General features: G+C 41.7%; 2 protein-coding genes, 3 long non-coding RNA genes and 3 pseudogenes across 7 annotated transcripts; 7 read left to right on the top strand and 1 right to left on the bottom strand.

Annotated features, from left to right (window-relative positions):
• The first annotated feature begins 3,174 nt into the window (after positions 1 to 3,174).
• Positions 3,175 to 13,492, top strand: LOC102907122 (uncharacterized protein C2orf78 homolog). The gene is made up of 4 exons (XM_076577163.1): positions 3,175 to 3,339; positions 5,080 to 5,841; positions 7,132 to 9,911; positions 11,298 to 13,492. The coding sequence occupies exons 1-3, from the start codon at positions 3,333 to 3,335 to the stop codon at positions 9,009 to 9,011; spliced, it is 2,649 nt and encodes an 882-aa protein (XP_076433278.1). The 5' UTR covers positions 3,175 to 3,332; the 3' UTR covers positions 9,012 to 9,911; positions 11,298 to 13,492.
• Positions 13,493 to 17,522: 4,030 nt separating this feature from the next.
• On the bottom strand, positions 17,523 to 35,207 carry LOC143274349 (uncharacterized). The gene is made up of 4 exons (XR_013052961.1): positions 34,135 to 35,207; positions 31,339 to 31,503; positions 28,974 to 29,182; positions 17,523 to 17,955 (listed from the first exon to the last, which is right to left on the bottom strand). It is a non-coding gene; the product is annotated as an uncharacterized LOC143274349 (long non-coding RNA).
• On the top strand, positions 35,103 to 40,030 carry LOC143274346 (ribonuclease P protein subunit p29-like). The gene is made up of 3 exons (XM_076577157.1): positions 35,103 to 35,357; positions 37,410 to 37,462; positions 39,063 to 40,030. Exons 1-3 carry the CDS (start codon positions 35,351 to 35,353, stop codon positions 39,303 to 39,305), a joined length of 303 nt encoding a protein of 100 aa, XP_076433272.1. The 5' UTR covers positions 35,103 to 35,350; the 3' UTR covers positions 39,306 to 40,030.
• An 18,530-nt stretch (positions 40,031 to 58,560) lies between these two features.
• Positions 58,561 to 82,764, top strand: LOC121826182 (uncharacterized). 2 transcript variants are annotated; one of them, XR_013052954.1, is made up of 3 exons: positions 58,561 to 62,530; positions 76,118 to 77,873; positions 80,585 to 82,764. It is a non-coding gene; the product is annotated as an uncharacterized LOC121826182 (long non-coding RNA). The 2 variants fall into 2 exon arrangements; XR_013052953.1 differs by having other exon boundaries at positions 65,245 to 77,873.
• Positions 82,765 to 87,608: 4,844 nt separating this feature from the next.
• On the top strand, positions 87,609 to 100,931 carry LOC102907431 (uncharacterized). Its single transcript, XR_013052941.1, has 3 exons — positions 87,609 to 87,797; positions 91,149 to 94,573; positions 94,790 to 100,931. It is a non-coding gene; the product is annotated as an uncharacterized LOC102907431 (long non-coding RNA).
• Positions 100,932 to 109,694: 8,763 nt separating this feature from the next.
• Positions 109,695 to 115,108, top strand: LOC143266855 (uncharacterized protein C2orf78 homolog; annotated as a pseudogene).
• An 11,110-nt stretch (positions 115,109 to 126,218) lies between these two features.
• On the top strand, positions 126,219 to 131,794 carry LOC143269527 (uncharacterized protein C2orf78 homolog; annotated as a pseudogene).
• LOC143274336 (uncharacterized protein C2orf78 homolog pseudogene) lies at positions 131,778 to 135,028 on the top strand (annotated as a pseudogene). Its single transcript, XR_013052939.1, has one exon. The product of XR_013052939.1 is annotated as an uncharacterized protein C2orf78 homolog pseudogene (transcript).
• Positions 135,029 to 138,324: the final 3,296 nt, after the last annotated feature.

Genomic DNA, 138,324 nt, shown 5'->3' with positions numbered 1-138,324 from the left:
TTCTCTGTAGCAGTATACTCAACTGTCTTGACATTTTATTATGTGAGAGAGACAGCCAACAACCTAATAGGGAAATTTCTGAGAATTGTCCCCCAAAGTGATGGAAGAGTCTGGCTTGTTCTATGAAAGCCAGCCTGCTATCAGGAGGGGGTTCCAGCTTGCAGCAAGTCTGACTGCTTCATAGCCTGCTACTCAATCAGTTTGGTGCTATTCTACTTTGGGCTCATAACTTCAATAGGAATAAAATAATTTTTCCTATTCTGGGAAGTCCTAAGGACCTTCTTGGCCAACATCTCCTGAGGCTTGAGCCCTTAGCATTTAGCAGGCATATGTCTTCAGGGAGTGCCATTTTCCCCCATGCAGGATACCATTTTCAAGTTATTTAACTTACATTCATTTTCCTAGGGATGCTGTCCCACAGTTTTATTTTTCCATATTGATTTGTTACCTCTTGAAAGCATTTTCTTTTCTAAAGAGCAACAGAAAGATAGTAGGAACTGATTAGTGGGGACATGGAAAAGGATTAGGAGGAATAGAAGGTTCAGAAACTAAAACCGCTATAGATTTTTAGAATTAGTAAGTTAATTATTACACTGAATGAAAAATATCATCCAAATGTTTAAAAATAAAAAGCACAGAAATGAAAATTAAACACAGAACTCAGTTCTATCTATCTATCTATCTATCTATCTATCTATCTATCTATCATCTATCTATATACATTATCTATGTATCTCTCATTTTTTGATCAACTCTCAGACTTCTCAATAACACAGGCCCAGATTCACTTCAGTCTATGCTGTTATAAGAACACACATTTTTCAGAATGTTCTATAACCAGGAGCCTGGATGAACCTTCCAAATTACAGTCATTACAACTTGGAATGTGTCACATTATCTGAGAAGTGAACAGTCATGAAGGAAACTGCAAGGTTGAAAGACAAAGGCAGCATACTGGCCTATAAAAAAAGGACAGTCTTTTTGCAGAGCTTTGCCAAGCACTATAAAACATGAAACAATCTGCATGGAGGAACAGTTCTACTGAGCTGGGCGTGTAGCTGCAAGCTACAGCACTAGCTCAGTGTAAAAGAGGTCCCAAGGGATAGTGCTGACAGCTCATGTGAATGCAGGAGGAGGACTAAACAGGCTCCAGGGTCATTTTCAATGAGGACTGACTGACAGACACTGTCATAGTAGTGCTTGTTGAGGCAGTTAGAATAAGAAAGGTATATAAATGCACACTACACCCTGCCATAAGACAGTCTATGAACCCACCAGTGAGTGACCGAAGAGAATAACAAACTCAACCAAACTGAGGAAAGAAAAAAGGTTTACCCATATTTAAACAAAATATATTCCTGTCTGTGTTATAGATTGAGATGGGAAATGGGTTGTTTTATTTTTCAAATATGAAGAAATATTGTAGGACAGATGAGCCAGTCAAAGAAACACATTCAAGCCCTGAAACCAGAGTGAAAACTGTAAAAAAAAGGGCCTGTGAAAGAAACACACTTTTGCCCTGAAACCAGAGTCGAAGACACACATTCTGCCCCTGACCCACTCAGCACAAAAACCAACCAATCCCTGAGCAGGAAAACCTACAGAACATAATCAAACCAATCTATGGGTTTGTCCAAACTCAGGGATTGGAATCTGAGCAATTCTTATCCTGGAAAGCTTCATCCTGGAAAAACTCCCTGACTAAGAAGCCCTACATAAGCCCTGTACCTGTTCAATTGGTAGGTGCCTTATTTCTTCTTGCAGAGGAAGTCTCCCTCCTGGACCCTTCCCCTAAAATAAATCTCTTGAATGAGGGTTGTGTGAGACCATTTTTTGTCAGAAGGGAGCAGAGCAGAGAGAGAACATTAGCCACACAGGAGCAGAGCAGAACAGAAATGTAACATTTCCCTGGGGGATAACCTCCCCTAACAAAGCAGAGTTGTTACATTGCTGAAAGCTTTCCCTGGAGCAGAGATTTAAGCTGCTGTGCTTAAGTTCACTTTGTGCTTTTCCTTGGTTCTCAACAGCCAGGATCCCTTTCCATCAAGATGCAACACTCACAAAAACACTTACATTGATTTTTTCATGTAATCCACCGCCACATACCAACAAATGCCTTCCTGCTCAAGGTGCTCCAGTCTCTATTTAGCCCTTTCTCAGAGAAAAAACCATGGTAGAGAATGCTAGAAGCGCAGGATTCTGCAGAGACTGTTGCCAGGAGGAAGAAGGTTCAGTAACTGTCACACTCATTATATTTGTGGATGAAGAGAGAAGGTGGCCAGACTCAATGACTAACAACCTCAATACTGTAAGAAGGGAGGCAAGATACAAAGAATGCCCATGTGTCTGACACCAGAGTGAGACATAAGATGAGCACCCAAACAACAGGGGTTACCCCTCAGGTGCTTGCTGCAACCAGCAGCATCCAATTACAAGCATCTTCATGATGACCAGAAGAACACTGCTTCTGGAAGTCCACCATGAAGCTTCCCTCCCATTTTAAAGATACAGGTTCACCCTAGTCCAAGAATCAAACCCTACCAAAAAGGGATGAAAAGCAGAGAAGAGAGATATGAATCATGTCTGGAGCAACAAAGACTAAGAAAGGCATCTAGGAGAAGAAACCCAAAGAGAAGATTCTTGGAGTTCATCATCTAAAATGCTCTCAATACACTCAACTCTGTCCTTTAGCACAGTCACAATGGAGCCCATTGATCTCTTCCTTGGGTCATGGACTGATGATGATGGCTCATAAACCAGATCAACGGATACAGTTTCTCATCCGAGTTCCCTCCTCCCATGCCGAACTCTCCTTCCTGCCCAAGGGAACTGACTGTATGTACAGTGAATGCTGAAAGCACACTCACTCCTGGAAGGTAACACCTAATAGGAACAACAGACACAGCTTCATCAATGAACGTTATAAGAAGCTCTGCCAATATCCTGGACTAAACCTCCTGAAAGGGAAACTTCCAGGCCAGGATTGCCTCCTCTCACTAGCACACCTCAGCCTGCATGGCTACTGTTAGTCTCCTGGCATCCTCTCCAACCAATCCCACCTGTTAGCTCAGAATCCGACTTTCTCATTGGCTGCTGCCCCGTTTATGACATCATTCACCCTTCAACCCAACCTACCAGCCCTGGTAGGTTCTTGGGGTTGCCATGGTGATGCCTGTAAACAAATTTGGATCATCACAGGTCACCTGTGACCAGTGACCAGTAAGTGCTGTCTGATACCGGACACACTTGCCACTCAGGTCAGTTGATCAGACAAGGACAAACAATTCTCTTGCTCCATTGTACTGTGGATTGCTGATACTCTCCCTCCGACCATGGCAGGTAAGGAAAGAAATTTTAAAACATTAATGAAATTAGGGATCACTTACCCTTATTTTTTACTATACTTTAAATTTTTGTGTAAAGGGTATAATGTTGATGCTGATAGAGATATCTCGAATTGAATGTCATATTTAGATTTGGTTCTTACTGAGGCTGGAAAATATGGACCTAAAAGAAGACAAACTGCAGAAATAACCCTGGATATACACAAAGGTAGTTTGCAACTAATGTTACAGATAACCACAGAGTAAATAAAAAGGCACAAGAAATTTTCATATCCCAACCCATTATTAGGCAGCCACACTGTTGAGATTAGTCTAGGTAAAGGTTTCCTGTCACATATAGAAAACAATGTCCAGCTCTAGTCCCTGGATCTTACCCTCTATCCAGCCCATCTTCTACAGCATTCTCCTCATCTTTTGGTAGGTTTGGATGTTATCAACATGGGCTGACTACTCCACAGTCAGCTGTTCTCTGGACAAGAACTCACACACCAGTGTGTGCACGGATTCTCACAAGGATTCCCAACTAGGAGAGTTACTAGAAATTAACAATTACTGTGGAAGTGTTCATTGAAGAATCCATGTAACCAACTTTTAATTAAGAAACAATCTTATTCAGAGATGAACCCCATGCTACATTAGAAATCCCAAACTGTCACTTGAAACATAGGCAGTCAACATGAAATATTATCAGCAGGTTGTATTCATGTAGTCATATTGGATGTGTGCTGAATTTATATTAAAAAATAACAAGTAGTGACTTACATAAAAATTAGTGGGGAACAGAAGGAGCTAGAAGACAAGGGATTCTTAGCTAAATACAGTTCTTATCTATGAAAGTCCTGGTCCATCATTTCATTAAGAAAGCTCAGACAGTTGATTGGCTTGATCAGTTTGGGAGGCATCTAGGCAGTGGGACCAAGTCCTGTGCTCATTCCATGAGTTGGCTGTTTGAAACCAGGAACTTTTGCAGGGACACTTGGCTTAGTCTGGGAGGAAGGGACTGGACCTCCCTGGACTGAGTCTACCAAGTTGATCACAGTCCTTGGGGGAGGACTTGTCTTGGAGGAGGTGGGAATGGAGGGTGTGCTGGGGGTAAGGGGAGGGTGTGGGAGGGGGGAGAATAGGGGAACCCATGGCTGATATGTAGAACTGAAGGGTATTGTAAAATTAAAAATATATATCACCAAAAAAAAAGAAAGCTCAGAGTAGAACCAAGCCTGGTGGACATGGAAGGAACCTACCATGCCAGCACTCTGATGCAGAGACAGGCCAGTCTGTGTGATTTCAAGGCCAGACTGATCTAGGTAGAGACTCTTTCTCTGTCTACATTGAGGAAGGTCTACACAGAACAGAACAAAGGCACAGGCATGAGAAGCTGTCTAAGGTTCTCCTACTTTAAACACTTCTGTTCTGGGACACAGGTGTGAGGCAGTGCCACAGCAGGAATCAGAACAAGACAAAGCAGGGCAAAGAAGGCTGTTGTCTAGGTTAGAGCAAGAGTCAACGTGGATCAACTAGGAAGTCCATGCCAGCACAGGAAGAACAGGCAGCTCACTAACTGAGTGCCATCCTATCCTTTAGCAAGAATCATTCTGAACCATTTGTGTGGGATATGTGAGGGAAAATGGGTCTCAGACTCTCCCAGACTGTACAAATGGGAGATAACAAAGATCTTCAAGGGAAGACACACAGATTCCATCTCACCCTCTTCCAATTTTCCTCTTGCTTCCTACAGAAAATTTCCAAAGTGCACCTTTCTTTGGAAAAGAATGTGTTCTGCAGCCCTCTGTGCCTGGGCTGAGGAATGCCATGCCCTTAGCAGGAAGTGTGTGCAACTTCTCCAGGGTCTCTATTCCAGCTGTGAGTGCAGCATGGCTCCTGCCATCAGACTCCAGCACTTGTTGCCAGCAGCTCGTGGACAGTGCCTACCCCTACCTACCAGTTGGCACAACCATGGTGACTGCATTGACTGACCAGGGCCAGATCACTGCCTCACCACTCTCCTATCCAGGTGTTCTGCAGTGTGGTCCCATGGGAAACACTGACCAGAGGGGAGCTGCACTCCAGGACTTCACTGTAACTGTCATTGATCAGAATACCACATTCTCCTCCTTCTCTAGGACAGCCCAGGGTGATAATATTTTAGATCCCAATGCCTTAGTCCTCTCCTATCCAATACTTTCTGCCAGCTTTTTTCAGGCCTCACCACCACAGGTACCAAATCAGGGATACAGCCTAGCACCTTCCTACCTGGAGGAAAGCCAGGTCTATTACAATGAATTCAACAGCCTGGGCCCACTGATGCCTGGAGAACTTGGGCAGTGCCTGCAGGCCTGTGGCTCTGTGTCCTCCTCTGGGGGTCAGGCCTCTGCCTTGCAACCAGAGATGGTGATGATGCCAAAGGAGATTCAGTCAACAAATGTCCAAACACCCTTCTCCACATCTGCCATCTACTATGCCACACCTGCTCAAGACAAGCCAGACACCATTCTTCAAGGTGAGTAGAGCCAGGAGGGAGGACTGAGATCTGCACTCAAAGCAGACACAGCTCAAACTTTCAGAAGTGGATGTCCTCAGGGAGGAAAAATGGGAGTCCTGAGAGCTCAGCCTTGTTCTGGCTCACCATCCCCATCTTCAGTCTCTATAATGACTGACAATGCAGGGCAATGAGTGGCATCCATCCTCCATTAAGACATGTCCATGGACATCACCACAGACACACACGTCCCTGACCTAGCTAATCAGTCCCATGCACCATTCACAGCAATCGCCTCCTTCCTAATCTATTCCTCGGAGCTGTAGAGGACACCAAGACCATTCTGTTTATTTTCTCTCACTTGAATTCTGATTCTAGAGCATTGCAATTCCAAATCTGTCCTAGAAGAAGTATTACTTGGTGATTCCAAGTGCTGGCACTGCTGTTTTTTTCAACCATAAGTGCATTGAGAGTCCAGTATACCTGGTATACCAGAGTACAACTGCTAAATTGGGCAAAGCTTCTCTCTCATTCTCTCTCTTCTCTCTCCTCTCTCTCTCTTTCTCTTTCTCTTTCTCTCTCTCTCTCTCTCTCTCTCTCTCTCTCTCTCTCTCTCTCTCCCCTCATCATTCCCCCTCTCTCTCCAATTTTCTTTTGCTATGGTTATTCAGAGGAGATCCAAGGCTATACATGATAACTAGGATATGTTCTAAACTACAAAGATAACCCAAGCTAAAGATTTCACCTTCTTAAACCAATATTCAAATCATTAATAATAAGACTGTGAAATGTGGAGCTGGAAGAAATCCAGAGTTGTTGAAAAGATTGCCTTGCAGGAGTGAGAAACTGGGTTTGGATACCTGACCAATTTAGAAACTCAGGCAACAGGGGGAATTTGAGTAATGCCAAGAGTTGCAAGACATGAGCAAGTTCTTGAAAATTATGGACCAGACAACCTGCCTGATATCAAACTTCCACAGAAATGAGGGTCACTCTTTCAAACACAAAAGGAAAGGAAAGGGACAACCACAACCCCAGGCAATTCTGTCACCTCCCCATGATCACTATGCATACACACGACACACAAACACCGAGGAAAACACAAACATCTGAGAAATCATGATATCACATGTTTACCAGAAATAAGAGAGTGGTCACAAGTCTCTCAACAGAGGTGCCGCCTGTGCTATTCAAGCAGAGCTCATAGGAATGACTTCCACACTGCTGTAGGGGTCTGAGTACTGAGGAGCACTGAAGAGTGGGGAGCACCTCACTTACCAGGCACTGACTTCTTCCTTGACTCTTTTTCAGTGGCGAAAAAGGAGACAACCCTGGGATTGACAGCTGCATGCCAGACACTCTGTCTGCTGCAGAGTCCAGACCTCTGGAATGCCAGCATGCAGGATGTTCAGAAGTCACTACCTGTCCATGGGGACTGGTCATTAACTGCCCCCATAGACAGTCCTTCAGAATTCCTGCCCTTGACTCCTGCCCCAATCTTGGTACAAACAGAGAATAACAACTTGGATTTGATGACAGATGATCTATTAACACCTCTGGATGCCTATGAGGGCATAAAAGAAAACCAAGACCCATCACTTCTCCCTTTAGCACATGCCAACATGCAGCAGGCCCTGAACTACACTGATTCAGGGATCCTAAAACAGAAGCTTTCTCCTGACAATGCCACCTTGGGAAGCAGTAGCCTTGGTCAGGATGAGCCTGGGGTGCTGCAGAGTGCGATGGGCTCCAGCATGGACTTTGCAGACATGACTACACTGGTGGCAGATATTCACCTTCCCAGACTCTTCAACTCAATCACTGATATGAACCCATTGCAAGATCCCACAGCAACCCTATACAAAGACATCAGTAGAGATCAGGTCCAGGAAAGCTCCAGCAACATCAGTGTACCCGTGGACCAAGTGAGAAAGGATGGCCAGAAAGCCTCTGATGTGCTAGATGGGTCTCCTCAGGCCAGAATCCAGCTCCAGGACCTGGAGGAAGAAGAGGCTATGGGCAGTGCTGGGTCCAGTGAAGGGGCTATTGACAACATGCCTAAGAACTTGGAGGACAAAGCCCAGAAAGCCACACCCAGCATGCCCAGCAGAGCAAGGGCTCAGGGGCAAGACAAGACCAAGAGATCCAGAGAAAACAAGTGCAAGAAAACAGAGGAGCTCAAGCAGTCAAGGAACAGAGTCAAGGCAGACGAAAACACCACCATGCCAAAGAACCAGAGGAAGAGGAATCCACCTGAGCTCAGCCACAACAGCTTTAAAAAGCCTCGAACTCACCTCGGCATGCACATGCTAGAATCCGTGCAAGTCTTTCACCCACTGGGGAAGAAGAGTGAGAAGAAAACTGGCATCTCTTCCTCCCGGGCTCGGCTAAACTTCAGCAGCAACAAAGATCCCAGGACAGGCCCAGCCACCACATCACTTCTGGATGTGCCATGTAATGGCCGAGGCCCTGGTAAAACCCCAAGCAATGCTCAGAAAACAGAGAGAAATGCTTACAGGGAGTGTCATCCATCTCCATCCCAGTATAAGCTGCCCCCACCTGGCAAGGTCAAATTAGTACCTCTAGCTTTTCCAGCCCTGGACATGCCACAAACAAGACCTATTTCTAAAAAGCCTCTCCCCCTGGCTTCACACAGGGCCCCTGCACTGTACCCTGTGAGACCTCATTCTGACTCAGCTCAGTCTACCACACTCAAGCCATCTAAACCAGCTCCTGCCAGCACTTCTTTGATGGCCTCTGACAAGCCAGTTCTGCCTATTCCTACCAGTGCCATACGAGATAACATAACCAACCCCATCCAGTCTTGCACTGGGCCTCAGCCAGCTGTCTGTAGGCCAGTATCCTACAGGGCATCATCTGACCCTTCACTACAGAGGGAGCTTGCCTCTGCTGACAAGAACAAGGCCCCATCACCTCCCAAACCTCAAATCCAATATCTACTGCAAGACTTCAGCCACCAACCAATTCCATGGAGGAAAGTCGACATTCCAGGGCCAGTCATCTCACAGCCCATCACACAAGAGCAGAGACCAGAGAGGGAGGCCATGAAGAGGCGGGCTCAACAGGAGAGAGAAAATGCTGCCAAGTACACCTCTCTGGGAAAACCGCAGCTTTTCCTTCAGAGGGAGAAGGATATGGAAATTTCCAGATATTTTGGCTATGTCATGTAAGGGCTGGCCTAGCATTTGGAACCCAGTATTCTTCAAGATAGAGAAGGTGAGATATGGAGACACATATACATGTATACATTGGATATAAAGCCTTGGACATAAGTGTAGATATGTAGGTATGCATTGAGTTAAGGTTAATAATATGTACATCCCAGGATTTACACATAATTGGTCAAACATAGTTTCATTACTTGTAAATATCTGAAGACACTAAAGGTGACTGGAGAAAGTACAGTCTGTTATATTTTATCCATGAGTAAGTATATATAGAGGGTTTTGATGGTTTCTTCGTACCTTAGCTGTTATTCATTTATGTTGTCGAAGTAGTAATATATGTTATATAAATACATCATATGATATAAATCCATGTTAGTATTATGTAAGGTAAAAGTAATTAGCCAAAAAACTATAGTGGTAATACAATAATACTCCTTGACTTTTACTTTTAGGTAAAATAAAAGTCTTTGATCTTGGTGTGTTTCCTATACTGTATTCTGTGATAGTAAACACACTCCTGTTCTTACTACACTTCCTCCCATTTTGAAACACTCACCCCAGCCCTTTAATATTTACTAGTCTGGGACAGAGCTCCTCCTGAAATTTCATGAAATGAAATACAAGAGTATATGTGCACACTATCAAGCATCCACCATAAAGAGAAAATAGACAAGGTTGACCAATTTCCTGACTTGGGCATCATTTGATTACTCTTTGTCTCCAGTTGTATCCATCTTTGAAATCACCCATTAATGCTTAATTTTGTGTTTGTGTGTTTGTATGTCCTCTACCTGAATTCCTGTGGAACACATGTGTGGAGTGCCCACAGAGGCCAGAAGAGGCCATCAGACCTCTGAGGTCTGGAATTAAGAGAGATTGAAAGCGTCCAGGAGGTGTTCTGAAGTAAGCCTGCGGATACTGTAAGAAAAGCAAGTGTTCTTATATACTGAGCCATCTCATGAGCCTGTGTTGAATCCACATACTGCAAACAAAATAACTTCATTTTCTCTATGGCTGAAAAGACTTCACGTTCAACGAACATCCCACTTTCTTCACCCATGGCCATGCTGTTGGACACCATGCTTGGTTCCCTATATTCTTGAAACGGTGCTACAGTCAGCCCTGAAGGGCAAGTACCTCTCTAATATATTGAGTTCTTTCTTTGGAAAGGCATATATGAACCATGCGGTGGGCCAAGTTTTGGCTTTTGGAGGATCCTCCACATTGACATCCAATCAGGCTGGAAATCTTTCCATCCTCTCCAGCATTCCATAGCATTCCTTTTTCGAACTCTCTCAGAGGTGACTGTCATTTCTTTTCTAGTTGGCCTTGGATGGAATCTAGGATTTCTCTATGCATTTCCTTGATTCCTCCTCAATCTGAACCATTGTATGTCCTGACTCTTTGAAGAAATCAGGGAGGACTGTCTTTCTCTTTGCACTGTACTACCCAGGTTGCCTTCTTTCTGATGATATATGTATTTTATCTAATTCTAAATAATCTTATAATAATCTTCTGACTGGGGTAGCAACAGCAAAGATGTCCTCCTCTTATCTAGGACTATCTCTCAAATAACTGTTTCTTTTTTTCTGGGATCAAATGTTTTACTTCCCTGCAAGACCATCTGTCAACTACAGGCAGGATTTCTTGAGTGGCCCATGTGTTGCTCCATTCTGGCCTGTCTGTGAACATTCAACACTTTGGCACACTCTGTGCTCTAATATTATCAGGGATATGCACACTATTGCCTCTGAGGCATTTGGCACTTCTTTGAGAGGGTGACACACAGGAAATATAACCAATTGATTTGTTACTTTGCTTTTAGTTTCTTGAGACAGGTTCTCTCTCCATAACCCTGCATGTTCAGGAACTAACTATGTTGATCAGGCTAGCCTTGAATTCACAAACATCAGCCTGCCTCTACCTCTAACACTATCTCTGCCTCTGCCTATGGCTCTGCCTCTGCAATTACCCTGGCCCTGACCCTGGCCCTGGCCCTAACTCAAGAGTGTTGAGACGAAAAGAACAATCCCACAAACAATTAGAATCAAGTTTCTTTCTATCTATGTGCATATCCAGGTTTTCCCAGCATGACTGGATGAAGAGGCCATGTGGAAGCCAAGGTGCATTTTTCTTATCTACTAAAAATCTGAATATCTGAATATCTGTAGCCATGGCAGAGATCCTAAGAATGTCATCCAACTGTTGTAGAGGCCTAAGTGCAGAGGTGCACTGAAAGGTGCACATCCCACTTACCAGGTACTGACTTCTTCCTTGACTCTTTTTCAGTGGTGCAAACGGAGACTTCCCTGGGAATCACTCCTCAAGCCAGAGACTCTGTCAGCTGCAGAATGGAACTCTGCTACTCCTACACCCTGGATTACCAGATGAGGACACCACCTGTTAATGGGCACAAGTCATGAACTACCCTCAACCGCAACCTTCAGAATTCCTGGCATTGCCACAAGCTCCATGCCTGGAAAAAAACAGAGAATGACAACCTGCATGAGATGGCAGCAAATCTGTCAGTGCTTCTGGATGCCTATGAGTGCACGAAAAACACCAAGACCCATCTCTACTCTCTTTTAACACACCCTGACATGCAGCATCCCTTGCACTTCACTGATGCTGGGAGCCTAGGGAGAAGCTTGCTTCTGACAATGCCACATTGGGAAGCAGCAGTCTTGGTCAGGATGAGCCTGGGACATGCACAGTATGTTGGTCTCCAGCATGGAATTTGCAGACATGACTACACTGGTGGCAGAATTTCACCTCCCCAAATGTTCAACCCACTCTCTGAACTGAACCAATTCCAGTTTCTCACAGCCAACCAATGCAGAGACTCCATCGTCATCAGGAGCGATTCACACCCTTAAACCAGGTGAAGAGGAAGGAAGAGAAAAGCCCTCATCTGATTGATGGAGATTCTCTAGCCAGAATCTAGTATCAGGACCTGGTGGAGGGACAGAGCCTGGGAACAGTGCTGTGGCTAGAGAAGGTGAAATTGACATCATCACCCAGTATATAGAAGGCAAAGCTCAGGAAGCCACACTCTGCAGGCCCAGCAGACCTAGGAATCATAGAAGACAACACCAAGAGTACTAGAGAAATCAACTCCAAGAAAGCTGAGGGAGCTGATGCTATGAAGTCACAGAGTAAAGACAGAAGACAAGCTCACTGTCCTCATCAACAAGAAGATCAGTTCACCTGAGCTCAACCCTGATGGCTTTGAAAAGCCTCAAAACCACCTCAGCGAGCACATGCTGGAGTCTGTGAAGGTCTGTCACTCACTGTGGAAGAAGGGTGAGAGGAAAACTGGCATCTCCTGAACCTTGAACTCTTTGTGCCACTCTGTGCTCTAATAGTGACAGAGTTGGTCACACTTTAGCCTCTGGAACAATTGCCATTGTCTTTATCCAGGATTACATATAGCAAGCAGAATTCATTTATTTATTAACTCACTTTTAGTTTCTTGAATTGGGACCCACTCCATACCCAGCATCTCCTAGAACTGACTACATGGAACAGGCAATCACTGAACTCAAAAAGATCTGCCTGCTTCCCCCTCTGCAACAACCTCCATCTCAGCCTCTGCCTCCCCTACAGCCTCCACATCTGCACACTCCTAGGCCACTATCTCAAGTGTGCTGGGACAAAAGGAATTCTCCAACCAGAAACTTGGAATCAACTTTTTTTTTTTCTGTACCCGTGGATAACCACGTTTCAGTGCATGACTTGATGAAGAGTCCATGTGTACTCCAGGGTACATTTTTGGTACATGCCTAAACTCCAAAGAGACTAAGCCACATGTTTTTACAAATGCAACTTAACTCAGATTCATTTTTCCCCTGACAATCTGTCTTGTTTCAGTTGTAGGCTCTACTTGTTACAATGCCCTTGAAGCACTGACCTCTTATGAGGTGTGCTCATGCTATCTTGTGTATTTTCTCCTTTTGTATTAAAGTTATGATTGCTTTTCTACTTCTAAGGAGTTGGGAATCTCAGAAATTTTATTCACCCTCTCCATAGAGACTCATGGTGCAACTTTCTTCACAATATCTAACTCCCAACTACGGTTTATGTCCAACATTGTTCGTTCTAACAAGGGCTAAGTCCAGTCTAACTCACCTAGAAAATATTAACAAGCCTAGTAGGAAAACATCCTTCTACCTGAATGCAATGATCCTCACAGGGACAAATTTGAGTACAGCAGAATGATGGAAAGCAATGGCTTAGGGAGGCCTCTGGTTTTATCACTCTCTGTGTGTGGCTTAGTGACAGATTTGACCACTGCCATCAGACTCCTGTGTTCATCTTATCCCCTAGGAGCAGTGGAAATACATTTGGATGGATATCTTGTAATCTTGGTATTATTATTTTAAACTTTATGTATTCAAACTAAGGGTCTTGTAAAATAATCCTTATTAAAGAAACTCAGGAAGCACTTTTGATATTAAAGCAATTCACACAATGCTGTACCTGTATTGAATCCTCAATATCATTATTTCTCATTGTACTATTCACTGAACATGATTTTTAAAACTATATGTTGTACACTGAGCCCAGTAACTTTGTGACCAAGGCCTACCCATTCCTTAACTCTCACCAAAATCTTAGGCATTGTTCATATGCTCAACAGCATTGCCTTCAGTGTCAGGAATGGAACATGTAGGTGTGTGTAATCTCCCACCCATATAGCGAGACAGCATCGAGACATATTTGTCTGGGACTGGATATATATGGTATAAAATGATTATCCCAAGTTATAAGAACTCTCCTGCAATCACCTTGACTACACTTGTCACTTTAGCTGAAATGGTTCTGTTGTGTGTAGACATCACATATTCCTTATCCATTGCTCTGTTATTGGACAGCAAGATCAGGTAATATAGATATTCCTGAAAAAAAAGCTGCTATCTATACTCAAGTGCAAAGCAATAACTTGTTCAATTCCTTGGAATAGTAGAGATGGAAATTGAGATAGACCATGGGTTTGTGTTTAAAGTGACTCCATACTGAAATAGAGAGAGGGTAGAATACTTCACATTATATCCACCAACTTATTGGTGTTTCCTGTGGAAGCAATACTTGGAAGCCCCCTACTTTCAGTTAACTCTCCATTTCTATTCTCTAGCATCAAGAAAGACCATTTTCCAATGGGCCTGGTGTTCACATTCAAGTAATGTCTGGAATGACAAGTCAAGTTTTCATGAACCTCCATGGCTCCTTCTACTATGTACAGTTAAGCTTCACAGCCACAGACCTGTCTATCACTGAATTAATCTGTTCAATTACTTTCAAAGTTCTCCATTCATCTGATCATCCATAACAATGGGATGTTCACTTGATTTTGGAATAGAAAGCCATGCTACACTCTTCTACCCGACTGCTCTATCTCTCAATTCCACTGGGATCCTACTGGCAGGACAATCCCTGAGCTTTGGATGGACTGCTTTGTTCATGATACATTTCTGAGTACCAGCCAGCCATCTCACCACAACAGCAGCCACTGAGTCTCAGCAGCCTAAACAATGACAGCTCTCTCCAACAGCAACAGAAACAATGCCATAGGAAGACCTACAAAGAGTCAGACTGTAACAGTTACAGCTGCACCTGAAACTACATTAATCTACTGGAAACCACAAAGCTTTAGAAGGGAAACATAGAGACCCAATCATTCCAGTCAACAAAACAATAGCAGTTGTCTTCCCTCTAGACCTGGAACTCCTCCATCACTGGAGATTTTGTGTTGGGTTGCAGTACAAAATACGAATTCCCTTCTGTGCAGGTGTACACATATTAAATTTGGGAGTTGTTTAAATTATAGCTATCAACTCTGCTTTCTCTGTACCAGTGTATACATCTCTCTTGTGTAGATGTAACCAACCGTCTTATTAAATAAGAAACACAGAACCAATGCAAAGAAGAAAGCCAAGAGATCAGAGCTAAGAGCCTTACCTGCCTGCTGCAGCTAGCCTCTCCAGCCAAGAGACCTCTCTGAAAGAGAGCTACATCCTGTCTGTTTGTCTTGATATAGACTTTCTTTTCTGCCTTCTCTTCGGTTGTAAACCCAACCACATGACTGCCTCTTCACTGCCTGTTTGTACAGTTCTCCAGGTCTTCTATGGTTGGTATTGAGATTAAAGACTTTTGTCTCCAATGATGGCTGTAACCTTGAACACACAGAGATCTACCTAGCTCTGCCTACCAAGTGCTGGGATTAAAGGTGTGCACCACAAACGCCCAGCTCTGCTATGGCTTGCTATTAGCTCTGACCCCCAGGCAACTTTCTTTATTAACATACAAATAAATTCACATTTCAGTACAAATAAAATACCACCATATTTCCCCTTTTCTATATTAATAAAAAGAAAAAGGAAAAAGGTTATAACTAACAAAAGAAAAACTATATACAAAAGTACAATAACTATATACAACATATATAAGTAATAAATACCTAAACAATGTCTAGTCCATTTGTATTTGACAAATTCAGAGAAAATAATTCCATTATCCTATTTTGGTAAGTCCAAAGTGTACCTAATTCACTTTCTATCCTTTCTATTTCAACTATAACTAACTAATCTTCAACTCCCTCAGAGATCCAAGAAGGAAAATGATATTACCTAACAAAAATAAAAACAGGAAGTACATGCAAGCAACTTCAAAAAAAATGTGAGTTGACATAAACAGCCAGCTGTCTGGACAATCACCTGATGTTTCTCCACGGTGTTGGGGCATCATCTTCAGCCTATAGGCTTAGCATATCTGACAGACTTATTTGTGAAGCAGGATGTACACAAGGTCAACAGTTCAACCTCAAAATGGGTGAGAGCAGTCCATATACCAGAAACGCCTGAATTCCACTAGTGTCATGTCATGACTCAGGATTTTAAGTTCTGGATATTGTTGATGGTTTTTGAATTCAGCTGTCCATTCTTCTTGGCTGTGTATATATATGGCTACATCTCAGCATCCTTTTCTTCTCCACATCCCTCTATTAAATGCCAGTCTACTATTGAGAGGCGTGAGCTTAGTTACTCTTCAACAATAGCTGTTTCAGCTGCTGTTCCATTGCACATCAGAAGCCACTGGCCCACTCCCTGTTCAGCTGCCTTCAAAGAAAAGGGCACTGTACCTTTTCCGGATTGTGAAGGCCAGTTCAGGGATGGTGCCATACTGTCCTGGCCTCAGAAGATGCCTTTTGATAAAGCCATAACTACACTTGTTTTGGCAAGAATCAGTAGTCCTTTGTTTCATGCCCTGTTTGTTCATTTTGTCCTGTTGATTCGAGGATACTTTGTTGTCCAGTGGCTAACTTTTGCCACAATGAAAGATAACTCCATATGCTGTTTCTTCAATGCTGGTATTTTCTCTGAAGTAGATTGGTGTTGCCAGGAGCTGACATGTCTCATAGTCATAACAAAAAAGAAAAATTTTCTAAGTTATTAAAACATTTAAATGCCATATTCTGTAGATCTGAGGGGTTTGAAGATGACCTGTCTATCTTAAATATATCTGCTCAATTTTTAAAACATACCTAATGTGACTACAAGTTCTATTATAATGTCTAACTACTAACTTTCATTTCTTGATATCCTAATAGTTGGTAATAATAACATTCAAGGATCAGAAAATTGCATTACATTGTTAAATGAACAGTATAAGTACAATTAAAAATATACATATAGCATTTTCTAACAAAATCAATTTCAATGTATATAATTTGTATATAAAATAAAACTTTCCAACCCAATGTAAAGTATTTAAACTAGTAATTGTCTTTTTCTTTTCTTTGTTTTTTAAACAAGAACCTTAAATCTAATCTCCTTTGCTTAGTCTTTTTCCTAACCCTTGACAACAACTTGTAATCAACCCCCTTAAACAATTAAAATTATCCCAGACCCAAAACCCATTAAAAAGACCAAAAAACCACCCACCCCACACCATTTCTTTGGGAATGTGGGCGTCATATTCTTAAAAATGACCCATGCTGGGTATGGGCGAAGGTATCTTTATCCTGAAAAGAAAAATTTTAGGTTAATTGTCAAATTCTAGGAAAGGTAACTACATCCGTCATTATCCAGTCTGTGTATAATGCCAAAGTTCAGGGTTATCTCAAGTCCTTATTCAAGTAGTCTTTGAGACTGGATCATCTCAGGTAGCCATCTCAAAATTGCTCTGAGCACTTTGTAGTCCAAAGCTGATCTGTAGACGATGTTTGTCAGCTTAGTGATATTATTATTGTCCACATGGAATTGTTGTTGTTGTGGGGCCCCATCTTCTTCCTGGAGACTTCAGTTGATGTTAGGCCTGGCCATAATTTCCTGCAGAAAACTGATAAGAGACTTGAACACAAAGACATATATATGCAGCTAATTGAAGCCTTTTTTTTAAAGAATTAGTGCTCTATATAACCTTTCATATCTTAACAGAGTTTAAAATGTATATATATATATATATATATTTATATTATATATATATTATATATATATATTAATCTTGTAAATTTTGATATAAAATTTATACTTTAATAAAAGTTTAAAGAATCAAAATAGAATCAAAGAGTTGAGATTAGTAATAGAATAGTCCCTTAATTAATTTGGCTTTTCTCCTGTCCCATAGCAGAAGATGGCGCTTTTCTTCTGGCATGATACAGGCAGTTTGCATTTTCCTTTTAACAACATGCTTGAGTTTAAAGAAGGAGAGAGCCATTCTCCAACTCCAAAGTCAGCTTTAAATTGTAATTGAACTGGGACTACTAGAAGACCAATAGTGTTAAATCTTTAGAGAAAAGCAGAAACAAACATTTAGGAAGACATGAAAATTTTTTTACATAATATACCCATACGCCATTTCACTCTGTTTCTTGGGATAGATGATTTGTCCCTTTTCTTCAGTTGTCTCATTTGTCCTGTGTCCTTCAGATTCCTTAACCTTCATTCTCCTAAAAGACAAAAACAAAAACCTTTCCCCAAGACTAATTTTGGTGATGTTCCTTTTTGGCAAGTTATTATCTGATTAAATGAAAAGGCATGTGTTACTGGTATAAGTTAGTTTAAATTGGATGTTCATGCTGGTTGATGAACTATCACCTCCTCTAATTAAGAGGTCTCTCCTTTTCAAATCGAACCTTTATCAATTTTGATGCTAATCTTCTCCTGTAAAAACAAAAGATAAACCTTGTCTCCAACGTAACACATATCCTGGTTTCCATTCTGAGGTTAGCACATCCTTAAAGTATATAGGCTGATTTAATTCTGTAGTTTTTTTTCTATTATCCAATGTCGCTCTGCAGCTGTTGTTCCTTTCCCATTGGCATTGAGAAAATTCAAAGTTAATAGAGCATTATGCAGTCTATTTCTGGGGGTTTTTGTTAACCCTTTCTGTTTATTTAGCATATCCTTTAGAGTTCTGTTGGATCTTTCTATAACTGCTTGACCTGTAGGATGATGTGGTATGCCTGTAATATGCTTTATATTGTAATAAGCAAAAAACTGTTTCATTTTAACAGAGACATATGCTGGATCATTGTCAGTTTTGATTTGTGCAGGTATACCCATGATGGCCATTACTTCTAGCAAATTAGTGATTACAGAATCAGCTTTTTCAGAACTCAAAGCAGTTGCCCATTGAAATCCTGAATAAGTATCGATGGTATGGTGAACATATTTCAATTTTCCAAATTCTACAAAGTGAAACACGTCCATCTGCCAGATTTCAATCCTCTGACTACCCTTTGGGTTACATCCTGCTGGTAATGGAGTTTGATTGTAGAAGGAACAAGTAGGACATTTCTTTACTATTTCTTTGGCTTGTTGCCAGGTTATGGAAAAATCCTTTTTTAAACCTTTACTATTGACATGATGTTTTTTATGAAATTCTGAGGCTTCCAGCACATACCCTATCAATAATTGATCTATCTCATCATTGCCTTGTGCTAGAGGGCCTGGCAGACCAGTATGGGATCAAATGTGAGTTATATATAAAGGATGACTCCTTTTCCTGATTGTATCTTGTAATTGAATAAATAGTGAAGTTAATTCTGAAGCATCAGGGATAAATTCTGCAGTCTCAATATGTAATACCACTCTTTCAGCATACTGAGAGTCAGTTACTATGCTGAGAGGTTCTGAAAAATCCATTAATACCAACAGAATAGCATACAATTCTGATTTTTGAACTGAATTATTATAAGTACTTTGAACCACTTTACTTAAATTTTCCGATTTGTAACCTGTCTTTCCTTCTTTGTTGGCATCTGTATAAAATGTACAAAAAATATGGGTTTTTGCCGTACAATTCGAGGCAAGATCCAATCAGATCTCTTCATAAGATCAATTCTATCACTTTTGGGATATTTGCTGTTAATTTCTCCCCCCAAAAAAAATACTGCAAGCTCTTTGCCAAGGTTCACTTTCTGTCCATAATTTTTCAATGTCCTCTTTAGTTAAAGGTATGACAATTGCTGCTGGGTCTATTCCTGCTAATTGACGAAGTCTCAATTTTCCTTTCCAAATCAAGTCAGAGATTTTTTTCCAAATAAGTTATTAATTTTTTATTTGGTTGATTTGGTAAAAATATGCATACCAATATAATATCTTCCTTCTGCATTAATATTCCAGTAGGAGAATGCCTAGAAGGTAAAATAACCAAAATGCAATCCAGCTTTGGATCAATACGATCCATGTGCTCTTTATGTACTTTCTTTTCTACCAAGGCCAATTCTTTCTCAGCTTCAGGTGATAATTCTCTTGGACTATTTAAGTCCTTGTCACTTTCTAAGGTTTTGAACAAGTTATTCAGTTCATCATTTTTTACCCTAACAATGGTTCGTAGATGAGAAATGTCTCCAAGTAATCTTTTGGGAGACAGCATGTTGGTCTCTGACTTCTGCCTCCCTCTGGGCACTGGTCTGTGACCAAGAGCCGTCCCCAGGAGCTCGGGCGCAGATAGCAAAAGAGCAGATTTATTGAGGCAGCAGTGGTTGGGGGGAGTGGAGACTCTAGGGCAGGGCATAAGCCTCCTGAACTCTGTAACCTACAAATCCCACCCTACCCCACAAATCCACCCATCCTCCGAGACTACCGCTGCTCCCTGAGACACAGACTCCAAGAGCCCCAAGTGGACCAAGACCCATTCGAATAAGAGCTCCGATTGGACCAAGAGCTCAAATTGGACCAAGAGTGCCAACTGGACCAAGAGTGGCTCCCTGAGACACAGACACCTTTACACTGATTGGAGAAAGAGATGGGTAGATGCTGGTGCAAGAATACATTCAACAACATAAAGAGCAGTATGGCACCACCAGAAACTAGTAGTTCTAAATCAGCAATACCTGAACATCCCAACATTGAAGAAGCCGAAGAAAATGGCCTGAATGATAGAGGCCTTTAAAGAGGAAATGAAAAATTCCCTAAAAGAAATCAAAGAAAAAACAAAAAATTGAAGAAATCAATATCCCTTTTAAAAAAAAGCCAAGAAAAACAAGAAAAAGGAATCAAATATGTGAAGAAAACAGTTCAAGACTTAAAAACTGAAATAGAGGCAATAAAGTAGACACAAACCAAAGGAAAACTGGAAAAGAAAAATCTGAGTAAACAAACAGGAACTACAAATGCAAGCATAACCAACAGAACACAAGAGATGGAAGAGAAAATCTCTGGCATTGAAGATACATAGAGGAAGTAGATTCGTCAGTCAAAGAAAACATTAAAGCCAACAAAGTCATAACAGAAAATAATCAGGAAATCTGGGACACCATGAAAAACCAATCTAAGAATAACAGCACCCCATGGAAATTTCTCTCAAATTGACCACATACTCAGTCATGAAGCAAATCTGAATATATACAAAAAATTGGTATAACTTCCTGTATCTTATCAGATCACCATGCCTTAAAATTAGATTTCAACAACAACACAAATTGCAGAAAGCCTACAAACTCATGGAAACTGAGTAATGCTCAACTTAATCACCACTGGGTCAAGGAGGAAATAAAGAAAAAAAATTAAAGACTTCCTAGATTTCAATGAAAAAGAGTTACAACATACCAAAGCTTATAAGACACTGTGAAAGCAGTACTAAGAGGAAAATTCATAGCACTAAATGCCTACATAAAGAAGTTGGAGAAATCTCACGCTAGTGACTTAACAGCATACCTGAAAGCTCTATAACAAAAGAAGCAAACTCACCCAGGAGGAATAGATAGCAGGAAATAATCAAATTTGGGGCTGAAGTCAATAAAATAGAAACAAAGAGAACAATACAAAGAATCAATGAAACAAAGAGTTGGTTCTTTGAGAAAATCAAAAAGATAGACAAACAGTTATCCAAACTAACCAAAAATCAGAGAGAGAATATTCAAAATTAACAAAATCATGAATGAAAAGAACAGACAATGAGGAAATCCAGAGAATCACCAGGTCATACTGCAAAAACCTGTACTCCACAAAATTGAAAAATCTAAAAGAAATGGACAATTCCATATATTCAAATTAAGTCAAGACTAGATAAATAATTTAAATAGACCTATAACCCATAAGGAAAAGAAGCAGCTATTAAAAGTCTCCCAACCCCCCAAAAAAAGGCCAAGGGCCAGATGGTTTCAGCAAAGAATTCTACCAGACTTTCAAAGAAGAGCTAATTCCAATTTTCTTCAAATTGTTCCACACAAGAGAAACAGAAGGAACATTCCCAAACTCTTTTAATGAGGCTACAGTCACCGTGATAACACAAACCACACAAAGATTCAACAAAGAAAGAGAATTATACACCAATCTCCCTCATGAATGTTGATGCAAAAATACTCAATAAAATACAGACACACTGAATCCAAGAACACATAAAAAAAATCATCCATCATGATCAAGTAGTCTTCATCCCAGAGATGCAGGGATGGTTCAACATACAAAAATCTGTAAATGTAACCCATCATATATACAAACTGAAGGGGGAAATACACATGATCATCTCATTAGATGTTGAAAAAGCCTTAGACACAACCCAATATCCCTTCATAATAAAGGTATCAGAGAGATCAGGAATACGAGGAATACATAATAAAGGCAATTTACAGCAAGCCAACAGCCAACATCAAATTAAATGGAGAGAAACACAAAGCAATTCCACTAAAATCAGATTAAGCCAAGGCTGTCTCCTCTCCCCATATCTGTTCAAGATAGTACTCGAAGTTGTAGCCAGAGCAATAAGACAGCAAAAGGAGATCAAGGAAATACAGATTGGAAAGGAAGAAGTCAAAGGTTTGCTATTTGCAGATAAAATAACAGTAAATATAAGGTAGCCAGAAGGCGGAGCTTGTTCAGAACTAAAGAACTGTGCTTTTCTGAGACCCTGGCAATATCTCTTTCAACTCTGCTTGAAAGTGACCCCAAAAATTCTACCAGGAAACTCCTACAACTGATAAGCATCTTCAGCAATGTGGCAGAATACAAAATTAACTCAAAAAAATCAGTAGCCCTCCTACATACAAATGATAAATGGGCTGAGAAAGAGATCAGAGATACATCACCCTTTACATTAGCCACAAATGATTAAAATTCCTTGGGGTAACACTAACTAAACAAGTGAAGGACCTGTATGATAAGAACTTTAAGTCTCTGAAGAAAGAAATTGACAAAGATATCAGAAAATGGAAAGATCTCCCATGCTCATGGATAGGTAGGATTAACATAGTAAAAATGGCAATCTTAGCCGGGCGGTGGTGGCGCACGCCTTTAATCCCAGCACTCGGGAGGCAGAGGCAGGCGGATCTCTGTGAGTTCGAGGCCAGCCTGGTCTCCAAAGCGCATCCCAGGAAAGGCGCAAAGCTACACAGAGAAACCCTGTCTTGAAAAACCAAAAAAAAATGGCAATCTTACCAAAAGCAATCTACATATTCAATGCAATCCCCATCAAAATCCCAACACAATTCTTCACAGACCTGGAAAGAACAATACTCAACTTCATATGGAAAAACAAAAAACCCAGGATAGCTAAAAGAATCCTGTACAATAAGGCAACTTCTGGAGGTATCACCATCCCTGACTTCAAGCTCTACTATAGAGAGCTACAGTAATAAAAACATGTTAGGATTGGCATAAAAAACTGACATGTGGACCAATGGAGTCGAATTGAAGACCCTGACATTAAGCCACACACCTATAAGCACCTGATTTTTGACAAAGGAGCCAAAACTGTACAATGAGAAAAAGAAAGCTTCTTCAAAAAAATGGTGCTGGCATAATTGGGTGTCAACATGTAGAAGATTGCAAATATATCCCTATCTGTCACCATGCACAAAACTCAAGTCTAAGTGGATCAAAGAACTCAACATAAATCCAGCTACACTGAACCTGATAGAAGAGAAAGTAGAAAGTAACCTTGAATGCATTGACACAGGAGACCAGTTCCTAAATAGAATACCAGTAGCACAGACACAGAGAGCAACCATTAATAAATGGGACCTCCTAAAACTGAGAAGCTTCTGCAAGGCAAAAGACACAGTAAATAAGACAAAACAACAGCCTACAGAATGGGAAGAGATTTTCACCAACCCCACAGCTGATAGAGTGCTGGTCTTCAAAATATATAAAGAATTCAAGAAACTAATCATCAAAATACTGAACAATCCAATTAAAAAACAGGCTACAGAGCTAAAAAGAGAAATCTCAGAAGAATCTCAAATGGCTGAACATTTAAGGAATTGCTCAACATCATTAGTCATCAGGGAAATGCAAATAAAAATGACTCTGAGATACCATCTTATGCCTGTCAGAATGGTTAAGATCAAAAACAGTGAAGAAAGCTTATGTTGGAGAAGATGTGGTGCAAGGGAAACACTCCTCCACTGTTGGTGGGAGTGCAAACTTATACAGCAACTTTTGAAACCAGCATGGTGGTCTCTTAGAAAATTGACAATCAATCTTCCTCAAGATCCAGCTATAGCACTCTTGGGAATATACCCAAGGAAAGCTCAATCATACCACAAAGATATATGCTCAACTATGTTCATAGCAGCATTATTCACAATAACCAGAACCTGGAAAAAACCTAGATGCCCCGCAAAATGGATAAAGAAAATGTGGTACATATACACAATGGAGTACTACTCAGCAGAGAAAAACAATGACATCATGAAATTTGCAGACAAATGGATGGAACTAGAAAATATCATCCTGAGTGAAGCAACCCAGACTCAGAAGGACAAACATGGTATGTACTCACTCATAAGTGGGTACTAGATGTAAAGCAAAGAATGACCAGGCAACAACCCACAGCTCCAGAGAAGCTAGGTAACAAGGAGGACCCTAAGAGAAATGCATTGATCACCCTGGGAAGGGTAAATAGATGAGATCTCCATGAGTAAACAGGGAATGACGGGGGCAGTGGAGGGTAGTGGATGGAGAATAAGAACATAAGGGAATGGGGTGGTTGATCTGGAACAGGGATGGAGTGGGAGAGCAATGAAAGAGATACCATAATAGAGAGACATCATATGGATAGAGAGAAACCAGGTACAAGGGACGTTTCCAGGAATCCACAAAGATGACCCCAGCTTAGACTGCTAGCAATAGTGGAGAGGGTGCGTGAACTAGCCTACCCCAGTAATCAGATTGGTGAATACCTTAACTCTCATTATAAAGCCTTCATCCAGTAACTGATGGAAGCAGATGCAAAGATCCACAGCAAAGCACCATGCTGAATTCTAGGATTCCAGTGGAAGAGAGATAAGAGGGAGTTTATGAGCAAGTTTATGAAGATCATGCTGGGGAAACCTACAGAGACAACCAAACCAAACTAGTGGGAACTCATGAATGTGGACCAATAGCTGTGAAGCCTCTGTGGGACTGGACTAGGCCTGTGCATAAGCCAGACAGTTGTGTAGCTCGATCTACTTAAGGGGCCCCCTGGCAGTAGGATCAGGATCCATCCCTGGTGCATGAGCTGGCTTTTTGGAGCCCACTACCTATGGTATAGCCTTGATACAGGGGGAGCCACTACCTGGTACAGTCTTGATGCGGGGGTGGGGTGGGGGGTGGACCTGCCACTTCTAAATGTACCAGGCTCTGCTGACTCCCCATAGGAGGCCATACCTTGTTGGAGGAGGGAATGGGAAGTGGGTTGAGGACCAGAAGGCTGGAGGGGTGGGAGGAGAGATATTGGCATATAAAATGAATAAAAATTCGTATATTAAAAATTCCTTAATAAAAAATAGATTTTGAAAATTCATATTAAAACAAAGAGCTAGTTGGACGACCCTAAGCTAAAGGCCAAGCTTTCATAATTAATAAGAAATCTCCCTGTCATTGTTTAGGGGCTAGCTATCCAAAGATAGTCCCACAGGGAAGCTTGCTACAGGAGGCTGTGCCAGGGAAGCTGCACCTGCCACATAGCATCAAGAGGGAAAAGTTGATTATAGCCTGCCAGCAGGAGATCCTTCAGGTTCACTGGCAGGCAGCCAAGACCATTGTCAACCAAGTGGTGCCCTTAGCACATATCCAATACTGCTGGACTCCATCTACACCAAGCCTCTGGAAAGCCAAGGTGATGAAAACAAATTGGTGAGAGAGCACTTCAATGTTGCTACTTTACTTCCTGGTGGAAAATAAGCATATCACATGAAGATGTGCATGCAGATGCTGCAGCCATTCCAAACGTGGAGTGAGAGACCAGAAGCTGGACCCTGCATGCCACAAGGTCCTGTGTGTTAATAGTACACCATTATTCTTCAAGCAATGGTTGGTATCAGTGACAACTTTTTGCTATAGTCAAAATGACAGCCATAGGAAGGCGACAGGACACAAACAAGAGCCACAAGAGTTGGTAAGCTAATGAGTCCCAAAAGAGGAAAAAAGAAAAAGCACTTGCCAACCAGGAGGAAGGAGCCTAAAGACTACACATAGCCAGAGCCCTGCCAGCCCTGGAACACAGAGTCCAAAGCAGAGGACACTGAAGCTCAGGGTTCTAAAGGCTCTCATTCCAGGTCACATGGTCCCGCTGCTTTAGGTTTATGGCAGGTGTGCTGAGTGGCAGAGACAGAAAAAACTGCTCATCTCATAAGCCACAAAGCAAGGAAAGTCAGGAAGGGCCAGGGTCTTACACTCCTCCTTATAACCTAACTTCTCCCACATCCCCACATCCTAATGGTTCCATTGCTTCCCCTTAGACCCCTCCCCACAAGGACCAAGCCTTTAAGACATGGGCCTTAGAGGGACATTCAAGATCCAGACCATTGCACCTGAGTAATAGGCCTTCCCCATCTACTTCCTGACCAGTGGTCAAAACATCCCACATCTGCCTTCAGGCCATAAGTGTTCATCATGAAGGTGACAGTTATGGAACCCTCTCTCAGACCACACACGTGCACACACACACACACACACACACACACACACACACACACACACACACACACGGTTGGTCAGCACTCTGACTAAACCCCTGATGCTGCCTTTGCTGTTGAACTATTTCTGCTATTTCTGACTTGCTAGACTTGACACCTCAAGTGTCACCTTTCAACTTAAAGTTTCCTCTCAATGATGACAAAATACATGGATTGGGAAAGAAAGGTTACACTGGGTGGAAAGAGGGGGTGACTCCCATCTGGATCAGAAGGGGCAGAGTCTCCTGCAAGCTCTGCACTGTCATTTTCTTGTCACTGGAACCCAGAGAGCATAAATGGTCAGACATGTGACATTGGGGAGCAGCTTTTAAACGTTTATCTTCAGACTCAGCTACCAGGGATGATTTCCCACTTCATTATCTGTTAACTAATGGGTAAAAGAAAATCTCCTGGGTACCCTTTGAGTGTATGTCTGTCCTAGATCTCATACTGTGATCCATCACACAGCTTTATCCCTTCTAATTAATGTCTAGTCCAGAACTCATGTACTGAAAATTAACATCATTGATTACCATCCAGGAATATGGTCAACAGACATAATTTTTTTTCAATGTTACTGATCAATTGCCTAATTTATGTGCAGATCTCATATCCCTTGGCGAAGGCTTTCTGCTGGAGATTCAGCATTAACTGGGATCACTTTGGAAGAACAGTGAGAAATGCCTGTGTGCTCTGTGGTTCCAGAAGAGAGGGCATCTCCAGAGAAAGGGGGAACATTTAACAAGTACAGTGCTTGGGGCAGACAGAACTCAGCTTAGAACACACAGAACTTAGCATGCCTGCTTCATCCAGGCAAAGCAAAGAGGTCAGTTCAGGGAAGTGACAAACAGAGGTAAGCTTCTCACACTGTGTCCCCTCAAGTACTGTCTTCCTGCAACCCTTTATGGGGATCCTTGGTGGGTGGAGTCAAGGGTATAATGAAAGGAAACAAGCTACTTGTCCCTAGTTACATCCACCATAAATAAGTAAGATCCCAGAGGCTCTGTCCTAGTCAGATGGAATCTATTGTTGTTAGGAAGGAAAGTGGAACCAGTGTATGTAGTCTGATGCTCAACCCAGCCCACCTCCAATTTTGACCTCTACCTGCTCCCTTGCTCCCCTCCACATCATGACTCTTTCAGAGACACAGGCTACAGATGTACCTTGGGAGATTTTAAGCAGGGTTTACTTAGTACCCTGTCCAGGGGCATTTGCATTCCAGAATATGACCCTGAAGAAAGCTGGTATATACTGCTTTTTATAGTTTAAGCTATATGTTGCACATTAAAGAACAAAAAAGACATTAGAAGCTCAAGATATTTCTGCCTTTCACAAAGCATGGGCCTTTTAAACTGTTGCAAACAGCTGTGCTGGAGGTCTCTCTTCTTCACAGAACTAGGCTAACCTCGCTCCAAGTCTGCTGTAGCTCGAAGGGGAGGTAGGTCTCTTCCTTCCAGCTAGGGGTTAGGACACAAGCAACACAGCCAAACTTCAGTTTTTGCTTGCACTCCTTTCTCTCTCTCACTTCCCAGTACTAGGAACCACCATGCAGGCATGCACAGGGGAAAATGAGGCCTGGAGCCAGCATCTACTTATCTGAGACTGAACATGTCAGAAAGGAGAGTACAAGATGAACTGAGTGCATGTCCTTGCAGCCTATAGTGAGAGTCCTTGAAACTCCTCCAGTGTCTCAGGAAAAACTCCCAAATCCAAAGAGCCTCAAATTCATATGAGCCCCTCATATAAGCCAAACCAAGTTGTACTCGATGGAATAGGCTCACAGCAACTTAATCTGAAAACCTTGTATGGTGGTTCACACCTTTAATCCCAACACTCAGGAGGTAGAGACAGGTGGATCTCTTGAGTTCAAGACCAGTCTGGTCTACACATAGTGAGTTCCAGGATAGCCAGGGCTACATAGTGAGACACTGCCTTGGAAAAGAAAATCAAGGAAACTCTATTGTACACACCATGGAGTCAAGATAGCCTAAAAAGTGACTTTCACAGGTTGAGAGACTAGGAAATTGCATTTGAAAAACTGATGTTGGGCTATACATGGTATGTGTCATAGCTCTACTGTTGATATTAAATTTAAACCTAATTTTAAAATATGGTGCCATCTGTTGAACTAGGGGAATGCATGTGATCAGGCCTGTGATTTCTATTGCCAATGTGTCAATTTGTTTAATGCAGGAAATGATTTGCCCAGCAGAAATTCCCAATGCTGAGATGGGGTAGAGCTCAACAAGTAGATCTGTTGCCTAGAAAGTGGGAAACCTGGGTTCCATCCACAACATTTTGGAGCATCACAAAACAAAGTGAGGGAAATAAAGTCTAATGGCAGTCTCTTTATTCTCCTGTGGCCTCTGATGATATTATTAAACTAGAAGAACAGAGCCAGCAAAATGAGGCAATGGGTAAGGGAGCTGGTTGCCAAGCCTGACAACCTAAGTTCAGTATCCTAAACTTACATGCTAGAAGGAAAGTAACAACTATTATAAGTTGTCTTCTGAGCTACACATACATGGCATGGTGAACACACAAACACACATACACCCAAACACAATAAATAACCAACCAACCTGAAGAATGCTGGTGCCATTGGGTCCATGTTCTCCTATATCAACACCTGTAGTTCTGCTTGCCAGTCCTCTGTACTGACACCAGAGTTTGGACCAAGTGCAAAACAGGGTCAGGAAGTTCATAATCTGCGACTTGCATTTTTGAGGGCATGGATAAAGCTGGTATCTAATGTCAAGCAGTGCTGTCCTGCAGAGTAGTCCAAGCCAGCCTATGAAGCAAGCACAGGAGAACCCACAATTCAAGAAATGCAATGACCCAGAACCCAAAGTGTCCTGAAAAACCTTCAGATTTCAGATTAATTTACAGCTTTAAGATTCAGATTAGCATTCTTCAATCAGCAAATCCATGTCAACATTGCCACAGTCCAGAAAACTCCAAAGTATGAGACACTGCTGGTCCCAAACATGGTGGATAAGATGAGAAATACTCACCTTCTGCTGTTCTCATAGTATTTCACACAGGGCTTTCTAGTGTGAAATCCCAAAAAGGGCTGTTTCTCTCACATCCATATAACCATTCAAAAGAACCAGAACTGGACCTGGTAGTGATTTCCTATAGTCCTGTCACTGGGCAGCCGGAGGCACAAGTATGCATGTGTGTATACATGTTTCATACAACAAATGAAATAAAAGAGTAATGAAAAAGTTTCCAGCTGTCATGATTAACAAGGGCCTCTGGTTCTAATTGCATGCTTGGAGGTAATTTCTTTCTAATCACTAATTTTTTAAGTGGTGACTGGAAACTCCAGTAGAAATGTTTCTCCTTAATCCAAAAGTGAAGGGGGCTACAGAAAGTAATTCCCACTGTCACCAGAAGTCATTAGATAAATGGATCTCATTCACTAATGGAACACATGGTTTGAATCTTCAGTGTCTCCCAGAGGCTCATGTTTTGACCACTTGTTCCCCAGCTGGTGACACTATCTGGGAAGGTGATGGAACCTTCAGGAAGCCCTGCTTCCTGGCAGAAGTAGATAATTAGGAGTGGCCTTTAAGGTTACAGCCAAGACATAGTTCTGGTCATTCTGATGTCCTGGTCAGCCATGACATGAGTAACACTGCCACACATTTCTGCTGCCATGGACTGAGCCACTGCACCATGCCCACCCTGCTGCGATAGACTGCAGATCATTGACCCTGCGCCAAAGTTAACCTTTCCACCCTTGTTTCTGTATGCATAGTGTCAATTGCAGCAAGAAGTAAACTATGGTGCTGGCACGATGGTTCTGTGGGTGTGCCGTCTAGTTTTGTGTCAACTTGACACAAGTTAAAGTCACCTGAGAGCAGACGAAATGGAGGTTTCGACTGAGAAAATGCCTCCAGAAGTCAGGCTGTAGGCAAACCTGCAAAGAATTTTCTTAATTAGGGATTGTTGTGGGAGGGCCCAGCCCATTGTGGCTGGTGCCGCCTGGGCTGGTAGTCCCAGGTTCTGTAAGAAAATAGGTTGAAAAAGCAATGAGGGGTAAGTCAGTAAGCATCACTCCTCCATGACCTGTGCATCAGCTCCTGCCTCCAGATTTCTTCCCAGTTTGGGTTCCTGCCTTGACTTCCCTCAGTGGATTGTAACTGGGGATATATAAGAGAAATAGACCCTTTCCTCCCCAAGTTGCTTTTGGTCATAGTGTTTCATCACAGCAGTTGAAACCCTAACAAAGACAGTGGGTAAATGTGCTGGCTGCCAAGCCTGATGACAGGACTTCAATTTCAGGGACACACAGAGAGCAGGGTGAGAACTGATTCCTTCAGCTCTGCTTAGACCATCACACATGCTGTGGCACACACATGCCAACACACGCAGACACACATAATAACTGTAATAGAAAAAGGGAGGCTGGAGAGATGGCACAGTGGTTAAGAGCACTGGCTGTTCTTCCAGAGGTTCAATTTCCTATACCCATATGGCCACTCATGATTGTCTATAACTCCAGTTCCAGGTATCCGACACACTCATATAGATATGCAAGTAGGGAAAACCAATGCACAGAGATGAAAAAAACAATAATAAAATAAGAAAGAGGAAAAGAAAGTAATCCAATTTATGGCCTGATTTTTAAATATTCATGTGTTTAATAACTGAAGTTATTCTTGAGTTTCTGTATGAAAATGTGCTTCTTCTGTCTTTGATATGACAGCCTGAAGGTCTTAAGACAGCAATCCAACATAATCTGCACAAATGTAGCAAGATGTTAGCTATAGAAGCATACTGGCACTGACTAGAGTAGGTGTGTGTGTGAGTGTGGTACACACGTGCCACAGCATGTGTGGGGAGGTCAGAGGTCAACTCTCTGGAGTCAGTCCATGTCTGTCCTGGTGCAATTTGGTGATGGAATTCAGGTGGTCAGATTTAGATGGCAAATACCTTTACCTGCTGGCCATCTCACCAATCCTACTTCAAGTTTTCCATAGTAAGTTGTTGGAGGTGGGTGGAGTCACCATCATTTCATTGAACCTCAAATTTTCACAGAATTTTCATAGATTCGCTCATGGGAAAATGCATGAATATCCATGATTCCAAGTTTACCATTCATTGCTACAAAGAGAAAAAAATTGAGATGTCACTTTCATAAAATGAATTTTTAAATAAGCAAAGGTGTTTCTTCATCCATTTATAAAACCTTTCAATGTATTTGTATAATTGTTCTGTACAGATTTGGTTTTATTTACTAATATTTCTATAACCATCCTAAAAATTGTGATTATCTAACCTGTAACCTGACCTATTATATACCTAAATATAAGAACATCTACCCTGAAAACATTCTTTAAAAATACAGATTCTAGGGGCCCGGGAGATGCCACAGGGGTTAAGAACAATTGCTGCTTTTCCAGAGGTCCCAGAACCCACATTGGGTGGCTCCAAACCACGTGTAACTCGAGATCCAGTGGAGTTTTCTTCTGGCCTCTGTGGCTACTAGCACATGTGTAGTGCACATGTACCCACACACATATATACACACACACACAAACACATAAACACTTTTAAAATCTTTTTTCAAAACATAGATGCTGGGTATTCATTTGCTAGGTAACTCTAAGAGATGCCTAGGAATCAGAAATTTGAAACCTTTAATTTGTTTGCTTTCTCAAACAGGGTCTCACTGTATCCTAAGAGGACCTTAAACTCTCTATCCTCCTGGCCCAGCTTTCTGAGGGCTGGAGTTATAGGCTGCACTCTATCACCCATGTGATAAATTTAATTTATCAAATAAATCAGCACATACTTCATTTGCTCAGTCCATAGCTGTCAAATATAATTCTGAGTACTTTGCTGTCATAAATAATAATCACAAAACTCTACTAGGTATCTCTCTTCGTACACTATTTTCTGAAGAGGATAAATTGGGGACACTCCCTTCTTAAAATGCAAATATTTTAGTAAGCAGGCAACTGTGGTCACTGTTGCTCTGGGAAACCCACAACCCTCCTGTAATCTGAGAATCACAGGGAACACTGGCAGATATTCAAAGCTATGCTTGCTATATAGAAACGATTCATTAAGAGATTCCTAATAACTGGGCTAGAAAGAGGGCTCAGCAGCTAAGAGCACCTACTATTCTTGCTGAGGATCAGGGTTCAATACACATTGAACACATGAGGGCTTACAACCATCTCTGTAAATCCAGTTCCAGAGAATCTGGCACCCTCTTCTGGCCTCTGCAGGCACTGGCCACACACAATGCACATACCACATACGTACGTACATGCAGTCAAAACACTGTAACATAGAGTCGGGCATGGTAGCACATGCCTTTAATGTCAGTACTAAGGAGGTTGGCAGGATGATCTCTGTGTGTTTGAGACCAGCCTCGTCTACAGGGGAGTTCCAGGACAGCTAGGGCTGTTGCACAGAGAAACCCTGTCTTGAAAAAAAACATAAAGAAAAACCACTCATAAAATAAAAATAATTCTTTTCAAAAAGAGAGACTCCTTTGCCTCTGTCACTATAACCACAGAATCCATGCTACTTTTGTGTCTACAACCCACAAAATGACTCCTATATTTTCAGTTGTCTAGCCACACCCCCACCACCTGCTACTCTGGTAATTAAACTCAGGGCCTCAATGTACAAAGCAAGTGTTCTACCACTGAGCTACACCCCTAGTTCACTATTGTCTTATGCTTATCTAAGTTCATAATTGTGAAGGAGGAATAGCTCAGTGATACAAAGCATAAGTTAGGTCCTGGGTTGATCCTAACCATCAAAAATAAATAAATAAATTCATTAATTAAATAACTTTTTAAAGAAAAGAAAACCAAAAGCTCATAGATAATAATCTAATGTATGTCATAGCTACTATAGTAGCAGCATATACTTGAAAAAAATCACTAAAATTTTAAATGTCTCACCAAAAAACAATTATATGAGGTTATTTAGACTGATTTAGCCATTTCACAATATATAAATTTCAAAGTGTTATTTTAACTGCATAAATATATACAATTTTGTCCAGTAATCTTTTACCATGTTTTAATCCCAGCACTCTTAAGACACAGGCAGGTGGATCTCTGTGAGTTTGTGGCAAATTTGATCTACATAGCCAGTTCCAGAACAGCCAAGACTACAAAGGGAGGCCTATCTCAAAAAAGAAATCAAGTGTTCCTTACTGAGTTCACATTTATGAGTCCCCAAGGGCACTTTCTCACACAGTCTTTTTTTTTTTTTTTTTTTTTTTTTTTTTTTTTTTTTTTTTTGGTTTTTTGAGACAGTGTTTCCCTGTGTAGCTTTGCGCCTTTCCTGGAACTCACTTGGTAGGCCAGGCTGGCCTCGAACTCACAGAGATCCGCCTGGCTCTGCCTCCCGAGTGCTGGGATTAAAGGCATGCGCCACCACCACCCGGCATCACACAGTCTTGTACATGCAACACTAGTGTCAGGCCTTTGCAAATGCAACACATATGGTGTCCATCCTGTTCTCAGGCTGGCCTCAAAGTCTAAAGCATATGTGTGTTACCATGGCCTGTACCGCTACAGATCAAAATGGCACACAATTATCACCCAAAAACATATAAAGCCTATGTTTCTTAAACAAGAATTCAGTGCTCTTTGTCCAAGTTTCTCTAAGAATTCTTTTCCCTCTGTAAAAGGAGGTCGCACAGTACTCTCAATATTAAAAATCACTGACTAAAGAGACCACAGGAACCATAATTCTGCTTTCTCTCACCCAACATCCAAGTTAGATCCAGCACTCATCAGAAATTGAGGGCGGTGTCTGGACAGAACCTAGGCAGGCCGAGAAGGCTGAGCTGGGCCTTTGTGTCCCAGATCTGCTGCCACGAGAATCACTTTTTGTCTTTTATCATATTGACAGAAACTAATGCTCCAAGTCTCAAGAATGCTTTCTGGGTTGGATGCAGTAAGAGAGGCCTGTAAATTCCAATGTTGCAGAGGCTAAGGCAAGAATACTGATTATACTTAGGAGCTCAGCCTCGGCTACATAGAAAGTGTCTGGGCTACACAGGGAGACTTTGTCTTCAGAAGGAAAAATAAGTAAATTTTAAAAAGCAAGCATTCTGAGACTAAAGCCAGCTAAAGCTACTCTATTTTACTCATAGGAAAGAGAACCTTAAACGAGGTCATAAAATTACATAGTAGCTTAAATAGAAGAAAATCCCCGGCCACCATTACAAAAGATAACTAGTAATCCTGTGAGTGAATTCTAGGCCAGCCAGGGACACATGAGTCCCCTGGGAGTCGGAAAAAAAAAATCCAGACGATGATGGCTCATGCCTTTAATCCCAGCACACAGGGGACAGAGGCAGGCAAGTTTCTGAGTTTGAGGCCACCTGGTCTACAAGAGGGAGTTCCAGGATAACCAGGGCTCTTACAAAGAGAAACTAAAACTCAAAAAAAAATAAAATAAAAAATCCTAAGACCTCAATACAGCCATTACGTCCACTACTTCGGGACCATTTCTGCCCTCCATAGTCCCAATCTCCCTCGCATCCTCTCCATGACAGCTTGCCTCTCTATACTTTATTAATCCTGACCCGCAACCGGACTGTTCCCGCCAGGAGAGCCAGAAACTGAAGAGGCCACAAATAACAGACTCCACCGGCCACAGAACCGGCGCTTAGCGAGCCCCTCCCTCGGCAGCAGAGCTAAACCCAAGGCGCATGCACCATGAGAGCCCGTCGCGCTTCAATGGAGTCACACAAGGCGCAGTATCCGAAATCTGGTTGCATCCATTGATGCCGTCTGGAACAAGAGTGTTTGTGTACTGTGCGCACGTTGTTTCTTGGGCACAGCGGATTTTTCCAGCGGAAAGGTAAACATGAAAGAGTCCTGGTGGCTGAAAGCTGCTGAACTAAGTGAAGAAAGGGAAAGAGTGAGTGAGACCCGACGGAGATGTCACCAAAGCGCTCCAGAATCATCTGACAATGAAGGGTAAGCTGGATGAGAGACACGAAATTGGGCCAGGATGAGAGTACAGAGAGTCTGGAACAGGAAGCTGAGTCAGGGATACCTGTCGCAACAGAGTCCCAAGACAGTTTCCAGGGAAACCGTGTACTATTGACTCATAGTACACAAAAGAAATCGAGGCGCAGTGTGAACGGCCATATACACAGTCTCTAAGCTAGGAATAGATGTCAGGTGTTCTCCCCAGGGGAGCTAGGGCTGCTCAGGGGAACTGGAAGAGGTGGATCCAAGGCCTTGGCCAGACCTACTCACTACCTGCCTAGATAACTGCTGCCAGGACCTGCTCCCCTCTACCACCTGGCTTTTCACCCTTTGTCAAGTAAAAACCTTAGGCACAGTATCGCAAACCTAAGGCATTGGTATTTGAGCAGAAAAGAGATGTTCCAGGAAGGGAAGCAAGCACTGGAGCAGTATAAGAGGGGAGAGAGGATACTGTAAAGATTTAGCCTCTGATCTGTTGATTTACACTCCTGCCATGTCCTTTCATCAGAGATCAAGTGCCTTGGCATATCTCAACTTCAGTATTATTTTGTACATAACTAGGAATAATTATGTTTAAAATTCTTAGAAAGATTAATGAGATTGAAATAAATGTGTACACATACCTATGAGTGTATATATGTGTTGTTTGAAATCAACTACTTGACAAGCAGTGAGTGTACCAGAGCTATTACAAGTCTACTTCTGCAGGAAGATTTCCAACTCTGATTCTAGGCATCTGGGGTAGGTTAAAAAAAAAGTTATTCCTAGGGTCCCAGGCCCTGCACATTAATCTCAATAAACAAACTGGAGTCTCAATCTGCAGTTGAAGAAAGATCTAGATTCTGTATGTAAAACTGGTAACTTCCTTGGTTTGTTTGCTTGATCAAACATGTACTCACGGAAGTTCAAGAGAACAGAGGTAGATTTTTGTTTCTTTGTTTGTAATTATTGTTGCTGTTGGGATAAGGTCCGCTATATAGTTCTGACTGAGCTGGAAACAGACTGTAAACAAGGCTGGCCTCTCCCTCTGAAGTGATGGGATCAACTGTGTGCGCTACCACACAGTTGTAGTGTGAGCTAGGTTTTCTGGTCGTTTGCCCTTTCTTACCACATTTACAACTGTACTCTGTCCCTCAGTGCCACCATGATGGTTTCCTCCAAACAAATAAGAAACAGAAGCATGGAGGTTTAGAGAGATTTTGGCATTATGGTGGTCATATTTAGAATTTGCAGAAAGGACTGTTGTATTTTGTTTGTCGTATACATTCCAATTTTATTGATTCTAAACAGCGAAAAATCTGTTTTAAACTTCTTGTAATCAGCAAAATACAGTGTGTAAACCAACCACCCACTAACTATTACCATCACCTTAATTTTAGTGTCTTCATTCCTTAGTGAGCAACTGCCCAAGTATAATTATAACTTGTATTTTAAATCAGAACTACTGTAAATGTGATCCAATGAGGAGTTTTTTTGAACCTTCAGAGTCTGGAGTAGGAACTAAAACCCCATGTTTTAATAAGATCCCCCAAGGTTCTTAAACACATTAAGCTCTGAGAGGTGCTCTTTTAAACCTCATCCTAAGTATTTCTAAGACAAATCTGGCCAAAGGAAAGAATTAAGAAGTATCTAAGATAGTTGTGGTACTCGTCTGTAATCCCAGCAACTAGCAATTAGAAGCCTGAGACAGGAGTATTGAAGGTTTAAGGCCATTGTGAGCTACATAGCAAATTCTAAGTCAGCCTAGAATGCAAAGTAGACTGTGTCTTTAAATAAATATGTAAATAAGCAGCATTCAGTGGGACCATGGACATGGATCCATGGTGAAGCACTTTCCAGGCATGCATTAAACCCCACTGAGTTTAATCCCCCAGTACTGCAGACTAAAGTAAAAGGATAATCCAAGAAAGCTTTGTCTTTTCATACTAACCAAGTATTCCATCTCTAAATAAGTGTAGGTCATACTTAGAAGAGCCTTGGATATTACACTCATTCCTAACAGGAAGTAGTCTTCTGTTTTTGTCTTTCATCCCCCAGCTGTGATTTACCATGCCTTTTCTCATAAAGAAGCCGAGGAGCACGATGTACAGGTACAATCTTTCAAAGGTGGGCTGGGAGCGGTAGACTTGAGAGCAAGGATGGTTCAATGGCTTCTAAGACTGGTCTAGCTGTCCTTTCCCATGGATTACTCTTCACCTTTACAGTCAGCATATTAGGCCCCATGGAGGTCTTTTGTGCTGATATCTTCTTGTGCCAGGCTCCTTTTAGGGTACCAGAGTCAGCTCTGAGGGACTTGGACTCCTAGATTTCATGTCATTTCCCTCTCCATGGGAAATGACAGCCTGTGCCTACCTGGATCCTGACTTGCTCTTGTTTCTGTGTTCAGTGCTCATACCATTTCATAAGTGAATGTTATAAATTCTGTCTGTCTGTCTGTCAGCATGCTTTGTCAGTTGGGTAGAAGCATCACCTGTGGCTCATAGAGTACATGTCCCACCAGGCTGTGTGGCACATGCCTTTAATCCCAGTTCTTGGGAGGCAGAGGCAGGCAGTTCTCTGAGTTCAAAGACAGCTAGGGATACACAGAGTAACCCTGTCTCAAAAAAGCAAAGAGAGAGAATATCCTTGAAATAAAGATGTTAAAAGGCCTTGATTTTATTTCCCCATGAAAGAGAGACCACATATGTGTATAAAAGAGCTAAATTTTTCTGGTATTGATGATAAATTGTTTAGCCATCCCGACTTTGAACTACCTCAAAGATTGTGTGTTCTTTCTTTTTTAACCCCCTGCTTTAGCAGAGAGAGGGTTTCGGCCACTGTTGATATGTTAACCTAAATAAAGCTGGCAGTTAGCCTCAGACTTGTTTTTACTGTCTGGTTAGTTCAAAAAGAGCCCAGCAAATGGTCCAGCCAAGAGGTACATCCTCAGGAAAGAGCAGTGCCCGGGTTGCAGCAGATGAAAGCCGAGTGTGGTGCCTGCTGCCCAGTGAAGAATAGACTGTTGCTGCCCCAACTTGAGGGGTGCTGAAACTAGAGTGTCTCAGGACTGGGTGCAACAGTGAAGTGGTTTTACCCTCCCTTGCCAGGGGTATTACAGTCCTGTGGATGAGAGTGAGTAGACCACGAGATGCCCTTCATGCTTTCTGCCTCAAGGAGGACTGGATCAGACCTCTCCAACAGCAGCCACAGGGAGGCCACAAGGCTGAAAAGCAAGGAAAGGGGACTGTGGTGCTCAGTATCAGATTTCCTCCTCCTTGACCTGCCTGGAACCCCCAGGCAATTTCCCCTAGTTCTGGAATGACTCATTTCCCTAACAACCCCAGCTCCCTTCCACTTCAAGCTAGTCTTGTGGTCATGACTTATTAAATAACCTGTATCATGCATTTCTCAAGATTCCTTCCCCACAAGGATTAGAGAAGCCTTGCATTACAAAGGATTTTGAATGCTCAATAGAGTAACCTCAGAGAAACAGGACTGGAAGTCATTGTTTGACCTGGCTGCAGTGTAGGACAGTATCACAGTTAGCATGTGAGTGTTACTTTTACATCTTGGCAGTTGTGTGTAGCAAACATTTGGAAGACAAGAGATTTGTAGCCTAGATCATCAAAGCTGGTGGCTCTCAAGAATGGGGTCTGAGGGCCCTGGAGTCTGAGAGCAGAACAGTAAACCACACCACATGTCTCTGAGCAGGAGCTGGGGAGCCAGCGGCCTGGGGCCTTTGTGAGGGCCTTCCTGAAGCAAAGCATACCTCACTGGAGCCAGCAAGACAGTGAGAGCCATCTGCAACGCAAGGCTGTGGTTTTGGAATACTTCACTTGTCAGAAGCCAAAGCAGCAGCAGAAGAAATCCAAAGGCCTCACTGCCAAACAGAGGAGAGACATGAGGCTCCTTAACATTAACCCAGAGCAACAGAGATACCCCAATCTTTCCTAAAGGCCTTGTCACTCATCATTGCCTCGTCTTTCTGGTCAGGGTGTAGACTGGTGATTCCAGGGGCTCACTAGGCAGCTCTGCCCCCTTAGTCTCAGGGGCTTCCCTCCTAGGTGGCCTCCCCCTACCAATTTTTTTATGTCTTGGCTTGGCCTCTAAAAGTCAGGCATTGGTGAGCCTGAGAACTTTCATCATTTAGTGTCTATCCTAGGCTCACTAATAAGTGTGTCTGTTACCCATAGGCACAGACTGTCTTGGCTTTCTAGAAAAGAGGAACTGATATTCCTTAATATGGACTTTTCCTATAGCTTTTAATATCACTAGACAGAATCACCCACTCAAAGGTTACTGCCAAGGAGAGGTACTGCCTACACATGTCTGCAGTTTCTGAAAGGAACATATCACTTTCTTGTGGGCGGATGTCTCCTTAAGACAGTTCTGAGTTTGTGTGTACAGCCACTATTTATAGGCTTTGTATAACACGCTATAAACACATAGCCTTCCATGTCCCAGAGGCATGAGAGTGTCACTTTACCCTGGGACTGTCTCCCTGGGGTTCTTGCAAGAAGTTCTTGTTTCAGGTTTGAGCCTGGTGTTCTTGACTCTCTGACCCTGGCTTTGTGTGAAAGGGCACCAAGACAAATGGTAACAACCTCAGAGAAAAACTTTGGTCCTCTCCCTTCACTTTCCCTACAATCCCACTACTTTACACAAGGAACTGCTTTGGAAATCTGCACCTTAACCTCCTCTGTCAGTGGGTTAAACAAGGTTGATGTTAATTGTTTTTGTGTCTTGTTGGGTGAATTCCTGCAGAGCTGCAGCTGTTTTGTTTCCTGAGTGTTAGCACCTAGCTTTGATCTGCTTTTTGTGATTGCTACATCTTGTCTCCATCACCTCCTGTTTGAAGTCTTATCTGAGTGTTTGCTAGGAGTTCAAAACCTATGAAAACTTGGTTTAGGGACAATCCAGAAAACTGTGCTATTCCTTTACTGAGAATTTGCAGTTGGCATAGTCCCTTTGGAGAGGTTTAGATAAGACGTTTTGGTATATGGAATTGACTTCCTAAAGGTATTAATTGTATAACAATAAAAAGGCCCTTTGCTTATCTACAATGTTTCAGTCCGGAGAGATGGACCCCCTCTGAAGGTGGAAAAGTCTAAAAATCTTACTTACAAGGCTCTGTGCCCTCTTTCCATGGACCCCTGTGAACACACACCAAATATACAACGTTTTGGTGTAACATTGTCATGGTGTTTCAAGAAGGACAGAGGATTCTGACACTTTTAAGAATTGGAAGAAGTTCACCCTCTGGGTAAGATGACTCCAGGATTGGCAGGGTCATGGGGAATTTAAACTCCCTATCTCAGGATCACAAAATGTACAATTGCTAAAATGCTTGTTAAATAGAAAAGCACTAACTGTCCATTTTTTAATGATAGAAATAAAATGGCTCCTGAGACAAAGAAAAAATCAAGGAAAAAGGCCCATCCCAATGGAGAAAAGGGAAGGAAAGGAAATCTCTGGATAGTAAAGGGAGAAATGCTTAATGCAAAAAAAGAAAATTTCCTGGTAAAAAGGGGGAAATTATCAAATCAAGGACTAAAAAATAAAAATCACTGTGAACAAAAAATAAAGGAAAGAAAAAAGCCCCTTCCCATTAAAAATAGGAAGAAAAAGTCTCCTTTTGATATAAGAAATTGAGGATAGTTGTAACTTAGAGCTCTCCATGCCTGTCAGCTCTTTCAGAGACCTGTGGGTCAGCACTAAGAGGAGGCATCTGAACCACGAAGAATGGGTGGCTGGGCCTCACTGCTGCAGCCTGAGCAAGCACAACAGACCCAGAGCTGAGAGTTTTCTTGTCTGTTTGCTTAACTTTGGTTTAAATAATTCTTGTTTTTGTTTTTCATTACAGCAGGATTAACTCAATATTAAAGATCCCCTACTAGGAAATACTTTTTATCTTTTCTTATGGTTGGAATAAATCATTATCAATGGCCCCTTCATGAGAGAAAGAAAAAATTTTAAACAAGCCCAACTTCTAGTAAAAAACAAGTATGGTGAGGGCATAAAGTACTAAGTCAAAGCTGTTTGAATTTCCAGAGCCTTTAGTCATTCATCCTGTAAAGGCTGTTCTCTTCTCTTGATTGTCTAATCATAATGCTTAATTTTTATAGTAAATGAACTGGAAGAACAACATTCATGACTTTATAGTATTGGATTTGCTCTTCTCTGTTGGCCATTTACTGAAGATTTGGCTCCACTCTTTTAAGTTGCTTTCTAGAAATTCTTGGTTAAATTACATAAAAATGTAACACCTGAAACAGATTGGGTAGTTAGCTTATTAGAATATATGGTTACTAAGGTAAAAGCTCATAAAAATGATCTCTTACTGATAAGGAGCTTACAAAAATTGTTTTTCACTAAGTAAAATATAGGTAAATTGTTTGACCCACACTGTTAATACTTGGCAAGTTACATTAACATGTTACTTAAGATCTGTAAGAAAGTATCCTCCTGTTAAAATTTTATAAAAATATTCCATAGTATTGCTTAAAGTTACCTCTTAAAATCCTATAGATATTGTTTTCAATGCTTTTAGAGATGGTTTATGTAAAAAGGACTATGCAAATAAATGCTGGTGGTAAAGTTGCTCAACTGTTATTACTTCCATATTTTAAATGCAAAGCAACTCCAATTGTAAGACAGGAGATTTAAAAAATACTGGGAAAAAAAAGCTGGGTGGTGGTCCACATCGTTAATCCCAGCACTCGGGGTGCAAAGCCATGCAGATCTCTGTGAGTCTGAGGCCAGCCAGCTCTACAGAGCGACATCCAGGATAGGCACCAAAGCTACACAGAGAAACCTTGTTTCAAAATAAATACATAAATAAATACTGAAAAAATATTTTGACAAGCTGCTGTTATAAATGACAAGAGGCCAAAGCTAAAATTACAAGTAAATGGTATTCAGATTTCAGGCCTACCAGACACTAAAGCTGATATATCTGTAATTTTTCAAAAATCTTAAAATCCCACTTGGCCTTTACAAGAAGTCTCCACTCAATTTGTAGCCAATGGAACCTTATCTCAGGTTAAAACAGAATGTAGAGTGGATTAAATGTAAATGGCCTAGAGTACAAATAGGTATGTTAAAGCCTTGTGTAGTTGATATAGCTGTGAATATTTGGGAGAGAAATTTGTAACAAACAATGGGGAACTCAAGTTAATGTTCTTACAATTTCAGAAGGAGCCCATAAAATAATGTTAAAACTGGGGTAAGTTCCTAGAAAAGGTATTGGAAAAAATTGTTGGGAAAATAAGAGGATATACAACAGGATATCCTCTTTTTTTTGTCCAAGAGCAGGATAAAATAGGAATTGCCTATCCAAATTTGGAGTAGGGGCCACTGCTGGTAATCTTACTGATCTGCCTTTAAAAGGGCTAACTAATAAGCCTACATGGGTGGAGCAGTTGCCCTTACCTAAAGAAAAATTACAGGCACTTGAGCAACTAGTTAAAGAACAGTTAGATGGTAAACACATAGAGGAAACTACTACTCCTTAATTCTCCTGTGTTTGTAATAAAAAAGGAATCTGGTAAATAGAGATTATTAATTGACTTAAAAGTGATTAATAAGATGATTCCACATACGAGATCTTTATAGTCTGGAATTCCTTTATCTTCTTTATTATCTAAGGATTGGCTTATTATAGTTATTGATTCACAAGATTGCTTCTTTATTATTCCTTTACAAGAACAGGATAGAGAAAAAATTGCTTTTCCAATTCCTACTAATAATAATGCTCAACCAGTAAAATGATGTCATTGGAATGTCCTTCTCCAAGGAATGTTAAATAACCCAACTTTATGTCAATATTGGTTACATCAATCACTAGAAATTGTTTGTAAACAATTTCTTCAATTTATTATCATAATATGGATGGTATTTTATTGGCTGCTTCTGATACAGATACATTAGAAAAAAATGTTTAATATGATACAGAAAATTTTACCCTGTTGAGGGCTACAAATTTCTCCTGGAAAAAAAATACAAAGAGGAGATTCTTTCAGTTATTTAGGATTTAAATTAAGTAAAGGGAGAAATCAGCTGCAAAAGGTGCAGATTTGCGGAGATCAAATGCACACTCTTAATGATTTTTAAAAAATATGGGGTGATATTAATTGGTGGCCTGTTGTATGATATTTTGTTTGTGTTCTGACAAATAAAGCTTTCCTGGAGATCAGAGGGTGGAGCTAGCCACTAATTAACCATAGAGGCCAGGCAGTGGTGGCACACATCTTTAATTCTAGCATGTGGGATGAAGAAGCAGGAAGACCATTATAAAAGAGCAATAGAGCTAGGTAGTGGTGGCTCACACCTTCAATCCCAGCACATGGGAGGCTCAAACCTTTAATCCCAGCAGTAAGAAGGATCATGCCTTTGATCCCAGCACACGGGAGGTGGGGACAGGAATATAAGGTGGTGGGTGGAGACAGGATCTACCTACCCATTCAGTCTAAGGATTCATAGAGTCAGGATATCCCCCATTCAGTCTGAGATTTTGTAGAGGCTTTAAGACGTCTTTCTAGCGGTTGCCTGCTCTCCTGATCTTTCAGCTTTCACCCTTGATATCTGATCCAGGTTTTTATTATTAAGGTTAATTTGGATCACACTTCAGTTGCATCCTACCATTAGATTGTGTACTCAAGAATTAAATAATTTGCTTCAGATTTTGCAAGGTGACTCAGATTTAAACAGTCCAAAGCAATTAACAGCTGAGGCTTAAAGTGAATTAGCCTAAGTAGAACAAAAATTACAAAATGCCTATGTAGATCGATTAGATCTCATAACAAAATGTATTTTAGCAATCATTCCCCTACTGGACTCATTATGGAGAGGGAGGATAACATTTTGGAATGGATTTTCCTAGCTCACAAACAGAGGAAAATGTTAACGACCTATAGGGGAAAAGTTTCTGATTTAGTCACAAAGGGAAGAATAAGAATTTGTCAATTGTTAGGAATGGATCCAGCTGAGATTGTAGTACCCTATACTAATGCTGAAATTGTGCAATTATGGGTGATTAATGATGATTGGCAAAGAGCTTGTAGTAATTTCCTAGGAGAACTTAACAACAAATATCTAAAAAGTAAGTGACTTCAATTTATAAAGAGAACTGAATGGATTATTCCCTATGTAGTAAAAAGAGCATCTATTTCTGGGGCTCTTACATTTTATACAGCTGTGAATAAATTAAGAATGGCTAGTTATAAAGCAGGAAGTATCAGTAAAGTTATTGAAAGTCTATGATTCAATTCAAAAATCAGAGTTATATATGAAAGACCCTAGCCCTTCAGGCTTATACCCCCAAGCCTCAGGAAAAGAGAAACTTCAAGCACCAGGAAATGAGAAACTAAAAATCTAGTTCCAAGGGCAACCTGACTTAGCCATTGTTCAATCTCCCCTGCAACCATATAACAATGTAAAAAAGATTTCTGTTAAGAGATGTGCTCAACTGTGACTGGGATAGTTGCAGGTGTTCCAGGAAGGACCACCATGACCTGTGTGTAAACTTCACTCCCGCCCTGATACCCCCCTTGAGGTTTCAGGGAAAATGTACCTGTTGACGTAACTGTACCCCTTCTGTGATCACTCTGTACCCAGACCATGATCTTGTGAAATGAAATTGTATGGTAATTGTAATCATACGGGTTTTGTAGGGTTTTCCTTTATAAGCCCTTATGGGGCTGCAGTAAGATGCAACTCTTGCTCTTGGGAGCAAAGGAGCCCTTCTATACATAAGCTTAATAAATCCTCCTGCTGTTGCATCAACTGGACTGGATTCTGGGTTCTTGGGGCGCCCACTTGAGACCCTAAACTTTGGGGTCCAACAATATGCCATTCTGATGGTTTTATTAGACCTTAATGAATCTCTTAATATAATTAGTGATTCCTAATATGTGGAAATGGTGGTATTGCATATAGAAACTGCTAAACTTATTCCTAATAATTCAGAATTAACTTTATTATTTGTACTACCACAATAGGCAATCCAAGAGAGGACTTGTCCACTTTATATTACCCACATTTGATCTCATACTGGGTTGCCTGGACAGTTAGCTAAAGGAAATGAAGAAATTGATCAATTACTGATAGGAAATGTATTGTGAGCCTCAGAATTTCACAAGAAACATCATGTTAAGAGTCGGAGCTTAAAGAAATGTAGATGAATTTCTAAATGGTCTTATTACATAAAAACACGGAGCCAGATACAGGGGTGAAAGCCTGGTAGAGATCAGGGAAATAGGGAAAGCCACAGCTGAACCTTACTCACCAACTCTGCAGCTTCCAAGTGTGAGTTACTCCTGTCTACCCACATCTATATGGCTTGCTGTTCTGCCATCGGATTTGCTCTCTCCATTCACTTACATCATTTTCTCATCCTACCTAGTTCTGTCACTTCCTCTCTGTCTGTACAGACCTCCAGAGTTAAGTAGTTTTGGAGTTTATGGCATGTGCCACTACACCTGGATCTGTTTCCAGTATGGCCTTGAACACACAAAGATCCTGCCTGCCAAGTGATAGGATTAAAGGCATGTGCTACCATTGCCTGACTTCTTTGTTTATTTTAAATGGCTTGCTGTTTCATCTGATCTCCAGGCAAGCTTTACTTATTAAAACACAAATAAAATATCACCACAAAGAAAAAATTTTTATTACTTGACAACAACCTAAGGAAATTAGAAAAAAAAACTGTCCTGCTTGTTCTTTGTATAAGCAAGTTCCTTTACATGCAGGAACTAATCTTAAAGGTACACAAAGTAATGAAATTTGGCAAATGGATGTATTCCATTTAGCAGAATTTGGAAAATTAAAACACATTCATCATATCCTTGATACATACTCTGGATTTTAATTGGCACTTGCATTAAGTTCTGAAAAGGCTGATTCTATAATTACACTTTTATTAGAAACAAAAGCTGTAATGGGCATACCAATACAAAATAAAAATGATAACACCTCACATATATCTCCTACAAAATCACACTTTTTGTTTTTTACAGGTTACAACATAAAACACATTACAGAGATACTATATAATCCTACTGGACAAGCAATTGTTGAAAGACCTAATAACACTCTAAAGGAGATGCTTGTCAAACAGAAGGATGATATGAGGACCCCCGGGATGGACTGCACAATGCCTGACTTACCTTAAATTTTTTAATTGCTAATGAAACAGTAACAACAGCTACTGACAGGCATTGGACCATACAAAAAAACTTGTCTGTACTGAAAGGTTGCCTTTACATCAGTATGGAAAATGGGAAAGGTGTTAGGATGGGGTTGAAGTTATGCTTATGTTTCTGGAGGAGATTAGAAGTTGTGGATACCATCAAAATTAATAAAGCTTAGACATGAGCAAGAGAAGTCTCCTGGATGCTTCCTGTTACTGAGATGCTTCTGGGAAGGAAAAAACACAGAATGCCTTTGGAGCAGACAGTTAATCCTTCTACTTGGGGACAGCTTAAGAATTTATATGACAAAGGGGAGGTGGTAATTCCTATGACTCAGTTACCTCTGAATTCTAAAAATCTGTTACTTGTCATGTCTCCTATGGTAACTTTACAGGTAAAAGGGACTGATCATAGTTACTGGGACTTAACTCCTAATCCTCCAATTAACTTAGAAGTAAGGTGGGAAAATATGGATATTCCTGTGGTGGTTAATCTTCTTGGCTATCTGGTCCTTATGATAACTGAGGCCTTGCTCAGCCAATGGAGGAGGGTAAATAGATTAAAAATTATACTGTGAGAGCATAAGGAATTCCTCTTCATATGGGAAATGGAATTCAGTATCTAAATATAACCTCTCAAGTAGGACTATCCACAATTCTACCTAAGGTTATCATAGTAAGTTTTATATACTTCATGCATCTGGTTTTAAAGGACAGGAGATTAATGCTACTAGATCTATAAATCTGCCATTCTGTGAGATGGGGGTTACCAACAAGGAATCTGACTGGGTACATTGACAACAGTGCAAGATTGAGAAACCTCAAGTGCTAATTAATATCTCCTGTAGAGACATCATTGATTGGAGCCTTTATGGCTCCCCTCAAGGAAAATATTCTCACTTAGAATTAAAATTGAAGTGGTATAGTTTGAGTGGAACTGTAGAAATTAGTTCTTATGTTAATGAACCTATCCAGTGGCATGGAGTTGGAATGTCAAGTTGTCCCCTGCACTTTGGCTAACTTGTGAAAGTTAGCAAGTGTGTCCCACCCTCTTTTTTTATGAATTTTTTATCAATAAAATTTTTCTTTCATTTTACATACCATCCTGTTTCCCCTTCCTCCCCTTCCCCAGTTCTTCCTACCTCCGCCCCCCATTCCCACCCTGTCTCCTCATAGAGGGTAAGGCCTCCCTTGGGTATTCAACACAGGCTGGCATACCAAGTTGGGGCTGGACCTAGCCCCTCCCCACTGCATAAAGGCTGAGTAAGATATCTCACCACAGGGAATGGACTCTAAAAGCCAGTTCATGTACCCAGGATAAGTCCTGGTCCCATTGCCAGGGTACACACAAAGACACCAAGCCACACAACTTTCACCCCCATTCAGAGGGCTTATTGTGGTCCCGTGCAGGCTCCATGGTTGTCATTCCAGAGTCCATAAGTTCTCACTAGCTTGGGTAGGCTATCTCTGAGATTTTTCCCATCCTAATCCTGACCCCCCTTGCTCCTATAATCCTTCCTCCCTCTAGTCAACTGAAATCCATGATCTTGTCCAATTGCTTGGCTATCGGTCTCTGCATCTGTTTCCATCAGTCACTGGATGTAGGTTCAGATGTAGGTTCAATGATGACAGTTAGGGTAGACACCAATCTCAGTGCAGGGGAAAGCTAGTTCAAGCACCCTCTCCACCAATGCTGGGCACAATCTTGTGAGTTTCTGGGGTTTTCCATAGCTGCAGATTTCTCCCCATCCCCTTCATGGAACTTTCTGTCAAGATATCTCTTTCATTGCTCTCCCTCCCCATCTCTCCCCAATATCAAGTGCTCATGTTCCCACCTTCCATCCCTTCCTTCTAATTCCCACTCTCAGTTTACCCAGGAGATCTTAAACCTTTCCCATTCCTGGGGCAATACACATGTGTTCCTCTTGATGTTCTCCTCTTTACATAGCTTCTCTAGGGTTGTGGATTGTAGCCAGGTTATCCTTTGCTTTGCATCTGAAATTCACTTATGAGTGAATTGGTCTTTCTGGTGTGGGTTACCTCACTCAGGATTATTTTTTCTTGTCCCATCCATTTGCCTACAAATTTCATGATGACATTGTTCTTTTTGCCACTGTGTAATACTCCATTGTATAAATGTACCATGTTTTCTTTATCCGTTTTTCAGTTGAAAGGCATCTAGTTTGTTTTCGGGTTCTAGATATTATAAATAATGCTGCTATGACCATAGTGGAACAAATGTCCTTGTGGTATGGTTGAACATCTTTTGGGTATATGCCCTGAAGTGGTATTACTGGATCTTGAAGTAGGTTGATTCCCAATTTCCTGAGATACTGCCATACTGATTTCCAGAGCGGCTGTACAAGATTGCATTCCCACCAGCATTGGAGGAGTGTTCCCCTTTCTCCACATCCTCTCCAACACAAGCTGTCATCATTGTTTTTTTTTTATCTTAACCATTGTGACAGGTATAAGATGGTATCTCAGAGTTGTTTTAGTTTGCATTTCCCTGATGGCGAAGGATGTTGAACATTTCCTTAAATGTCTTTCGGCCATTTGAGATTCTTCTCTTGAGAATTCCCTGTTAGCTCTGTAGCCCATTTTTTTTTATTGGATTGATATTTTGCTATCTAGTTTCTTGAATTCTTTATATGTTTTGGAAATCAGCCCTCTGTCAGATGTGGGGTTGTTAAAGATCTTTTCCTATTTTGTATGCTGCCTTTTATCTTGACAGTGTCCTTTACATTAAAGAAGCTTCTCAGTTTGAGGAGGTTCCATTTATTTATATTTGTGCTCAGTGTCTATGCTACTGGTGTTATATTAAGGAAGTGGTCCCTGTGCCAATGCATTCAAGAGCATTTCCTACTTTCTCTTCTATCAGGTTCAGTGTAATTGAATTTATTAATTCACTTGGATTTGAGTTTTGTGCATGGTAATAGTTATGGATCTATTTGTATTCTTCTATATGTAGATATCCAGTTAGGCCAGAAGCATTTGTTGAAGACGCTTTTTTTTTGGCACTGTATAAATTTGGCTTCTTTGACAAAATTGAGGTATTCACAGGTGTGTGGATTGATGTCATTGTCTTCAATTTGATTCCATTGATCGTGTCTGTTTTTAGGCCAATAACAAGCTGTTTTTATTATTATAACTATATAGTAGAGCTTGAATTCAGGGATGGTGATGCCTCTAGGAGTTCCTTTATTGTATAGGATTGTTTTGGCTATCCTGGATTTTTTGCTTTTCCATGTGATGTTGAGTATTGTTGTTTCAAGGTCTGTGAAGAATTGCATTGCGATTTTGATGGGGATTGCATTGAATCTATAGATTGCTTTTGGTAAATTGCCATTTTTGCTATGTTGGTCCTACATATACCATAACATGGGGAATCTTTACATTTTCTGATACCTTCTTCAGTTTCTTTCTTCAAAGACTTAAAGTTCTTGTCATACAGGTCTTTCATTTGTTTGCTTAGAGTTACCCAAAGATATTTTATGTTATTTGTGGCTATTGTAAAGGGTGATGTTTCCCTGATTCCTTTCTCAGCCCATTTATCATTTTTATATAGGAGGGCTACTGATTTTTTGGAGTTAATCTTATATCCTGCCACGTTACTGGTACTGAATCTGTTTATCAGCTGTGGAATTTTTGGGGTCACATGTATACTATTATATCACCTGCAAATAGTGCAAGTTTGACTTCTTTTCCACTTTGAAGCCCCTTGATCTCCTTTTGTTGTCTGTCTTATTGTTCTAGCTAGAACTTCAAGTGCTATATTGAATAGATATGGGAAGAGTGGACATTCGTGTCTTAGTCCTGATTTTAGTGGAATTGCTTTGAATTTCTCACCATTTAGTTTGATGTTGGCTATTGACTTGCTGTATATTGCCTTTATTATGTTTAGGTATGTTCCTTGTATCCCTGATCTCTTCAAGACCTTTATTATGAAGAGGTGGTGGATTTTGTCAAAGGATTTTTTTAGCATCTAATGAGATGATCATGTGTTTTGTTTTCCTTTCAGTTTGTTTATATGGTGGAGTACATTGAAAGATTTTCATATGTTGAACCATCACTGCATCTTGAACATAAAGCCTACTTGATCATGATGGATGATTTTTTTATATGTTCTTGGATTTGGTTTGTTAATATTTTATTGGGAATTTTTGTGTCAATGTTCATGAGGGAGATTGGTCTGTAATTCTCTTTCCTAGTTGTGTGGTTTGGGTATGAGAGTAACTGTAGCCTCGTAAAAAGTGTTTAGAAATATTCATTCTGTTTCTATCATTTGGAACAGTTTTAGGTGTATTGATATCAGTTCTTTTTGAATCCTGGCAGAGTTCTGTGCTAAAACCATCTGGCCTTGGGCTTTTGTTTGTTTGTTTTTTTGGGAGACTTTAGATGACTGCTTCTATTTCCTTAGGGGTTATAGGTCTATTTAAATTGTTTATCTGATCTCGTTTTAATTTTGATATATGGTACCTGTCGAAAAACTTGTCCATTTCTTTTACATTTTCCAATTTTGTGGAGTACAGGTTTTCAAAGTATAATCTAATGATTCTCTCCATTTTTTCAGCATCTCTTATTATGTCCCCCTTTTACTTCTACTTTTGTTAATTTGGATATTCTCTCTCTGCTTTTGGGTTAGTTTAGATAAGGATTTGTTTACCTTGTTGATTTTCTCAGAGAACTAACTTTTTGTTTCATTCATTCTTATATTTTGGTTGTGAGCCTAGTATGTCTTTAAACATACTCTTTCAAATTTTATATATTCTTAGAGCAAGGACAACAATCTGGATACCAGTGAAGTTGTCAATGCCATGTCAAGGTACACACATTTGATGAACCTGGTACAGAAGCTAGTTGAAAGAATATTAAGAAGAATACATCAAATGGTTGGATTGATTATTGCAGTTATCATGGGAATTATTGCATTGACTGCTACTGGTGCAACAGCCAGAGTGGTGCTTCATAAAAGAAATTCCAACTACTGAGTTTGTTAGAAAATGGCATAAGTATTCTACAGAAGTTTGGACTGAACAAAATAAAATAGATAATGAGATAGTTAATGAATTAGCTGATTTGAGACAAGCTGGTATATTGTTGAGAGATCAGTTAGAACTATCAAAGGAGCAAATAAATTTAAAATGTGATTGGAATGTTATGTATTACTCCTTTAAAGTTTAATGAAAGCAAGTATGGTTGGGAAAAGATAAAAATGCATTTGATGGGTCACCCTAACTCTTCTCAAATGATTTATGATTTACAGCAAGAAATTAAGAATTGTTAAATGTTACCTGATATGACAAGAATGGATGTTATGGAAAGCCTTGCAGATACTATAGCCTCATTCAACCCTGCACATCACTTTAATAGATTTCTTGTTTGAGCAAGGGTTGTTCTTTTGCTAGCAACAGTAACCTTATTGACTTTAAGGTGTGTTTTGATTTACTTACATAGACTGTAAAACAGAAAGATAGAGAAAAGGCTGTATTTGCTGTGAAGCTACATAACCTCCAAAATAATTAATTGTTGCATGTAAAAAGGGGGATATGTTGGGAGAAATTCTGCAGAACTGCAGCTGGTTTGATTCCTGAGTGTTAGCATCTAGCTTTGATCTGCCTTTTGTGATTGCTACCTTCTGTCTCCATTATCTCCTGTTTGAAGTCTTATCTGAGAGTTTGCTAGGAGTTCAAAGCCTATGAAAACTTGGTTCAGGGACAACCCAGAAAACTGTAATATTCCTTTACTGAGAATTTGCATTTGGCATAGTTCCACTGAGGGGCTTAGATAAGAGGTATATGGAATTGACTTGCTAAAGTTGTGAATTACATAACAATAAAAGGGTCCTTTGCTTATCTACAGTGTTTCAGTTCAGAGAGATGGACTCCTTCTGAATGTGATAAAGTCTAAAATTATTCTTAGAGTGCTCTGTGCCTTCTTTCTTTGAGCCCCAATGAACACACATCCAATATACCACAGTTTCTCTTAGGAAAAGGAGATTGAGTGAACAGCACCTGAATTGTTACTGCTGATGTTATTATCTCCACCTTCAGATCCTATTCCTGGTCTGAGCCAGGGGCTCCACCATCACATCTACAACTGGCCAGCATGAAGAAATCAAAGCAAAGGGCCCCCTCTTCCCTTCTCAAAAGCAGAAATTTAGCCTTGAGAAGGTTCTGCCAGGGAAGAAACTGAGGTTCAAGGAGGGGAATGCACTCGGCCTTGGCCACATTGTCATTGGGGATCCTAGGGCTTACAGGCAGTCTCAAGTGCTCCCTCATGCTCATTCTCAGCCCTGAGCCCAGCTGTCTTCCTGAACACTGGAAATCCCAAGCTCATGTTTTTGACTTTGTACCTGTTCCTGACTTTATGACAGATACAGTCTCTTCCTCCCTCTGCATGAACTCTGGAAGCAGTGCATCGGCGACCTGTGCAACAGGCTCAAGCCAGACATGTGAGTTTATTTCTGAAGCCTGCCATGGGATTAGACCCCAAGTCTTCAGAGCACTAGAGATGCAGCCTGAGAAACCATCTGGCTGTGGGTGTTTGTGATCCTGCTTGCTTTGTTACCAACGCGTCTTTGTGGGCTCTCTTTACCACCTAGGCAGCCGCAGATGATTCAGGCCAAGCACATAAAGGCAAAACTTCATGGTGCTATTATCTCAGGTAATTTCTATGAGAGCATATGTTCATCTGGGCAATGTTATTCAGTGGCAGTATTCTGCCTGTCATCTGTCACTTGGTATCCCTGAGTTATCTCTAAGTTACAAACAGTGGAGATCTAAGATGGTTGTGACCTGACCCATCCTGAGACTTTGTTAAACACACTAAGTGCTCTCTGCATGTCATCGGCTCACACTGTTGGAACCTAGCTGGGACTCTTGGGGGCAGATTCTCTCTCATCATGGTTTCCCATGTGCCATCATCAGTGCAGACCTTTCCTGTGATTGCCAGACTCATTCACCTCATTGCACCCAACAGCCACCTGGACATCCAGGAGGTACCTCAAACTACCTATCTAACACAGAACCCTTGGTCTCCATTTAGGTCAGCTCTCTGTGACTTGAATTCCCCATCTGCAAAAATGACACATCACTGTATACAATTTGTTCAGCCTAGAAACCTAGAAACACACACATCACCTCTTTCCTAATCGTCCACCTCAAGTCATTTAATACCATGTTTTTTAATCTAACTTACCTCCAGCTCCCTCAAGATGGTATGGAAGATTTTCCTCCCCCTTCCACATACAGTTTTTTGCCAAATACACATTAGATGAAATTCCCAAAATGAAGGTTGTTATCAGACATCACACTACCATCTGTCATTTGCCTCTTCTTTAGCAGCTTCCCATCCAGTCAGAGTAAAAGTTTTCAGTGTTCGTGGCTGGCCTCTGTGTGACTAGCCCATCAGGTGCCTTTGCTTAGGTTCTTTTCTTAATCAGGGTACTCTGCAAGTTTGTGTATTGATTCCTGTTCTGCCTACTGTGACCAGTGCCACACAAGCTAACATAACCAACCCCATCCAGTCTTGCAATGGGCCTCAGCCAGCTGTCTGTAGGCCAGTATCCTACAGGTCATCATCTCACCCTTCACTACAGAGGGAGCTTGCCTCTGCTGACAAGAACAAGGCCCCATCACCTCCCAAACCTCAAATCCAACATCTACTGCAAGACTTCAGCCACCAACCAATTCCATGGAGGAAAGTTGACATTCCAGGGCCAGTCATCTCACAGCCCATCACAGAAGAGCAGAGGCCAGAGGGAGGCCATGAAGAGGCGGGCTCAACAGGAGAGAGAGAATACCGCCAAGCACACCTCTCTGGGAAAACTGCACCTCTTCCTTCAGAGGGAGAAGGATATGGAAATTTCTAGATTTTTTTTAGCTATGTCATGTAAGGTCTGGCCTAGACTTTGGAACTCATTACTGTTCAACATAGAGAAAGGGAGATATAGAGACACATACACATGTACACATTGGATTTAAAGATCTAGGTGTATGTGTAGATACGTAGGTACATATGGAGTTAAGGAGATTAATTGGTAGATGCAAGGATTTATATATATAAATGTCAGACAGAGTTTCTATACTTGTAAAAGACACTAAAATTGACTGAAGAAACAAAAGTCAGTTATATCAACCATGAGTAAGAATATATAGGAGGCTTTGATGGTTTCTTTATACCTATGCTACTGTTCATGTTGCCCAACTAAAATATGTGTAATATAAATAAAATATACTATAAATCACTGGTATTGTTTATTTAAGGTAAAAATAATTATTCCCTTTGACTTTTATTTTCAAATAAAATAAAAGTCTTTGAACTTGGTATGTTTCCTGTAGGAGTTACTGTGAACTGTTACAGTAAACACATCCCTGCTCTTATCACACTTTCTCCCATTTTAAACCACTCACCCCAGTCCTTTAATCATTAATGGTCTGGGATAGAGCTCCTTCTGAAATTTCATGAAATGAAATACAGGATTCCATGAACCACTATCAAGCACGCACTTTAAAGAGAAAATATACAAGGTTGACCATCTTCCTGAGAAGAGTTTCATTTCATAACTATGGTTATCTCTAGTTGTTTCCATCTTTGAATTCAACCATTTAATACTTTAATTTATTTTGCATGTGTGTGTGTGTGTGTGTGTGTCATCCACCTGAATTCATGTGGAACACGTGTGGAGTGCCCACAGAGGCCGGAAAAGGGCATCATCTCTAAGGTCTAGAATTAAGAGAGTTAGAAAACCACCAGGAGGTGCTCTGAAGCAGGCCTGGGGATTCTGCAATCACTCCAGTGTTCTTATCCACTTAGTCATCTCATGGAGCCTGAGTTGAATCTACATACTGCAAACAAAATAACTTCATTTTCCCTATGGCTGAAAACACTTTACTTTCTTCAGACATCCCCTTTTCTTCACCCATGGCTATGCTGTTGGACACGATGCTTGTTCTCCAAACAGTGCTACAGTCAACATTGATGGGAAAGTACATTTCTAATAGATTGAGTTCTTTGGAAAGGCATATGTGTACCATGTGCTGGGCCACGTTTTGGCTTTTGGAGGATCCTCCACACTGACATCCAACAAGGGAGGAAAACTTCGCATCCCTGCCAGCACTGTTTAACATTCCCTTCTGAGAAATCTCTCAGTATATCTGTCATTTCTTTTCTAGTTGGCCTTGGATGGCATCTAGGAGGTCCACTGTGCATGTCCTTGATTCTTCCTCAAATTCTTCCTTAAATTTCAGAAGGAGCTCTATCCCAGATAAGGACATCAACTATTCTTGGAGACAAGTCATTGAATGCCCCAATCCACAACCTTCAAAAATCCTGGCATTGCCATAAGCTCTATGCCTGGAACAAACAGAGAAGGACAACCTTCATGAGATGGCAGCAAATCTGTCAATGCCTCTGGATACCTCTGAGTGCACGAAAGAAAACCAAAACCCATCTCCTCCCTTTGGCACATCCCAACATGAAACATCCCTTGTACTTCACTAACCCAGGGAGCTTAGGGCAGGAGCTTGCTTCTGACAACGCCACCAGGGAAAGCAGCAGTCTTGGTCAGGATGAGCCTGGGACATGCACAGTGTTTTGGCCTCCAGCGTGGACTTTGCAGACATGACTACACTAGTGGCAGAAGTTCACCTCACCAACTGCTCAACTCCCTCTCTGAACTAAACCAATTCCAGGTACCCACAGTCACTCTATACAAAGACTCCATGGTCATCATCAGTGATCAGACCCAGTAAAGTCAAGGTGTGTTCAGCACATCCTTAAACCAGTTGAGGAAGATGGAAGAAAAAAGCTCTAATCTTCTTCACATAGCTTCTCTGTTCAGAATCCTTTATCAGGACATGATAGAGGGAGAGAGGCTGGGGTCAGTGCTGTGGCCAGAGAAGGGGATATGGATAACATGGCCCAGCAAATGGAGGGCTAAGCTCAGAAAGTCACACTCTGCAGGTCCAGCAGACCTAGGAATCAAAGAATACAAGACCAAGAGAACTAGAGAAATAACTCCAAGAAAGCTGAAGGAGCTGAAGCCATCAAGTCACTGTCCTTAACACCACAAGGAAGCATGAATTACTGGAGCTCAGCCATGATAGATTTAACAAGCTTCAAACCCACCTAAGGGAGCACATGCTGGAGTCTGTGAAGGTCTGTCACTCACTGTGGAAGAAGGGTGAGAAGAAACCTGGCATCTTCTGAACCTTCAACTCTTTGTGCCACTCTGTGCTCTAACAGTATCAGAGTTTGTTTCACTTTGGGCTCTGGGACATTGGGCAGTAATTATCTTTGTCCAGGGTTAATTGTAGTAAACAGAATTCATTGATTTAGTAACTCATATTTACTTTCTTGAGAAAAGGACCCTCTCCATGGCCCAGCCTATCCTGGACCTGGCTAAATCAAACAATCAAACAATGAACTCAGAAAGAGCTGCCTGCCTTCCCCTCTGCCTCTGTCTCCATGTCAACTGCACCCTCTCCTTCTGCCTGCACCTCTGCCTCTTCCTCAGCCCATGCCTAAAGAGTGCTGAAACTAAAGGAATGCAGCAAGAAGCCATGTGGAATCCAGGTTATTTTTGTACAGGTGGATAACCACGTTTTAGTGCATGACTTGATGAAGAGTCCATGTGTACTCCATGGTGAATTTATGGTACATACCTAAAGCCAAAAAGACTAAACCACGTGTATTTCCAAATGGAACTTAACTCAGATTCATTTTTTTTCTGGCAATCTACCTTGTTTCAGTTGTAAACTATACCTGTGAATCACTAACCTCCTATGAGATGTGCTAATACTATTTTGGATATTTAGTGATTTTATGTTAAAGTTATGATTGCTTTTCTACTTCTATGAATTCGGGCATCTGATTTTTATAGAGGAATTGTATTCAGCCTGTAAATAGAGTTTCATGGTATAACTTTCTTCACAATATCTACCCCGCAACTAATGTGTAGGCCCAAAGGTGTACATTCTAAAAAGGGCTATGTCCAGACTCACCCATCTAGAAAATGTTAACATACCTAGCATGGAATGATCCTACTACCTGTATGCAATGATCCTCACAGGGACAAATTTGGGTACAACAGAATGATGGAAAGCAATGGCTTAGGGAGGAATCTGGTTTTATCACTCTCTGTGTGTGGTTTTAATTACAGATTTGCACACTGCCATGAGATTACTGTGCTTCACTTTACACCTTAGGAGCAGTAGAAACACATTTGGATGAATATCTTTTGACCTTGACATTATTATTTTAAGCTTTATGTATTCAATCTAAGGGTCTTGTAAAATAATCCTTATTAAAGAAACTCAGGAAGCATTTTTGGCACTAAAGCAATTCACACAATGTTGTACTTGTACTGAATCTTCAATGTCATTATTTCTCATTGTAGTATTCATTGAACCTGTTCTTTTAAACTATATATTGTATACTGAGCCCAGTAACTTTATGACCAAGGCTCACCCATTCCTTAACTCTCATCAAAATTCTTAGGCATGGTTCATATGCTCAACAGCATTACCTTCAATGTCAGGAATGGAACCAGGTAGGTATGTGTAATCGAGCATACATATAGTGAGATAGCATCAGGAGATATTTGTCTTGGACTGGATACATATGGTATAATATGATTATCAGAGTTAAAAGAACTATCCTGTAATAACATTGACTACACTCATCACTTTAGCTGAAATGGTTCTGTTGTGTGTAGACATGACATATTCCTTAACCATTGCTCAGTTATTGGACAGGTAGATCAGATAACATAAATATTCCTGAAAAATACTGCAATCTATACTGATGCAAAATGCAGTAGCATGTTCATTTCCTTGGAATAGTATAGATGGGATATGTGACAAACCGTGGGTTGGTGTTTAAAGTGACTCCATAATGAAATAGAGAGAGAGTAGAATACTTCACACTATACCCACCAACTTATTGGTGTTTCCTGTGGAAGCAATACTTGGAAGCCCCCTACTTTCAGTTAACTCTCCATTTCTATTCTCTAGAATCAAGAAAGACCATTTTCCAATGGACCTGGTGTTCAAATTCAAGTAATGTCTGGAATGACAAGTCAAGTTTTCATGAACCTCCATGGCTCCTTCTACTATGTACAGTTAAGCTTCACAGCCACAGAACTGGCTATCACTGTGTCCATCTCTTCAATTACTTTCTAAGGTCTCCATCCATCTAATGTAATCACTTCTAAGACATCACAATGGGATGTTGACTTGATTTTGGAATAGAAAGCCATGCTACACTATTCTACCCTAGTGCTCTAGCTCTCAATTCCATTGGGCTCCTACTTGCAGGACAATCCCTGAGCTTTGGATGGACTGCTTTGTGCATGATCCATTTCTGAGTACCAGCTGGCCATCTCACCACAACAGCAGCCACTGAGTCTCAGCAGCCTAAACAATGACAGCTCTCTCCAACAGCAACAGAAACAATGCCAAAGGAAGGCCAGCAAAGAGTCAGACTGTAACAGTTACAGCTGCACCTGAAACTACATTAATCTCCTGCAAAACCACAAATGTTTAGAAGGGAAATGTAAACACCCAATCATTCTAGTAAAAAAAAAACAATAGAAATAGTCTTTCCTCTGGGACCTAGAACTCCTCAGTCTGAAGAAATTTTGTGGTGAATTGCAGTACATGATAAGATTTCCCTTCTGTGCATGTGTACAGATATCATTGGAGAGTTGTTGTGAATGTACCTAAAATCTGTGCCTTCTCTGTAGCAGTATACTCAACTGTCTTGACATTTTATTATATGAGAGAGACAGCCAACAACCTAATAGGGAAATTTCTGAGAATTCTCCCCCAAAGTGATGGAAGAGCCTGGCTTGTTCTATGAAAGCCAGACTGCTATCAGGAGAGGGTTCCAGCTTGCGGCAAGTCTGACTCCTTCATAGCCTGCTACTCAGTAAGGTTGGTGCTATTCTACTTTGGGCTCATGACTTTAATAGGAATAAAATAATTTTTCCTATTCTGGGAAGTCCTAAGGACCTTCTTGGCCAACATCTCCTGAGGCTTGAGCCCTCTCTTGGCCCTTAGCATTTAGCAGGCATATGTCTTCAGGGAGTGCCATTTTTCCCCCATGCAGGATACCATTTTCAAGTTATTTAACTTACATTTATTTTCCTAGAGATGCTGTCCCAAAGTTTTATTTTTCCATATTGATTTGTTACCTCTTGAAAGCATTTTCTTTTCTAAAGAGCAACAGAAAGATAGTAGGAACTGATTAGTGGGGACATGGAAAAGAATTAGGAGGAATAGAAGGTTCAAAAACTAAAACCACTATAGATTTTTAGAATTAGTAAGTTAATTATTACACTGAATGAAAAATAATATGCAAATGTTTAAAAATAAAAAGTACAGAAATGAAAATTAAACAGAGAAGTCAGTTCTATCTATCTATCTATCTATCTATCTATCTATCTATCTATCTATCTATCTATCTATGTACTTTATCTATGTATCTCTCATTTTTAATCAACTCTCAGACTTCTCAATAACACAGTCCCAGATTCACTTCAGTCTATGCCGCTATAAGAACACACATTTTTCAGAATGTTCTATGACCAGGAGCCTGGATGAACCTTCCAAATTACAGTCATTACCACTTGGAATGTGTCACATTATCTGAGAAGTGAACAGTCATGAAGGAAACTGCAAGGCTGAAAGACAAAGGCAGCCTACTGGCCTATAAAAAAGGACAGTCTTTTTACAGAGCTTTGACATGCACTACAAAACATGAAACAATCTGCATGGAAGAACAGTTCTACTGAGCTGGGCATGTAGCTGCAAGCTACAGCACTAGCTCATTGTAAAAGCAGTCCCAAGGGAAAGTGCTGACAGCTCATGTGAATGCAGGAGGAGGGCTAAACAGGCTCCAGGGTCATTTTCAATAAGGACTGACAGACAGACACTGTCATAGTAGTGATTGTTGAGGCAGTTAGAATAGGAAAGGTATATAAATGCACACTACACCCATGCCATGAGACAGTCTATGAATCCACCAGTGAGTGACCGAAGAGGATAACAATCTAAACCAAACTGAGGAAACAAAAAAGGTTTACTCATATTTAAACAAAATATATTCCTGTCTGTGTTATACATTGAGATGGGAAATGGGTTGTTTTATTTTTCAAATATGAAGAAATATTGTAGGACAGATGAGCCAGTCAAAGAAACACATTCAAGCCCTGAAACCAGAGTGAAAACTGTAAAAAAGGGCCTGTGAAAGATACACACTTTTGCCCTGAAACCAGAGTCGATGACACACATTCTGCCCCTGACCCAATCACCACAAAAACTAACCAATCCCTGAGCGTGAAAACCTACAGAACATAATCAAACCAATCTCTGGGTTTGTCCAAACTCACGGATTGAAATCTGAGCAATTCTTACCCTGCAATGATTCACCCTGGAAAGACTCCCCCACTAAGAAGCCCTACATAAGCACTGTACCTGTTCAATTGGTAGGTGCCTTATTTCTTCCTGCAGAGGGAGTCACCCTCCTTGACTCTTCCCCTAAAATAAATCTCTTGAATGAGGGTTGAGTGAGACTGTTTTTTTGTCAGAAGGGAGCAGAGCAGAGGGAGATCATTAACCACACAGGAGCAGAGCAGAACAGAACTGTAACATTTCCCTGGGGGATACCTTCCCCTAACAAAGCAGATTTGTTACATTACTGAAAGCTTTCCCTGGAGCAGAGATTTAAGGTGCTTTGTTTAAGTTCACTTTGTGCTCTTCATTGGTTCTCAACAGCCAAGATCCCTGTCCATCAAGCTGCAACACTCACAAAAACACCTACTTTGGTTTTTTCATGTAACCCACCACCACATACCAATAAATGCCTTCCTGCTCAAGGTGTTGCAGGATCTATTTAAACCTTTCTCAGAAAAAAAGCATGTCAGAGACTGCTAGAGCCCAGGATTCTGCAGAAACTGTTGCCAGAAGGAAGAAGGTTCAGTAACTGTCACACTCATTATACTTGTGGATGAAGAGAGAAGGCGGCCAGACTCAATGACTAACAACCTCAGTACTGTAAGAAGGGTGGCAAGATACAAAGAATGCCCAAGTGTCTGACACCAGAGTGAGACCCAAGATGAACACCCTAACTACAGGGGCTACCCCTCAAGTGCTTGCTACAACCAGCAGCATCCAATTACAAGCATCTTCACAATTACCAGAAGACCACTGCTTCTGGAAGTTCACCATGATACTTCCCACCATTTTAAGGGTATAGGTTCACCCTAATCCAAGAATGAAATCCTACCAAAAAAGGATGAAAAGCAGAGAAGAGAGATATGAATCCTGCCTGGAACAACAAAGACTAAGGAAGCCATCTAGGAGAAGAAACCCAAAGAGAAGATTCTTGGAGTTCATCATTCAAAGTGCTCTCAATACACTCAAGTCTGTCCTTTAACACAGTCACAATGGAGCCCTTTGATCTCTTCCTTGGGTCATGGACTGATGATGATGGCTCATAACCCAGATCAACTGAACCTGAGTTCCCTCCTCCCATGCTGACCTCTCCTTCCTGGCCAAGGGAACTGACTGTATATAAGAAGCTCTGCCAATATCCTGGACTAAATCTCCTGAGAGGGGGACTTCCATGCCAGGATTGCCTCCTCTCACTAGCACACACCTCAGCCTGCATGGCTACTGTTAGTCTCCTGGCATCCTCTCCAACCATTCCACCTATTAGCTCAGAATCCGGCTTTCTTATTGGCTGCTGCCCCGTTTATGACATCATTCGCCCTTCAACCCAACCTACCAACCTGGTAGGCTCTTGGGGTTGCCATGGTGATGCCTGTAAACAAATTTGGATCATCATAGGTCACCTGTGACCAGTGACCAGTAAGTGCTGTCTGATACCGGACACACTTGCCACTCAGGTCAGCTGATCAGACAAGGACAATTCTCTTGCTCCATTGTACCTTGGATTGCTGATAGTCTCCCCCCGACCATGGCAGGTAAGGAAAGAAATTTTAAAACATTAAAGAAATAATGTTTTAAGGGATCACTTCTCCCTTATTTTTTACTATACTTTTAAATTTTTGTGTAATGGGTATACTGTTGATGCTGATAGAGATATCTGCAATTGAATGTCACATTTAGATATGGTTCTTACGGAGGCTGGAAAATATGGATCTAAAAGAAGACAAACTGCAGAGATGACCCTGGATGTACACAAAGGTAGTTTGGAACTAATGTAATAGATAACCACAGAGTAAATAAAAAGGCACAAGACATTTTCATATCCCAACCCATTACTATGCAGCCACACTGTTGAGATTAGTCTAGGTAAAGGTTTCCTGTCACATATAGAAAACAATATCCAGCTCTAGGCCCTGGCTCTTACACTCTATCTAACCCATCTTCCACAGCATTCTCCTCCTCTTTTGGTAGGGTTGGATGTTATCAACATGGACTGGCTACTCCACAGTCAGTTGTTCTCTGGACAAGAATTGACACACCAGTGTGTGCAGGGATTCTCACAAGGATTCCCAAATAGGAGAGTTACAAGAAATTAACAATTACTGTGGAAGTGTTCATTGAAGAATCAGTGTAACCAACTTTTAATTAAGAAACAATCTCATTCAGAGATGAACCCCATGCTACATTAGAAATCCTAAACTGTCACGTGAAACACAGGCACTCAACATGAAATGTTATCAGCAGGTTGTATTCATGTAGTCATATTGGATGTGTGCTGAATTTATATTAAAAAATAACAAGTAGTGACTTACATAAAAGTAGTAGGGAAGAGGGAGAGTTAGAAGACAAAGGGATTCTTAGCTAAATACAATTCTTTTTTTTTTTTTTGTTTTTTTCGAGACAGGGTTTCTCTGTGTAGCTTTGTGCCTTTCCTGGAACTCGCTTTGGAGACCAGGCTGGCCTCGAACTCAGAGAGATCCGCCTGCCTCTGCCTCCTGAGTGCTGGGATTAAAGGCATGTGCCACCACCACCTGGCAACAGTTCTTATCTATGAAAGTCCTGATACGTCATTTCATTAAGAAAGCTCAGAGTAGAGCCAAGCCTGGTGGACATGGAAAGAACCTACAATGCCAACACTCTGATGCAGAGACAGGCCAGTCTGTGTGATTTCAGGCCAGACTGATCTAGGTAGAGACTCTCTCTCTGTCTACATTGAGGAACATCTGCACAGAACAGAACAAAGGCACAGGCATGGGAAGCTAAGGTTCTCCTACTTTAAACACTTCTGTTCTGGACACAGCTGTGAGGCAGTGTCACAGCAGGAATCAGAAAAAGACAAAGCATGGCAAAGAAGGCTGTTGTCCAGTCAGAGCAAGGGTCAATGTGGATCAACTAGAAAGTCCATGCCAGCACAGGAAGAACAGCAGCTCACTAAATGAATGCCATTCTGTCCTTTACCAAGAATTATTCTGAACCATTTGTTTGGGATATGTGAGGAAAAATGGGTCTCAGACTCTCCCAGACTGTATAAACAGGAGAAAACAAAGATCTTCAAGGGAAGACACACAGATTCCATGTCACCCTCTTCCCATTTTCCTCTTGCTTCCTACAGAAAATTTCCAAAGTGCACCTTTCTTTGCAATGGAATGTGCTCTGCAGGCCTCTGTGCCTGGGCTGAGGAATGCCATGCCCATAGCAGGAAGTGTGTGCAACTTCTCTAGGGTCTCCACCCCAGCTGTGAGTGCAGCATGGCTCCTGCCATCAGATTCCAGCTCTTGTTGCCAGCAGCTCATGGACAGTGCCTACCCCTACCTACCAGCTGGCACAACCATGGTGACTGCGCTGACTAACGAGGGCCAGATCTCTGCCTCAGCACTCTCCTATGCAGGTGTTCTACAGTGGGATCCCACGGGAAACACTGAACAGTGGGGAGCTGCTCTCCAGGACTTCACTGTAACTGTCATTGACCAGAATACCACATTCTCCTCCTTGTCTAGGACAGCCCAGGGTGATAATATTTTAGATCCCAATGCCTTAGTCCTTTCCTACCACAGTTGCCAAATCAAGGATACAGGCTAGCAGCTTCCTACCTGGAGGGCAGCCAGGTCTATTACAATGACTTCAACAGCCTGGGCCCTCCGATGCCTGGAGAACTCAGGCAGTGCCTGCAGGCCTGTGGCTCTGGGTCCTACTCTGGGAGTCAGGCCTCTGCCCTGCAACCAGAGATGGTGATGATGCCAAAGGAGATTCAGTCAACGAATGTCCAAACACCCTTCTCCACCTAGGCCATCTACTATCCTACAACCGCTTAAGACACGCCAGACACCCGTCTTTAAGGTGAGTAGAGCCAGGAGGGAGGACTGAGATCAGCACTCAAAGCAGACACAGCTCAAACTTTCAGATATGAGTCCATTCCTGCTGTTTTACAGGTACTCATTATCTGCTTTGTCTATGATATGGATTTTGGTATATATTGGTAATACTAATATATCTAAAATTTTAAGGACTTTATAAAGAATTTGTATAGGCTTCAGAGGACAAAAATTCATAAAACCAAGATCCACTTCACAGAGGTCAAATGGACTCCAGATAAGTAGAGCCTAAATTTTCCCTACCTGTCTATTCTTGAGGATGATATTTTTGTCTCTCTAGGTCTTAGAACTCCTCCCCTTTCTACTTACTATATTTAAAAGTTCAAAAAGGTTCATAAATTTTAACTTTTGTTCATACTTTAAATTTGTCTCAACAGTTTTCCACTTGGCTGACAGAAACATACAAGCATCAGTTGATAACTAATAGCTCTGGACTTGCTAAAAGCTAATGTGGACCAACTTAACCAATGTCATTGTTCCCTGTCTCTACTGCTGGGTCAGATAAGCCCATACTTCTGACAAGTTCCCCACTGCCCAGACTATGACTGGCCTTCCAGATTTTGACTAGTCTCTCAGCCTTTTAGGGCCTTGACAACTATGCCCCTGTATCAACTGGAAGCAGTTACAGAGGAGAATACATTGTCCTGTACTCCTTGTCCATAATAAGTTGAAATACTGAGTCAAAAAGAAACTCCCTGGCATAGAGAACAAAATTGCTAACTATTATGCTCATTGACATACCAGGAAAATGGGCCCAGAACTGTCAATTGATGGGTTCATTAACTACAATAATTCTACAGTAAGATAAGACACTTGACCTTCTTTATGGAGAAACAAAGAGGTATTATATGGCCTTAAGAAATTATTATTTCTATATAAATCATTCAAGATTATATTCTAGTTGTGTGCAAAGATTAGAACTACAGGGCATTAAGAATGGTAATAGATGAAAATGTCACTGCTCTAGAAAAATCTGTTAGCTAATAGTTCTTAGTTCCGAAAAACCCTTGAGCCCCAGGACAGATAGGTCTCATGACTGAGTCTTGTCATTGGTGCTTGTGAAGTCGGGGAGAGATATGGGGACTGAGGCAGTTGCCATGACAAGCTTAATAGAAACCAACTAAAAAGTAGGCCTGAGTTTGCATGCAGGCATCACCTGGATCTAGAAAATGCCATAAGCTGACCCCACCCATGGAGGGCCAGCAACTAAGGGGAAATACCTCAAAACAACCTCAATACTATAAGAATGGAGGCAAGATAAAAAGAATGCCCATGTGTCTGAGGCCAGTGTGAGCTACACTGTAAGCTTCTGAAAAACAGGGGCTACAGAGACTTGCCTATCTCAGGAAAACAAAAGACCAGAAGGAGAGAAAACATCCAGAGGTAGACAAGTCTGGGCAGCAAATAGCAACAAATTTGAAAGAGGTAACATGTTCAACAAGACTCACAATCAGCCCCTCAAGTGCTTGCTTCTACCAACAGCATCCAATTACAAGCATCTTCACGATGAACAAAGACCACTGCTTCTGCAAGTTCACCATGATACTGCTTACTACTTTAACGATATAGGGTCATGCTGGCCCAAGAATCAAACCCTACCAAAAAGGAATGAAAAGCAGAGAAGAGAGATGTGAGTCCTGCCTGGGGAAACACAGACTAAGGAAGGCCTCTAGGAAAAAACCCAAAGAAAAGATTCTTAGAGTTCATCATTCAAGGTGCACTCTATACATTCGGCCCTGTCCTTCAACACAGTCACAAAGAAGCCCTCTGATCTCTTCCTTGGGTAATGGACAGATGCTGACAGCTCATAAACCAGATCAACTGATACAGTTTCTCATCCAGCTTTTTTCCACCTAGGTGTTCCTTTCCTTCCTGTCCAAGGTTGCTGACTCTATGTACAGTGAATGCTGGTACAGCCACAGTAGGACAGCTCAGGTCTGGAGGGAAAGATATCCTGATTTGTCAGGAAGCTACGGTATACCTAGAGTAGCCAGAGGACAGCTCTGGTGGGAGAGGTATCCTGACTTGTCAGTAAGTCAGGAGATATCTGAAGATGGGGGTGGGATGGGACATAGTCTTCCTGCAGGATGTAGCAATCCTGCTCCTCTCTGAGAGAGAGCCTTTACACCTGAATCTCACTCTGCCTTCACTTAAGAGCTCTGCTTCTTCTCTCTGGCCCAAGATGTTGCTGCTTCTGCTTCACTCTGCTAAAGGGGAAACCTTGCAGAAATGTAGCAATCTCCTCTGCCTCCAGGGAAAAGTTGTTACTTTTTTCTGCTCAGTGTTACTCAACCCAGGTAAGGGAATGTCTCCACAAGCATTTTTTTTTTTGGCTCAGTCCCCCTAGGGAATGTCTTGGCAAGGTTCTTCTGTTCTGTGCAGGCTAATGAAGATCTTTACCCAAGACTCTTTTAAGAAAGAGATTCATTTTGGAATGAGGTTTTCCAGGAGAATGGCTGTCTCTGCCAGGGTGGGAAAGAACAACCCACAACTAAACAGGCAGAAGAGCTTTTTAGGGGAAGAATTTCTCCAAAGAGATTTTCTGTTCAAAGATTGATTTGTTTTCCTGCTCACAGATTGGTTGGTTTCATTGGTCAGGAACAGAGTTGGCTTTAATTTCAGGGCCAGGGCATATTTCTTTCACTGGCAGAGCTGGCTCTGGTTTCAGGGCCAAACTGTGTTTTGTTCATTACTTTTTTTTTCATTTTTTTATTTTATTACGAAATTTTCTACTCACTCTACATACCACCCACAGATTTCCCCCTCCTTTCTCCTTCCACCCTCCAGCCCTCCCTCCCAAGCCACCCCACATCCCCCAAATCAAGGTCTCCCACGGGGAGTCAGCAGAGCTCAGCACACTGAGTCTAGGCAGGTCCAAGCCCCTCCCCACTGCACCAAGGCTGTGCAAGGCATCACACCAGTCACCGGGCTCCCAAAAGCCTGCCCATGTACCAGGGACAGATCCCGATCCCCCTGCCTGGGTGCCCCCCCAAACAGTTTGAGCCAAAGAACCGTCTTCCATATCCAGAGGGCCTAGTCCAGTCCCACGTGGGCTCCACAGCCAATAGTCCACAGTTCATGGGCCTCCACTAGTGTGGCCTGGTCATCTCTGCATACCTTCCCATCATGATCTTGACATCCTCCTCCTGCAGAATCCCTCCTCTCTCTCTCATTGATTTGATTCCCAGAGCTCAACCTGGTGCCTGGCTGTGGATCTCTGCATCTGCCTCCATCAATCATTGGACAAAGGCTCTGTGATTGCGGATAGGTTATTCACTAGACTGGTCACCAGAGTAGACCATATCAGGAACCCTCTAGACCAATGCCAGCATTCCAAGGTGGGGTCATCCTTGTGGATTCCTAAAAGCACCCTACATTTTCCTATTCCCATGATGTCCTCATCTGTCATGGTATCTCCCTCCCTGCCCTCTGACTCTGTTCCTGTTCCAGCTCGACCCTCCAATTTCCCTATGTTCTCATGCTGCACTCCTCTCCTCTGCCACCCCTCCCCCCATTCCCAGCCTGCTCATGTAGATCTCATCTACTTGTTCACTGGGTCATCCATGTGTCCCTCCTAGAGACTTTCCCTGTTAGCTAGCCTCTCTGGAGCTGTGGGTTGGAGTCTGGCCGTCCCTTCCCTCACATCTACGAGTGAGTACATACTATGTTTGTCCTTCTGAGTCTGGGGTACCTCACTCAGTATATTCTCTAGTTCCATCCATTTGCCTGCAAATTTCATGATGTCATTTTTTTTACTGAGTGGTGAGTAGTACTCCATTGTGTATATATGCCATATTTTCTTTATCCATTGTCAGTTGAGGGGCATCTAGGATGTTTCCAGGTTCTTGCTATTACAAATAATGTTGATATGAACATCGTTGAGCATGTGTCCTTGTGGTAAGATTGAGTTTCCTTGGGCATATGCCCAAGAGTGGTATAGCTGAGTCCTGAGGAAGACTTATTCTCAATTTTCTGAGAAACCACCATACTGATTTCCAGAGTGGATGTACCAGTTTGCATTCCCAAGAACAGTGGAGGAGTGTTCCCCTTGCTCCACATCCTCTCCAACACAATCTGTCTTCAGGGTTTTTGATCTTAGCTATTCTGACAGGTGTGAGATGGTATCTCAGAGTTGTTTTGATTTGCACTTCCCTGATTACTATGGATGTTGAGCTATTCCTTAAATGCCTTTCAGCCATTTGAGATTCTTCTGTTGAGAATTCTCTGTTAAGCTCTGTGGCCCATTTTTTAAATTGGATTGGTCAGTATTTTGATGTCTATTTTTTTTGAGTTCTTTATATATTTTGGAGATCACCCTGTTGTCAGATGTGGGTTTGGTGAAGATCTTTTCCAATTCTGTAGGCTGTCTTTTGTCTTACTGACCATGTCCTTTGTTCTACAAAAGCTTCTCAGTTTGAGGAGGTCCCATTTATTTATTGTTGCTCTCAGAGTCTGTGCTACTGGTGTTATATTTAGGAAGTGATCTCCTGTGCCGATGCATTCAAGACTACTTCCTACTTTCTCTTTTATCAAGTTCAGTGTAACCAGATTTATGTTGAGGTCTTTGATCCACTTGGAGTTGAGTTTTGTGCATGGCAACTCATATGGATATATTTGCAATCTTCTGCATGTTGACATCCAGTTATGCCAGCACCATTTGTTGAAAATGCTTTCTTTTTTCCATGGTACTTTTTGGCTTCTTTGTTCATATGTTGATAGGTATGTGGATTAATGTCAGGGTCTTCTATTTGATTTCATTGGTTCACATGTCAATTTTTATGCCAGTACCAAGCTGTTTTTATTACTGTAGTAGCTCTATAGTAGAGCTTGAGGTCAGGGATTGTGATGCCTCCAAAGGTTGCTTTATTGTTCAGGATTCATTAAGCTATCCTAGGTTTTTTTGTTTTTCCACATAAAGTTAAGTATTTTTCTTTCCAAGTCTATGAAAAGTCTATGAAAAGTGTTGGAATTTTGACAGGGATTGCATTGAATCTGTAGATTGCTTTTGGTAAGATTGCCAGTTTTACTATGTTAATCCTGCCTATCCATGAGCATGGGAGATCTTTCCCATTTTCTGACATCTTCTTAAATTTCTTTGTTCAGAGACTTAAAGTTCTTATCATACATGTCTTTCACTTGCTTAGTTAGAGTTACCCCAAGGTATTTTATATTATTTGTGTTATTTTAAAGGGTGGTGTTTCTCTGATTTCTTCCTCAGCCCATTTATCATTTGTATATAGGAGGGCTACTGATTTTTTTGTGTGTTAATCTTGTATCCTGCCACATTACTGAAGGAATTCATCAGCTGTAGGAGTTCCATTGTAGAATTTTTGGGGTCACTTATGTATACTATTACACTGTCTGCAAATAGTGAATGTTTGACTTCTTTCCAATTTGTATTCCCTTGGTCTCCTTTTGTTGTCTTATTTCTCTAACTAGAACTTCAAGTACTATGTTGAATAATTATGGAGAGAGTGGACAACCTTTTCTTGTTCCTGATTTTAGTGGAATTGCTTTGATTTTCTCTCTATTCAATTTGATGTTGGTTGTCATCTTCCTGTAAATTGCCTTTATTATGTTTTGGCATGCTCCTTGTGCTCCTAATCTCTCTAGAATCTTTACCATGAAGGGGTGTGTAATTTTGTCAAAGGCTTTTTCAGCATCTAATGAGAAGATCATGTTTTTTTTTCTTTCAGTTTGTTTATATGGTGTATTACATTGACAGATTTTCATATGTTGAAGTATCCTGTCATCCCTGAGATGAAGCCTACTTGGCTGGTAGATAATTTTTTTATGTCTTCCTGGATTCAGTTAGCCAGTATTTTATTGAGTATTTTTGCATCAGTGTTCATGAGGGAGATTGTTCTGTAATTCTCTTTCTTTGTTGCATCTCTGTGTGGTTTGGGTATGAGGGTAACTGTAGCCTCATAAAAAGAGTTTGGTAATGTTCCTTCTGTTTCTATTGTGTGGAACAAATTGAAGAGTATTGGTATTAACTCTACTTAGATAATTTGGTAGAATTCTGAGCTAAATCATCTGCTCCTGGGTTTTTTTTTTTTGGTTGGGAGACCTTTAATGACTGGTTCTATTTCCTTAGGGGTTATAGGTCTATTTAAATAGTTTGTCTGGTCTTGATTAAGTTTCGTATGTGCTACCTATCCAGAAAATCATCCATTTCTTTTAGAGTTTCCAATTTTGTGGAGTACAGGTTTTTGAAGAATGACCTGATGATTCTCTGGATTTCTTTGTTGTCTGTTGTTATATCTCTCTTTTCATTTCAGATGCTCTCTCTCTGCTTTTGTGTTAATTTGAATAAGGGCTTATCTATCTTGTTGATTTTCTCAAAGAACCAACTCTTTGTTTCATTGATTGTTTGTATTGTTCTCTTTGTTTCTATTTTATTGATTTCAGCCCTCAATTTGATTATTTCCTGGCGTCTGTTTCTCCTGGGTGAGTTTGCTTCTTTTTGTTCTAGAGCTTTTAGATGTACTGTTAAGTCACTAGTGTAAGATTTCTCCAACTTCTTTATATATTCATTTAGTGCTATGAATTTTCCTCTTAGCACTGCTTTCATAGTGTCTCATTAGTTTGGGTATATTGTACATTCACTTTTGTTCAAATTCTAGTAAATCTTTAATTTCTTTATTTCTTCCTTGACCCATTGGTGATTCAACTGGACATTATTCAGTTTCCATGAGATTGTAGGCTTTCTGTAATTTTTGTTGTTGTTGAAATCTAACTTTAGGCCATGGTGGTCCAATAAGATACAGGTTATTTAAATTGTTTTGTTTCTGTTGAGATTTGCCTTGTGGCCAAGTATGTGGTCGATTTTAGAGTAGGTTCCATGGGGTGCTGAGAAGAAAGTATATTCTTTTTTGTTAGGATAGAATGTTCTGTAGATATGGATTCAGTCCATTTGAGTCATAACATCAGTTAAGTCCTTTATTTCTCTGTTAAGTTTCGATTTGTGAGATCTGTCCAGTGGTGAAAGTGGGGTGTTGAAGTCTCCCACTATTAATGTGTGGAGTTTTATATGTGGTTTAAGCTTTAGTAATGTTTCTTTTACATATGTGGGTACCTTTGCATTTGGGGCATAAATGTTCAGAATTGAAACTTCATCTTGGTGGATCTTTCCTGTGATGAGTATATAATGCCCTTCTTGATCTCTTTTGATTGATTTTAGTTTAAAGTCTATTTTCCTGGGAATTAGGATGACTACACCTGCTTGTTTCTTAAGACCATTTGATTGGAAAGTCTTTTCCCAGCCTTTTATTCTTAGGTAGTGTCTATCTTTGAATTTGAGGTGTGTTTCTTGTATTCAGCAGAAAGATGGGTCCTGCTTTTATATCCATTCTGTAAGCCTGTGTCTTTTCATAGGTGAATTAAGTCCATTTATATTAAGGGGTATTACTGACCAGTGATTGTTCATTCCTGTTATTTTTTGGTGGTAGTGTATGTGTACTTCTCTTCTTTGGGGTTTACTGCTGTGGCATTATCTATTGCTTGTGTTTTTGAGGGTGTATCTGACTTCCTTAGGTTGGAATTTTCCTTCTAGTGCTTTCTAAGTAGGGCTGGGTTTGTGGGTAAGTATTGTTTAAATCTGCCTTGACTTGGAATGTCTTGTTTACTGTGTCTATGATGATTGAAAATTTTGCTGGGTATATTAGTCTAGGCTGGCATCCATTGTCTCTTAGTGTCTGATTTACATCTGTCCAGGTCCTTCTGGCTTTCAAAGTCTCCATTGAGAAATCGGGTGTTATTCTGATGGGTTGCCTTCATAAGTCCCTTGGCCTTTTTCCTTTGCTGCTCTTAATATTCTTTCTTTATTCTGTACATTTAGTTGTTTAAATATTATGTGGTAAGGGGACTTTTTGTGGGGTCTAGTCTGTTTGGTGTTCTATAGGCTTCTTGTATCTTCATAGGCATTTCCTTCTTTAAGTTGGGAAAGTTTTCTTCTATGATCTTGTTGAATATATTTTCTGTGCCTTTGAGTTGGTGTTCTTCTCCTTCTCTATCCCTATTATTCATAGGTTTGGTCTTTTCATGGTGTCCCAGATTTCTTGGACATTTTGGGTCATGACTTTGTTGGCTTTAGTGTTTTCTTTGACTGATGAATCTATTTCTTCTACCGCATCTTCAACGCCAGAGATCCTCTCTTCCATCTCTTGCATTCTGTTGGTTATACTTGCATCTGAAGTTCCTGTTTGTTTACTCAGATTTTCTATTTCCAGCATTCCCTCTGTTTGTGTCTTCATTATTTTTTCTACTTCCCTTTTCAGGTCTTGGACTGTTTCCTTTATCTGTTTCATTGCTTTTTCATGATTTTCTTTCAAGGCTTTATTGTTTTCTTTTGCTTTATTGGTCCTTTCCTCTAGTTTTCTATAGTGTTTTCCCATTTTTTTTGTTTGACTTTTCTTCAATTTCATTTGTGATTCCTTCTATATAAGCCTCTACCCTCTTCATTATGTTATTCATAAGGCTGGTTTCTTTTGCTTCTTCCATTTTTTGATGTTCAGGTCTAGCTGTTGGAGGAGGGCTAGGTTCTGGTGATGGTGTATTGCTCTTCGTTTTGTTGTATGTACTTCTGCCTTGATGTCTGTCCATATCCTTGTGGATACGTTCTTGGTCTTATTATCACACTTGGTCCAGACAGAGCTGACAGATCTCTTGTCTAGATGGGAGCTCCAGGGCAGGATGGGAGGTCTTGTCCAGATGCAGGGTCTACCGGGGGTCTTGGAGAAGGTGAGCCTTCCCAGTGGGAGTGGAGGGGATCCTGCCTGATGGCCAGAACATGGGGCCAAGTTGGGCAGGTCTTCCCCAGAATGGCTGGTGCCCAGGGATGGGATCTAGTCTGAGCCCAGGCACTCACCTATTGTCCAGATGGGAGGTCTGGGGCAGGATGGGAGCTGGGGGCTGGTCTCTAAGTCTCGGGAAATGGCTGCGGTCTTAGGCAGATGGGCATGCAGGCAGGGTGTGGAGATTGCAGGGTTTGCCAGGGGTCTTGGAGAAGGGGAGCCGTCTGGTGTGGGTGGAGATGATCCTGCCCAATGGCCAGAACCTGGGGCCAAGTTGGGCAGGTCTTCCCTGGAATGGCTTGTGCCCAGGGATGGGATCTAGGCTGAGACCAGGCACTCACCTCTTGTCCAGTTGGGAGGTCTCATGAATTCTTATTAGCATTTTGGATCTAATTTTAGGGACAGGGTATATTCTTTCATTGGATCTGAATCAAGAGACAAAGTGTGTTACTTTTGTTCTGGTGTCAGGGTTAGGGTATGCTTCTTAGGTTCTGTGTTGAGGGTTAAAGTGTCTCTTCCACTGGCATAGGTCCCAGGGTCAGAGTGTGTTTCTATCACTAGCTCTGGTTTCTGGGTCAGAATGGGTTTCTTTGATTGGCCCCATTTCCTTACATAGCACCCCCCAGGAAACTAGAAACCTGCCATCTCATCATTTTTCCCACTGTCCTCTTGCTTTCTACAGAAAATTTCCAAAGTGTACCTTTCTTTGGGACAGAAAGTGCTCTGCAGCCCTCTGTGCCTGTGCTGAAGAATGCCATGCCCTTAGCAAGAAATGTGTGCAACTTCTCCAGGGTCTCTACCCCAGCTGTGAGTTCAGCATGGCTTCTGCCATCAGACTCCAGCACTTGTTGCCAGCAGCTCATGAACAGTGCTTACCCCTACCTAACAGCTGTCATGACCATGGTGACTGAGTTGACTGATCAGTGTCTACCTTGGCACTGTCCTATCCAGGTGTTCTCCAGTAGGATCCCATGGAAAGCACTGACAGAAGGGAAGCTGTGTGGTGATATCGTATTTGTGTGGAAATGTGACATTTTATTTGTATGTGAATAAATAAAGTTTACCTGTAGATCAGAGGTCATAGACAGCTATAAACAGAAGTCAGGCAGTGGTGGCACGTGCCCTTAATCTGATCACAAGCAGACAGAGTCTCTGTGTGTTCAAGGACACAGCCAAGCATGGTGGCACATGCCTTTAATCCCACTACCAACCATAGAGATCTGGAGGTCTGTATAGAGAGGCCGTGTTGAGGAAATGAGTTGGCTGTGTTAAGAGCCAATGAAAAAGCAAAACAGCAAGGCAATTAAGGTACAGGTTACACAGGAAAAGGATCTCTTGGAAAGCTACAGTGACATGTTTAGCTAAGGTAAGTTGGTGGCTATCACTCTGATCTTTATGGCTTTTACCCCTGTATTTGGCTCTGTGTTTCTCATTTAATAAGACTGTTTAGAAATTTGTCTACATTTGGCACCCAAAGTGGGGACATGTTGAGTCTCATTATTATGATGATATGTGGATAGGAGAAGCAATTACAAAAGTTTTGAGGATGTCATATGTTTTGGGAGTGGAAAAGAAGGTCATTTGAAAAGGGAATGTAAACAGGGCATTCCTAGAAAGATGGTTTATTCAAGGAACAATTACAACAGAATATCCCTCCCTTCTGGATTATGCAGAAGGTGTGGAGCAATGAATGCAGATCAACAAGGGACAGATAAGGTAATCCTTTGCCTCTGTCCTCAGGAAACTCCCAGAGGGGCCTCATGCAGGCCCCCACAGAAAATTCACTTCAGACCTTTCCTGCCATTATAGAAGAAACCCCTTCTCAGAGCAATTAAATAACCAAATGCCTATTGGAATAAACTAGGCTGCTCAGAGTGATAGAACAGCGGAGGCAGAGAGAATAGAAAATTCAGGAGAAACCGCAAAGCAATTTTTTGGCAAAATTTTATAAATGAACAAAGAACAAAATTAAAAATACGAATAAATAACATTTTTGGATGGTTTAGTAGACACAGGTGCAGTTGTGACAATAATTGCACCAGAATTTTGGCATCCAAATTGGCCACTTCAGGAGGTAAATGTTCAGCTGTTACGGATTGGAACATTATCTCAAGTGAAACAAAGCACAAGATTGCTTGAATGTATATGTCCAGAAGGACAGCGAGGAAAATTAAAACCATATGTGGCTAGTATAGCTATGAAATTTTGGGGCCATGATCTTACAACAACGAAATACTCATATTAACATTCCTCTGAAACAGGACAGGGAATATTCACCAGGAACAACTGAGTAATTACTAAGTGTCTGTAAACTGAAGTGGTGCCATTGCTACTCAAGCACAGCTCATAGGAATGCATGACCCACTACCGAAGGAACCTGAGGGCTGATGTGTACTCTTTAGGAGGGTATCATCTCACTTACCAGGCACTGACTCCTTCCTTGACTCTTTTTCAGTGATGCAAATGGAGACAGCCTGCAGATTGACAACTTCAGGCCTGACACTGTCTGCTGCAGAGTCCTGACCGCTGCAATGTCTGAACCCAGGATACCCAGATGAAGATACCACCTGTTGATGGGGACAGGTCATTAACTGCCCTCATTCACAGTCCTTCAGAATTCCTTCCTTGCCTCCAGCTCCAAGGCTGGAATAAACAGAGAATAACAATGTGGAAGAGATGACTGCTGAGCAATCAAAGCTGCTGAATGCCTATGAAGGCAGTAGAGAAAACCAAGGCTCATCCCTCCCCCCTTTAGCACACCTGGACATGCAGCAACCCCTGAACTACACTGATACTAGGAGACTAAGGCAGAACTGAGCTTCTGATAATGCCATTTTGGGAAGCAATAGCCTTGGTCTAGAAGAGACTGGGTCTTTGCAGAGTATCATGGTCTCAAGCATTGACTTGGAAGACATGACTACAGTATGTCAGATATTCACCTTCCCCAAATCTTAAACTCCCTCACTGACCTAAACCACTGGGAAAATACCACAGCAATCCATTCTAAGGACTCCACAGTCACCAAGAGGTATCGGGTTCAGGAATGCTCCAGCATCATAGGTCTCCCTGAACAGGTGAGCAAGAAAGACCAGAAATTATCTCATCTTCTTCATGAAGCTCTTCAGGCCCAAATCCAGCACCAGGACCTGGTGGAGGGTAGAGAGCCTGGGGCAAATGCTGGGGCTAGTGAAGGGGTTATTGACAACATGAACAACAATCATTTGGAAGGCAAAGCTCAAGAAGCCGCACCTAGCCGGCCCAGGGTAGCTAGGGTACAGGGGCAAGATGGGACTAATAGGACCAGAGAAAACAATTTCACAAAATACAGCAGCTGAAGCCATCAAGTCACAGAGTCAAGACACAAGAGAAGCACACCATCCCCATACCAAGAGGAAGAAAGTATACATGAGCTCAGTCACGGCAGCTTTAAAAAGCCTCAAATAACCTCAGAAAGCAGATGCTCTATGCAGGTCCTTTCACACACTGGAAAAAAGAGTGAAAAAAATTGGCAACTAAATCACTCAAGCTCTGCTAAATTTCAAGTGCAACAAACATCCCAGGACAGACCTAGGAACCACATCATTACAGGATGTGCCATGTGATGGCCTGAGGCCCGTTAAAAAGCTGGGCAATGCTCAGAGACCAGAGAGCTGTGTTTGCAAGTAGCTGTCTCCCTACCACTATGAGCTGCCCCCACCTAGGAAAGACAAGTTAGTACCTCTGCCTTTGCCAGCCCTGGACAAGCCTCAAGCCAGACCTGTTTCTAGAAAGCCTCTCTCCCTGGCTTCACACAGGCTCACTACAGTTTACTCTGTGAGGCCTCATTCCTACTCGGCTCAGCCTACCATTCTCAAGCCATCTAAACCAGCTCCTGCCAGCACTTCTTTGATGGCCTCTGACAAGCCAGTTCTGCCTATTGCTACCAGTGCCACACAAGATAACATAACCAACCCCATCCAGTCTTGCACTGGGCCTCAGCCAGCTGTCTCTAGGCCAGTATCCTACAGGGCATCATCTCACCCTTCACTACAGAGGGAGTTTGCCTCTGCTGACAAGAACAAGGCCCCATCACCTCCCAAACCTCAAATCCAACATCTACTGCAAGACTTCAGCCGCCAACCAATTCCATGGAGGAATGTCCACATTCCAGGGCCAGTCATCTCACAGCCCATCACAGAAGAGCAGAGGCCAGAGAGGGAGGCCATGAAGAGGTGAGCTCAACAGGAGAGAGAGAATGCTGCCAAGTACACCTCTCTGGACAAATGGCAGCTTTTCCTTCAGAGGGAGAAGGATATGGAAATTTCTACTATTTTGGCTATGTCATGTAAGGGCTGGCCTAGACTTTGGAACACAGTACTATTTAACATAGAGAAAGTGAGATGTAGATACACATATACATGTATACATTGGATTTAAAGATCTGGGTCAATGTGTAGATAAGTAGGTACATCTGGAGTTAAGGAGATTAATTGGTAGATGCAAGGATTTATATATATAAATGTCAGACATAGTTTCTATTCTTGTAAATATTTGAAGACACTAAAAGTGACTGGAGAAACTAAAGTCAGTTATATCATCCATGGGTAAGTATATATAGCATGTTTTGATGGTTTCTTCATAATTTTACTACTATTCATGTTGCCAAAGTAGAAATATGTGTTACATAAATATATCATATACTATAAATCACTGGTAGTGTTTATTTAAGGTAGAAGTAATTATTCTCTTTGACTTTTATTTTCAAATAAAATAAAAGTCTTTGAACTTGGTATGTTTCCTGTAGGAGTTACAGTGAACTGTTATAGTAAACACACTCCTGTTCTTACCACACTTCCTCCCATTTTAAACCACTCACCCCAGTCCTTTAATCATTACTGGTCTGGGACAGAGCTCCTCATGAAATTTCATGATATGAAATACAGGATTCCATGAATACACCATCAAGCACCCACCTTAAAGAGAAAATATACAAGGGTGACCATCTTCCTGAGAAGAGTTTCATTTCATAACTATGTTTATCTCAAGTTGTTTCCATCTTTGAAATCATCCATTTAACATTTTAATTTATTTTGTGTGTGTGTGTGTGTGTGTGTGTGTGTGTGTGTTGTCCACCTGAATTCACGTGGAACACATGTGTGGAGTGTGCACAGAGGCCGGAAAAGGGCATCATCTCTAAGGTCTGGAATTAAGAGAGTTAGAAAGCCACCAGGAGGGGCTCTGAAGCAAGCCTGGGGATTCTGCAATCACTCCAGTGTTCTTATCCACTTAGCCATCTCATGGAGCCTGAGTTGAATCCACATACTGCAAACAACATAACTTCATTTTCCCTATGGCTGAAAACACTTTACTTTCTTCAGATATCCCATTTTCTTCACCTATGGCTATGCTGTTGGACACTATGCTTGTTCTCCAAACAGTGCTGCAGTCAACATTGATGGGAAAGTACATTTCTAATAGATTCAGTTCTTTGGAAAGGCATATGTGAACCATGTGCTGGGCCAGGGTTTGGCTTTTGGAGGATCCTCTACACTGACATCCAACAAGGGAGGAAAACTTCCCATCCCTGCCAGCACTGTTTAACATTCCCTTCTGAGAACTCTCTCAGTATATCTGTCATTTCTTTTCTAGTTGGCCTTGGATAGCATCTAGGAGGTGCAATGTGCATGTCCTTGATTCCTCCTCAATCTGAACCTTTGTATGTCCTCACTCTCCTTTTTATGAAATTGGGGAGGACTATCTTTTTCTTTGGCCCTTAATACCTGGGTTGTCTTCTTTCTTATGATCTATGTATTTTATCTAATTCTAAATAATTTAGATATTAATCTTCCTGCAGAGGTGGCAATAGCAAAGATGTTCTCCTGTTCTCTAGGACCCCCTCTTGAATAACTGTTTCTTTTTTTCTGAAAACAAATACTTCACTTCCCTAAGAGACTATCTGTCACCTACAGCCAGGATTTCTTGAGTGGCTGGTGTGTTGCTTCATTCTGGCCTGTCTGTGAACATTCAACTGTTTACCATACTCTGTGCTCTCATACTATCAGGGTTACTCACACTACGGCCTCTGAGGCATTTGGCATTTCATTTTACAGGGTGACACATAGGAAATATAACACATTTATTTATTAATTTGCTTTTAATTTCTTGAACTGCTTCTCAAAAGCCTCAATGCTTAACCAGCCTAGTTCCTGGTTTTCATGCCTTATATACCTTTTTGCTTTCTGCCCTCCCTTTCTGGGATTAAAGGCTCACTTTCTGGGATTAAAGGAATGTGTCACCATGCTTGGCTGTTTCCAATGAGGCCTTGAACTCACAGAAATCCAGAGAGATTTCTGCCTCTGGAATGCTAGGATTAAAGGCGCGAGTGCCACCAATTTCTAGCCTCTGTATCTAGTGGTTGTTCTGTTCTCTGACCCCAGATAAGTTTATTAGGGTGCACAATATTTTAGGAACACAATACCACCACACTATGTTGATAAGGCTAGTCTTGAACTCACTGACATCAGACTGCCTCTACCTCTGCCACTACCTCTACCTCTGCCTATGACTCTGCCTCTAATATAGCCCTGGACCTGACCCTGGTCATGGACCTGTCTCAAGAGTGTTGAGACTAAAGGAATGCTCCAACAAACTAAATGGAATCAAGTTTCTTTCTGTCTATGTAGATATCCAGGTTTCTCAGAATGATTGAAAGAAGACATGTGTAAGCCCAGGTGAATTTTGGGTACTCACCCAAAATCCTCAGACTTGTGAATGTGCTTACAACTGGAACTCCACTCAGACTGATGTTTCTGAATATCTGCAGCTGTGGCTGAGATCCTAAGAATGTCATCCAGCTCTTGTAGGGGCCTAAGTGCAGAGGTGCACTGAAAGGAGGGGGCATCCCACTTACCAGGTACTGACTTCTTCCTTGACTCTTTTTCAGTGGTGCAAAGGGAGACTTCCCTGGAAATCACACATCAAGCCAGAGACTCCCTCAGCTGCAGAACAGAACTCTGCAACTCCTGCACCCTGGATTCCCAGATAAGGACACCAACCATTGATGGAGAAAAGTCATTAACAGTCCCCATTCACAACCTTCAGAAATCCTGGTATTGCCACAAGCTCCATGCCTGGAACAGAGAATGACAAACCGCATGAGATGGCAGCAAATCTGTCAGTGCCTCTGGATGCCTATGAGTGCACAAAAGAAAACCAAGACCCATCTCTCCTCCCTTTAGCACACCCCAACATGAAACATCCCTTGTACTTCACTAACCCTGGGAGCCTAGAAGAGGATCTTGCTTCTGACAATGCCACATTGGGAAGCAGCAGTCTTGGTCAGGATGAGCCTGGGGCATGCACAGTGTGTTGGCCTCCAACATGGACTTTGTAGACATGACTACACCTGTGGCAGAAGTTCACCTTCCCAACTGCTCAACTCCCTCTCTGAACTAAACCAATTCCAGGTTCTCACAGCCACCCAATGCAAAGACTGCATCATCATCAGGAGCGATCAAGCCCAGTAAAGATAAGGTGTCACCAGCACACCCTTAAACCAGGTGAGGATGGAAGAAAAAGGCTCTAATTCTCTTCACATAGCTTCTCTGGTCAGAATCCAATATCAGGACATGGTAGAGGAGAGAGGCTGGGGTCATTGCTGTGGCCAGAGAAGGGTATATTAATAACATGGCCTAGCAAATGGAGGGGAAAGCTCAGAAAGCCACACTCTGCAGGCCCTGCAGACCCAGGAATCATAGAATACAAGATCAATAGAACTAGAGAAATAAATTCCAAGAAAGCTGAAGGAGCTAAAGCCATCAAGCCACTGTCCTCAACACCAAGAGGAAGCAGGAATTACTGTGGAGCTCAACCATGATAGATTTAACAAGCTTCAAACCCACCTCAGCAAGCACATGCTGGAATCTGTGAAGGTCTGTCACTCACTGTGGAAGAAGGGTGAGAAGAAACCTGGCATCTCCTGAACCTTCAACTCTTTGTGCTATGCTGTGCTGTAACAGTATCAGAGTTTGTTACACTTTGGCCTCTGGGATATTGGGCAGTAATTATCTTTGTCCAGGGTAAATTATAGTAAACAGAATTCAATTATTTACTAACTCATATTTAGTTTCTTGAGAAAAGAACCCTCTCCATAGCCCAGCCTACCCTGGACATTGCTAAATCGAACAGGCAAACATTCAACTCAGAAAGAGCTACCTGCCTTCCCCTCTCCCTTTGTCTCCATGTCAATTTCAGCCTCTCCTACTGTGTCCACCTCTGCCTCTTCCTCAGCCCCTGCCTCAAGAGGGCTGAGACTAAAGGAATGCAGCAAGAAGCCATGTGGAATCCAGGTCCTTTCTGTAAGGAAAGTTTTAGTGAAGACTTGATGAAGAGGCCATGTGTACTCCAGGGTGCATTTTTTGGTACATACCTAAAACCAAAGAGACTAAACCACATGTATTTCCAAATGGAACTTAACTCAGATTCATTTTTTATAGCAATCTACCTTGTTTCAGTTGTAGGCTGTACTTGCTACAATACCTGTGAATCACTAACCTCATATGAGATGTGTTAATACTATTTTGGATATTTAGTGCTTTTATGTTAAAGTTATGATTGCTTTTCTAATTCTATGAAGTGGGGCATCTGACTTTTATAGAGAAATTGTATTCATCCTGTAAAAAGAGTTTCATGGTATATCTTTCTTCACAATATCTAGCCCATAACTAATGTGTAGGCCCAAAAGTGTACTTTCTAAAAAGGGCTATGTTCAGATCACCCATTTAGAAATGTTAACAAACCAAGCATGGAATGATCCTACTACCTGTATGCAATGATCCTCACAGGGACAAATTTGAGTACAGCAGATTGATGGAAACAGTGGCTTAGGGAGTCCTCTGGTTTTATCACTCTCTGTATGTGGTTTTAATTACAGATTTGCACACTGCCATGAGATTACTGTGCTTCACTTTATAACTTTGGAATAGTGGAAACATATTTGGATGGATATCTTCTAACCCTGATATAATTATTTTAATCTTTATGTATTCAAACTAAGGGTCTTGTAAAATAATCCTTATTAAAGAAGCTCAGGAAGGATTTTTCATATTAAAGCAACTCAAATAATGTTGTACTTGTATTGAATCCTCAATGTCATTAATTCTCATTGTACTATTCATTGAACACATTCTTTTAAAAACTATATATTGTATACAGTAACTTTGTGACCAAGACCTACCCATTCTGCAACTTTCACCAAAAATATTAGGCATTGGTCAAATGCTCAACAGCATTGCCTTCAATGTCAGGAATGGAACATGTAGGTGTGACATGGAACATTGCCTTCAATGTCAGGAATGGAACATGTAGGAGATTTCCCATCCATATAGAGAGAATCGGGAGATATCTGTCTGGGACTAAATATATATGGTATAATATGATTATTACGAGTTACAAGAACTCTCCTGCAATCACCTTGACTACATTCATCACCTTAGCTGAAATAGTTCTGTTGTGTGTTGACATCACATATTACTTCTCCATTGTTCTGTTATTGGACAGGAAGATCAGCTAACATAGATATTGCTGAAAAATGCTGTGATCTATACTGCTGTGCAAAGCAATAACATGTTCAATTGCTTGGAATAGTAGGGATGGAAAATGAGATAGACCTGGTGTTGGTATTTAAAATGACTCCATACTGAAATAGAGGGTAGAATACTTCACATTATACCCACCAATACCTTATTGGTGTTTCCTGTGGAGGCAATACTTGGAAGCCCCCTACATTGAGTTAACTCTCCATTTCTATTCTCTAGCATTAAGAAAGACCATTTTCCAATGGGCCGGGTGTTCAAAATCAAGTAATGTCTAGAATGACAAGCCAAGTTTGCATGAACCTCCATGGCTCTTTCTACTATGTACAGTAAAGTTTCACAGCAACAGACCTGTCTATCACTTCATCCATCTCTTCAATTACTTTCAAAGTTCTCCATCCATCTGAGGACTGCTATGGACTGATCCACTGCTAAGACATCACAATGATTTGTTCCTTTGATTTTGGAATAGAAAGCCATGCTACTCTATTCTTATCCCAATGCTCTAGCTCTCAATTCGATTGAGCACCCACTTGCATGACAATCCCTGAGCTTTGGATGGACTGCTTTGTGCATGATCCATTTCTGAGTACCAGCCTGAAGTCTCACCACAGCCACAGTCACTGAGTCTCAGCAGCCTAAACAATGACAAATATCTCCATAGCAGTAGAAACAAATACCAAAAGAAGGCCAGCAAGGAGGCAGACTGTAACTGTTATATCTGCACCTGCAACTACATTAATCTCCTGCAAAACCACAAAAGTTTAGAAGGGAAACATAGAGACCCAACCATTCCAGTCAACAAAACAATAGCAGTTGTCTTCCCTCTAGACCTGGAACTCCTCAGTCACTGGAGATTTTGTTTTAGGTTGCAGTACAAGAAAATAATTCCCTTCTGTGCATATCAAATTGGAGAGTTGTTTTGAATATACCTAACAACTCTGCCTTCTCTTTACCAAGGTATATATCTGTTGTGAGATTTTAGTATGTGGGAGAGACATCCAACATCCTAATAGCACAAATCCAGTCAATTCTCCAGCAAAATGATGGAAGAGCCTGGCTTGGTCTATGAAAGCCAGCCTGCTATCAGAAAAGGGATTGAAGCTTGGGGCTAATCTGACTCTTTCATAGTCTGCTACTCAATCAGTTTCGTGCTATTCTACATTTGGCTCATAACTTAAACAGGAATAAAATAGTTTTCATATTCTGGGATGTCCTAAGGACCCTCTTGGTCAAAATCTCCTGAGGCTTAAGCCCCATCTTGGCCCTTAGCATTTAGCAGTCATATGTCTTCAGGGAGTGCCATTTTTTTCACCCATGTAGGATACCATCTTTCAAATTATTTGACTTACTTTTATTGTCCTGGAGATACTGTCCCAAAGTTTTATTTTACCATATTTATGTGTTACCTCTTGAAAGCCTTTTCTTTTCTAAAGAGCAACTGAAATATAGTAGGAACTGAGATGTGGGGACTTGGAAAAGAATTAGGAGTAGTGGGTATAGAAACTAAAATCACTATAGATTTTTAGAATTTATAAGTTCATTATTACACTGAATGAAATATAGTGTGCAAATATTTAAAAATAAAAAGCAGAGAAATTATGTGAATTAATCTATGTACCTTCTCTGTATCTCTCATTTTTGCTCCACTCTCAGACTTTTCAATAACAGTGGCCCAGTGTTTGGTCCATGCTGCTACAAAAACACACATTTTTCAGAATGGTCTATGACCAGGAGCCTGGATGAACCTTCCAACTTTCACACATTGCCAGCTGGAATATGTCACATTAACGACAAGTGGTCAGTCATGACAGAAACTGCAATGGTGAAAGACAAAGGCAGACTGCTGGCCTATGAAAAAGGACAGTCTTATTGTAGAGTTTTGCCAAGCACCATAAAACATGAAACAATCTGCATGGAGGAACAGTTCTACTGAGCTGGGCGTGTAGCTGCAAGCTACAGCACTGGCTCAGTGTAAAAGAAGTCCCAAAGGAAAGTGCTGACAGATCATGTGAATGCAGGAGGAGGGCTACACAGGCTCCAGGGTCATTTTCAATGAGGACTGACAGACAGACACTGTCATAGTAGTGCCTGTTGAGGCAGTTAGAATAAGAAAGGTATATAAATGCACACTACACCCATGCCATGAGACAGTCTATGAACCCTCCAGTGAGTGAACGAAAAGGAAAACAATCTACATCAAAAGGAAGAAACAAACAAGATTTCCCAATCTAAAAAAAAAATTGCAATCCTGTCTGTGAAGATACATTGAGATGCGAAATGGCTTGTTCTTTTTTTCAAATATAAAGTGAAATTGTAGTATAAAAGTGGCAGCCAATGAAATACACCCTACCCCTGAAACCAGAGTGAAAATGGTAAAAAGGGCCAGTGAAAGAAACACACCATGGCTCTGAAACCAGAGTCAAAGAAACACATTCCGCCCCTACCCACTAAGCACAAAAAACAACCAATCCATGAGCAGGAAAACCTACCCAACATAATCAAACCAATCTCTGGGTTTGTCCAAACTCAGGGATTGGAATCTGAGCAATTCTCACCCTGCACAGGTTCACCCTGGAAAAACTCCCCCACTAAGAAGCTCTGCAAAGCCCTGTACCTGTTCATTTGGTAACTGCCTTTTTCCACTCTGTTAGAGGAAGCAACCTTCCCAGATTCTTCCCTACCAATAAATCTCTTGAATGAGGTTTAGGCGAGACCTTCTTTTTTCAGAAGGGAGCAGAGAAGAGAGGGAACCTTAGCCACAGGGGAACAGAGCAGAGCAGAACTGTAACTTTTGCTGGGGAAATCTTCCCCTAACAAAGCAGAGTTGTTACATTGGGGAAAACTTTCCCTGGAGCAGGAATGTAAGCTGCTGTGCTTAAGTCAACTTTGTGCTATTCCTTGGCTCTCAACCGCCAAGATCCCTTTCTAGCTACAACACTTACAAAACCACCTACATTTTTTTTTCATGTAACCCAACACCACATACAAACAAGTGCCTTCCTACTCCAGGTGTTCCGGTCTCATTTTACCTTTCGCAGAAAAGAAAAAAAAACGTGGTGGAGAATGCTAGCAGCCCAGGAATTCTGCAGAGACTGTTACCAGGAGGAAGAAGGTTCAGTAACTGTCACACTCATTATACTTGTGGATGAAGAGAGAAGGAGGCCAGACTCAATAACTAACAACCTCAGTACTGTAAGAAGGGAGGCAAGATACAAACAATGCCCATGTGTCTAACTCCAGAGTGAGATACATGATGAGCACCCAGAAAACCTCTCAAGTTCTTGCTACAACCAGCAGCATCCAATTATATGCATCTTCATGATGACCAGAAGACCACTGCTTCTAGAAGTTCACCATGACACTGGCCTCCACTTTAAGGATACAGGTTCACCCTAGTCCAAGAATCAAACCCTAACAAGAAGGGATGAAAAGCAGAGAAGAGAGATGTGAGTCTTGCTTGGGGCCACACAGAATAAGGAAGGCATGTAGGAGAAGAAACACAAAGAGAAGATTCTTGGAGTTCATCATCCAAAGTGCTCTCAATACACTCAACTCTGTCCTTTAACACAGTTACAATGGAGCCCTTTAATCTTTTTTTCTATTTTTTTTAAATTTTTTTAGTAAATTTATTTTACAACATCATTCAGTTCCACATAATAGCCACAGATTCCCCTGTTCTCCCACTCTCGCCCCCCTCCCCTTCCTCCCACCCCACCCCCCATTCCCACCTCCTCCAGATCAAGGTCTCCCCCGAGGACTGGGATCAACCTGGTAGACTCAGTCCAGCCAGGTCCAGGCCCCCCCCCAGACCGAGCCAAGCGTCCCTGCATTGGTCCCAGGATTCAAACAGCCAACTCAAGCAATGAGCCCAGAACCCGGCACCAACACACAGCTGCCTCCCAAACAGATCAAGCCAAATGACTGTCTCACCCGTTCAGGGGGCCCTTTAATCTTTTCCTTGGGTCATGGACTGATGATGATGGCTCATAAACCAGATCAACTGATACAGTTTCTCACCTAAGTTCCCTCCTCCCATGCCGACCTCTCCTTCCTGCCCAAGGGGACTGACTGTATGGACAGTGTATGCTGAAAGCACACTCACTCCTGGAAGGTGACACCTCATAAGAACAACAGACACAGCTTCATCGATGAACGTTATAAGAACCTCTGCCAATATCCTGGACTAAACCTCATGGGAAGGGGGACTTCCATGCCAGGATTGCCTCCTTTCACTAGCACACACCTCCGCCTGAATGGCTACTGTTAGTCTCCTGGCATCCTCTCCAACCAATTCCAGCTTTTAGGTCAGAATCCGACCTTCCCATTACCTGCTACCCCGTTTATGACATCATTCACCCTCCAAACCTAAAATCAACTGGTAGGTTCTTTGGGGTGCCATGACAATTCCTGTAAACAAATTTGGATCATCACAGGTCACCAGTAAGAGTTGTCTGATACTGGACACACTTGCCACTCAGGTCAGCTCATCAGACAAGGACAACCAATTCTTTTACTCCATTGTACTGTGGATGGCTGATACTCTCCCCCGGACCATGACAGGTAAGGTAAGAAATGTTAAAGCATTAAAAAAGTAAGGGATCACTTCTCCCTTATAATTACCATACTTTTAAATTTTTGTTTAATGGGTATATTAATGATGCTGATAGAGTTATATGGAATTGAATGTCACATTTAGATCTGGTTCTTAGTGGGGGTTAGAATACATGGAAATAAAGAAGGCACACTGCAGAGATGACCCTGGATGTACAGAAAGGTAGTTTGGAACTGATGTTACAGATAACCACAGAGTAAATAAAAAGGCACAAGACATTTTCATATCCCAACCCATTATTAGGCAGCCACACTGTTGAGATTAGTCTAGGTAAAGGTTTCCTGTCACATATAGAAAACAATATCCAGCTCTAGTCCCTGGCTCTTACACTCTATCCAGCCCATCTTCCACAGCATTCTCCTCATCTTTTGGTAAGGTTGGATGTTATCAACATGGGCTGGCTACTCCACAGTCAGTTGTTCTCTGGACAAGAACTGACACACCAGTGTGTGCAGGGATTCTCACAAGGATTCCCAACCAGGAGAGTTACTAGAAATTAACAATTACTGAGGAAGTGTTCATTGAAGAATCAATTTAACCAACTTTTAATTAAGAAGTGTTCATTGAAGAATTAATTTAACCAAATTCAATTAGGAAACAATCTTATTCAGAGATGAACCTATTAGAAATCCCAAACTGTCACTTGAAACATAAGGAGTCAACATGAAATGTTATCAGCAGGTTTTGTTTATGTAGTCATATTGGATGTGTGCTGAATTTATATAAAAAAAATAAGAAGTAAAAAAATAAGAACTAATGACTTACATAAAAAGTAGTGGGGATCAGGAGGAGCTAGATGATGACGGGATTCTTAGATAAATACAGTTCTTATCTATTAAATTCCTGATACATCATTTCATTAAGAAAGTTCAGAGTAGAGCCAAGCCTGGTGGACATGGAAAGAACCTAAAATGCCAGCACTTGTATGTAGAGGCCGACCTGTCTGTGTGATTTCAAGGCCAGACTGATCTAGGTAGAGACTCTCTCTCTACATAGAAGATGATCTGCACAGAATAGGATAAAGGCACAGGCATGAGAAGCTGTCTAAGGTTCTCCTACTTTAAACACTTCTGTTCTGGGACACAGGTGTGAGGCAGTGCCACAGCAGGAATCAGAACAAGACAAAGCAGGGCAAAAAAGCTGTTGTCTAGTCAGAGCAAGAGTCAACATGGATCAACTAGAAGTCTATGCCCACATAGGAAAAACAGGCAGCTCATCAAATGAGTGTCATCCTATTCATTACCAAGAACCATTCTGAACCATTTGTTTGGGATATGTGAGGGAAAATAGGTCTCAGACTCTGTCAGACTGTACAAACTGTAGATAACAAAGCTACTCACAGAAAGCCACACAGATTTGCTCTCAGCATTTTTTCCATTTTCCTCTTGCTTCCTACAAAAAATTTCCAAAGTGCACCTTTCTTTGCACATCTCTGTGCCTGAGCTGAGGAATGCCACGCCCTTAGCAGGAAGTGTGTGCAACTTCTCCAGGGTCTCCACCCCAGGTGTGAGTGCAGCATGGCTCCTGCCATCAGACTCCAGCACTTGTTGTCAACAGCTCATAGACAGTGCCTACCCCTACTTACCTGCTGGCACAACCATGGTGACTGAGCTGATTGACCAGGGCCAGAGCTCTGCATCAGCACTCCCCTATCCAGGTGTTCTCCAGTGGGATCCCATGGGAAACACTGACCACAGGGGAGCTGCACTCCAGGACTTCACTGTAACTGTCATTGACCAGAATACCACATTCTACTCCTTGTCTAGGACAGCCCAGGGTGATAATATTTTAGATCCCAATGCCATAGTCTTCTCCTATCCAACACTGTCTGCCAGCTTTATTCAGGTCACACCACCACAGATGTCAAAACAAGGATACATACAGCCTGGCACATTCCTACCTGGAGGGCAACCAGGTCTATTACAATGACTTCAACAGCCTGGGCCCTCTGATGCCTGGAGAACTCAGGCAATGCCTGCAGGCCTGTGGCTCTGTGTCCTACTCTGGGGCTCAGGCCTTTGCCCTGCAACCAGAGATGGTGATGATGCCAAAGGAGATTCAGTCAATGAATGTCCAAACACCCTTCTTTACCTCTGCCATCTACTATCCCACACCTGCTCAAGACATGCCAGACACCAGTCTTCAAGGTGAGTAGAGCCAGGAGGGAGGACTGAGATCAGCACTCAAAGCAGACACAGCTCAAACTTTCAGGAGTGGATGTCCTCAGGGAGGAAAAATGGGAGTCCTGAGAGCTCAGCATTGTTCTAGCTCACCAACCCCAATGTCCATCTCAAAAGTAAGAAACATTGCTTGATAGGGACTGACATCTATCCTCCATTAAGGCATGTCCAGGGCCCACACCACAGACACACATGTCACTGCCTAAGTTAATCAGTCCCTTGCTCCATCACACTATAATCACCTCCTTTCTAGGATATTGCTCAGGGTTCTAGAAGACATCAAGAATTTTATATTTGGTTACCACTAGATTTTCCCTGATTTGAAATCGGACACATGAGCAACACAACTACAAATCTCTCTCTCTCTCTCTCTCTCTCTCTCTCTCTCTCTCTCTCTCTCTCTCTCTCTCCTTTACTCTCATACTTTCTCAATCTCTTGCTGTATCTTCTCTTATTCTCTTTCTTTTTCTCTGTGATTCTTCAGTGATAACACAAGTCCATGATCATGTACCCATGTTCTCTATAACAAAGTCACACTCAAGCCACAATATTTCACCTTCTTCAAGTAATTTTCATATCACTTATAACATGTATGTGAAATGGGAGCTTGAGGAAATTTGGGATTCTTAAATGGCTTGCATTTCAGGAGTGAAGGACTGGGTTTGCACACTGAAATCCACATAAAATCCAAACACCTGGTTGCACATGAATAATGCCACTACTTGAAAGAAGTCAGCAGATTTTATAATTTTTGGAAATTATAGACCAGGCAAACTGCCTAATAGCACACTTCCAAATAACTGAGAGGAACTCTTTCAAAGTCAAAATGAGGGCAATGAAGGACCACCCGCCAGGAGAATTCTGTAACCTCCCCATGACCACTATGCATGCTCACACCAATAAATGATATGGAACACACAAACATTTGAGAAAACAAGACATCACTTGGTCACCAGAAACAACAGAGTAGGTGTAAACAGAGATGCTATACTTGTCACTCAAGCAGAGTTCATAGGAATTCCTGGCCTACTGCTGCAGGAGCCTGAGTGCTGAGGTGCACTGAAAGAATGGGATCATCTCACTTACCAGGCACTGACTCCTTCCTTGACTCTTTTTCAGTGGTGGAAATGGAGACGGCCCTTGTATAGACATCTTCCGGCCAGACACTGTCTGCTGTAGAGTTCTGACCTCCGCAATGCTGCACCCAAGATACCCATAAAAAGACACCACCTGTTGATGGGGACAGGTCATTAACTGCCCTCATTCACAGTCCTTCAGAATTCCTTCCTAGCCTCCAGCTCCAAGCCTGGAATAAACAGAGAATAACAATGTGGAAGAGATGACTGCTGAGCAATCAAAGCTGCTGAATGCCTATGAGGGCAGTACAGAAAATTAAGGCTCATCATGCCTCCCTCTAGCATACCCTGACATGAAGCAGTCCCTGAACTACACTGATGTTGGGAGACTAAGGTAGAACCCAGATTCTGATAATGCCATCTTGGGCAGCAATAGCCTTGGTCTAGGAGAGCCTGGGTCTGTACAGAGTGCTATGGTCTCAAGCATTGACTTAGAAGACATGAATACAGTGCTGTCAGATATTCACCTTCCCCAAATCTTAAACTCCCTCACTGACCTAGACCACTGGGAAAATCCCACAGCAATCTATTCCAAAGAATCCACAGTCATCAGGAGGGATCAGGCCCAGGAAAGTTCCAACATCATTTGACTCTCTGTAAAGGTAAACAAGAAAGACCAGAAAGTGTCTCATCTGCTTCAAGGAGCACTTCAGGCCCATATCCAGCACCAGGACCTGGTGGAGGGAGGAGAGGCTTTGGCCAATGCTGGGGCCAGTGAAGGGGATATTGACAACATGGACAACAAACACTTAAAGGACAAAGCTCAGAAATCTGCACCCAATAGGCCCAGGTTAGCTAGGGTGCAGGGGCAATTCAGGACCAAGAGGACCAGAGAAAACAACTTCAGCAAAATACAGCAGCTGAAACCATCGAGTCACAGAACCAAGGCACAAGAGAAGCCTACCATCCCCAAGACCAAGAGAAAGAGGAATCCACCTAAACTCAGCAATGACTCCTTTAAAAAGCCTTGAACTCACCTCAGAAAGTACATGCTGGCATCCACTCAGGTCCTTTACCCATGGGGGAAGAAGAGTGAGAAGAAAATTGGCATCTCCTCTTCCCAGGTTCTGCTAAAACTTCAGCAGCAACAAAGATATCAGGACAGACTCACCCACCACATCACTACAGGATGTGCCCTGTAATGTCCAAGGCCCTGTTAAACCCCTGAGGAATGCTCAGAGACCAGAGAGCAGTGTTTTCAAAATGTATCTGTCTCTGTCCCACCAGAGCTGCCCATACCTGGGAAGGTCAAGTTAGTATCTCTGTCTTTCATAGCCCTGGAGAAGCTTTAAGCCAAACCTGTTTCTAGAAAGCCTCTCTCCCTGGCTTCACGCAGGCCCCCTGCAGTGTACCCTGTGAGGCCTCATTTTCACTCTTCTCAGTCTACCACACTCAAGCCATGTAATCCAGCTCCTGCTAGCACTTCTTTGATGGCCTCTGACAAGCCAGTTCTGCCTATTGCTACCAGTGCCACACGAGATAACATAGCCAACCCCATCCAGTCTTGTACTAGGACTCAGCCAGCTGTCTGTAGACCAGTATCCTACAGACCATGTTCTCACACTTTACTTCAGAAGGAGCTCATTTCTGCTGCCAGGAAAAAGGCCCCATCACCTCCAAAACCTCAAATCCCTTATCTGGTGCAAGATATTGGCCGACAACCAATTTTATGGAGGACAATCAACATCACAGAGCCAGTCATCTCACAGCCCATCACAGAAGAGCAGAGGCCAGAGAGGGAGGCCATGAAGAGGTGGGCTCAACAGGAGAGAGAGAGAATGCTGCCAAGTACACCTCTCTGGGCAAATGGCAGCTTTTCCTTCAGAGGGAGAAGGATATGGAAATTTCTAGATATTACGACTATGTCATGTAAGCCCTAGCCTACTTTTTGGAACATAGTACTATTCAACACAGCCATGGTGAGATATAAACATAGATATACATGTATACATTGGATTAAAATCTTGGTGAGTGTGTAGATAATTCGGTACATATGGAGTTAAGGAGATTAATTGGAGATCCAGGGATTTATATATAAATGGTCAGACAGTTTCTATATTTGTAAATATTTGAAGACACTAAAAGTGATTGGAGAAATTAAGGCAGTTATATCATCCATGATTAAGTATATATAGAAGGCTTTGATGGTTTTTTCATGCCTTTGCTGTTGTTCTTTAATGTTTCCAAAGTAGAAATATGTATTACATAAATTCATCATATGCTATAAATCACTGCTAGGGTTATTTAAGTTAAAAGTAATTAGTCAAAACCTGTAGCAGTTATAAAATTATTCTCCTTGACTTTTATATTCATTATACTGGTTTTTGAACTTGGTATGTTTCCTATAGTGTATACTGTATAGTGAACACACTCCTGTTCTTCCCGCACTTCCTCCCATTTTGAACCACTCACCCCAGTTCTTTAATCATTACTGGTCTGGGACATATATCCTCCTAAAATTTAATTAAATATAATACAGGTTTCTATGTATACACTATCAAGCACCCACCTTAAAGAGAAAATATACAAGGTCAAACATCTTCCTGAGAAGGGATTCATTCATAACGATGTATGTCTGAAGTTGTATCCATCTTTGAAATCATCCTTTTAATACTTTAATTCATTGTGTGTGTGTGTGTGTGTGTGTGTGTGTCATCCATCACTATGCATTTCCCTGATTCCTCTTCAACCTGAACATCTGCATGTGCTTATTATCTTCTTATTATATCAGAGTAGAATGTCTTTTTCTTTGTCCTTTACTACCTGGGTTGCCTGATTTCTTATGTTTTATGTATTTTATCTAATTCTATATAATCTAGATATTAATGCATTTACTGAGGTAGTAATAGCAAAGATGTTCTCCTGTTCTCTAGGAATTCCTCTCAAATATCTGTTTCTTTTTCTAGCAACAAACGCTTCTCTTCCCTGAGAAACCATCTGTTAAGTACAACCAGGAATTCTTGAGTAGCTGGTGTGTTGCTCCATCCTGGCCTGTCTGTGAACATTCAACACTTTGACATACTTTGTGTTCTAATACTATCGGGGTTACTCACACTATGGCCTCTGAGGCATTTGGCATTTCATTTTACAGTGTGACACATAGGAAATATAACTCATGTGTTTATTAATTTGCTTTTAGTATCTTGAGACAGGTTTTCTCTCCATAGCCCTGCATGTTCATAAATAATTTGACCAGACTAACTTTGAACTGACTAACATCAGCTGGCCTCTACCTCTGCCACTATCTCTGCCTTTGCAATTGCCCTTGCCCTGGTCCTGGTCCTGCCTGAAGAGTGCTGAGACTAAAGGAATGCTCTCACAAACTAAATGGAGTCAAGTTTCTTTCTGTTTATGTGGATATCCAGATTTCCAAGCATGAATGGATGAAGAGGACATGTGTAAGCCAAGGTACATTTTTGGTACCTACCCCAAATCCCAAGAGACTTAACTGAATGTGTTTACAACTGGAAGTCCACTCAGACTGATGTTTCTGAATATCTGCAGCTGTGGCTGAGATACTAAGAATGTCATCCAGCTGTTGTAGGGGCCTAAGTGCAGAGGTGCACTGAAAGGAGGGGGCATCCCACTTACCAGGTACTGACTTCTTCCTTGACTCTTTTTCAGTGGTGCAAAGGGAGACTTCCCTGGGAATCACACATCAAGCCAGAGACTTCCTCAGCTGCAGAAAAGATCTCTGCTACTCCTGCATCCTGCATTCCCAGATAAGGACATCAACTATTGAAGGGGAAAAGTCATTAACAGTCCCTATCCACAACCTTCAGAATTCTTGGCATTGCCACAAGCTCCATGCCTGGAACAAACAGAGAACGACATCCTGCATGAGATGGCAGCAGTGCCTCTGGATGCCTATGAGTGCACGAAAGAAAACCAAGACCCTTCTGTGAGTGCCTCTGGATGCCTATGAGTGCACAAAAGACAAGACCCGTCTCTCCTCCCTTTAGAACACCCCAACATGTAACATACCTTGCACTTCACTAATGCTGGGAGCTTAGGGCAGAAGCTTGCTTCTGACAATGCCACATTGGGAAGCAGCAGTCTTGGTCAGGATGAGCCTGGGGCATGTACAGTATGTTGGCCTCCAGCATGGACTTTGCAGACATGACTACACTGGTGGCAGAAGTTCACCTTCCCAACTGCTCAACTCCCTCTCTGAACCAAACCAATTCCAGGTTTCCACAGCCACCCAATGCAAAGACTCCAGGGTCATCAGCAGCGATCAAGCCCAGTAAAGATAAGGTGTCATCAGCATACCCTTAAACCAGGTGAGGAGGAAGGAAGAAAAACACTCTAGTCTGCTTCATCTAGATTCTCTAGCCAGAATCCCGTATCAGAACCTTGTGGAAGGAGTAGCTGTGGCTAGTCCTCTGACCAGAAAGAGATGTTGACAACACAGTCAAGGAAATGGAGGGCAAAGCTCAGAAAGTCACAATCTGTAGGCTCAGAAGACCTAGGATTCATGGGCAAGATGAGACCAAAAGAGCTAGAGAAATCAACTCCAAGAAAGCTGAAGGAGCTGAAGCCATCAATCAGAATCATGGCAGAAGAGAAGCCCACTGTCCTCCACAACGAGAGGAAGTGGAATCCACTTGAGCTCAGCCATCATAGCTTTAAAAAGTCTCAAACACACCTCAGCGAGCACGTACTGGCGTCTGTGAAGGTCTGTCACTCACTGTGGAAGAAGGGTGAGAGGAAAACTGGCATCTCCTGAACCTTGAACTCTTTGTGCCACTCTGTGCTCTAATAGTATCAGAGTTTGATACACTTTGGCCTCTGAGACATTTGTCATTACCTTTTTCCAGGGTTACATATAGTAAACAAATAATTTATTTATTAACTCACTTTTAATTTCTTGAGACAGGGACTCTCTCCATAGCCCAGCATGTCCTAGAACTGACTACATCAAACAGGAAAGCACTGAACTCACAAAGATCTGCTTGCTTCCCCCTCTGCCTCCACCTCCATCTCAGCCTCTCCCTCCCCTTCTTTCTCCACTTCTGCCTCCTCCTCTGCTGCTGCCTCAGGAGTGTTGGGACTAATGGAATGCTCCAAGAAGCCAGCTGGCATCCAGATTCTTTCTGTACATGTGAATAACCTCATTTCCATGCATGTCTTGATGAAGAGGCCATGTGTACTCCAGGGTGCATTTTTGGGTACAAACCTAAAAATCCAAAGAGACTAAACTGCATGTGTTTACAACTGTAACTTAACTTGGATTCATCTTTTCCTGACAATGTGCCTTGTTTCAGTTGTAGGCTGTACTTACTACAATACCTGTGAAGCACTGAGCTCTAATGAGGTGTGCTCATGCTATTATGGGTATTTTCTGCTTTTGTGGTAAAGTTATGATTGCTTTTCTACTTCTAGGAAGTGGGTTATCTAAATTTTACTGAGGAATTGTATTTACCCTGTTCATAGAGTTTCATGGTTGTAAACGAATTTGTAAACGGTCTTATTAAATAAGAACCACAAAGCCAAATATAGGGGTGAAAGCCTTAGAGATCAGGGAAATACTGATAGCCACCAACCTTACCTCTCCAGCCCTGCAGCTACCAAAAGTGAGCTATTTTCTGTCTTATCCTCGCCTTTATTGCCTTGCTGTTCTGTCTTCGCATTGGATCTTAGCCTTGCTACCTCACTTCCTTGTCAATGCCTGTCTGTACAGGTTTCTATAGTTGGTACTGGGTTTAAAGGCACCACACTAGGCTGTTACCTAGTTCCTCCTTGAATACATAGTAACCCTGCCTGCCTTTTGATGGGATTAAGGGTATGTGCTACCACTGCCTGATTCCTGTGTTTACTTAAAAGTGGCTGGCCATTTTCCTTTTGATCTCCAGGCATGCTTTATTTGTTAGCATGCAAATAAAATATCACCACAATTCAGCACAAATATCACCACATTTCCCCCTTTTGTCCATTAAAAATAAAGAATAAAATTTATAAATAATATAAGAAAAACTATATACAATAAGTACAATAACTACATACAATATATACAAGCAATAAATACATCACCAATTCGACAAATTAAGAGAAAATATTACATTATCTACTCTATTTTTTGTGAGTTTAAAATGTGCCTAATTCACTTTCTACCCAATCTTGTATTACCAACAGAAAATTGTCCTATGATGTTCCTTCAAACTTATATACTTTTCACCTCTTAGTGAGTTGCTTTTTTTTATTTTTGAAATTTCTTAAGAAGCAAAAAATGTAACTACAACTATCTAATCTTCAACTCCCTCAGAGACCAAGAAGGAAATAATATTACCTAGAAAAACAGGGTTTTAAATTCTGAAAATTGCTGGTGTTTCTGGAATTCATCTGCTTATTCTTCTCAGCTTGTGGATGGCTTCATCTCAGCATCCTGTTCTTCTCCGCATCCCATTCTTCTCTGCTTGTGGGTGGCCTCATCTCCTTTATTAAATGCCAGTCTACCTTTGAGAGGTTAGACTCTATCAGGCTAGTTACTCTTTCAAGAGTAACTGTTTCAGCTACTGTTCCACTGCATACCAGAAGACATTGGTCCATTGCCTGTTGAGCTGCCTTCTTAGAAAGGGGCACTGTACCTTTTCCAGATTGCAAAGACCACTTTAGCGATGGTTCCATATAGTTTTGGCATCATAGGATGCCTGTTGCTAAAGCCACAACCACACTTGTTTTGGCAAGGATCAGTAGTCATTTGCTTTGTGTCCTCTTTGTCCATTTTGGACAAAGTTGATGCGAGGGCACTTTGTTGCCCAGTGGCTAACTTTTGCCATAATGAAAGTTAACTCCATATGCAGTTTCTTCAATGCCCATATCTTCTCTGAAGTAGATTGGTGCTGCCAGGAGCCAACATGTCTCATAATCATAAAAAAAGAAAAATTGTAAATTATTAAAACATTTAAATGCCATATTCTGTAGATCTCTGAAGGATTTGAAGATGACCTGTCTTTCTAAAATATATCTCTGCTTAACCTTGAAAACACCCAATATGACAAGTTCAACTGTAATGATTAACTACTAATTCTCATTTCTCTATATCCTAATAGTTGATGATAGTAACTTTCAAGGATTAGCAAATTGTTAAATGAACTGTATAGGTACAATATCCTGAACAAGATTAGAAATGTACATATAGCATTTTCTAACAATATCATCTCAATATATATAATTTGTATACAATATATAAAAATCCAATCCAATGTAAAGTATTTAAATCTAGTAGTTGTCTTTTAAAAATAGATTCAATAATCTACTTTTTTATCTATATTATATCTATATCCTCTCATTTTTTCAGAGTAGATTCAATAATCTACTTTTTATTCTATCATTTAGATATCTTTTTTCAGATTAGATTCAATAATCTATGTCTTATCTATATCATCATTTTTTCTAATCAAGAATCTTAAATCTAATGTTCTTTGTTTAGCCCTTTTCCTGACCATTAACTACAACAACTTGTAACCAAGCCTCCTAAACAATGACAACTATTCCAAACCCAAAACCCATTGAAAAACCAAAAGCTACCCGCCCCACCTCTTGGGAATGTGGGCATTGTGCTCTTAAAATTGCTTTCTGCAGTTTGTGGGTGATAGCATCTTTAGAAGATTCTGAAAAGAAAATTTTTGGGTTCATCGTCAAGTTCCAGGAGAGGTAGCTATATCATTTGTTGTCCGGTCTTGGTATAATGCCAAAGTGCAGGGCTTATCTCAAGTCCTTGTTCAAGTAGTCTGTGAAACAGGATCATCTCAGCTAGCCATCTCGAAATTGTTCTGACCAGTTTGTAGTCCAAAGCTGATCTTTGGGTGATGTTTGTCAGCTTAGTGGTATTATTATCGTCCACATGGAATCATTGTTGTGGGACCCCATCATCTTTCTAGAGACTTCAAATTCGAGGTTAGGCCTGGTCATGATTCCCTGCAGAAAACTGATAGAGACTCCAACACAAAAACACGTATAGGCAGCTAATTTAAGCCTTTTTCTAGAATTAGTTAGTATGACCAATAATGACCAATAAAATCATGACAAAAGTTATATACATATATAAATCTTATAAATTTTGATATAAGATTCATAACTTAAGAAAAGTTTAAAGACTCAAAATAGAACCAAAGAATTGAGATTAGTGGAAAAAACCAGTTCATTAGTATTTTGGTTTCCTTCTGTCTTATATCAGAAGATGGCTCTTTTATCTGACATGATACAGAGATTTTTCCATTTTCCTTTTAACAACGTACTTGGGTTTAGAGAAGGAAAGAGCCATTCTCCAACTTCAAAGCCAGCTTGAATTGTTAATTGAACTAGGACTATAAAAAGACCATTTGTGTTAGTCGTCTGTAAAGAAGAGCAGAAACAAACATTTAGGAAGACTTAAGAAATTTTACATGTGATACACAAATAGGCAAAATTACTCTTTTTCTTGGGACATTTTTCTAGATGATTTCTCCTTTTTCTTCAGATGTCTCATTTGTCCAGTGTTCTTCAGATTCCTTGGCCTTCATTCTCCTGAAAGACAAAAACAAAAACGCTTCCCCAAGCCTAACTTTGGAGAGGTTCCCTTTTGGCAAGTTATAGCTGATTAAATAACAAAAAAGCATTTGTTAGTGGTATAAGTTAGTTTAAATTGGATGGTCATGCTGGTTGCTGAACTATCACCTCTTCTAATTAAAAGGTCTCTCTTATTTAAATTGAATCTACATCAATTTTGATGGTATCCCCAGCTTATCTTCTCCTATAGAAACAAAAGCAAAACCTCGTTCCCAACGTAACACATATCCTGGTTTCCATTCTGAGGTTAGCACATCCTTAAAGTATACAGGATGATTTAATTCTGCAGTTTTTTCTATTATCCAACGTCTCTCTTCAGCTGTTGTTCCTTTCTCATTAGCACTGAGAAAACTCAAAGTTAATACAGCATTATGTAATCTATTTCTGGGGGTTTTGGTTACCCATTTCTGTTTATTTAGCATATCCTTTAGAGTTATATTTGATCTTTCTAAATCTGCTTGGCCTGTAGGATTATGTGGTATAACTGTAATATGCTTTATATTGTAATAAACAAAAAAAAGTTTCATTTTACGAGAGACATATGCTGGAACATTGTCAGTTTTAATTTGTGCAGGTATACCCATGATGGCCATAACTTCTAGCAAATGAGTGATTACAGAGTCAGCATTTTCAGAACTGAAAACATTTCCCCACTGAAATCCTGAATAAGTAGCAATGGTATAGTGTACATATTTAGTTTTCCAAATTTTGTAAAGTGAAACACGTCCATCTGCCAGATTTCATTCCTCTGAGTACCCTTTGAGTTACATCCTGCTGGTAGCAGAGTCTGGTTATAAAAGGAAAAACTAGGACATTTCCTTACAATTTCCTTAGCTTGTTGCCATGTTATGGAAGAATTCTTTTTTAAACCTTTACTATTGACATGAGTTTTTTATGAAATTTTGAAGCCTCCAGCACATTTCTTATCAATAATTTATCAGTCTTGTCATTACCTTTTGCTAGAGGGCCTGGCAGACCCATATGGGATCAGATGTGAGTTATATATAAGGGATGCTTCCTATTCCTCATTATATCTTGTAACCAAATAGGGAAGTTAATTCTGACTCATCATGGATAAATTCTGCAGTCTTGATATATAATACCACTCTTTCAGCATACTGAGAGTTGGTAACTATGTTGAGAGGTTCTGAAAAATCCATTAATATCAAAGAATATCATAAAATTCCATTTTTGAACTGAATTTTAATGACTTTGAACCCCTTTACTTAAATTTTCAATTTTTTTCCCTGCTTCCTCAATTCTGTCCCATGGCTGCCATGCGGCATAGAATTAAGGTTTGGTTGTCATATAAACATTGCCTTTGTATATCAGAGTATTCACCTTCTTCAAGAAGTTGATCCTGGGCAATCTCCACACCTCTAGTTCTACAAGGTGTCTATTGCCTTAACCTCCTCCTTAAGCCATTGTTACCACTGGTATTGTGCTCTGGATTCTAGAATATCTGTTACCAACTCTTTCCAGTCCTGAGAAATAATCCTATTACGAGGTGACCACTAGTTTAACATTTGCTTCACAAATGGAGAATGCAATCCATGGGATACTATAGCTTCCTTAAATGTACTTCAATCTAACATTTCCACTGGAGTCCAATTAGCTTGTACATGCACTCGAGCAGGTAGTTCCTGTAAGGCTACCAGATGAATGAAGTTTGATTGTTTGAAAACAGGCTGTCTCTCTATAACCATATAATGCACTCCTGAAATAATTTCACCTCTAAAGTCTTCTGCCTGGGCCTGAAATTCTCTATAATTCATTTTAACCTTTTTTTTCTCAAGCTTTTATCTTGGCACTTAAGTTGACCAATCATTTTAATACTAAAATAAGGATAATTAAACAAATAATACTTATAACTGATGTTTCCTACATCCTATCAACATTAATTATCCTCTCATTTATCTGTACAGCCTTCAGACTGTCTAATGAATTATCAAACAAAGACTAATTTCCTTTTATTGAAAAATATTTCCTATTTTTTAATATGGAAAAAATGTTCTCTTTTAACTAGTTCCTTCCTTTAAGATATCTGATATCTTAATTGACTTACCAAGTCTGCATAGGATAGTAGAAGTCCGAGGGACTTTCAAAGCAGCTAACTAGCATGGTGGAAGTCCAAAATGGGAACCAGAGAGAGAGAGAGACAGAGAGAGAGAGAGAGAGACAGAGACAGAGACACAGAGACAGAGACAGAGACAGAGACAGAGAGAAAGCACCTACTAAAAGCTAAAAACTAAATACAAAGTCCAGCTATGTGCTCTGGCCTGAACCAGGAGCTCTGTAAACACACAAGGAGTCCAGATGCTTGCAGCTCTGCAACCTTGCAGTTCTAGCAACATGAGTCAGAGATCTGGCTGCAAGGAGCTCCAGCTGCATTTAGCCAGATCTCATGTAGCTCTGTCCAAGCCAGGGGGCCTGTATACCCTGGCCTATAAGGCCATCAATGGTTTTATTTAATGAATTCTTGCCACATGAGCACGAATTGTAGATGAATTTCTAAATGGTCTTATTAAATAAGAAACACAGAGCCAAATATAGGGGTGATAGCCTTAGAGATCAGAGAAATAGAGAGCCACCAACTTTACATCTCCAGTCCTGCAGCTACCAAAAGTGAGCTATTTCCTGTCTTACCCACGCCTTTATTGCCTTGCTATTCTGCCCTCTCATTGGCTCTTAGCCAAGCTATGTCACTTCCTTGTCAATGCCTGTCTGTACAGACCGCCAGGTCTCTATGGTTGGTACTGGGATTAAAGGAGTGTGTCACCATGCTTGGCTGTTCCCTAGTGTGTCCTTGAACACACAGAGACCCTATGCCACATGATTGAATTAAGAGCATGTGCTACCACTGCATCACTTCTATGTTTACTTAAAAGTGGCTGGCCATTTTCCCCTTGACCTTCATTCATGCTTTATATATTAACATACAAATAAAATATCACCACAAATGGTGTATCTGTCTTCACAATATCTAACTGCCAACTACTGTGTGGGACCAAAACTGCTCATTCTAAAAAGGGCTATGTCCAAAGTCATCCATGTAGAAAATATTAACAAACCCATCATGAAAAGATCCTACTACCTGTATACGATGATCCTCACAGGGACAAATTTGGGTACAACAGAATACTGAAAAGCAATGGCTTACAGAGGCCTCTAGTGTTATGCTCTCTTTGTGTGGCTTTAATTACAGATTTAGGCACTGCCATGAGACCATGTGCTTCACTTTACACCTTAGGAGCAATAGAAATGCATTTGAATGGATATCTCCTTGATATTATTATTATTATTATTATTATTATTATTATTATTATTATTATTATTATGGTTTTTCAAGACAGGGTTTCTCTGCGTAGCGTTGTGCTTTGCCAGGAACTCATTTTGTAGACCAGGCTGGCATCGAAGTCACAGAGATCTGCCTGCCTCTGCCTTCTGAGTGCTGGGATTGAAGGCATTTTAATCTTGATGTTTTCAAACTAAGGGTCTTGTAGAATAATTCTTATTAAACAAATCTCAGGAATCATTTTTCATATTAAAGCAACTCACACAAAGCTGTACTTGTATTGAATCCTTCTCAATAACATTAGTTCTCATTGTACTTTTCATTGAACATATTCTCTTAAAACTGTATATTGTACACTGAGCCCAGTAACTTTTCTTAATTGTCAGCAAAAATCTTAGGCATTGACAGCATTGCCTCCCAAGTCATGAATTGAACCATGGAGATATGTATAATCTAGGATCCATATATACAGACAGCATCAGGAGATATTTGTCTGGGACTGGATACATATGGTATAAAATGATTACCCCAAGTTATAAGAACTCTCCTACAATCACCTTGACTATACTCATCACTTTAGCTGAAATGGTTCTGTTGTGTGTAGACATCACATATTCCTTATCCATTGCTCTGTTATTGGACAGCAAGGTCAGATAATATAGATATTACTGAAAAATGCTGCAATCTATACTCATGTGCAAAGCAATAATGTGTTCAATTCCTTGGAATAATAGGGATGGAAATTGAGATAGATCTGGTGTTGGTATTTAAAGTGACCCCATACTGAAATAAAGGGTAGAATACCTCACATTATACCCACAATACCTTATTGGTGTTTCCTGTGGAAGCAATACTTGGAATACCCTTACTTTCAGTTAAGTCTCCACTTCTATTCTCTAGCATCAAGAAAGACCATTTTCCAATGGGCCTTATGGTCAAATGCAAGTAATGTCTAGAATGACAAGTCAAGTTTTCATGAATCTGCATCGCTCCTTCTACTATGTACAGTAAAGCTTCACAGCAACAGACCTGTCTATCACTGCATCTATCTCTTCAATTACTTTCTAAGGTATCCATCCATCCAAGGTAATCACTGCTAACATTTCACAATGGGATTTTCACTTGATTTTGGAATAAAAAGCCATGCTACACTATTCTATCCCATTGCTCTAGCTCTCAATTTGATTGCACTACTTGCAGGACAATTCCTGAGCCTTGGATGGACTGCTTTGTGCATGATCCATTTCTGAGTACCAGCCAACCATCTCACCACAACAGCAGCCATTGAGTCTCAGCAGCCTAAACAATGACAGCTCTCTCCAACAGCAACAGAAACAATGCCAAAGGAAGGCCAGCAAGGAGGCAGACTGTAACAGTTACAGCTGCAACTACATTCATCTCCTGCAATTTTACAAAGGTTTAGAAGGGAAATGTAGAGACCCAACCATTCCATTCAACAAAACAATAGCAGTTGTCTTCTCTCTGGGATGTAGGCACTACTCAGTCACAGAACATTTTATGGTGGATTGCAGTAAAAATAAGAATTCCCTTCTGTGCATGTGTACACATAACAAATTGGAGAGTTGTTACAAATATACCTAACAACTGTGCCTTCTCCCTACCAGTATAAAATTCTCACTTGACATTTTACTATGTGGAAGAGCCATCCAACAACCTAATAGCACAACTACTGACCATTCTCCCCCAAAATGATGGAAGAGCCTGCTTAGTCTATGAAGGCCACCCAGCTGGATATAAGAAAGTGGTTCCACCTCCAGGCAAGTCTGTAAATTTCATATTCTGCAAATCATTCAGTTTGTCCCTTTGCTACTTCCTGCTCATAACTTACAACAGGGTCACAATAACTTTCACATTTTAGGAGGTACTAAGGACCTTCTTGCCCAACATCTCCTGAGGCTTAAGCCTACCTCCAGCACTTAGCAGGAATCTGTCTTCAGAGAGTACCATTTTTCCACCCATACAGGATACCATCTTTCAAGTTATTTAACTTACATTTACTTTTCTTGGAGATGCTGCCCCCAAAAATATTTTATTATATTTGTTTGTTATATTTTGAAAGCTTTTTCTTTTGTAAAGAGGGAGAGAAAGTAGTATATACTGAGAAATGAGGACTTGGAAAATAATTGGAAGGAGTATGGGGTGCGGTAACTAAGTTCGGTATATGTGGTTAGAGGAAACAAGGTCATTGTTACACTGAAAGAAAAATAATATGCAAATATTAAAAACTAAAAACAGCCTGGTGGTGGTGGTGCATGCCTTTAATCCCAGCACTCGGGAGGCAGAGGCAGGAGGATCTCTGTGAGTTCGAGGCCAGCCTGGGCTACCAAGTGAGCTCCAAGAAAGGCGCAAAGCTACGCAGAGAAACCCTGTCTCGAAAATCCAAAAAAAAAAAAAAAAAAAAAAACAAAAAAAAACTAAAAAACACAGAAACGGTGAGAATTAAACACAGAACACAGTTCTATCTATCTATCTATCTATCTATCTATCTATCTACTTGTCTATCTATCTCTCATTTTCTCTCCACTCTCAGAATTCAAATGACACAGGCCCTATCATGTTCTACTCATTTGGTTCTAAGCTACTATAAGAGGACACTTTTTTCTGATGGATCTACAACCAAAAGCCTGGATGAACCTTCCAACTTTCAGTCATTGCCAATTGGAATATGTCACATTATCTGAAAAGTGGTCAGTCATGAAGGAAACTGCAAGAGTGAAAGGCAAAGGCAGCCTACTGGCCTATGAAAAAGGACAGTCTTATTGCAGAGCTTTGCCAAACACTACAAAATATGATACAATCTACATGGAAAAAAAGTTCTACAGTAGTAGCTCAGTGTAAAAATGGTCCCAATGGAAAGTGCTGACAGCTCATGTGAATGCAGCAGGATAACTAAACAGGATCAAGGGTCATTTTCAATGGGGACTGACAGACACTGTCATAGTAGTGCTTTATGAGGTAGTTATAATAAGAAATGTATATAAATGTACACTATATCCACGCTATAAGACAGTCTAGGAACCCACCAGTGAATGACCAAAAGGGATAACAATCTAAATCAAAATGAGGAATACACAAGATTTCCCCATATTTCATCAAAATTTTGCATTCCTGTCTGTAAAGATACACTGAGATGGGTAATGGGTTGTTCTATTTTTTTCAAATATAAAGGGAAATTGTGGAGCCTAAAACCATGGCTCTAAAAGCAGAGCCAAAAGCTTAAAAAGGGCCAATAAAAAAGACAGACAATAGCCCTGTAACCTGAGCCAACCAATCCCTTATGAAGAAAACCAATACCTGAGCACAAAATATAATAAATCTCCAGGTTTGTCCAAACTCAAGGATTGGAATCTGAGCAATTCTTACCGTGAAAAGCTTCACCCTGGAAAAGCTCCCCCACTAAGATGCTCTATTACATAAGCCCTGTATATGTTCAGTTGGGAAATGCCTTTTTCCACTCTGTTAGAGGAAGCAACCTTCCTGGATTCTTCCCTACCAATAAATCTCTTGAATGAGGTTTAGGCAAGACCTTCTTTTGTCAGAAGGGAGCAGAGCAGACAGGGAACATTAGCCACAGTGGAGCAGAGCAGAGCAGAACTGTAACTTTTGCTGGGAAAATCTTCCCCTAACAAAGCAGAGTTGTTGAATTGGGGAAAACTTTAACTGGAACAGATGTAAGCTGCTAGCTTATTGACTTTGTGCTATTCCTTGGCTCTCAACTACCAGGATCACTTTCCATCAAGCTGCAACACTTACAAAAGCACCTACATTGCTTTTTTCATGTAACCCACCGCCACATACCAACAAATGTCTTCCTGCTCTAGGTGTTTCATTTCTATTTAGCCTTTTCTCAGAAAAAAGCATGGCAGGGAATGCTAGAGCCCAGGATTCTGCAGAGACTGTTGCCAGGAGGAAGAAGGTTCAGTAACTCTCACACTCATTATACTTGTGGATGAAGAAGGAAGGCGGCCAGACTCAATGACTAACAACTTCAAACTATAAGAAGGGAGGCAAGATACAAAGAATGCCCATGTGTCTAAGACCGGAGTGATATACATGATGACTACCCAAACAACAGGGGTTACCCCTCAAGTGCTTACTACTACCAGCAGCCTCCAATTACAAGCATCTTCATGATGAACAGAAGACTACTGCTTCTGGAAGTTCACCATGATACTGGCCTCCACTTTAAGGATACAGGGTCACCCTACTCCAAAAATCAAACCATACCAAATAGGGATGAAAAGCAGAGAAGGGCGATGTGAGTCCTGTCTGGGTCAAAACAGACTAAGGAAGGCCTCTAAGAGAAGAAACCCAAAGAGAAGATTCTTGGAGTTCATCATCAAAGGTGCATCAATACCCTGTCCTTCAACCCAGTCAGAAAGGAGCCCTTTGATCTCTTTCTTGGGTCATGGACAGATGATGACAGCTCATAAATCAGATCAACTGGAAAGGTTTCACACCCACATTTCCTTCACGAAGGTGTTCCTATCTTTCTTGCCCAAGGCTACTGAGTGTATGTTCAGTGTATGATGATGGGACAATCTATGCTGGAAGGTGACACCTCATAGGAACAATAGAAACAGCTATATCGATGAACTTTATAAGAATGCTCTGGACTAAACCTCATGAAAGGGGGACTTCCATGCCAGGATTGTCTCTTTCACTAGCATACACCTCAGCCTGCATGGCTACTGTTGGTCTCCTGGCATTCTGTCCAACCAATCCCATCTGTTAGCTCAGAATCTGACCTTCCCATTGGCTGCTGCCCTGTTTATGACATCATTCTCCTTCCAACCCTACCACCACCTGGTAGAGTCTTGGGGTTGCCATGGAGACGCCTGTAAACAAATTTGGATCATCACAGGTCACCTGTGACCAATGACCAGTAAGTGCTGTCTGATATCGGACACCCTTGCCACTCAGGTCAGATGATCAGACAAGGATAAACAATTCTCTTCCTCCAATGTACTATGGTTTGCTAATACTATCCCTCCAACCATGGCAGATAAGGAAAGACATTTTAAAACATTAAAAAAGGATCACTTTTCCCTTATTTTTACTATACTTTTAAATTTTTGTTTAATGGGTATATTAATGATGCTGATAGAGAGATGGAATTGAATGTCACATTTAGATCTGGTTATTAGTGGGGTTAGAATACATGGAAATAAAGAGGGTACACTGCAGAGATGACCCTGGATGTACACAAAGGTAGTTTGGATCAAATGTTACAGATAACCACAGAGTAAATAAAAAGGCACAAGACATTTTCATATCCCAACCCATTATTAGGCAGCCACACTGTTGAGATTAGTCTAGGTAAAGGTTTCCTGTCACATATAGAAAACAATATCCAGCTCTAGTCCCTGGCTCTTACCCTCTATCCAGCCCATCTTCCACAGCATTCTCCTCATCTTTTGGTAGGATTGGATGTTATCAACATGGGCTGGCTACTCCACAGTCAGTTGTTCTCTGGACAAGAACTGACACACCAGTGTGTGCACAGATTCTCACAAGGATTCCCAACTAGGAGAGTTACTAGAAATTAACAGTTACTGTGGAAGTGTTCATTGAAGAATCAATGTAACCAACTTTTAATTAAGAAACAATCTTATTTAGAGATGAACCCATGCTACATTAGAAATCCCAAACTGTCGCTTGAAACATAGGCACTCAACAAGAAATGATATCTGCAGGTTGTATTCATGTAGTCATATTGGATGTGTGCTGAATTTATATTAAAAAATAACAAATAGTGACTTACATAAAAAGTAGTGGGGAAGAGAAGGAGCTAGATGACAAGGGATTCTTAGCTAAATACAGTTCTTATCTATGAAAGTCCTGATCCATCATTTCAATAAGAAAGCTCAGAGTAGAACCAAGCCTGGTGAACATGGAAGGAACCTACAATGCCAGCACTCTGATTAAAAAATAATCTTATTCAGAGATGAACTCCACAATACATTTGTAGTCCCAAGACATCACATGAAACACAGGCAATCAACATGAAATGTTATCAGCAGGTTTTATTTGTGTAGTCATATATGCATATAAGCTGAATGGTTATATAAGACCATTCACAGTAAGAGGTAATGACTTACACAAAAAGTAGTGGGGAATAGGGGAAGCTAGATGATGAAGGGATTCTTAGCTAAATACAGTTCTTATCTATGAAATTCCTGATACATCACTTCATTGAGAAAGTTCAGAGTAGAGCCAAGCCTGGTGGACATGAAAAGAACCTAAAATGCCAGCACTCTGATACAGAGGCTGGCCAGTCTGTGTGATTTCAAGGCCAGACTGATCTAGGTAGAGACTCTCTCTCTCTCTCCATAGAGGAATATTTGCACACAACAGGACAAAGGGACAGGCATGAGAAGCTGTCTAAGTTTCTCCTACTTTAAACACTTCTGTTCTGGGATGCAGATATGAGGCAGTGCCACAGCAAGAATCAGAACAAGACAAAGCAGGGCAAAGATGGGTGTTGTCTAGGTCACAGCAAGGGTCAACATGGATCAATTAGGAAGTCCAGGTCCACATAGGAAGAATAGGCAGCTCATGAAATGAGTGTCATCCTAACCATTACCAAGAACCATTCTGAAAGATTTGTTTGGGATTTGTGATGGAACATAGATCTCAGACTTTCTCAGACGGTACAAACTGATGATAACAGCTCACCACAGGAAAGTAGAAGGATTCCTTCTCACCACTCTTCCCATTTTCCTCTTGATTCCTAAAGAAAATTTCCAAAGTGTACCTTTCTTTGGGACAGAATGTGCTCTGCAGCCCTCTGCGCCTGTGCTAGGGAAGGCCACCCCCTTACAAGGAAGTGTGTGCAAGTTCTCCAGAGTCTCCACCCCAGCTGTGAGTTCAGCATGGCTCCTGCCATCAGATTCCAGCACTTGTTGCCAGCAGCTCATGGACAGTGCCTACCCCTACCTACCAGCTGGCACAACCATGGTGACTGCGCTGACTGACCAGGACCAGAGCTCTGCATCAGCACTCTCCTATCCAGGTGTTCTCCAGTGGGATCCCATGGGAAACACTGACTGGAGGAAGGAGCTGTGCTCCAGGATTTCACTGTAACTGTCATTGACCAGAATACCACATTCTCCTCCTTGTCTAGGAAAGCCCAGGGTGATAATATTTTAGATCCCAATGCTTTAGTCCTCTCCTATCCAACACTGTCTACCAGCCTTATTCAGGCCACACCACCACAGTTGCCAAATCAAGGATACAGCCTGGCACCTACCTACCAGGAAGGATACAGCCTGGGCCCTCTGATGCCTGGAGAACTCGGGCAGTGCCTGCAGGCCTGTGGCTCTGTGTCCTACTCTGGGGGTCAGGCCTCTGCCCTGCAACCAGAGATGGTGATGATGCCAAAGGAGATTCAGTCAACAAATGTCCAAACACCCTTCTCCACCTCTTCCATCTACTATCCCACACCTACTCAAGACAAGCCAGACACCAATCTTCAAGGTGAGCAGAGCCAGGAGGGAGGACTGAGATCAGCACTCAAAGCAGACACAGCTCAAACTTTCAGGAGTGGATGTCCTCAGGGAGGAAAAATGGGAGTCCTGATAGCTCAGCCTTGACCTGGCTCACCATCCCCATCTTCAGTCTCTATAAGGACTGACAATGCAGGGCAATGAGTGGCATCCATCCTCCATTAAGACATGTCCAAGGACACCACAGACACACACGTCACTGACCTAGCTAATCAGTCTCATGCACCGTTACACAGCAATCGCCTGCGGGAAGCCTTCCTTGGCAGTGGATGGGTTCTTCAGAGAATGTAAGGAGGCAGCAGGGAAGGAAGTGAGCCAGGCCATGGTGATCAGGAGAATCTTGTAGCCTGACTAACTAGCAGCCAGAGTGTTTTTCTTTATTTATACAGAATTTAGTTGGCAGACATTCATGATGTTCCATAACATAGATCATATCATTTTTGGTTTTGGACATGTGTTTCACTTACTTTTGCCCATCTTTTGGTCATCATTAGTAAACTATGACAGAACAGAGTTATTATTTCCAATCATTTTCCCTCAAGTTTTGACATCATTAATAAACAGAGTAATGATTCTTACTCTTTAGTCCCATAACCCTATTTTTATCATCTATAGTCATATGACAGCCTGTGCTCAGGCCTGTTGCTTTGGTTACTTCAAGTACACTAAATCAATACTAAATCCTCAACCATCCTGGGCATTTTGTCATGTCCCAAGCAGTGCATTATTAACTCTTACTGGTCAGAGTGCCCAGGATAAATCCTCAGGCTAAAGATGTTGCAGTTATTATTCAAATTGTGACATAATACAATCAATGTTCACATTTATCTCCTTATAGAATTTGTCTATATGTTTAATTCTGGCATTCTGTTGTTCCTTGGTCATGTGACATTATAGTGGCTCCACCTTAGCTAACTTCTAAGAAAGGAGATTGTAACACCTCATACTTTCATCATCTTTCCACTGCATAATTTCCTCATCAATATGTGTATATGTAGGACAGAGTTGTACGTCACGTAATTGTCTGAGTGTACTGTGGGAAGAGCCTTGTAATCTGAACTGTGGACAATTCCTCTAGCCTACCGAATCTTGTTGACCTTTTTAATTTTACTTTGTTTTGAATATCTTGTCCCTGTGTAAGTCCAGGGACAGATGTTTCAAGAATATCTAATAGCCTCATGAAGAAACCTCTGGCATCTTTATGTGTCACAACATCCAAGGTGTAAAGGAAGACCTTCAAGTAGATAAGGCTATCTCCCTCAAAGTGTGTCGGGGAAAATAGTATGTTCAGGATTTTGCTGGGTAAGCTTAAAAGCAGCATTCCTGGGAGAAGGCATAAATGATTCAAAAGTAATTTTCCATCAATCTAACATCCTCAAATTGTACAAATATAAAAAGTGCCCCAAGTATGTAACAGGTGAAAACCAAAGGTGGCATGGCAGCCATCATGTGGCTCAGCTTTGCTGGATCTTTGTCAAGCAGCAGTTCTGGCATTATAACTTCTGACATTCCATTAGGATATGGCTGTGTTAATCACCTACTTCCTAATCTATTGCTCAGTGCTGTAGAGGACACCAAGGCATTTCTATTTGGTAGACCTTTATATTCTCTGTGCTGAATTCTCACTTTAGAGCAGTGCAACTCCAAATCTGTCTTAGAGGAAGTATTGTACCCAGATTCCAAGTGCTGGCCCTCCCGTTCTCTTACAAACATAAGTGCATTGATTGTCCTGTATACCGGTGTACCAGTGTACAACTGCTAAGTTGGGCAAAGCTTCTCTTTGTCTCTCCTTTCTCTCTGTCTCTCTCACTTTCATTGTCTCTGTCTCTCTAACTCTCTGTCTCTCTTTTCTTTTCTGTTCTGTTCTGTTCTTTTGCAATGGTTATTCAGAGGTGAGCCAAGTCTATGCATGATCATTAGAAACATATGTTTTCTACTACACAGTCACAACCAAACCCTAACATTTTACCTTCTTAACCAGATTTTCATATCATTAAAATAAGACTGTGAAATGTAGAGCTGGAAGAAATTCAAGGTTGTTGAGAAGATTGCCTTGCAGGAGTGAGAAACTAGGATTGGATATCTGAACCCATTTAGAAAATCAGGCAACTGGGGGCATTGGAGTAATGCCAAGAGTTGGAAGACACAAGCAAGTTCTTGAAAATTATGGACCAGACAACCTGCCTGATAGCAAACTTGCACAGAAATGAGGGTCACTCTTTCAAAGATAAAGGGAAAGGAAAGGGACAACCACACCTCAAGGGAATTCTGTCACTTCCCCACGATCACTATGCATGCACACAACACACAAACACCAAGGAAAACACAAACATCTGAGAAATCATGATATCACATGGTTACTATAAATAAGAGAGTGGTCACAAGTCTCCCAACAGAGGTGCCGCCTGTGCTACTCAAGCAGAGCTCACAGGAATGACTTCCACACTGCTCTAAGGGGTCTGAGTACTGAGGAACACTGAAAAGTGGGGAGCACCTCACTTACCAGGCACTGACTTCTTCCTTGACTCTTTTTCAGTGGTGAAAATGGAGACGGCCCTGGAATTGACAGCTGCAGGCCAGACACTCTGTCTGCTGCAGAGTCCAAACCTCTGGAATGCCTGCATGCAGGATGTTCAGAAGTCACCACCTGTCCATGGGGACTGGTCATTAACTGCCCCCAGCGACAGTCCTTCAGAATTCCTGCCCTTGCCTCCTGCTCCAATCTTGGAACAAACAGACAATAACGACTTGGATTTGATGACAGATGATCTATCAACTTATCTGGATGCCTATAAGGGCATAAAAGAAAACCAAGACCCATCACTTCTTCCTTTAGCACATGCCAACATGCAGCAGGCCCTGAACTACACTGATTCAGGGATCCTAAAACAGAAGCTTTCTCCTGACAATGCCACCTTGGGAAGCAGTAGCCTTGGTCAGGATGAGCCTGGGGTGCTGCAGAGTGCGATGGGCTCCAGCATGGACTTTGCAGACATGACTACACTGGTGGCAGATATTCACCTTCCCAGACTCTTCAACTCAATCACTGATAGGAACCCATTCCAAGATCCCACAGCAAGCCAATCCAAAGACATCAGCAGGGATCAGGTCCAGGAAAGCTCCAGCACTATCAGTGTACCCGTGGAACAAGTGAGAAAGAATGGCCAGAAAGCCTTTGAGATGCTAGATGGGTCTTCTCAGGCCAGAATCCAGCTCCAGGACCGGGTGAAGGGAGAAGAGGCTGTGGGCAGTGCTGGGTCCAGTGAAGGGGCTATAGACAACATGCCTAAGCACTTGGAAGGTAGAGCCCAGTAAAACACACCTGGCATGCCCAGCAGAGCGAGGCCTCAGAGGCAAGACAAGACCAAGAGATCCAGAGAAAACAACTCCAAGAAAACAGAGGAACTTAAGCAGTCAAGTAACAGAGTCAAAGCAGAAGAAAATACCACCAAGCCAAAGAACCAGAGGAAGAGGAATCCAACCAAGCTCAGCCACAACAGCTTTAAAAAGCCTCGAACTCACCTTGGCATGCACATGCTAGAATCCCTGCAAGTCTTTCACCCACTGGGGAAGAAGAATGAGAAGAAAACTGGCATCTCCTCCTCCCGGGCTCGGCTAAACTTCAGCAGCAATAAAGATTCCAGAACATGCCCAGTCACTTCATCACTTCTGGATGTGCCATGTGATGGCTGATGCCCTGGTAAGACCCAGGGCTTTGCTTAGAGACTAGAGAGCAATGTTCACTGGGGGGGGGGTGTCCATCTCCATCCCAGTATGAGCTGCCCCCACCTGGCAAGGTCAAGTTAGTACCTCTGCCTTTTCCAGCCCTGGACAAGACTCAAGCCAGACTGGTTTCTAGAAAGCCTCTCTCCCTGGCTTCACACAGGGCCCCTGCAGTGTACCCTGTGAGACCTCATTCTAACTCAGCTCAGGCTACCATACTCAAGCCATCTAAACCAGCTCCTGCCAGCACTTCTTTGATGGCCTCTACAAGCCAGTTCTGCCTATTGCTACCAGTGCCACACGAGATAACATAACCAACCCCATCCAGTCTTGCACTGGGCCTCAGGCAGCTGTCTCTAGGCCAGTATCCTACAGGGCATCATCTCACCCTTCACTACAGAGGGAGCTTGCCTCTGCTGACAAGAACAAGGCCCCATCACCTCCCAAACCTCAAATCCAAAATCTGCTGCAAGACTTCAGCCAACAACCAATTCCATGGAGGAATGTCCACATTCCAGGGCCAGTCATCTCACAGCCCATCACAGAAGAGCAGAGGCCAGAGAGGGAGGCCATGAAGATGCAGGCTCAACAGGAGAGAGAGAATGCCGCCAAGTATACCTCTCTGGGAAACCCTCAGCTCTTCCTTCAGAGGCAGAAGTATATGGAAATTTCCAGATATTATGACTATGTCATGTAAGAGCTGGCCTAGTCTTTGGAACACAGTACTATTCAACATAGACAATGTTAGATATAGACACTGATATATATGTATACATTGGATTTAAAGACTTGGATATATGTGTACATATGTAGTTACATATAGAATTAAGGAGATTAATATGTTCATCCCCGGATTTATATATAAATGGTCTATAAATGGTTTTATATATATATATATATATATATATATATATATATATATATAACTTCAAATATTATAAATATTTGAAGACACTGAAAGTGACTGGAGAAACTAAAGTCAGTTATATTTCATCCATGAATAATTATATATAGGGAGAATTGATGGTTTCTTCATACCTTAGCTATTATTCATTTATGTTGCCAAAGTGGATATGTTTAGCATAAATAAACACTGTCCACATCATATGCTATAAGTCAGTGATAGTGTTTATTTAAAATAAAAGTATCTAGCCAAAATCTATAGTGCAATTAAATTTATTCTCCTTGACTTTCATTTTTCACTATACTGGTTTGGTAGGTTTCCTATAGTGTATATAGTATAGTGAACATATACTTGTTCTTGTCACACTTACTCCCATTTTGAAACACTTACTCCAGCCCTTTAATCACTATTGGTCTGGGAATGAGCACCTCCAGGAATTTCATGAAATGAGATACAGGATTCCATGTATACACTATTAAGCTCCCTACTTAAAGAGAAAATATACAATGTAGTCTATCTTCCTGAGATTGATTTCATTTGATTACTGTTTTTACCTTAAGTTGTATCCATCTTTGAAATTATCCATTTCATATTTTAATTCCTTATGTGTGTGTGTGTGTGTGTGTGTGTGTGTGTGTGTGTGTGTGTGTGTGTGTGTTGTCCACCCGAATTCCTGTGGAACACATATTTGAGGTGCCCACAGAGTCCAGAAGAGGGCATCAGATCTCTGAGTTCTGGAATGAATAGACATTGAAAGCCACCAGGAGGCAAGCCTGTGGACTCTGCAAGATTAGCAAGTGTTCTTATCTACTGAGCCATTTCATGAGTCTGAGTTGAATCCACATAGTGCAAACAACATAACTTCATTTTCCCTATGGCTGAAAAAACTTCACGTTCTATGAACAACCCATTTTCTTCACCCATGGCAATGTTAATGGACACCATGCTTAGTTCCCATATACTCTTGAAACGGTGCTGCAGTCAACACTGATGGGTAAGTACGTCTCTAATATATTGAGTTCTTTGGAAAGGCATATATGAACCACGTGGTGATCCAGGATTTGGTTTTTGGCATGTCCTCCACACTGAAATTCAATCAGGCTCGAAAATTTTTCATCCTCTCCAGCATTGTATAGCATTCCTTTATGTGAACTTTCTCAGTGGTGGCTATCATTTCTTTTCTAGTTGGTGTTGCATGGCATCTAGGAAGTTCACTAAGAATTTACTTTATTCCTTCTCTATATGAACATTTATATGTGCTCATTATCCTTTTTATTCTATCAGAGTAAATGGTCCTTTTCTTTGTCCTTTACTACATGGGTTGCCTTCTTTCTTATAATTTATGTATTTTTTCAATAACCTAGATATTAATACCCTTCCTGAGGTAGCAATAGCAAAGATGTCCTCCTGTTCTCTAGGACCCCCTCTTGAATAACTGTTGTTGCTGGTTTTTTTGGCAACAAATGCCTTACTTCCCTGAGAGACCATCTGTCAACTATAGCCAGGATTTCTTGAGTCACTGATGTATTGTTCCATCCTGGCCTATCTCTGATCATTCAACTCTTTGGCATATACTGTGCTCTAACATTATCAGGGTTACTCACACTATGGCCTCTGAGTCATTTGGCATTTATTTTGACAGTGTGACACATAAGAAATATGACTCATTAATTTATTAATTTGCTTTTAGTTTCTTGAGACAGTTTCTCTCACCATAACACTGCATGTTCAGGAACTAAATATGTTTATCAGGCTAGCCTTGAACTCACAAATATCAGCCTGCCTCTACCTCTGCCAATATCTCTACCTCTGCTTAGAACTCTGCCTCTGCCTCTCCAATTGCCTTGGCCATGACCCTGGCTCCAGGGTCTTCAGGAGCGATCAGGTCCAGTAAAGATAAGGTGTCATCAGCACACCCTTAAACCAGGTGAGGAATAATGAGGAGAACTGCTCTAATCATGTTCATGGAGCTTCTCTGGCTAGAATCTAGTTTCAAGATCTGGTGGAGCAAGACATGCTGGGGCCTGAGAAGGGGATATTGACAACATAGCCCAGCAAATGGAGGGTAAAGCTCAGACAGGCATACTCTGCAAGCCCAGCAGTCCTAGGGTTCATGGGCAAGACCAGACCAAGAGAACTCGTGAAAACAACTCCAAGAAATCTGAATGAACTGAAGCCATCAACTCACAGATTCAAGAGAGAAGACAAGTCCACTGTGCTCAACACCAAGTTGAAGCAGGATCTATCTGAGATCAGCCATGGTAGCTTTAAAAAGCCTCAAACCCACCTCAGCATGCACATGCTGGAGTCCATGAAGGTCTGTCATTCACTATGGAAGGAAAAGAAGAAAAATGGTATCTCCTGAGCCTTCAACACTGTGCTAGTCTGTGCTCTAATAGTATCAGAGTTTGTTACACTTTAGCCTCTTATGCATTTGGCATTTCTTTTTCCAGGGATACATATTGTAAACAGAAATCATTTATTTATTAACTCACTTTTAGATTCTTGAGACAGGGACTCTCTCCATAGCCCAGCATGACCTGGAACTGGCTACATTGAACAGGCAATCACTGAACTCAAAAAGTCCTGCCTGCCTCCCCCTCTGCCTCAACCTCCATCTCAGCCTCGTCTCCATCTTAGCCTCTGCTTCCCCCTCTGTCTCCTCCTCAGCCACTGTCTCAAGAGTGCTGTGACTAAAGGATTGTTCTAAGAAGCCAGGGGGAATCAAGTTTCTTCTGTGCATGTGAACAACAACATTTCAGTGCATGACTTCATGAGGTAGAATTGTGTACTCTAGGGTCCATTTTTTAGGTCATAGCTAAAATCCAACAAGATGTGTTTACAGATGGAACTTGACAGGGATTCATTTTTTCCCTACAATCTGCCTTGTTTCATTTGTAGGTTGTACTTGCTATTATGCCTGTGAAGTTCTGACCTTATATGATGTGTGCTTATCCTATCCTGAGTATTTAGATCTTTTTGGTAAAGTTATGATTGCTTTTCTACTTCTAGGAAGTGGGGCATATAAATTTTACTGAGGAATTTTATTCACCCTCTCCATAGAGTTTCATGGTGCAACTCTCTTCACAATATAAAAACCCCAACTATTGTGTAGGATTGTGTAGGCCCAAAATTGTTCATTCTAATAAGGGTTATGTCCAGATTGACCCATCTAGAAACTGTTAATAAATGCAGCATGAAAAGATCCTACTAACTGTATGCAATGATCCTCACAGGGACAAATTCGGGTAGAAGAGAATGATGGATAGCAATGGCTTTGAGAGGCGTCAGGATTTATCACTCTCTGTGTGTGGTTTTAATTATAGATTTGGCCACTGCCATGAGATTACTGTGCTTCACTTTACATCTTAGAAACAAAACAAAGACATTTGAATGGATAACTTCTAACCTTGATATTATTATTTTAATCTTTATGTTTTCAAACTAAGGGTCCTGTATAATTATTCTTATTAAACAAAGCTCAGGAAACCTTTTTCATAATAAAGCAATTCATACAATGCTGTACTTGTATTGAATCCTTCTCAATAATATTAGTTCTCATTGTACTATTCATGGAACATGTTCCTTTAAAACTGTATATAGTATAGTAAGCCAGTAACTTTGTGGCCAAGGCCTGCCCATTCCTTAACTGTCACCAAAAAACTTAGGCATTGACATCTGTTTGACAGCATTGCCTCCCAAGTCATGAATGGAACCATGGAGATATGTATAATCTAGGATCCATACATACAGACAGCAATGGGAGATATTTGTCTGGGACAGGATACATATGGTATAAAACGATTATCCCAAGTTACAAGAACTCTCCTGCAATCACCTTGACTACACTCATCACTTTAGCCGAAATGGTTCAGTTGTGTGTAGATATCACATATTCCTTATCCATTGCTCTGTTATTGGACAGCAAGATCAGGTAATATAGATATTACTGAAAAATGCTGCAATCTATACTCATGTGCAAAGCAATAACATGTTCAATTCCTTGGAATAGTAGGGATGGAAATTAAGATAGACCTGGTGTTGGTGTTTAAAGTGACTCCATACTGAAATAGAGAGAAAGTAGAATACTTCACATTATATCCACCAACTTATTGGTGTTTCCTGTGGAAACAATACTTGGAAGCCCACTACTTTCAGTTAACTCTCCACTTCTATTCTCTAGCATCAAGAAAGACCATTTTCTAATGGGCCTGATGTTCAAATTCAAGTAATGTCTAGAATGACAAGTCAAGTTTTCATGAACCTCCATGGCTCCTTCTACTATGTACAGTTAAGATTCACAGCCACAGACCTGTCTATCACTGAATTAATCTGTTCAATTACTTTCTAAGGTCTCCATCCATCTGAGATAATCAATGCTAAAATATTACAATGGGATGTTCATTTGATTTTGGAATAGAAAGTCATCCTACACTATTCTACCCTACTGCTCTAGCTATCAATTCCATTGGGCTCCTACTGGCAGGACAATCCCTGAGCTTTGGATGGACTGCTTTGTGCATGATTCATTTCTGAGTACCAGCTGGCCATCTCACCACAACAGCAGCCACTGACTCTCAGCAGCCTAAACAATGACAGCTCTCTCCAACAGCAACAGAAACAATGCCAAAGGAAGGCCAGCAAAGAGTCAGACTGTAACAGTTACAGCTGCACCTGAAACTACATTAATCTCCTGCAAAACCACAAAGGTTTAGAAGGGAAATGTAAACATCAGTTATTCTAGTCAACAAAACAATAGAAATAGTCTTTCCTCTGGGACCTAGAACTCCTCAGTCAGAAGAGATTTTGTGGTGAATTGCAGTACATGATAAGATTTCCCTTCTGTGCATGTGTACACATATCATTGGAGAGTTGTGAATGTACCTAAAATCTGTGCCTTCTCTGTAGCAGTATACACAACTGTCTTGACATTTTATTATGTGAGAGAGACAGCCAACAACCTAATAGGGAAATTTCTAAGAATTGTCCGCCAAAGTGATGGAAGAGCCTGGCTTGTTCTATGAAAGCCAGACTGCTATCAGGAGGGGGTTCCAGCTTGCGGCAAGTCTGACTCCTTCATAGCCTGCTACTCAATCAGTTTGGTGCTATTCTACTTTGGGCTCATAACTTCAATAGGAATAAAATAATTTTTCCTATTCTTGGAAATCCTAAGAACCTTCTTGGCCAACATCTCCTGAGGCTTGAGCCCTCTCTTGGCCCTTAGCATTTAGCAGGCATATGTCTTCAGGGAGTGCCATTTTTCCCCCATGCAGGATACCATTTTCAAGTTATTTAACTTACATTCATTTTCCTAGAGATGCTGTCCCAATGTTTTATTTTTCCATATTGATTTGTTACCTCTTGAAAGCATTTTCTTTTCTAAAGAGCAACAGAAAAATAGTAGGAACTGATTAGTGGGGACATGGAAAAGAATTAGGAGGAATAGAAAATTCAGAAACTAAAACCGCTATAGATTTTTAGAATTAGTAAGTTAATTATTACACTGAATGAAAACTAACATGCAAATGTTTAAAAATAAAAAGAACAGAAATGAAAATTAAACACAGAACTGAGTTCTATCTATCTATCTATCTATCTATCTATCTATCTATCTATCTATGTATCTCTCATTTTTGATCAACTCTCAGACTTCTCAATAACACAGGCCCAGATTCAATTCAGTCTATGCTGCTATAAGAACACACATTTTCAGAATGTTCTATGACCAGGAGCCTGGATGAACCTTCCAACTTACAGTCATTACCACTTGGAATGTGTCACATTATCTGAGAAGTGAACAGTCATGAAGGAAACTGCAAGGTTGAAAGACAAAGGTAGCCTACTGGCCTATAAAAAAGAAAAGTCTTTTTGCAGAGCTTTGCCAAGCACTACAAAACATGAAACAATCTGCATGGAGGAACAGTTCTACTGAGCTAGGCATGTAGCTGCAAGCTACAGCACTAGCTCAGTGTAAAAGAGGTCCCAAGGGAAAGTGCTGACAGCTCATGTGAATGCAGGAGAAGGGCTAAACAGGCTCCAGGGTCATTTTCAATTAGGACTGACAGACAGACACTGTCATAGTAGTGATTGTTGAGGCAGTTAGAATAAGAAAGGTATATAAATGCACACTACACCCTGCCATAAGACAGTCTATGAACCCACCAGTGAGTGACCGAAGAGAATAACAAACTCAACCAAACTGAGGAAAGAAAAGAGGTTTATCCATATTTAAACAAAATATATTCCTGTCTGTGTTATACATTGAGATGGGAAATGGGTTGTTTTATTTTTCAAATATGAAGAAATATTGTAGGACAGATGAGCCAGTCAAAGAAATACACCCTAGCCCTGAAACCAGAGTGAAAACTGTAAAAAAAAAAAAAGGGCCTGTGAAAGAAACACACTTTGGCCCTGAAACCAGAGTCGAAGACACACTCTGCCCCTGACCCAATCACCACAAAAACCAACCAATCCCTGAGCAGGAAAACCTACAGAACATAATCAAACCAATCTCTGAGTTTGTCCAAACTCAGGGATTGGAATCTCAGCAATTATTACCCTGGAAAGGTACACCTTGGAAAAATTCCCCCACTAAGAAGCCCTACATAAGCCCTGTCTCTGTTCAATTGGTAGGTGCTGTTTTTCTTCTTGCAGAAGCAGTCAACCTCCTTGACCCTTCCCCTAAAATAAATCTCTTTAATGAGGGTTGTGTGAGACCTTCTTTTGTCAGAAGGGAGCAGAGCAGAGAGAGAACATTAGCCACACAGGAGCAGAGCAGAACAGAAATGTAACATTTCCCTGGGGGATAACCTCCCCTAACAAAGCAGAGTGGTTACATTGCTGAAAGCTTTCCCTGGAGCGGAGATTTAAGATGCTATGCTTAAGTTCACTTTGTGCTTTTCCTTGGTTCTCAACAGCCAAGATCCCTGTCCATCAAGCTGCAACACTCACAAAAACACTTACATTGCTTTTTTCATGTAACCCACAGCCACATACCAACAAATGTCTTCCTGCTCAAGGTGCTCCAGTCTCTATTTAGCCTTTTCTCAGAGAAAAAACCATGGTAGAGAATGCTAGAAGCACAGGATTCTGCAGAGACTGTTGCCAGGAGGAAGAAGGTTCAGTAACTGTCACACTCATTATACTGGTGGATGAAGAGAGAAGGCAGCCAGACTCAATGACTAACAATCTCAAACTATAAGAAGGGAGGCAAGATACAAAGAATGCTCATGTGTCTGACACCAGAGTGAGACACAAGATGATCACCCAAACAACAGGGTTTACCCCTCAAGTGCTTGCTACAACCAGCAGCATCCAATTACAAGCATCTTCATGATGACCAGAAGAACACTGCTTCTGGAAGTTCACCATGATACTTCCCACCATTTTAAGGATACAGGTTCACCCTAGTCCAAGAATCAAACCCTACCAAAAAGGGATGAAAAGCAGAGAAGAGAGATATGAATCATGTCAGGAGCAACAAAGACTAAGGAAGGCATCTAGGAGAAGAAACCCAAAGAGAAGATTCTTGGAGTTCATCATCTAAAATGTTATCAATACACTCAACTCTGTCCTTTAGCACAGTCACAATGGAGCCCATTGATCTCTTCCTTGGGTCATGGACTGATGATGATGGCTCATAAACCAGATCAACTGATACAGTTTCTCTTCCGAGTTCCCTCCTCCCATGCCGACCTCTCCTTCCTGCCCAAGGGAACTGCGTGTATGTACAGTGAATGCTGAAAGCACACTCACTCCTGGAATGTGACACCTCATAGGAACAACAGACACAGCTTCATCGATGTACGTTATAAGAAGCTCTGCCAATATCTTGGACTAAACCTCCTGAAAGGGAAACTTCCATGCCAGGATTGCCTCCTCTCACTAGCACACACCTCAGCCTGCATGGCTACTGTTGGTCTCCTGGAATCCTCTCCAACCAATCCCACCTGTTAGCTCAGAATCTGAATTTCTCATTGGCTGCTGCCCTGTTTATGACATCATTCGCCCTACAACCCAACCTACCAGCCCTGGTAGGTTCTTGGGGTTGCCATGGTGATGCCTGTAAACAAATTTGGATCATCACAGGTCACCTGTGACCAGTGACCAGTAAGTGCTGTCTGATACCGGACACACTTGCCACTCAGGTCAGCTGATCAGACAAAGACAAACAATTTTCTTGCTCCATTGTACTGTGGATTGCTAATACTCTCCCCCCAACCATGGCAGGTAAGGAAAGAAATTTTAAAACATTAAAGAAATAAGGGATCACTTCTCCCTTATTTTTACTATACTTTTAATTTTTTGTGTAATGGGGTATAATGTTGATGTTGATAGAGATATCTGGAATTGAATGTCATATTTAGATTTGGTTCTTACTGAGGCTGGAAAATATGGATCTAAAAGAAGACAAACTGCAGAGATGATCTTGGATATACACAAAGGTAGTTTGGAACTAATGTTACAGATAACCACAGAGTAAATAAAAAGGCACAAGACATTATCATATCCCAGCTCATTATAAGCAGCTACACCATTGAGATTAGTCTAGGTAAAGGTTTCCGGTCACATATAGAAAACAATATCCAGCTCTAGGCCCTGGCTCTTACACTCTATCCAGCCCATCTTTCACAGCATTCTCCTCATCTTTTGGTAGGGTTGGATGTTATCAACATGGGCTGGCTACTCCACAGTCAGTTGGTCTCTGGACAAGAACTGACACACCAGTGTGTGCAGGGATTCTCACAAGGATTCTCAACTAGGAGAGTTACAAGAAATTAACAAATACTGTGGAAATGTTCATTGAAAAATCAATGTAACCAACTTTTTTTTATAATTTATAACCCCAAATGTATTTATAAATTAGAAATGGAAAGATCTACAAATGAAATTATGAAGGTTCACCAAAGTCAATTAATCTGTCAGTTTCTCATTCATTTTTATGTCTTAATAATATTCTATTGTATGAATAAGCCACATTTTATTTCTCTCCAGTATTTGATAGCTATTTGAGTTGTTTTAACTTTTTTACTATTAGCAACACACTGCTGTAAACCTTCATGTACATGTTTCATAGATGCACATTTTCAGTAGTTTGAGGATATATTCCTAAGGGTAGAATTGTTGAGTAACAGAGTAACAATGTTTTGCATTTTGACCAACCACCAAACTGTTTTGCCAAAGTGGCACACCATTTTACAGTCTCACCAAATTTTTGTTTTTAAGGCTCTGATTTTTGTACAAAAGCATTCAATCATTCTGTCAGACCAAACCAGGAAAAGTAAGCTATAGTTCAGAGCTGTTCTATTCCATTTGCTATGCAAAGCCATTCTTGGTGTTTGCAACTCTCAGCCCTTTTGAGTATTCTTGCAGTGTTCACTTTTTCCTCCACCACTTTTTTTCTTCTTTTTTTCTGGTTTATTTCTATCTATTACAAATATATAAAAAAATCCTCCATCAATGCTGCTGATAGCAGCAGAACCTTGAGAAATATACCTTTGATTTGCCTCAGAAAAGGAACACATATTGCACTGTAAAGTTTATAAAATTGGCGCAAAATATTGTGATAATGTTACAATACCAGTTTTAAGAGTTCAGTGACTAATGGGGAGCCGATGGGATACATGCAGAACTGTGAAAGAGATCTCACTTAGCCAGCTGTACGCGTAGACTGTAAATCTACATTCAGATCATTTCTGAACTAAGACTATCATCTCAGTTTATCTGTTGAGGTCAACCAGGAAACCCTAGAATATACCTTGATTTTTGCAAAAAACAAAATAGGGGGAGGGGTTTCTTCAGCATTTCAGTCCACGAGTAACAGTATCCTAACAGGCAAAGTGTTCTCTCACTGTCAACACAGAATGAACTGCTGCTGGAGGTCAACTTGGGCTTTAATTTGCATTAGCACTTACATGCATAGTAGTCCAAGTTGTTGACCTCATGACCTTAAAAAGTAACTCTAAAAAAGTAAAATGGCCCTTCTTGGAAGACTAAAGAAAGACATCCAGCCACAATTGTAAAAAGTCTCATCAAAACAATATACCCTTTTATGAATTACGCCTCAATTAAAAAAAAAGTAGCCCCAAATAAGAAGCAGCTCTGAAAAAGAAAATATAACTTATGATATTTGAAAAAAACAAGGTGAATACAGGTTCAAAAATAATTAAGATACATTTTCCTAAGGCTACCTAGAATTAGGCTTTAAATAATTCTACCATTTCAAGTTTACCACTAGTTACTAGATACCTATTACAAACAAGATGTTCACTTTTTTTGTTCCTTTATCAAGAGAAAAATCTACCTTCAGACTATGAGGGTGGTGATGGGGAGGGACTAGAAAACAAGATTCAAACAATCCCATGCAAATATCACATTTTTCAAATGGAAGAACTCCAAACTGCACTAGAAGTTCCAATCACTAAGACACTTTCCATTGAAATGATTTAAGTACAACTACATGGCACCAAGGTTTAGGCCTAATATAGGCCTGACAACCAAGTCCTTGTTTTCTGGAAGAAAGGCCTCAAAAGTCCCACTCAATTCCACATAACAATACTTCAAAGATCAATTAGGTTTTCCTTTCCTTAATATTTTTGTTTTTGACTTCTAATCTTAAAAGACTACATTAAAACTTAGCTCATTTCCCAGAAGGCATTGCTTCCCTTTGCTCTATGAAAGAGTCCACCAAGACCTCTTCCTCAAAACCGTCTAGCCCCAGCCTCCAGCCTGTGCTTGTGATGCATCTTTCTCAACATCCATCCTGCCTTTCTTCACTGCACTGCACAAGCTAACAGATTAAGTATCTGTTTTCTTACATTAACTCCCTAGGATTTGCTAAAGTTTTTGCAAGTCACTAGGTAACACATACAGTCCTAAGGAAATAATGTCAATTAAAAATCAGCACTGGACACTAATTAAAGCAAGCTTGTGTGTGTCCACTGCCTTAAACTAAAGTGAGGCATTGCTTACAAACTGACGATCCACACTCCACTGGCTGGCTCACCACTCCTGCCCCTCGGCTGCTTTTCCAAGGAAGTATACATTAACCAGATGGCGATTGAGGCACCTGCTGCAATCCTCTTCTCTTCTGAAAGACTGATCACAGAAAACACAAACAAACTCTCCCTCGGTCATTCCAACTGCCAACCCCTCCTTCCCACCTTCCGAAGCTGCTTCCTGTGGCACTGGCCGAGCCCCACGCAGCCCAGAATCATCACTTCCCTCGGACATACCATCACTCAAGTCACTTCCATCATGGCTGTGGATGCCCCCGTCCTCATCAATGTCCGGTGACTCATCCTCAGCCAAAGTGATAAGAGGTGAGGCCGCCACGGTTGGCGATGGGACAGGAGGCAATGGCGATGCCTGTTTGGGTGCTGAGGCTTTCACAGGGACACTGTCTGGGTTCTTCTCAGTGTCCACTTCCATTTCACAAATCCCAGCTGAACCAGTCTGACACTCAGCATGCAACGTTTCACCACCTGACCCACCTGAGTTTTGTTCCGAGGATAAGACACTGGTAGATTCCCTGGGAGCAGCAAGAGCAGCTAGACTCTTGCCAGCTTCCTCTGTTGCCACTTTCTTGAGAGGGGCCATTTTATTTCCTTCCCCATCAGAGCCAATTTCTTGGTCCTTAGGTGTCTCGTCTCCTCCTGAGCCTCCCCTTGGAAGATCCTGTGTGTGCCTGCTTCCCTTCAGAAGCTGGTTATCTCTAACAGGCACTAAGCCAAATTCAATAAGGACTTGCTCCTGCCGCACCACCTCACTCCGCATGCCTGACTTCTCCTTGGTATTCTCTTTTTGGGGAGAAGACCATTTGGTGACTGGTTTCACTTGAAGAGGTGGCTCCATGACAGCAGGAGGCTCTCCCTGAACAGATCCCATGTGAGGAGGCCCTGTCTGAGAAACCTCCACCTGAGCATGGTCCAAAGGACAAAGCAGCCTCCTCTGACAATGTCCCCGCTGAGACTCCATGGGAGGAGGCGGCTCCATCTGATCAGGCTCCATGGGAGGAGGTGGCTCCATCTGATCAGGCTCCATGGGAGGAGGCAGCTCCCTCTGAGCAGGCTCCATGGGATAGGAGGCTCCATCTGATCAGGATCCATGGGAGGAGGCTGTTCCGTCTGAGTAAGCTCCATGAGAAGAGGCTGCTCCATCCCTGGAGGCTCCGTGGGAGGAGGCGGCTCCCTCTGAGGAAGCTCCAGGGGAGAAGGCAGCTCCATCTGAGCAGGCCCAGTCTAAGCAATATCCATGGGAGAAGGAAGCCTGGGCTGAGTAGAGCCTATAGGGGTGACCACCACCTGAGTGATCGCAGGACCGGAAGAGACCTCCTCCTGAGCCAGCTCCATGGAAGGAGGCTCTCCTTCTGCGTCTCCTGAGCAGGTCTGCTGCCCTTCTCACTTGACTTACCTTTTTGAGGTTTCTTCTTTGCCCCTTTTTTAATGGAAGCATTTTGCTTTTTATTGTCCCCCTTAGTCTCCTCTGTCTTTCTGTCATCCTTTGGCACCTCGGTACTATTTTTGGATTTGCTTTCCATCTTTTTTTTTCTTTTTTGTCACTGGTTCCTTGTTCACAGGCTCATCTGACGGATGGGCTTCAGCATCCACCTTTCTTTTGTTCTTCTTGGCTTTACTGACTTTTTCTTTATTATTTCCTGTATGTACATCTATGTGTTTCGTCTCTGCTGCCTAAGTCTCCGTCGCGGATTTCTGAGTTCTGGTAGTTACCTGGACCACTGAGGCATTGCCACAAGACTTCTTCTCTTTTGAAACATCCTTTTTTCTCTAGATATTAGGATAGCTACACCAGCTTGTTTCTTAGGTCCATTTGCTTGAAAAGCCTTTTCCCAGCCCTTTACTTGGAGGTAGTGTCTATCTTTGAAGTTAAAGTATGTTTCTTGTATGCAGCAGATGGATGGGTTCTGTTTTTTTATCCATTTTGTTAGCCTATGTCTTTTTATAGGTGAGTTGAAACTAATGATATTGATGGATATTAATGACCATTGATTGTTAATTCCTGTTATTTTTTGTGGTTGTGTTGTGTTGTCCTTCTGTGGTGTATGTTGGTGTGGGATTATCTATTGCTTGATTTTTCATGGATGTGTTTAGCTTCTTTGGGTTCCCTTCTAGTGCTTTCTGTAGGGCTGGGTTTGTGGACAGGTATTGATTAAATCTGGTTTTATCCTGGAATATTTTGTTTACTCCACCTATGGTGATTGAGAGTTTTGCTGGGTATAATAGTCTGGGTTGGCATCTGTGGTCTCTTAGTGTCTGCATGAGATTTGTCCATGATCTTCTAGCTTTCATAGTCTCTATTGAGTAGTCTGGTGTTATTCTGATGGGTTTGCCTTTATATGTTACTTGGTCTTTTTCCTTTGAGGCTCTTAATATTTTTTCTTTGTTCTGTGTGTTTAGTGCTTTGATTATTATGTGGCAAGGGGACTTTTTTTTTGGATCCAGCCTATTTGGTGTTCTGTAAGCTTCTTGTATCTTCATAGATATTTCTTTCTTTAGGTTAGGAAAGTTTTCTTCTATGATTTTGTTGAATATATTTTCTGTGCCTTTGAGTTGGTATTCTTCTCCTTCTTCTATCCCTATTATTCTTAGGTTTGGTCTTTTCATGGTGTCCCAAATTTCCTGGACGTTTTGTGTTACAACTTTTTTGTCTTTAGTGTTTTCTTTGACTGACGAATCTATTTTCTCTATCGTGTCTTCAGTGTCAGAGATTCTCTGTTCCATCTCTTGCAATCGGTTGGTTATGCTTGTTTCTGTAGTTCCTGTTCGTTTAGTCAGGATTTCTATTTCCAGCATTCCCTCAGCATGTGTTTTCTTTATTGTCTCAAATTCATTTTTCAGATCTTGGAATGTTTCTTTCATCTGTTTAATTGCTTTTTCTTGGCTTGATTTGATTTCTTCCCATTTTTTGTTCATTTTTTCTTCCATTTCTTTAAGGGAGTTTTTTATTTCCTCATTAAGAGAGTTTTTCATTTCCTCTTTAAGGAAAGTTTTTATTTCCTCTTTAAGGTAGTTTTTCATTTCTTCTTTAAGGAAAGTTTTTATTTCCTCTTTGAGGGAATGTTTTATTTCTTCTTTAAGGGCCTCTATCATCTTCTTAAAGTCATTTTTAGGGTTGATTTCTTCTGTTTCTTCTGTCATGGTATGATTAGGTCTTGCAGGTGTAGAATCACTAGGTTCTGATGTTGCCATATAGGTCTTTATGTTGTTGCCTGTATTTTTGCACTGGCGTCTACTCATCTTTTCCTCTGTGCGTTGCAGGTGGTGTCTGTGTCTGAGAGTGCCTCTCTTGTTCTAATTTTTAGTCTTGGTTTAGTAGGGGTTCTTGGTTAAATTGGTGATATTGGGATGTTTCTTCAGGGACAGCTGATTTCAGTCGGTGAATTATATACTTATGATTCTGGTGATCTGGTTTAGTGGCTGGGTAGTGCCTTCTTCTGTGTTCCCAGGTCACATTTTGTTCATTTGTCAACTCCTCAGCTGATCTTGTTTCTTCAGACTTCAAACTGTAGGCATCTGAATCCTCTCCCAGATGGGTTTTTAGCAGAGCAGGGTAGTCTCACCAACACCTCCAAGTTGTTGGGTTTCACAGGATCAGCAGTTGGGCCCTGGGTTGTCCCCAGACGGAGTGCCCAGACTTACCTTGGTTCCAACCCACGGGGATAGCCTCCTCCCCAGGCGTTGGGGCTAGGGGCGTCCCCGCTCCAAGCTGCATATGCCTGTCTCTGTCCCGGGGCCTGTCCACCCCAGTGGCCCGCCCCCACAGGCACACCTGTGTCCGCTTGTCCCCTCCGCCGGGCCTGTATGTCCCTGTCAGCTGCCGCTGGGTCTGTCTGCCTCAGCGGCCGCCAACGGGCCCCTATGTCTCCGCTGGCTGCTGCCGCAGGCCTACCTACCTCTGCTTGTCACCGCTGCCGGGCCCATCCACCTCTGTGGGGCGCCACCAGGCTTGCATGTCCCCGTCAGCCACTGCCACCGGGCCCGTCCACCTCTGTGGGTCGCCGCCGCGGACCCACCTGCGTCCACCTGTCTCTGCAGTGTGGCCTGTCTCGTAACCAACTTTTAATTAAGAAACAATCTTATTCAGAGATGAACCCATGCTACATAAGAAATCCCAAACTGTCACTTGAAACATAGGCAATCAATATGAAACGTTATCAGCAGGTTGTATTCATGTAGTCATATTGGATGTGTGCTGAATTTATATTAGAAAATAACAAGTAGTGACCTACATAATAAGTAGTGGGAAAGAGAAGGAGCTAGATGAAAAAGGGATTCTTAGCTAAATACTGTTCTTCTCTATGAAAGTCCTGATACGTCATTTCATTAAGAAAGTTCAGAGTAGAGCCAAGCCTGGGCAAATGGAAAGAACCTTCAATGCCAGCAATCTGATGCAGAGACAGGCCAGTCTGTGTGATTTCAAGGCCAGACTGATCTAGGTAGACACTCTCTCTCTGGGTCAACATTGAGGAAGATCTGCACAGAACAGAACAATGGTAGAGGCATGAGAAGCTGTCTAAGGTTCTCCTACTTTAAACTCTTCTGTTCTGGACACAGGTGTGAGGCAGTGCCACAGCAGGAATCAGAACAAGACAAAGCAGGGCAAAGAAGGGTGTTGTCTAGGTCAGAGCAAGAGTCAACGTGGATCAACTAGGAAATCCATGCCAGCACAAGAAGAACAGGCAGCTAACTAAATGAATGCCATCCTATCCTTTAGAAAGAACCATTTGTTTGGGATATATGAGAGAAAATGGGTCTCAGACTCTCCCAGACTGTACAAAGTGGAGATAACAAAGATCTACAAGGGAAGACACACAGATTCCATCTCACCCTCTTCCCATTTTCCTCTTGTTTCCTACAGAAAATTTCCAAACTGCAACTTTCTTTGGAAAAGAATGTGCTCTGCAGCCCTCTGTACCTGAGCTAAGGAATGCCATGCTATTAGCAGGAAGTGTGTGCAACTTGTCCAGGGTCTCCACCCCAGCTGTGAGTGCAGCATGGCTCCTGCCATTAGACTCCAGCACTTGTTTCCAGCAGCTCATGGACAGTGCCTACCCTTACCTATCAGCTGGCACAACCATGGTGACTGTGCTGACTGACCAGGGCCAGCGCTCTGCCTCAGCACTCTCCTATCCAGGTGTTCTCCAGTGGGATCCCACAGGAAACACTGAAAAAAGGGCAGCTGCACTCCAGGACTTCACTGTAACTGTCATTGACCAGAATACCACATTCTCCTCCATCTCTAGGACAGCCTAGGGTGATAATATTTTAGATCCCAATGCCTTAGTCCTTTCCAGCCTTGTTCAGGCCACACCACCACAGGTACCAAATCAAGGATACAGGCTAGCACCTTCCTACCTGCAGGGCAGCCAGGTCTATTACAATGACTTCAACAGCCTGGGCCCTCTGATGCCTGGAGAACTCAGGCAATGCCTGCAGGCCTGTGGCTCTGTGTCCTACTCTGAGGTTCAGGCCTCTGCCCTGCAACCAGAGATGGTGAAGATGCCAAAGGAATTTCAGTCAACAAATATCCAAACACCCTTCTCCATCTCTGCCATCTACTATCCCACAGATGCTCAAGACATGCTAGACACCAGTCTTCAAGGTGAGTAGAGCCAGGAGGGAGGACTGAGATCAGCACTCAAAGCAGACACAGCTCAAACTTTCAGGAGTGGATGTCCTCAGGGAGGAAAAATGGGAGTCCTGAGAGTTCAGCCTGGGTCTGGCTCACCATCCCAATCTTCAGTTTCTATAATAACTGACAATGCATGGAAATGAGTGGCATTCATCCTCCATTAAGACATGTCCAAGGACACCAGAACAGACCCACATGTCACTGACCTAGCTAATCAGTCCCATGCACCATTACACAGCAATTGCCTCCTTCCTAATCTATTCCTCGGGGCTGTAGAGAACACCAAGGCCTTTCTGTTTGGTAACACTTTATATTCTCTTGCTTGAATTCTGACTCTAGAGCAGTGCAACTCCAAATCTGTCCTAGAAGAAGTATTGCAGATTCTAAGTGCTGGAACTGCTGTTCTCTTACAAGCAAAAGTGCATTGATAGTCCAGTATACCTGGTGTACCAGAGTACAACTGCTAAATTGGGCAAAGCTTCTCTCTCATTCTCTCTCTCTCTCTCTCTCTCTCTCTCTCTCTCTCTTCCTTTCTCATTTCCCCTCTCTCTCCCTTTTTCTTTTGCTATTGTTATTTAGAGGTGTGCCAAGGAAATTCATGATCACTAGGATATGTTCTAAACTACAAAGATAACCCAAGCGAAAGATTTCACCTTCTTAAACCAATTTTCAAATCATTAATAATAAGCCTGTGAAATGTGGAGCTGGAGGAAATCCAGGGTTGCTGAAATGATTGCCTTGCAGGAGTGAGGAACTGGGTTTGGATTCCTGACCCATTTAAAAACTCAGGCAAGAGGGGGAATTTGAGTAATGCCAACAGTTGGAAGAAATGAGCAAATTCTTGAAAATTATTGACCAGACAACCTTCATGAGAGCAAACTTCCACAGAAATGAGGGTTATTCTATCAAAGACATGCGAAAGGAAAGGAAGGACCACACCCCCACGCAATTCTGTCACCTCCCCATAATCACTATGCATACACATGACACACAAACACCAAGGAAAACACAAACATCTGAGAAATGATGATATCACATAGTTACTAGAAATAAGAGAGTGGTCACAAGTCTCCCAACAGAGGTGCCGCCTGTGCTACTCAAGCAGAGCTCACAGGAATGACTTCCACACTGCTGTAGGGGTCTGAGTACTGAGGAGCATTGAAAAGTGGGGAGCACCTCACTTACCAGGCATTGACTTCTTCCTTAACTCTTTTTCAGTGGTGAAAATGGAGACAGCCCTGGAATTGACAGCTGCAGGCCAGACACTCTGTCTGCTGCAGAGTCCAGACCTCTGCAATGCCTGCATGCAGGATGTTCAGGAGTCACCACCTGTCCATGGGCACTGGTCATTAACTGCCCCCATCGACAGTCCTTCAGAATTCCTGCCCTTGCCTCCTGCTCCAATCTTGGAACAAACAGACAATAACGACTTGGATTTGATGACAGATGATCTATCAACTCCTCTGAATGCCTACCAGGGCATAAAAGAAAACCAAGACCCATCACTTCTCCCTTTAGCACATGCCAACATGCAGCAGGCCCTGAACTACACTGATTTAGGGAGCGTAAAACAGAAGCTTTCTCCTGACAATGCCACCTTGGGAAGCAGCAGCCTTGGTCAGGATGAGCCTGGGGTGCTGCAGAGTGTGATGGGCTCCAGCATGGACTTTGCAGACATGACTACACTGGTGGCAGATATTCACCTTCCCAGACTCTTCAACTCAATCACTGATATGAACCCATTCCAAGATCCCACAGCAACCCAATCCAAAGACATCAGCAGGGATCAGGTCCAGGAAAGCTCCAGCAACATCAGTGTACCCATGGACCAAGTGAGAAAGAATGGCCAGAAAGCCTCTGAGATGCTATATGGGTCTTCTCAGGCCAGAATCCAGCTCCAGGACCGGGTGAAGGGAGAAGAGGCTGTGGGCAGTGCTGGGTCCAGTGAAGGGGCTATTGACAACATGCCGAAGCACTTGGAGGGCAGAGCCCAGAAAGCCACACCCAGCACGCCCAGCAGAGCTAGGGTTCATGAGCAAGACAAGACCAAGAGATCCAAAGAAAACAGAGGAGCTTAAGCAGTCAAGGAACAGAGTCAAGGCTGAAGAATATGATACGCCAAAGAACAAGAGGAAGAGGAATCCACCTGAGCTCAGCCACAACAGCTTTAAAAATCCTCGAACTCATCTCGGCATGCACATGCTAGAATCCGTACAAGTCTTTCACCCACTGGGGAAGAAGAATGAGAAGAAAACTGGCATCTCTTCCTCCTGGGCTCGGCTAAACTTCAGCAACAACAAAGATCCCAGGGCAGGCCCAGCCACCACATCAATTCTGGATGGGCCATGTGACGGCCCAGGCCCTGGTAAAACCCTGAGAAATGCTCAGAGAACAGAGAGAAATGCTTACAGGGAGTGTCGTCCACCTCCATCCCAGTATGAGCTGCCCCCACCTGGCAAGGTCAAGTTTGTACCTCTAGCTTGTCCAGCCCTGGACATGCCACAAGCAAGACCTAGTTCTACAAAGCCTCTCTCCCTGGCTTCATGCAGGGCCCCTGCAATGTACCCTGTGAGACCTCATTCTGACTCAGCTCAGTCTACCACACCCAAGCCATCTAAACCAGCTCCTGCCAGCACTTCTTTGATGGCCTCTGACAAGCCAGTTCTGCCTATTGCTACCAGTGCCACACGAGATAACATAACCAACCCCATCCAGTCTTGCACTGGGCCTCAGCCAGCTGTCTGTAGGCCAGTATCCTACAGGGCATCCTCTCACCCTTCACTACAGAGGGAGCTTGCCTCTGCAGACAAGAACAAGGCCCCATCACCTCCCAAACCTCAAATCCAACATCTACTGCAAGACTTCAGCCACCAACCAATTCCATGGAGGAAAGTTGACATTCCAGGGCCAGTCATCTCACAGCCCATCACAGAAGAGCAGAGGCCAGAGAGGGAGGCCATGAAGAGGCGGGCTCAACAGGAGAGAGAGAATTCTGCCAAGTACACGTCTCTGGGAAAACTGCAGCTCTTCCTAGAGAGGCAGAAGGATATGGACATTTCTAGATATTTTGTATATGTCATGTAAGGGCTGGCCTAGCTGTTGGAACACCGTACTCCTCAAGAGAGAGAAGGTGATATATGGAGACATATATGCATGCATACATTGGATATAAAGACTTGGACTTAAGTGTAGATATGTAGGTACGTATTTAGTTAAGGTGAATAATTTGTACATCCCGGGATTTACACATAATTGGTCAGACATAGTTTCATTACTTGTAAATATCTGAAGACACTAAAAGTGACTGAATAAACTAAAGTCGGTTATGTTTTATCCATGAGTAAGTACATATAGAGGGCTTTGATGGTTTCTTCATACCATTGCTGATATTCATTTATGTTGTTGAAGTATTAATATATGTTACATAAATATATCATATGCTAAAAATCCCTGGCAGTGTTATTTAAGGTAAAAGTAATTAGCCAAAACCTGTAGTGGTAATACAATTATACTCCTTGAATTTAATTTTTAGGTAAAATAAAAATCTTTGAGCTTGGTGTGTTTCCTATAATGTATTCTGTGATAGGAAACACACTTCTGTTCTTACCACACTTCTTCCCATTTCGAAACACTCACCCCAGCCCTTTAATTATTACTAGTCTGTGCCAGAGCTCCTTCTGAAATTTCATGAAATGAAATAGAGGATTCCATGAGCACACTATCAAGCACCCTCCATAAAGAGAAAATTGACAAGGTTGATCAATTTCCTGACTTGGGCATCATTTGATTACTCTTTTTCTCAAGTTGTATCCACCTTTGAAATCACCCATTAATGCTTTATTTTGTGTTTGTTTGTCGTCCACCTGAATTCCTGTGGAACACATGGGTGGAGTGCCCACAGAGGCCAGAAGAGGCCATCAGACCTCTGTGGTCTGGAATTAAGAGTGATTCAAAGCATCCAGGAGGTGTTCTGATGTAAGCCAGAGAATACTGTAAGAAAAGCCACCGTTCTTATCTACTGAGTGATCTCATGAGCCTGAGTTGAATCCACATACTGCAAACAAGACAACCTCATTTTCTCTATGGCTGAAAAGACTTCACGTTCAACGAGCATCCCTCTTTCTTCACCCATGGCCATGCTGTTAGACACCATGCTTGGTTCCCTAATATTCTTGAAACGGTGCTACAGTCAACACTGATGGGCAAGTACCTCTCTAATATATTGAGTTCTTTCTTTGGAAAGGCATATATGAACCATGTGGTGGGCCAGGTTTTGGCTTTTGGAAGATCCTCCACTCTGACATGCAACCAGGCTGGAACTCTTTCCATCCTCTCCAGCATTTCATAGCATTCCTTTTTGCGAACTCTCTCAGGGGGGGCTGTCATTTCTTTTCTAGTTGGCCTTGGATGGCATCTAGGAGGTTCACTATGCCTTTTCCTGATTCTTCCTCAATCTGAACCATTGTATGTCCTCACTCTCTTTGAAGAAATCAGGGAGGACTGGACTGTCTTTCTCTTTGCACTGTGCTACCTGGTTGCCTTCTTTCTTATGATTTATGTATTTTATCTATTTGTAAGTAATCTAATATTAATCTTCTTATTGGGGTAGCAATAGCATAGATGTCCTCCTTTTCTCTATGACCATCTCTCAAATAACTGTTTCTTTTTTTCTGGGAACAAATGCTTTACTTCCCTGAGAGACCATCTGTCAACTACAGCCAGGATTTCTTGAGTGGCCTGTGATGTTGCTCTATTCTGGCCTGTCTGTGAACATTCAATTCTTTGGCACACTCTGTGCTCTAATATGATCAGGGATACTCACACTATTGCCTCAGAGGCATTTGGCACTTCTTTGAGAGGGTGACACATAGGAAATATAACCAATTGATTTGTTACTTTGCCTTTAGTTTCTTGAGACAGATTCTCTCTCCATAACCCTGCATGTTCAGGATCTAACTATGTTGATCAGGCTAGCCTTGAATTCACAAACATCAGCCTGCCTCTACCTCTAACACTATATCTGCCTATGCCTATGAATCTGCCTCTGCAATTGCCCTGGCCCTGACCCTGGCCCTGGCCCTAACTCAAGAGTGTTGAGACTAAATGAACAATCCCACAAACAAATAGAAACAAGTTTCTTTCTATCTATGTGCATATCCAGGTTTCCCAGCATGACTTGATGAAGAGTCCATGGGGAAGCCAAGGTGCATTTTTCTTATCTACTAAAAATCTGAATATCTGAATATCTGTAGCCATGGCAGAGATCCAAAGAATGTCATCCAGCTGTTGTAGGGGCCTAAGTGCAGAGGTGCACTGAAAGGTGCACATCCCACTTACCAGGTACTGACTACTTCCTTGACTCCTTTTCAGTGGTGCAAATGGAGACTATCCTGGGAATCACACCTCAAGCCACAGACTCCATCAGCTGCAGAATGGAACTGTGCTACTCCTACACCCTGGATTACCAGATGAGGAAACCACCTGTTAATGGGCACAAGTCATGAACTACCCTCAATCACAACCTTCAGAATTCCTGCAATTGTCACAAGCTCCATGCCTGGAAAAACAGAGAAAGACAACCTGCGTGAGATGGCAGCAAATCTGTCAGTGCCTCTGGCTGCGTTTGAGTGCACGAAAGAACACCAAGACCCATATCGCCTCCCTTTAGCACACCCTGACATGGAGCATCCCTTGTACTTCATTGATGCTCGGAGCCTAGGGCAGAAGCTTGCTTCTGACAATGCCACATTTGGAAGCACCAATCTTGGTCAGGATGAGCCAGGGGCATGCATAGTGTGTTGGCCTCCAGCATGGACTTTGCAGACATGACTACACTGGTGGCAGAAGTTCACCTCCCCAAATGTTCAACCCACTGTCTAAACTAAACCAATTCCAGTTTCTCACAGCCATCCAATGCAAAGACTCCATAGTCATCAGGAGAGATCAAGCCCAGTAGAGATAAGGTGTCATCAGCACATGCTTAAACCAGGTGAGGAGCAAGGAAGAGAAAAGCCTTCATCTGATTGATGGAGATTCTCAGGCCAGAATCTACTATGAGGACCTGGTGGAGGGACAGAGACTGGGAACAGTGCTGGGGCTAGAGAAGGTAATATTGACAACATCACCCAGTATATAGAGGGCAAAGCTCAGAAGGCCACACTCTGCAGGCCAAGCAGACCTAGGAATCAAAGAAGACAACACCAAGAGTACTAGAGAAATCAACTCCAAGAAAGCTGAGGGAGCTGATGCTATGAAGTCACAGAGTCAAGACAGAAGACAAGCCCACTGTCCTCAACATCAAGAAGATCAGTTCACCTGAGCTCAACCCCGATGGCTTTGACAAGCCTCAAAACCACCTCAGCGAGCACATGCTGGAGTCTGTGAAGGTCTGTCACTCACTGTGGAAGAAGGGTGAGAGGAAAACTGGCATCTCCTGAACCTTGAACTCTTTGTGCCACTCTGTGCTCTAATAGTGACAGAGTTGGTCACACTTTAGCCTCTGGGACAA

The sequence above is a fragment of the Peromyscus maniculatus genome, chromosome 1 (genome assembly GCF_049852395.1).
Source record: "Peromyscus maniculatus bairdii isolate BWxNUB_F1_BW_parent chromosome 1, HU_Pman_BW_mat_3.1, whole genome shotgun sequence".
In the NCBI taxonomy this organism is placed as follows: domain Eukaryota; kingdom Metazoa; phylum Chordata; class Mammalia; order Rodentia; family Cricetidae; genus Peromyscus; species Peromyscus maniculatus.
Note: the sequence above shows the minus strand (reverse complement) of the source record. Positions and strands in the feature narration are given on the sequence as shown.

Coding starts and splice junctions, on each gene's coding strand:
- LOC102907122 (XM_076577163.1), top strand. Junction 5,842..7,131: donor GCCAGACACCATTCTTCAAG/GTGAGTAGAGCC, acceptor ACTCTTTTTCAG/TGGCGAAAAAGGAGACAACC.
- LOC143274346 (XM_076577157.1), top strand. Junction 37,463..39,062: donor CCGAGGAGCACGATGTACAG/GTACAATCTTTC, acceptor GTCTCTGAGCAG/GAGCTGGGGAGCCAGCGGCC.